This window comes from Aulonocara sp. 'chitande type north' Nkhata Bay, linkage group LG10 (assembly GCF_057382095.1).
Source record: "Aulonocara sp. 'chitande type north' Nkhata Bay isolate Kocher_YH1m ecotype deep benthic linkage group LG10, A_spYH_male_GT1.1, whole genome shotgun sequence".
In the NCBI taxonomy this organism is placed as follows: Eukaryota; Metazoa; Chordata; class Actinopteri; order Cichliformes; family Cichlidae; genus Aulonocara; species Aulonocara sp. 'chitande type north' Nkhata Bay.
This window is the reverse complement of record NC_141353.1, coordinates 19,367,063-19,488,958: the sequence shown is the minus strand read 5'-3', so window position 1 is coordinate 19,488,958 and position 121,896 is coordinate 19,367,063. Positions and strand designations below refer to the sequence as shown.

Here is a 121,896-nt window from a genome sequence, read left to right as displayed (position 1 = left end):
TAATTTGTCATCTTTAAAATGACATCTTTAATTTTTAAAGGTATAATTAAAGGATGTATAAAAGTCCGTGATTTGGGGGTCTAAACGGCTTTATCGTCATCATCATTCAGACGGGACTGACATATGTTTCGTAGATTTTAGACTGGCAAGGCATCTACAACAGTTAAAAGACGGACAATCGGTTTGGAGTTTACTTTGAAAGGACTGGCCGGAAGGCGTTTTTTTTTCTCGCGCCTATCCCGGTTACTTTGATGCGCGAGGCTGGTGGAGCGCGAGAAGACGCCGCAGAGTTAAGAGAAAACTGATATGAGGAGGGGATTTTCAAACCTAAATGTCAGTAGAACACTTGAAGATTCAAATAACGACTCTTTGAAGCATTTTCTTTTTTTTTTGGCAGTAATTGAAGTTCAGTTTCCTAGTAGTCTCCCAGTGATGTGTGGGAAAGCTTTAGAAAGCTCGCACGCAGGTCTTGTTGTTCAGGTAAAACCTGCCGTTTAACCTCTCTGCTGGCAACAGCTGCCAATAACAGTTACATTGCTGAGATTTTTCTCACGTAACTCATAAACGCTGCTGTCACAGAGTACGTAAGATGTGAATTAGTGCCACTGACTACATTTTCTTTCTAGAACAGGTACTATACACACACAGAAGAGAGCTAACAAGCTTTCATTATCTCCTCTCTAGTTTTCTTGCGCCCTTTCCTCAGTGGTAGGCAATGGGTGAACCTGCTGAATTACTGCTCATCAGGGACCAGTATGAGCTGGCGTTTCATTCTTTGAGTCGTGGACTGGCTGCTGAAGAGGCAGAGAAAAGAGCCGAGGCCCTCGAGTATTACAGGAAGGGTCGGCTGCACCTCACTCAGGGACTGGAGGTTCCCACTGGAGGGCAGCGGCAGCAGGGAGCGAACTGGGACACAGCCCGGCGGCTTCAACAGAAGATGAGGGATACTTTAAAGACAATTGAGAACCACCTTTCTGACCTGGAAACATCTCAGCTTACTATAACAGCAAACCAGAGAGACCAGCTGTTGAAGGATCTTTCTGTTCCCCAACTTTATCCAGACCTGGCACCTAACGGCCAGCCTCCCCAAAACTCTGTCCACCATCTCTACCCCACCATACCTGCTACCACCCACAACATTGTCCCAACCCCCAACACAGTCCCTGTCAGTCCTGCGACCCCTCCTGCTCCAGACACACTCCCTGCAGTGGTTTCAAAAACTATAGCCATGGCCAGTCCAGCAGAGCAGCCTCCAGCATACACACCACAGCCCACAGATGGGCACCGTATCCTGGCTTATGCTCCTGTTGAAGGTGGCTTTTGTCCAGGAAGACAGACTGCAGCAGTAGCAGGAGAAAATGGAACTGAACTGCTGTGCATCCCTTCCGGGGTGCAGCTGTTTTTTGTGGCACCAAACGGGCAAGTCAGCTCACTCTCCTCTCCAGGCTACCTTCGCATCATTGTGGTGAACAGTCAGCAGGATTCCCCTGCTGAAAAACCTGCAGTGTTTTTACATGTAAGTATATTTATTGTTAAGTGTATGTTAACCTGTGAGAGTGTGTATTTTAGAAAAGCATTTTTATTTTGGGCGTGTGTCCTGAAGAGCAAGCAGGTGTGACCCCAGGGGAATTGTTTCTTCTGTTTGAGAAGCCTTTCATAACTCTGAGTCAAAGAAATGTTCCTCTTACAAATGATGACGTGTTTTTGACACATTCCTTAACCACTTAAAACACAAGAGAAGTTCCCTACAATAATAAATACACCTTTTAAATGTATTTTTTTATGTACAAGTCGAACAAGACAGTGTGGGACTCATGTTTCATATTATAATTTATGCTATATGCAAGGTTTACGTAATTTATACTTACTTTTTATAGTAATGTAGTGTGAGAAAATTAAAAGGTGCCACTTTTATTAGTAAATTATGGTATTATAAAGTCTTAAGTTTTTTTGTAGACTGCAATTTATGGATATGTTTAGTTCAACAATAAGTATGTGTGTCTACAAAATGTTGGAACTGAATGCTAAAAAGGCAGTGTTGTTAACTGATTTCTTACACCTTTTTTTTTTAGCAACAAATGGTGGATTAGATGTATTTCTTTTCTGAAAAAAGGCCTTTAACATTTTTTTAAAAAAAATATTAAAATAGTTACATATTAAGTTTTAATCATGCCACCAATTGATAGATTGCCCAAATGCTTCACCCTCAGCTTGCAATCCCATCATTGTTGTTACACTGAAACAGCAATGTTGCAGATGAAATTGGTTGCTGAAGTACAAATGCTTATTATTTATTAGACTCTTAAATGAATAACAGTCTAGTTTTAATTTAACAGAAAACTAGACTGTTTCATTTGAGACTTATTATAGCTTGTTCATCTATAGAGCAGATATTCGTTGCTTAATCTTTCCTGTGCAACAGTGTGATTTTATCTACTTTATATCCATTCATATCCTTTTTACTTTGTGCTTTCTGGCAACCTTCTGTGTGATGGCTTTTGTATTGAGTTTATATAAAATACCAATCTATTCTGGCACCTTTACAAAGCCTGTATTATGCTGTGCTGTAAACTGCACTGCAACCCATGACTCTTGTTTCCCACCCGACCAGGCTGGTAGGCTGCTCCTGTATTCTGTCCTTGCTTTGTTTTGGGCCAAGACAATGGTCCCATTAACAGATGACTCTGCGCTTCTGTTGTATTGCTGTTCAGTGTCCTGTGCCCTCACAGGGGTCATGTTATCAGCCGGCATACCAGTGGTACGATGCAGCAAGTGTCTGTATTTTGCCTCAGTTGAGAAGTGACATTAATCCTGAATCCTTAAATCCTACAACGTGTCTATAAACAGACTAGAGGAAATTGTAAATACTTGGAAATGAGAGTACAGTTTTATGCTCAAAAGAGAAAAAGAAAGCACAAATCCTTGGGAAACCCTTCAAACCAAATCTTATAATATCTTCCAGTGAAGTTATTTGATGAAATAATTTTGCATATGGGACATATTCCCCCTCATGGAAACAAACACTCAGCAGATGTTGTCATTTCTCACTCTCTGTGTCATATTAAAGATTTCAGGTTTCTGTTATAAACAGCAGATGTGGATCTAATTTCAAGGACTCTTAACATTCATCACCTACATATTTTAATGTCATTGTGTTTTCCAGGTATGCGATTGGATGTACCCACTGACAAAAGACACCCCAGTGCTGCTGGCTAACTCCGGGATCTTTATGTTCCCTGACTCCTTGGCAGAAATGCCAGGGTGCTATGCGGGTATAGTGTTGTCTTCTGAACTGCCTCCTGCAGACCTGCAGACTTTTCAGGACCTCCTGTCACAGCTTGCTGAATTCAGGATCCAGGTCAGCTTTTACTTCCTTTAGGAAACAAATGCAAGGGTGTGTATGTGTTGGAGCGGAGCTTTGGTGCAATTTTTATAGGATGTTTCTCCTGGTTTGGAAACAGAAAGACCTTGTAGGTAGTAGCTCCTGATGGCGCCTTGGAAATTTTATACATACATATACTGTCAATTTGCTAACTAGTACAGGGAAGATGAAGCTTTTTGAGGTCTGCTATTTATTTGTGCCCAAAAATGATCATTGGGTATGTGAGGGTGTAATGATTTTATCTCTCCATTTTTACCTGTCTTATTGTCTCTATCACAAAGGTTAGCTGTAAAACTACCCAAAACTGTCAAACTGAATTAAAAGCCTTGTGAAACTCTACATTCAAAGCAGTTTGTTATATTGTGTCCATGCATTTAAACAAGCCCTGATTTAATAACTGGAAACGATGCAAAACAAACTCAGTGTCTTAGTGAGTTGTCTTAGTAAAAGCATTAATTGAACCTTTTTGTGGAAACTGAAAACTCATGTTGTGGCTGGTTTAAGTTGTTACACTAGATATACTAGAAACACATTTTTCTTTGACACTTCTTTGACACAGGAGGAATGAAGTGGTTATGTCATGTTGTAGGTAAAAAAATATGCCAACTCTGTTTGGGCGTACTTTTTTTTTTTTTTTTTTTAAAGCAACCCACCCACTGTTTTTGTCCCTTGACTTAACAGGGTCCAGAGGGCACAGAGTCAGAGGTAGTCAACTTGAGTACGAAAGTCCCCCTTAATCCCACAAAAGAGCAAGTAGAACCGACTACATCAGCAGGAGAGCAGGAAAAACTACCACTTCCTGGATGGAGTGAGAAGATGGGTCAAGGAATCTTGACAGGTGAGTTTATAAGCAAGAGTCCTAATGAAGGGGAAAAAAATAACTTGTATATATCCCTTCAAAGTGTTGTATTGAATTCTTATACATTAGACATCCCTCTGTATAAAAAAATGCCCACTAGTGGGTGTTGTTTATCTTTGTAATGCCCTTCAGTGCTTCAAAGAAAATGTTGTTGAAATAGCTTTCATATAGTTTTATTAGAAATTTTTTAAATGACAGTTTCTTTGCTGTTGTACATTCACTATCTCAAATATATCTCCATAGGAGCGCTTCGGTTGAGTGATTCACTGATAAAAGGAGCAGAAGCTACTGGTAGGGCCATTCACAAAGGAGCAGCCAAGATTCGAGACCAACTCACACCTGAAGAGACTCCTTCAGAGGTCAGCCCCAGTACCACCAAACGTCTGGAGATGGCCAGAAAGGCCACTGGGGGTGCTGTTCGAGTCAGCCAGTTCTTGGGTGAGCACTACTTTGAAATAATCCAAGACATCATGTTTTTAAGTCATGGAATCTCTGAACTCTACTTCCAAAATAATAATGATTACCTTTCTGTATCTTTAGTGAATGGTGTAGGCACAGTGGCAGAAAAACTGGCAGAAAAGATGGCACCTCATGTGAAGAAACATGGTGCAAAACTGGTTCCAGAAGCTTTGAAGAAGAAAGAAGACGGCCAAGCTTCCAAAATGGATGGAGCCAAGTTTGTAGCGGTCAGCACTGTGCATGGTATGTACAAGACTTCAGGATGTTCACAACAAGGTTACAGTGCAGTAAAAAAAAAGTACTGAAATGAGTGGACTTGTTTCACATTTACCAAAAAAAAAAACATCCTGATGATTCTCAAGACTTTTGGAAAAATATTCTGTGAATTGATGAGACAATTTTTTGGAGGGTTTGAATCCTCTTGTCTGCCATAAAGCTAACATAGCATTAGTAAAAAGAAGATCATACTATTAGTCAAACATGGTGGTGGTAGTGTGATGGTCTGGAGACTGGTTTGATGCTTCAGGACCTGGAGAACTTGATGGAAATCAATTATGCTCTGTATTAGAAAATCTTGAAGGAGAATATCAGGCCATCAGTTCACATCCTGAAGCAGAACTGTGTTTGAGTTATGCAGCAGGACAGTGACCTGAAACTCACCAGCAAGTCCACGTCTGAATGATTAAAACCCCCCAAATAAATGTCTTGAAGTGCCATAGTGAAAGTCTGAACTTAAAGCTAACAGAACCAGTTATTAGGTTTAGAGGGCATTTACTTATCTTTGTCCAATATTAAAATTTGATTGATGATCTGAAACAACACCTGCGTGACAAATATGCAAAAACTCAAGGAGAGGGCAGATGTTTTTTCAAGACACTAAATGTTAATCAGTTAAAAAATTGTGCATAGACTGATACAATTCTCATATCATCACTAGCACTAACTATCACATTAAAGTTCTAAAGTATAAGGTTTCTAAAATCGGTGATATTTTGAACTAGGTTTGGCTACCATTTGGTCCAGTCTGGAGACTGGAGCAAAACTTGTTGGGAAAAGTGTGGCAGCAGAGACGGTCTCAACTGTCACTTACAAGTAAGTTCATATATTTTAATTAATTCATGCTTTAGTATCATGAGTGGATTAATGTTATCTTTTGTTTCCATCTTGTTTCTGAACCTGTTTGGTCATTTTAAACATCAGTACCAAGCTGGATCAGAAACCAGTCTGATTCTTACCTACTTTGCCTCTTTCTTCTTGGGATGGTGGTGCTCTGACCTGCTTTTCACACCTATTTCTTTTCAGATTTAGGGGCTTAGAGAATCTTTTAAACTTGTCCAGAAACATATGACTGCACAGCGGACTAAAGGAAAAGGCTTGTAAACTAACACGTGTACCTGCTCAACCCTTTCATGCACACAGCAGTAAACTGTCAACAAGATAAATACAACAACATAACGCGGAACTAACTTAATCAAAATGGCATTTCTTAGTCATACATGTCAGACACAGAAAGTATGTGTTTTGGTTTCTGTTTTGACTCTTTGTAATTTAAAACCTTGCCTAAACAGGATACGTAACAGATTGGGTGTTTCCTTTGCTCTAGCCCCATAAATGCAACACTGCTTTTATGCTTCGTGTCTAATTCCCTCTGTGTGTTATTCAAAGAACAGTAATGGCTTTGAAAACATAGGTGACCTACACTCAGTGATATGTCTGAACACCTTCTGTGTAGACAAATACATCCCTGGAGTTGGTGCTACTGGGCTAATGTTCTGTTTGAGCTGTGGCTTCTGTGTAGACACAATATAAATATCAGGTGTCTTTCTGGGTCTGTCCATGTTACTGTTACATGTCAGCTTGTGCTGGGTGGTGATGCTTATGCTCTTCATACTATTTATCTGTAGATATTTTCCATAGTTTGTTGTTAATAAACAGCTATAAATAATGATATGACTGTGTTTTCCTAATTCTTTTGTCTTTTTTATGTGAATGACTGTAGTAAACAAACTTGCCCCAGATTTCAATTCACATGCTCATTAAATTTTCTTCCATCACACAACTCTACCACCATTTCTGTAACCTCACCACATTAATTGTGGTGAAGGTACGGCAACAATGCAGGCGAAGCCACAGACACTGGTCTCCAGTCGGTGATCAACATTGGCGTGACTGCAAACAACATCGATAATGTAGGCATCAAAGCCTTTTTCAAGAAGGCCGGCAAATGCACGGCCAAGGAATTGGCCGCAAAATCAAATGAAGAGAAAAAGTTGCAGAAGGAAGTACAAGAGGATGAGGCTGAGGCAAAAGATGTACAGAAGAACAAGGAAGAAGAGAAGAAAAAATAGATTTCCAGTGCATCTTAATGCCTTCCTGCATGTTTTATCTTTGATAGGGATCTTATGAAAAATAGACCTTTCAGTTCTTTGCTATATTTTGTCATGTCCATGTGAACATACTAGAATTAATTTAACACTGAATGGAGTTTTGCTTCTAATTTTAAGTTATTTAAGTCTGTGTTTCATTTATATACAGATATTAAGATATTCATGTTATATGTACAGATAGTCTTCAGCCTTCAATGTATGTATTCTTTTACTAATGTGATTAAACGTTTTTAGGCGCATTTAAGCAAGAGATGAATTTATAAAATGTCTGTCAGGAAAACAGAAAAGCAACAAACCAAAAACTCCTGCGCCCTTGTCGACGTTTCCTGATAAGCTGTGCCAAAAAAAAAAAGGTCGTCTGCCAAAAACTGCACGTATTTAAACTATGAATAGCTTGTTGGTCTATAATATGTGAAACATATGTCACATGTATCCCTCGTGGAGGATATCAAGTCATCTTGAGCCACAAACAACATTCGTGTAACAAGGTAGAAGCGTCTGTTTTTGGCAGTGACTTCTATATATCCTTAATTTTTCCAGTTATAAAAATCTGGTTGATATTAAAAACGTGTTTTTAAGAGTAATCTGGCCAAGAGGATAGCAGATATTGCAACAAATATAACAATAGTTCTGTAAACATACTTTAAGTGGACAAAATGGACCGGGTTGGTTATAATGTAAGTACAATAGAGGGAGTTATAAAGATACTTAAAAAAACATCTAATTTTATGATTTGATATATAACCCCTTTGTAAACCCTGTTCACGGAGGTCTCTCTACCAAGATACGTAAAGATATTCCACATAAAAAACACAAAAAACACTGGATATCATTTTTTGGCACGCGATCACTTTTTGGCACAACACCGGTGTTGTGCCAAAAAGTGATTGTCTGCCAAAAACTGATTTCCAGTGTTTCTGTGTATTTTTTATGTGTAATATCTTTACGTATGTTCGTAAATAGACTTCGGTGAACAGGGGATACAAAGGGGTTACATAAAGAATTAAAACATTATCTGTTTTTTAAGTATCTTTACAACTTGTACTTACATTATAACCAATCCGGTCCTTTATCCCCACTTAAAATATTTTTACAGAACTATTGTAATATTTGCTGCCATTTCTGCTGTCCTGTTGGGCAACTTACTCTTACAAAATACATTTTTAATGTTAATGAGATTTTTTTTACTGCATAAATAAAGGTTATATAAAAGTCGCTGCCAAAAACTGATTGCGGCTTGTATCTTGCTACACGAATGTTGTTTGTGGCTCAAGATGACTTTATGTCATCCATAAGGGATGCATTTGACATATGTTTAACATATTATAGCCCAACAAGTTACTTATAGCACTTTAAATATGAGCAATCGCTTTTTGGCAAATACCGGAAATCAGTTTTTGGCAGACAATCACTTTTTGGCACAACACCGGAAACGGCGGTTTCCGTAGAAACCCAAACAAAGCTTAGATTTTTTTCAGAAACATGGCTAAAGCTAGCGAGGACTGTAAATACGCGTTGGCACGGCTGCAGGTAGAACTGGAAAAGGAGAGGGGGATGAAGTAAGTCTGAAATAACAACAGAAAGACCTTTTTTGTTTGTTTAAATAAATGTTAACTTACACACTGCAAAAATAGTATAATTTAGTTCTTGGTCGTAGAGAAATGCTTGAAGAGTCAGTGTCTGATCTGCGGAGTACCACGAGTGAACTCCAAGAAAGACTGCACAGTGTTGATGGGGAAGGTAAGCAAAATTAAAGTGACTGGTAGAATTGGTTGGTCAATTGGTTGACTAAATATCCGTGCTAAAGAGCGCTTGAACAGGTGTAATAAACTGTCTAGTGAGTGTATGTGTTTAAATGTATGTTAGCTTGAGTACTGTTTACCACATGATATTACATTAGGACCTCCAGAAAAAAAATAAAGGTCAGACATGGTTCTCTTTTTGTTGTCGGTAATGTCTTCAGTCCTCAAAAGGACTATATTATGATGGTTTTCTATGTTTCTGCTGATGTATCAGGAAATGAGTGGAGGACAAGGTATGAGACACAGGTAGAGCTAAATGGGCAGCTGGAACGGCAGATCTCACTCATCCGTGAGAGACTGGAAGACATAAGAGGAAACCCTGTGGGTAAGTTCTCAGGCTTTCAAAAAACTTTACTGTGAAAGCACATTCATTATGTTGCAGTTTTTTCACAAGTGTTTGTAAGTAACAACACTATACCTCTGTGTATAGTGTGGTTATCTTTCTCCAGATCAAGAGTAGTGTCATCTGCAAAAACTCTTTTAAATATATGAGCTCAACATTTCCAATACATGAAGCATTTGTGATGATGATGTTGCTCGTGTAAAATAGGCAACTTGGGAGGAAAATATTTATTTTTCAAATAAACTCTCTTTTTCCATTTAGTGCAATAAATAAGACAAGATGGAATACTTCCACCCATCTCGAGAAGTTTTTTTTTTCAGTATTATGCATACACACATAATACTCAAATGCTCTTGCTTTTTTTTGCAGACCGACTGGCTTCTATTCGGTCGTATGAGGACATGCCAGTGGTGAGCGCAAATGTTCATTTTCCACTGAGGGTTTGTCTTTATCAGTTTTGTTAAATTTGATATTTTTTTTCCAAGGACAGTTTGACAAAGCGAGAGGGAGCTGCAAGTGTAAGACAGAAGCACGCGCCACAAGATAGAGCCAGAGATGCAGAATCGGTTAAAGAGAGTGGACAGCACAGGCAGAACTGTTTGGCCAGCTGCTCTCTATTCTCCTGCTGATGCAGGATGAATAAGCCAGAGTTTAATCACAGCGCTGTAATCACAGGATTACAAACCATGGGAGAGTAATACACACTAATTACAATACTTTAAGGCACACCAAAGGTTGCACAATACAGTCTAAATATGTGTGTATTTCTTAGAGCAGTGCTAACAGATGCTTATTAGTGTAACCAAGGAAACAATATTGCATACTGGAAGTCTTTAGACAAACTGAGCATGACAGTATGAGAGAGTGAGCATGTGAGAGGAATGTTATCACGATACTGTTAATATGGAGGTAAATGAAAGTGTTCTGGTAAAGTAAGCAATACAAGAGCATGCTACTATGTCTAAAGCTCTAAAGAATGAGGCTAAGAATATTTCTGATTAGTGATCTCAGTGCCTCAAATGCATCCTCTTAGTGGCATACAACTCTAACACAATTAATGATTAGGAAGAAAAAAAATGTGATCTAACCAAGCAGAAAAGAACACTTGGCTGATCCGAAGACATCAGACTGATATTCAGAGAGTGGTACTCATAGATTTCAAGTATTGCAACCTTAAAACACTCTCCTCTCAGGTGCACAATGAAAAGAAGCAGACTGTTCCAAACCTAGAAAATTGCAAAGGTCTTACTGGTCTTTTCTGGGCTATAAATCTTACCATTTCACAGGGCTAATGTGTTTATATGGTTATTAAAATACGTATGAGCTCAGTCCATTTTTGTACTCGTGTTTTCTGCATTAACGATGCTGCTATTGTTTGATCCCGTCAGGCAGCACAGTGCAATTCAAGAACAAATTGATTGGTAATTCAGCAGCGTGACACCCTCGTACTCTGTGGCCTCTTTGTCGTGATTTGTTTCTAATTAACGGGAACGCTTTGGCACAGGAAACACTGAGACAACGTCTGAAGCTCCTGACCGGGGAGAAATCTGACCTCCAGAGTCAGCTAATGGATTGTCATCTTCAAATTGAACAAGAAGGAAAGGTGTGACTCCTAGCTGTCCCTTTTGACATAGAACAGTGAGAGGGATTGTTTGAGGTCACAACGTCTGCTGTTCTACTTATGTTTTGTTTTTTTTAATTTCTTAGACAAGCAGCTTTAGTTTTTTCCAGGTAATAAATAGTTTACTTGTGAGTAGCCACCATTAGCAGTGGATTGAGAAAGATTTAGTTTTGTTTATTGTTCTGCTCAACAAAGAGAGAGATATTCGCTGAATGCTGGTTTAGCAAACGACACGTGCAGTCAGTAATCCCTGTTGCTAATTAACATTGAAGACTTGAGAAGTGCACACACAAACATACACACATTGTACCCACGAGCAGATAGATTATTGCCTGATAGAACAAGCGTGGCTCATGAATACAAATTTGTGACGGTATAGCTTGCTGTTTTTTCCAAATTTCAGGCTTTTCATAAAACCAATGATGAGAGGCGGGCATACCTGTCAGAAATTGCTAAGGTAAGCAGTCACAATCTTAAGCAAATACCCGTTAACGACTAATCCTTGACTGCTAAACACATGCTCTGGTAAGTGTTACAGTAAGTGTTATACTTCTAATGACATACTCTGCATACTGTGTTTCTGCTTTTTTCATGCAGCTCTCATTTATTCTCCTGTTATATAACAGGTCAGTCTGCTCAGGCAAAAAAGGAAGTCAAGGACTTTCCTCTGTATGTTGCAACAAAACAGGTTTCTGCAGAGCGCAAGCTGAAGTGAAACTGAGTTCACTGTGTTTTAGAGACCATAGGTCACAGTTACTGCAGCTTTACATCATGTGTCTACAGCAGGGATGTCAAACTCATTTTACATCATGGGCCACATATAGCACACTCTGATCTTAAGTGGGCCAGACCAGAAAAGTACATTTAACTGAAGATTTAATCACTGAGATGTCTTTAATGTACAAAAATGTCAGTTTAATGGTGCATTTACGTTTTTCTTCATAATAATGTGTAAAATTACAGAAAAAGGTTCTGGTAGCTCATTGCTTGCCCAGCTGTAAAACTGATGAAAATAAAGTTAAAAGTTCAAAATCTATGCACTTCTTCACATTTTTCAAAGCCTTCCAGTGAGCCAGATTTGAGTCTTTACTGGGCCAATTCCTGCCCACGGACCTTTTGTTTGACACTCCTGGTCTAGAGTGGACTTGAATTACTAATCGGTTCTCTTCTCCTACAGCTGTCATCTACCCATGAAGCTCAAAGAAGACAGTACTTTGCACAGCCACAGAGGGCACCAGAGAGCAAACAAATGAGGTCTGTGAAGCACAAGGCCCACAGATTATGGACAAAATAACATAAACTGCAGCGCAATAACATGCTTTATAGAATGAATGCAGAATGAGCTTCACTTATTAATTTGGGAGGAAGCAATACATGTGTCACTGAAATCAGTTTTCCCTCAACTCCTTAACTGTGTATTCATGCTTGACAAACAATTCATGCTGTAAATAAATAAATAGATTCTGACATTTTCTAAGGCTATTATTGACATAATGACTGTTAGATAAAGCCACTGACATTGTTGTTTTAATCAAAGCAATTTTGGTAGATATAAATTGTACTTTTCTCCCTTTCATCTCCTGTTGCTTAGAGGGAAGCAGACTGGCAGGAAGGCAGAGGCTGATTCTAAGAAAGGAAAAGAGGGAGGAGAAGAAGATGGTGGCGAGGCCTTTGTGAAAGAAAGAGAAGGAGGTGATGGTGGAAGAATAGCAGAGAGAAAAGGAGAGAAGAAATTACAAAGGAAAAGCAGGTTACCCACGCTTAAGCACAACCCGAAGCATGATCCGTAACCCAAACTTAGTCATGTTGCTTTTGGTTATGCTTTAGTTCACATTGCGACTGATTATGTTGAAATACTGCAGTTTCTACACTAACCAGCCACTTAATTAGGTACACTTTGTACTGTCCAGTACTCAGCTGGACCTCCTTTTTCTTTAAGAGCTGCCACAATTCTTTATGGTATTGATTCAACAACCTGCTAGAATAATTCCTCACAGATTTTGGTCCTTTTTGCATCATGCAGTGGCTGTACATTTGTTGGCTGCACATCCATGATCTAAATATCCCATTTCACCACAACTCAAAGTTGCTGTACTGGATTGAGATCTGGTGATTGTTGAAGACATTTGAGTAAAATTTGAGGTGATTTGAGCTTTGTGACATGATGCAGTGTCCTGCTGCAAGCAGCCATCAGAAGATAGGTACACAGTGGTCATAAACAGATTATTAGCAACAACACTCAGGCAGGCTGTGGTGTTTAAACAATACAGCGCTGATACTAATTGACCCAACGTGTGCCAAGAAAATATCTCTCACACCATTACACCACCTCCAGCAGCCTGAACTGCTGACAAAAGGTATGATGGATCCATGCTTTCAAATTGTTTATACCAAATTCTGATGCTGCCAGCTAAATGTTTCAGTGGCAAGACTCATCTTGCCAGACGACATTTTTCCTATCTTCTGTCGTCCAATTTTTGTGAGCCCTTTTTCGATTCAGTTAAATTTGATTTATATAGTTCTCAGTCATCACAAGGCACTTTATATTGTAAGGTTGAGAGCCCACAGTAATACAGAGAAAACCCAAACAATCAGAAGGAACCCCCATCAGAACCAATTTTGAGGGAGGGGCAACCACCTGCAGCAGCTGGTTGGGGGTGAGGGGAGGGAGACAGGACAAAAGACACGGTGTGGAGAAGAGCCAGAGATTAATAATGACTAATGATTAAAAGTAAAGTGGTGGATAAACACATAATGAGCAAGAACAGGTGAATGAATGAGAATTGCTCAGTGAATCATGGGAATCCCCCAGCAACCTAAGCCTATTGCAGTGCTGCAGTGGGAGGATTCAGGGTCACCAGGCCTGATCCTAAAATCAGAGAGGGTGTCTGTCACCAAAACAAAATCAGAACCGCAAGTAAGATAGCAGTCTGAGTGCTCTATGTGGTACTATGAGGTCTTTGATATGAGATGGACCTTTAGATTTGATTCGGGATTTAACATGGAGCCAATTAAGAGGACCTAAAATGGGAGAAATACTGTCTTTCTCTTGTCAGGACTCTTGATGCAGCATTTTAGATCAGCCAAAGGCTTTTTAGGGAGTTTTTAGGACATCCTGATAATAATGAATTACAGTAGTCCAGCCTAGAATTTGTTTTTCCAGCATTACTCTGACACAGGATGTTTCTAATTTTAGAGATGTTGTGCAAATGCAAGGAAGCAGTCCTACATATTTGTTTAATATGCGTATTGAAGGACACATCCTGGCCAAAAATAGCAAGTAATACCATACTGAGGTGCGGTATTCTACTTCAGTAGCTCGTTTGCTTCAAGGTTCAACGTGTTGCGTGTTCAGAGATGCTCTTCTGGTTATTTGAGTTACTGTTGCCTTCAATTTGAAGAAGTCCATTCTCCTCGGACCTTTGACATCAACAAGACATTTTCAACCTGAGAACTGCTACTCATTGGATATTTTCTCTTTTTCTGACCATTCTCTGTAAACTCTCAAGATGGTTGTGTGGGAAGATCCCAGTAGATCGGCAGTTTCTGAAATACTCTCTGGCACAAACAACCAGGCCACATTCAAAGTCACTGAAACCACCTTTATTCCCCATTCTGATGCTCAATTTGAACTTTGGCAGATCAATTTGATCATGTCCATATGCCTAAATGCTTTGAATTGCTGTCGTGTGATTGGCTGATTAAATATTTGTGTTAACAAGCAGTTCAGCTGGCATACTTAATAACATGAATGTGAATGTATTTCCTTTTTTCTGTCCATTTGCTGCAGTTGGTATTGTGTTTTTATTTTTGTATTTTTTTTTCATTTGATAAGGTAACCACAGTATTAACCTGATGTCAAGCTATAAAAGGCTACATTCACAACAAAGTGTGGGCTTAGTGTTTTCTTACGTGTTTCTTTGAACAAGGAGATGAATTATTTAAAAAGAGAAATGTTTCAAATATGGGTTTTTAAACTTTTGTGGCTAAGGCCTTTATTTCAGGACAGGAAACAAGCTGAAGGCTTTGAGTCTAGTGTGCTACAAGCCTGCCAAGTTGAACATTTCTTGTGTCACTGCAGTTTTTTTTAACACCTCCTACGATTCACATTACGTATGCAGCACCACATCACCGCTCTCGCTGTTTGTAGTTTCTCCACAGAGCAAACAGTCACCCATGTCCCACCTACTGACCACCTTTTCAAATGTGGGTGTCAGAAAACTCTATCGATATGAGATGAAGTAGTGAATAGGAAAAAAACAACAAAAAAAACAAACACCAGGAGTACTGCTTCAGTTGTATTTGTGAAACGTGTAGGATGGTTTCAGTTCTTCTCAGCCTTGCTGAATTACACTGAATTAAAACAAAATCACAAAGCGGACAACATGGTGCCATAGGCATAAATTGTATAATTTAATTTTTTTGTCCTGTCCCTGTAAATCCTCTGAAAAGTATCGCCTGATCAGCTCGAGTCCTAATGCTTCAATTTCCACGGGAGGAATTTGTTTATTGAGCTGGTATTTACTTTTTGATATGGCTGACTTGGTGTACGCTTCTAAGTGTGATCCACAACAGCTTGTTTATCTTAGATTCATGACTTCATTTAGGCATAGCCAGTTCACATCGCCTCATGAAACACTGAGCACATTTGCAGTGTACCACTCTCTCCTTCTAACTAGTCTCTAGTCTTCTGCCATCTCAATTTCACGTATAAGCTTTTTTTATTTATTACAACTCAATGCGTCTTGCCGATGAATCACACAGCCACAGAGGAACTACCCAAATGTCTTCTCCTGACAGGTGAAAGAGAATGACAAATCACAACAGCGACTCTCAAAACACAATGATTCACAATACTGCTGCATTACTATGCTAATTCATTTGGCTCGCGCACTTTTGTGGTAGCACACGTGTTCACACACCCTTCTGTGTAGTGTGAAAGCATTGCATCAAAATACATTAATCACAGGTTGTAAATTGAAAGCAGGTTTTAATTACTCCAGATGAGACTTCAATATCAGTTATCAGTCCATAAATCCATCCAATTGAGCTTCAGCTTCTTTATCATAACCTCACAGAAGTGTATTTGCAGAAGTGTTCTACATCGTGCCTTTTTGTGTTTTTCTAACATTTGAATGAAAACGTGGCCGTTATGCACATTGCTGAGAAAAGGAGCTTGGCATAAAAATATGTTTTTATGATTGTAAAACTGTCCACTTACATACATAATATACAAATAAAATCATACATGCCCACATGGAGGCTTAAAAGTCTTAACCACACACACTTCTCTTTATATCTGCTACGAGTCATGCTGTGCTACGCTTCAAGAGTTGGCCTCTATGAAGAATTGAAGAAATGAAGAACTTACCTAATTAGTATGGATGCAGTATTTCCAAGCTTATTTCATTCTGATTTTGTTCCACCCGGTCTGTAATTAGTCAGTGGCACTGGTGACACAAATGTAGATGGAAGCAATATATGTTTGAAATGCTTGATTACTATGAAATGCTGCTTGCTAACTGCAAGATACTGTATGATCCTAAGACAAACAGAGCTGCTTTCACAGTGTACCTCACATTTTGTCAGTTCTAATATCAGATATGTTTGTTTTAAGTCTACCACAATACCAAAATCCATTTCTCTGCGCTCTCATCTGTTATTTGAACAAAATGTGGAAATTTATAAATCTGACATATCTGACTCTCTTTTGAAAATCACATTATGTCTGAGAGTGTCATCTCCTCTCTGTTTGTGACGCACACCAAGTCCCCAAAATAGAAAAAAAATTGTGGGTGTGTTTTTTTAAATTATTTTATTTTAAATGTATTTATTTGTCTTTCACTCTCACACAGTAAAGAATTCATGGGCACTCACAGGCCACTTTATCAGGTACAAGTACTGGGTTGGACCCACATTTACACACATTGCTCTCAACAATGCTTATTTTGTTGTGGCGCAAATTCAGCAAGGTGCTGGACACGTTCCTCTGAGAGTTTGTACCATATTGACAGGATAGTGTCACACAGTTGCTGCAGATTTATTGGTTGCACATCCATCATAACCTCCTTAAACTACATCCCAAAGGAACTTTAGTGGACTGAAATCTGGTGACTGTTGAGGACATTCGAGTGCACTGAACTCATTGTCATGTTCAAGACACCAGTTTGTGTTGATCTGAGCTTTGGGACACGGTATGTTATCCTGCTGGAAGGACCCATCTTCTGATGGAAGCAGCCATGAGAATATGGGAGCACTGTGGTCATAAAGGGATGATCATGGCTAGCATGGTAGGCTGTGGTGTTTCATTATCACACACAAAGACACAGAGAAAGACTCTGTATTATTACTGATGAAAGTGACATCATCAAAACATAACGCTGTAAATAAAATAAACGAATGGCAAAGATGTGAGAAATTGACGGCACCTTCTTGTTCTTCTTTTTTTTTATCATCATCACTGGCACATATAAATGTTAGATAATACGCACATGCATGTGTGTGGTTCATTAGTGAGTGGTGGAGTGGGATTTTTGTAGTCTCTGGAGTCTATGATGTAGGTCAGCGGTCTTTATCTCTTCCTGCACTGTGAGACTGGTTCCTGTCTTAACCTCAAATTTCAAAGCTCATAGGAAGAAACGAGACAGAAGCATCATTTACATCTCTCAGTTCTCTGCGTTGATGAATTCAGTGTAACTGAACCTCTTTTGAGCTCATCCATACATTTAATTCCCAAGAAAAAAAAGTCTTCATACAGCAACAACAGTAAGTCATTGTAGAAGAAATACAGCATGTGGGTTTGTGTATAGAGTTAAAGTATTACATAACAACCCACGTGCAAATGTGGGTTAAACACAATGCTGCATTTACGATCAGTTAAGCTATAAATAATGATTTATGTGAAATATGAGGAGGGAATTAAACTGGAAAATAATCACAGAAAAATATCTGTTTTCTCTCTTTACTGAGCACCACAGTGATGATTTAAAATGCCACAAAGCAGGGTTGACACCACCATCCACCCACCTCAGTTGACGCGTGCTTTTGAGGGGCTGGGTGGGGGTGCAGGACCAACATCCTCCCCAGCACGGGTGGGAAGCGTGTGGTTGCATCCTAATGAGGGGTGGGGGCGCCGAATGAAAATCACGACAGAGTGACGTGGAGGAGGAGAGAGAAAGGGTGGGTGTAAAAAAAAAAAACAGAAAAGAGAATGGGAGGGGAAGCAGCTGCTACCAAGTCCATTTCCAGTCCAGCCTCTGCTGCTTGCTTTCTCACAACGCGCACACAAGCACACACACGCACGTATTCACTGGTTTGGTGTGGTGGGGCACATCAACCGGACAACAAAGAGACGCACAGGGGGGGCTCACACACTGCAGCCAGGACAGCATCACATATCACCGGCGTCCAGTGTCAGGGACGAGCGCACTGAACTCCTTTCTCACATCTGCTGGGAATTAAAGCGTCAGTCAGACTGGAGGTGACCGTCACAGAAGCGTTAATTGCTCGCGTAGGTAAGCCTGAGCAGTTGCTTTTTAAAATTATTATTATCATCTCATACCAGCGTGATTAACTGTTTTATTTGTGGTTTGCTGCAAAGTCTTGAAACACACTTTTATATGTTTTTAACGAGTCTTTTTGGGACTGCAGAATATAACCTGGCATATTTTAATGATGGGCATCTATAACCGATGTTGTGTTTTAACTCCGGCCCAGGAGGGATGTTGGTCCAGCTGCGGCTCTTCTGAATATTTATAGGGCCAAATTAATAGGTTATTATCGATTCGTGACCGAGGCTCTCCAGCCATCTGCGCGTCACAGTAGCTCGGGCGCACTGTCACACACAGCGTGGGTCGTCAAGAAGCGCACTGTCCACTGCTCGGCTTAAGAGCACTTAATCTGTCATTAGTGGGGTATTTTGAGACAGTGCGCCAGCGACGGATACCGGCTGGCGGTTATATCAGCCTTCCGAACCTCTCTTGGGTCGGATATTCATTTTCGGCACCTCCTTTTCATTTGTTATTCGGTAGTTCAAACTTTATCTTCTCCCTCCCCTCCCCTCCTCTTTGTTGTTTCCCAGACAGTACTGCCGTACTTGTGAGCCTCGGTAGCGAAATGGAGATGGAGCATTTTGACGAGCGGGACAAAGGTCAGAGGCACAGCCGCTCTAGTGCGAAGATGAACGGTGTGCTGAGTCCCACACACAGCGCCCACTGCAGTCTGTACCGGACCCGGACCCTGAAGACACTGAGTGCGGAGAAGAGAGCCAAGAAAGTCCGCTTCTACCGCAATGGAGACCGGTACTTCAATGGGATTGTGTACGCCATTTCTGCTGACAGGTTCCGGACCTTTGACGCCCTGCTGGCGGACCTGACCCGTTCCCTATCCGACAATGTCAACCTGCCTCAGGGCGTCCGGACCATATACACCCTGGATGGGTCAAAGAAAATCACCAATATTGAACAGCTAGTAGAAGGTCAGTATAAATACATATGTATATCTGCGACAATTCAAAGCACTGAGACACACTTCCTCTCATCTATGACCTTATCAACATGTTTGTGGTTATCTAACATAATAGGATGCCTCTCTTCTACTCTCTAAAAGAGTAAACACTCCCTGACCTGTGAGCTGAGGTGTTATGTGATCTTCCCTTGCTCCCCCTCCTGCTGCATAGAGTAAGGTCACTAACAAGACTGTAAATGTAAAGTAAGAAGCCCCAATGATAGATAATATGAAACAGCCTGTACATGATACTTTTAGGGGGCATTTCTTCACACAAAAAAGCCTAACCCAGTGAGCACACTGTAGATGACTGCTTTAAGATTATGCAACTCATTTGATGGCCAGATGGCGGTCCAGATATCCGGTGTGTCAGCTCAGGTTATCTTGGTCTGTTTTACTCTCTAAAAGTTACAAGCCAATATCATTAGGTCAGGAGGGGTGAAAGAGGAAGAGCTCTAAGCTGTTGGCAGCAGGTTTAGATGATATGGACTGTTGATTATGTGCAAACAGTAAAGAAAAAAAACAAACCTTTGACCTCAACATTGATAGGGTCCACTGACTCTGGCATAATTATCGCCTGAGATGGAAAGGTCGCTTCAGATCAATACAAAGCTGATCTGAGTAATCGCATTCGTCCAGTGATGAAACATCTCTATTGTGACGGGAGTGGCCTCCTCCAGGATTTAAAGGGCACCAGGGGTCACTGAATGGTTTGAGGGATCTGAAACCAATGTTAATCATATCCTTTATATGCACGTCGCTCTGAATATAGCAGAACAAATAAGAGTGTATATTTTTTTAAAGAATGGTGTTCACCCCTTCAGTAGAGTTTACCTTTAGATTCTCACCCAAATATATAGTTTTTACTCTTTATAATCTATTTCTTTTGCCAAAAGAAGCCTAAAGATTATCTCTTTTGTTTGGCTGTTTTCTAAATAATCCATCTTTGATACCCTCTCTTTTTTCCAACCCCCCATCCCAACAGGTGAAAGCTATGTTTGCAGTTCGACCGAAGCCTACAAAAAGTTGGATTACGCAAAGAACGTGAACCCCAACTGGTCAGTGAACGTCAAGGCTGCGGCAGCATCGTCCCGCGGGCTTCCGTCTCTGGGCAGCACCAAGACCACCGCCTCAGAGGGTCGCGAAAGCAAGGACTTCATCCGTCCGAAGCTTGTGACGGTGGTGCGGAGCGGAGTGAAGCCCCGGAAAGCAGTGAGGATTCTTCTGAACAAGAAAACAGCCCATTCCTATGAACAGGTCCTTACCGACATCACAGACGCCATAAAGCTCGACTCTGGAGTGGTGAAGAAGATCTACACGGTGGATGGCAAACGGGTGAGAATTCCTTACACGGTTCACTGATTTGTAGTTGTATGGAGTAAATAGAATTGCGCTTGCAGAAGATAAGCAGCCTGTTAGTGTTTGCATGGTATCAAAGAACATTAGACGTGGCTTTGAATTGGTTTTATTGTGGATGACATTGGCTGTTAGCCTGTATTAAATTCGAACTAAATCTCACAATGGAGCCAGTGGGAGATGTGTCACACATGATGAGTGTCTCCACTGAGAGACACACTCAGAAAAAGAGGGAGATATTATATGGCTGTTTTAGACTGGATTGGAGAAGGGAACTGAAGATCTATGGTCTGGTAAAGGAATCAAAAAAAGGGTGTAAATATTTAATGAACACGATCCTGAGCCTTTTATGAATGACGAACATTTTTGTCCCCGTTCACAGCCGGAACTGTGTAGGGAAAGAGCGGCACAGAGACTGAAAGAGGTCAAATGAAGGTAAAAAAAAGAAATCTATGAATGGAGTCTGAGTTCTCACCCACGCTGCAGCGATGTGTGCCAGAAATCATAGTCATACCCCCCCTTGATAGTCCACCCACCTAACCCGCTTCCTCTCTCAGTGGGTGGGAGGCAGACACTATAAAAAGAACAGGGTTTAAACCAGTTGTGTACGCAGACGTAGTGTGTGTACGTGGATCACACATATTCCTCTCTTTATGTCTGAGTGGAAACAGCACTGGACTTGACCTGCGTGGCAGCCGTGTGAGATCAAGTGCTCTTTCTCACACCTGTGTGTCAACAAGAGGACGGTGCAGAGAGAAAGAGGCCGTCTCTGCCAGCGTGTCAGGTTTTAGCTTATACTTCTGACATGCTTTAACTCCCCAGTCTCTTCCTGTTTGCTTTCATGTCCCCAACTCCATCCCTCACGCCAGCCCACATCATCATCATCATCATCATCGTTTCTGTCTGTGCATCTGTCCGTGCTCCCCCCGTCTCTCTCTCTGCCTCTCTCTAGGTCATGTCGTAAGTTATTGAATGCACCGCCAGCAGGAGCATCAGTTAAACAGATTGTACTGGATGTAAAGGGTGTCTGGCTACTTGGTGTCATACAGCTATCTCCTAATAGGGCGCTGTTTGACTCGTCTTAACAAATATTCTCTTTGCCTTGTGGTATTTTCATGCTTAATAGGCATTTTGATACACTGCGCTAGCATCTATCCCAACTCTAATCATTGATCTGCATGTGTTCGCACTGGTTTATGATCCCATTTCTGAAGCCACACTGTCTATTTAATGATCCACCGCTAACCCAGCAGGAAGTGACCTGCTGTTTGAACGCAGGCCCAGCCAATAACATCCTGGAATCGCCTTAAGAAACCTCCTGTCGGGGATTAAACTCACACTTTTGCCCAGTGCCCACTTCCTCTGCCACTGGTTACACTTATGTTGGAAATTACAGAATAAATTCTGCTCCTGCCACGTTCAGCCTTCTGCAATTTGAAGTAAGCGTATTACGGCTATGCTATTTTTAGTTAAAGTATTGATCGGGCCTGTAGGCATGGTAACACGCACACTGCCAAATTAGCTGGGCTGGGCTGAGTGCAGATCCAGCTCCTTCGCATTTTTATATCTGATTTTGTACGTAGGTGTCGATTAATGCCTGTGGGAGAGTTTGCGATTATGTTATTAAGAGAGGAGAAAAAGGGGAGAATGTGGGATTCAACTTGTAAGGTGGGAATTACTGGTGAATAAGCAGCGAGCAAAAGGGTTCAGAACATTTTTGCGTGGCTACAAAAAGGGGAACTCATTAAAGAAATTTAACCTCAGCATGTTTTTTTTTAAGTACCAATGAATGAACTATTATGTCTGAATAAGCATAGGAGTAACATTTTGGATAAATAATGGCAGGGGTTACCTAATGTACCTTTTGACATATCAGAAGTGTGCCAAAGGTAATTTCCTAAGGATAAAGGGACTTTAAGGTTTAAGTAGAGTGTGCGCGCAGGTGCATGCTCGCGTCCTTGCATGGTTTTGCCTGTGTGGCCTGCTGCCGTCAGCTGAGCCGCGTCAGTCATTGAGCCTACGGCAGAAGTAGGTTTCTGGGCCTTGCTGGCAGTAGCGTCGAGTCCCAACAGAGCTGCAGAGCCTAGAGAGAGAGAGAGAGAGAGAGAGAGAGAGAGAGAGAGCTTGTGAAAACCAGAGCTTGGGCTTCTTTCCTTCATTAACCCCTGTAATGAGGACAGAGTCAGTGCGGAAGGGTTTACGTGTACGTGAAAAACGATCTTCAGAAGTTCAGTTCAAGGAAAAACATGCATATAGATGCTGCTGAGGGAATGTGTTTAGCTGTCAGTCATTTGGTTACACCTGTTCATTTCTATATGCAGGTTCAGGTGCATGTATGAATCTGTACCTGACTGTGTGCAGTGTTTCAGGTCTTTTGGTTGAAATGAAAGCAATCGTCTTTGGGAAACGCTGGGATATTTCTGCAGTGCTTGTTATGTTAGTATGTTATGTAATCTCAAACAGTCTTATAATAACATGCCCCGATTAAGAAATACATACTACATATAATACATATATAAATTAGATCTGATTCTTAGTTTGAACAGGCATTAAGTAACACATTTCTGCACTTAGTGCCGCCAGTACATTTTAGTCAGTAATAATAAAGTATTAGGATGTTCTAAATCCTGCATACCTACGTGTTTATCTACAGTAATGCATGTATGCAATATAAATGGTAAATGGCCTGCATTTGTATAGCGCTTTTCTAGTCCCTAAGGACCCCAAAGCGCTTCACACTACATTCAGTCATTCACCCATTCACACACACATTCACACACTGGCGATGGCAAGCTACATTGTAGCCACAGCTGCCCTGGGGCGCACTGACAGAGGCGAGGCTGCCGGACACTGGCGCCACCGGGCCCTCTGACCACCACCAGTAGGCAAACACGGGGTTAGTATCTTGCCCAAGGATATTTGGCATGCAGCTAGGAGGAAGCCTGGGATCAAACCACCGACCTTCTGATTAGTGGCTGACCTGCTCTGCCACCTGAGCTACAGCCACCCCGGATAATGCATGCGATGGAGATTGGACAAGTTGTGAACTCTCTCCGTGAGCTCATTCCACCGTGTCCATTTGGATATCATATTTCCGACTGTAATGCAAGAATCTAGATCAAGTTCCGACCCCCACTATACTGCTACATTGATGCTAACATGCTGGTCTCTTAGTATCTGATAGCTGTTATTTTTAGCTCCATCCTTTCGCCTTTGGGGTTACCACAAATCTCCTATTTCTCGGCAAACTCTTAACCCTGCCAGTTTATATGAAGATTTGATCTAGTTGCTTAGGAACCAGCAAACCTGATGTGATATCATAGCATGGTGGGATTGTGTAGCTTGGTCGGTCTTAGGAGAACAGAGACGAGCCATAAGTGGCTTAGGACACAGACACGGCTGGCCTATTAATACTTTTGAGCTGTGTTCACACACACACACACACACACACTATGTAGGACCCCAGCTGCCAGCCTTGAGCCTGCTGAGGCCACTTAGCATGGATAGTGACACACACCCTTTTTTGAATGGATTCATCTAGATTTCTGCTCATGCATCGCTGGCCATTAACTGCAGGCACTTGATGCTGATTACTCATTTCTAAGGTCGGTTGCATTCTATTATTCAGAGTCTCATTACTCAGACCTTGTAGTTTGTACCTCAGGGGGTTGAGCACAGGGAAATAGTAGCATTCTCACATTAAGCGCTAATGCTAATGCTAAAGCTAAAACACGCATAAAAAAGGGGACACTTACCCAAAGTGGTATAAATGCTTACAGAAAAGGTTTTAAAATGGAAAAAATATGCAAAACAAAGAGAAAAAACTGCTAAAGAAGAGGAGCTGGCAAACAGTCAATTAACTTCCATAAAGTTAGAAGACAAAAAAAACCATGAAATATTTGAAATCATTGGTAAATTAAGCAGCATAGGCTGATATGCTATTTTTGTTCTCTAAACTGAACAAGGTGGAACATTACTTGAGTCCACACTTCTCCTAAAGCATCATATCATATCATTAAGTTTAATGCCATGGTGGCCATGTTGCTTTAGGGTTAATGGCATCAGCCTGTCTACTTGTTCGTCCCTTCAATGATGAAATTATGCTAAATTATAGAAAAAAACCACAACACTGTTACATGTAAGTTGCTGTTTGCTGCCAATTAATTTGATTTAATTTAAAGAGGTTATGCACTGTTCATCTCCTTTTCCATTATATTCTTATGTCAACCCTCTTTTACATTTGGTATTAAAAAACAACATAATAACGTCTCTTAAGGTGAGGTAGAGGTTACTTGTAGGAGTGATGAACTACTTGTTCACTATCTGCAGTGCAGCTCTCGCTTCTTTAACTGCATTGTTGGCTTGTCCTTCTGCTTGTTGGCAAGGCAAAAGAATCTCTTATATCCTTTTATCGTCATCTTCTGTTTCCTCTGCAACCTCCTTTTTCTCCACCACGCCCCCTTTTAAAATTTTCTCTCCACCCATGACTGCATCTGTTCTATTTGCATCTTCATATATTATTCATCCTCATCACCCAGTTTTCAATCCCCACATCTTTACGTCCTCTGGTCTTATATGTCCTCTCTCCTAACTTTTCTCAGTATGTCTGTCACTTTGCCGGCAGCCTTCCGCTGTTTTCTTTTTTTCATGGCTGTCTAGTCTTCATTTAATTAGCACACTCGACATGCATCCCCAAATCCAAGAGGCTGCAACATATGGCATTGCTCTTTCTGCCCCCCCACCCTCCCTACCCACCCTCCTTTTTTTTTTTTTTGCACATTACTCCATATTTGCTTTGTTTTTCATTGTTTTAATTGTGCCTGTCTCCTTTCTCCCTCTGAGTCTGAATCCAGCTCTGCAGTGACTATAGACAAGGTGCTACATTAGTGATACTTACAGAACGCAAGGACAGCAATTATGTTATGCTCATATGCAAAGCATTAGATCTTGTTATTCGCTGCGGGATGTATTTAATGTTGATGATGTCACCTTTTCTGTATATGAGGATCGTGGGAAGCAGAGCCCCCATCTGCTCCTGCTGTTCTGCTGAGTCACAGTTACTCAGCACAGTGTGGATATGTGTATTTGTTGCTAGTACATAGTCAATTTGTTACTGTGGAGTGTAGTTTTGCATTCCCAAGCAGAAATGCTAAGACTATACTGCTGTTTTTGTGTGTAAACAGGCAATATAGAAGGCTTTTTTGTCAGGCTGTCTGTCTGTCCGTCTGTTTCCTTCTGGTTTGGTAAACCAGTCTGTGTGTGTGTGTGTCTTGGTCCACCAGTGAAGAGTGACTGTAGCAGATTGGAGAGCCTATTGTAGTCAGAGGATCTGCTGCCAAATTAGGATCGATGGCAGACGTTTCCAGCCCTGGCAGACTGTTCAGGACTTAGTCACACCACAACTTTATCACACGCACACACGCACACGCACATGCATATACATATACATATACAGTCTGACTCATTCACTTCCTGAGTCACTCGTTCTCTAATCTGCCTCAAATGAATCTGCATTTGAAAGATTGGATTCCAGCTTCATGCTTTTGGCTGCTTAAAGAGTCGGACTGACACATATCATCTGTCAGATTAGATTTTGTCTAATGTGACAGAAGATATATCTTATTTGAACAAAGCTTATCCAGGCCAGCTGGAAGGCAAAAATGCCGTGCTTTGTTAATAAACACCTCAGAAGTTTTAAAATCGCAAAAGATAAATGTTAATGTGTGGCTAACAGAACCAAACTTTCAGAAGCAAAATCTTTGCATCCTTTATGACCAAGAGTTGTATTTAATGCAGTAGTGGGTAGTCAGCACAACTCACTACACTTATTATTATGCATTTTTTTAATGGTGTCATGAATGTTTTTTAAACCATCATCAGAGCCTGCACTATTGCTCATTGTTCTTTATTTCTGTCTATCAGCATCAACTTCAAAAGGTCAGAGTTTAATCTGCATGTTATGCATTATAGAGTAGTGCATGTTTGTCTTTCCTCTATTATTGCAGTTAAAAAAGGCTGAAGTTACATTTTAATTGGAAGCCATATTGGAAGATTTGTTTAGCCGTGGTTGAGTCAGTCAGACTTGGACTGACGACTTATTTGTTCTTGATTTATTGGTAAATGTTTGTTTATGTTTATTGCAAGTAGCATATTGGGACCGCATCCTTATCCAGCCTCGTTTTGTATAATAATTAACCTGATTTTGAATCCTTGCCACAGGTTTTATTTTCTTCTGTTAGTTGAGCAAAATAAGACATTTCAAAGCATTTGTCAGAAAAAAGTATGATGGAATTTACATTTTATGGATTAATTGAGAGCGTGATCAGCAGGTGAATCAACCATGAAAGAGTATTCCATCTCAGCCCTCAAGTTTGTTCTGCTTAGCAGTTAGTTAGACTGCTTCCTCGCTGCTCACTTAATTGATCCCATGGCACCCGCTTACTTAGGCTCTAAAAACCTGTTTTAGCTCATTAATTCAGCATACATTCGTATTTTATGCATCACACACACGTGCTCCTGCACGCGCACCGGTTTCCCACTATTGGCTGAAACCAGTAGCTTGAAAGAGAAAGAAGGAGGAAAAACATCTTTACACAAATGAATGACAGGAAGATGTTGTCAAATTTAGAAAGACGTGCATCAAACAGCTTCACAAGAAAGTTTGCTTTCCCCCTGTGGAGGCCAGAAGCAGTTACACAAGCTGTTATGCAACAAAGCATCCAGCCAGGCAGGCAGGCAGCCTGCTGCTCTGGTTTGAGGTGAACGCAGTAACACCAGCGCCAACTCAGCCTGCTGCACAGTTAATTGGCCCCACATCAATGCTACTTTTTGTTTCTTCTGTTTGCTTTCCCCCCGGTTCTTCCTGCCATCCCTTGTTCCCCGCTCCTCTCTGTCAGTTCACATTCAGTTTCTGGTGAAACTGGGCTCTTTGCGTTGTGCTGATTAAATCAGCGGGAGGTCACGTGTAAATTCACCGTCAGGGTACGGACAGTGTCCTGATCTCTGTTAGATCACTGTCTCTCTGTCCTTTAGTCAGGTGGCTCTGCACTTCTCTGCGTCTCCTCTGGGTCTACGAGGACATTAGGAGGTGATTAGAAGAATAAGGAAATTAGCTTTAGTTGTTTCATGTGAGAATGTTTTTGGTGATGCTTTATTGCTGCTTAAATATTAAAGCTTTGTCAGTCAGTGTCATGGTTTTTTTTCTTCACATCAGAGGCTCTGAATGATAGAAACAAACACTTTACCCTTTGTTGTTTCTGTATATCCATATTTGTGTCAGAGCATCTGTCAGTTAATCCGTCAGTCTGTGTGTCTGTCAGTTCCATCTGTCTACCCTCCCATCTTCGGTATCCTTACAAGGAAAGTTTTTTTTCAGAGCAGCGTGAAAGGCCCTGTTGGCTCGCTACGGTCGATTCAGCACCACAGACAGCTCCTCCTCAGTCTGAGACGTGGCATTTCCGTGGGCTGGATTATGTTGACCTCACCATCTATTGTGGTGCAAAAGATTAGTGGTTGAATCTTCTTTTCTTCTCCTTCTGCTCTTGTTTCTTTTTTTTTAAATTCTGGAATTGTAGCCATATGTTTGACTAAGTTTGTTAACAGAGAAAGAAAAAACATTTTAAAAAGTACCCAAAAATGAGGTGCAGGAAGGGTACAGACTCATTTGTATTTTTGTTTTCTTTTTTAATTAATTGGGATTATTTCTGGTTCATAAAAGTCATTGAATGATCAAAATCACAAACTCCCACCTATGCTGATTTGTTCAAAAGCCAACAATATCAACTGAGTGACTAGTGATGTGAAATCAAGAGTACGAACTAAGTGAAATTTAAGCAGAATTCAACCTCCTGTTACCTAGTAGTAAATACAATTGCATGCAGCCTCACGTAGTTACACATTATCGTCTCTATCTATGATTGGCTGTCAGAAATTCCCACTAAAATGTGACAGGAGCTGACAGGTGTGTCTTCCACCTGTCAGCTCCTGAAATCAGACAGAGGGACATAAATAGGCGATCCAAATGAGTAGAGCGAGAAGTGTTGTCACTGATCATTTGCTACCAGCATATGATTCACGAGAGCGGATGGAAAGTGAGAGCCAGGCAGATGCTTTGATTTAAATGTGTGTGTGTGCATTTTTCCTTGCCAAATAAGCATTAACACTGTATATGCCATATGTTATGTGCGATCTTATAAAAAACAGGATAGATGCTATGACTCACAGTAGATTAATCTGCATACTTAAACTGTTTTCATGTGTTTTTTAAAGTTCTTTTGAGTCCCAGATGTTCCTACTTAAGCTTTACGTAGGCGAATTTAGGTGAATACATTTGCATATGTTTAATTTCAATTGTAGGTTGTTCTTTTGTCATTACATTTATGTGCTTCAGTTCTCTTGATTCAAGGTAAATTGAGTCAATTTCTTTTTTCATTTGTGGGATTTTGTACTGGCTGTGTCCTCTTCCTGTGATTATTAACCAGCGCCACCGTGTGGTGGCAGTTATTTCCCTGCGTCAGTTTCTCATCCACCTTTGCTGTGATGTTCTGGACATTGCATTAGCTGCGACACCGTGTAAGACCAAAACCTGCAGGTTTCCCCAGATATGATTTGTATTTGTGCTGAAAGACAAAATGAAAAGCAAATAGAAGAAAGAGCGAGGAACAGACACGTCATGGAGTTAGGTGATTCTACACTAGATGGCGCAGTGGCGACATAAAACAGCTTCATAATGGCCTGTTGGTTGTTTTATGCACGATGATCGGGAGCTGGAGGCTTATTCTGCAAGGATTTCTCTAACTGTTTTTTTTTCCATTGTGGAAAATAAACAAAACTTGCCCCCATTGTTATATAAAACACAGTGATACCTATTAAACTGGCCTGTTAAGCGTGATAGCAGTGGACAGTAAAGGAAGAAGTTCAGGGTCAGGCCCATAAGGCCCAGCAAAGAATAAGCTGACATTTTTTTCCTTACTGGTGCTGAGCTGATGGGAAGATTATGAAATCTCCACACTCCTCTGCTCTCCTCTCACTGTTTTAGACTAGATTAGATTTAGATGAGTCTTTTCCTCCGGTGCTCCGTTTCTCTCACCCCGGCCTTGTTTATAGCAGCAGTAGATGTTGTGTAACTGTGCTGGTTCTCTGGGAGAAGGGAGCATCAGAAACATCAAAGTGGCTTGTTTTGTCATTGGGCTCGGATAAGGGCTCGGAGCAGCAGTCAGGAATAAATCTTCTCCGCTGCCCCCCCCCCCCCCCCCCCCCCTGTTTGCTTCCTCTCTAACTCAGGGGATTTGATGATTTGGTTTAATCTCTCTCTGATTTTCTTTTTGATTGTTTTCTTTTCCTTTTGTTCTCTTCACCTTTACCAGCTCACTCATCTCTTCATCATCAGTTGATCCATCTTCCTGAGTGTTTCAGAAAAGCGCTTCTTCCTCTCGCAACATCTTTTTTTCACCATTAACCAGGTCATTTGCCACAAGGGCGTGTTTCTGCATTTGTGTGAATGAAGCAGATCATATCATACTATGAGCAAATCATACTCATAGTAGGTAAAATATTAATAATGGAGCTCTCTTATCACCATGTACGCATTGTTGCAGTCAGTGGCATGCATCAACCATGCAACAGTGCCTTAAGGGCATCATCACCATGGCAGCTATACTTTTACTCACCAGTCTCAGTAGACAGTTTGTGTTTGTGTGTTGCTCATTAGCTGCCCCAGATGAAACTCGTCCTTATCTTCCCGTCCTTATCATCCCTGAATCCTCATTCTTTCGCTTATTTATCTTATTACACTCTGCTTTTTCCCCTCCGTGTTTGCCCAGTATTTGCCCAGTGTTCTCAGGTTGATATGCTTCAAATATCCTAATTTCAAACAAGGGTCTTTGTTAAATAGCAGCAGTCCTGGCTTAAGGACTCAATCTAACTGCTTCAGAGCAGCAGATGTATACAGATATATAGAGCCCTCTGCTCCAGTCCTGCACAAATTGATTGGAACAACAGGATGTGCGTCATGCCAATAAAGATCACAGATTTCAAAAGAGCCCAAGTTTTAAATCGATGAGGCTCAAACGAAGAGTCTTAGACGTCAAAAGAAAAATCTTTCCATTAGAGATGAAACAACTAGTGGATCAATATTTGCACTCAACATTTTGCAGTTGTAGCTCCTCAAATCAGAGAGCATTGTTGGCTCATTTTCTTTTATATAGTGTATACAACATAAACATTGTTAGAATAGCTCTAATAAAGAAACTTTTTTAGAGATCATAGATTTGTGCATAAAAATGCATATATAAGAGTCATTTCTACAGTCTCTGGTATGGATGAACACACAAAAATATACTGGTTCATATTGATTAATAAACAGTTGTGCAAATGCAAGGCTGTATTAAACTAAAACCATCAAAAGAAATATTTGTTTAAAGTAATTTTTCTGTGTTTAAAAAAAAGTGCAAAGGTGCTGAGACTTAGCATGATAATTACTATAATTGCATGCAGTACAAGAGGGCAAAAGGTAGAGGGCGAGGACAGTTTGGCAGTTTTTGCAAAAAGGAGAGAGCCACATGTGTTGGTTTATGTTATGCTGTCTGTTATACACCTGGAGACAAAATCTGTGTGGTTGCACTTTTTTCTTGTTTTTAGGGACGTAAATGAGAAATACACAATATAGCATATGGTGAGCCCATAGGATGGCAAGTCCATGTCGTGCTTTTGGGCTGTGCCTGGCTGGCCTCTTGGAGTTAGATGAGGTGCTTTGGGCATCTGGCTAGGGGACCTCCTTTTCACCTCCTAGATGAGATGTTTCAGGCATGTTCTGCTGGGAGGGGGATGCAGAGCAGACCCAGGATACTCTGGAGAGGTTATTTCTCTCAGCTGACTTGGGTTTCCTGTGGTTTCCTGCAGACATCAGTGGTCAGAGTGCTTGCTGCGACCACACATGCTGCAAGAAGTTAACCACTGAGCCCATACAGCTGATAGGGGACACTGCCACAGCAGCTGAGAGCGGCTCAAGATGGCTATGATTAATGAGAGCTTGCAGGTAAACCCTAACCTTGTCTTCATCACTCAGGTAACCTTGACACACCTACTGAAGGGTTCCCAGGAAAGTGAGCACTCTCACCACCTCGCCTGTCCTTGATTATGACAAGAAAGCCATTACATCCAGTTGCTTCAGCTTATAGCAAAGCATCTTTGACATTTGTTTCACCCTGTCAGATCAGTAGTTCAAATTGCAAAGATATCATCAGGACTCAGAAGCTCAACATCTCTCATCTCTCTCTCAAAAACAAGGTCACAATTGTGTTTGATTATCTAAACAATTGGCAATTCATTTTCTTTCAGTCAGCTCATTAATTAATTGACCAAGCAGCATGCGTCATTAGAGAGTGACTGATGTAACGTAGGCTGTGTAAAGACAAAGAGAGATGCGTTCATTGGAGCATCACAGGTGACAGATTCAGCTTGCTGCAACTAAACACGAGTGTATGTGAGACCAAAGTTTGCCTGAGCCTGAAGCAGCCAATAACATTATCAGTGACAAACTTTTCAGTAATCGCTGTGCTTTCAAAGTAGAAGTTGTGTTCAGTGTACTGTAAGCACAAAATCTGATATCACTTCGAAAAAAATGTGAAAAATACTCGAATTAAAAAACTTTACCTTTAGAGAAGTGGCCAAGTCGTCAGCACTGACGCACTTGGGAAATGTTTCCGGCATCTGTATCACGCCATCTTGTTAGGAAGTTGAGCTGCTCGCCCCTGAAATAATCACCAGCGCTATCAGGGGACATCAGGGAACAAAGCAATATGCACTCTGTTATGAAACTGGAGTAATATCATTTCCACACGCAGACACACACACACACACACACACACACACACACACGCACACATATGCAGACACACACACACACACACACACACGCACACATATGCAGACACACACAAGCATTAATTAAAAAAGTTAAATGAAAGTGATCCATACTCCACAGAGAGCCTGTGCCTGAGATTAAACTTGTTTTCTATCTCCCCGCTGGCTCATCTGTGGGTCTACGGGGGGTAAAGCAGGACAACTCCCTTCTTGACACACACAGACGCACACACAGAATGGCCTCTTTGCTGTTTATTTGGCATTTTGCTGATAATGCTGTTACATCATTTGTGACTTTCTTTTGGGGCACTGATTGGTGGCTAATGGGAATCTAAATGGATTCTTAGATGCTAATTGCCATGAAAATGCAATAACTGAAGCTTTGTGTTTGTGTGCTAACTTCAGGCGGTGTTACACTTGCATGCAGCCTAAACTATAATAGCTCCTAATAGGTTTTTGGTAGGAGATTTGTCATACTAGATGAATGAACTATTGTCTTCCAGTAAATCCCTTTCTGACTGTACCGTTTCCAGTGGAGAAATATCATTTGGAATATTGATGTCTTGGAATTGAAGTGTGATGGTTGGCCTTTGGGGTGTAATTAAAGTTATTTGAGCAATTCACGCAGCGTTTAGATCAGATATGGAATTAGCTGTTGACTAAATCAAATAGGAAAAAAATGAACGGTGGTGTGCTTTTCATCCTGTTTGTCATCATAAACAGCCCATTGCTGAGGTTTCTTCCTGGTAGAGAACCAGTGATCTTACAAATTAAAAAGGCACATAACACCTGTCTTGTGCTGCAGCTGAAGATTTGTGAACAATGTGTTTATTAGGCGTGTCTTAATGAAATGGTGTCCATCTGTAGACAGCCTTAAAAAATAATCCAACACTAACTGTGGTGTTAACCAAATCTGTGGCTTTGGTTTTAACTGCACATTAGGGAGCTCATCAAATAATGACAGCGACGCCTTCAGAGTCCTTTTATCCGTAGGTCCGTCTACCTCATCCATCCTTCTCTTTGTTATTCACCACCATTTATAAGATACTGGCCTTCATTTAACCCCACTTGCTTCTCTGGATGTCCGGTGCATGAGCTACGGTGCATCAACAAATTAGTGAGTCAGCAAGGTCCCATTATAGTTACTGATAGACTGATTAGGTGCAGAAGCAGCACAGCGCTGCTGCTTGGGGACTTGTCGGGAACATGGACTGTCTATAAAGAGGTTTGGCGAGCACACAAAATGAACCAAACAAAACCAGCACGCACACACCTCTGGTGTTCTTCACAGTCCTCGGGCTCAGTGAATGTGCCCCTTCACCCGAGCACAGGCAGAGGAAGCCAGTGTTGTGAGCATGCACAATGCAGAGTATGTGAGTGGCTCTCGCAGTTTGCAATGTATACATACAAACACTATCAGCAGCTTACAAGTGACTAAAGTAGACTATGTGACTAAATTTGCCAACATGTTAGCAAATTGCTGTTGTCAGAAAATCTCATTTTCCTGAATAAAACGTTGAGCATTTATCCAACCTTACAAAAACTGAACTCTTCCATCTTTTCAGGTGTCATGCCTGCAGGACTTCTTTGGTGACGAGGACATCTTCGTGGCTTGTGGACCAGAGAAGTTCCGCTATCAAGATGACTTGATGCTGGATGAAAGTGGTGAGAAATACCTTCTGTTACATTTCTATCCTCACGTTTCCTATTTTATTCTTCCCTCCCTTCCTTACTTTCTATTTTCTATCAAATTAACCAAATCTTTTTTTTTAAACCATTAGTCATTTTATAAGCACTCTTTAAATGACCCCAACTTTGTTATTGTTACGGTTTGACGGGGAGAACTCAAGCGCAGGACTCCAGAATCAGCTGTACACAATAATTTATTTACAGAATCCACCTTGTGTATTTACAGGAAGTGCAGGGCAGTGCTATATACAATTAAGTGAGCGACGGGGCTCTGGGGAAATCCAAGGGGGTAGTCACGCGTTCTCCAACTCTCCACACTCACGGCCACAGGTTCACTCATCCACACTCGACACAAAGAATCACACGGGGAGGGAATCCAGGAGGAGAGACGGGGAGACGAGGAATAGTTACACAGTTCACTTCTAAACATTTGACTTAGCTTTGCTGTAGACTTGACTTTCACTAACGCGTGGCAGACAACGATCCAGCGAAGAACAGCAGTCACCTCCTGGCTTAAATGCTGACCGCCCTGATTAGGCTCAGTTGTTTCCTCCCACCGAGGGCGTGAACCCACAATGACAAGAGGAGAGAGAGAGAGTGGAAGTTGGAGAGAAAGATAGAAAAATCCTCAGATCAGCTGGACACTGATCCTGCTGGGTGTGACAGTTACTATTTGTGCTAGAGACAAAAGGAAAATACTTTTGGAAAGAATAGAAGATATTTGGTGTATCATGGCAGCACAGAGCTGTCATAAGGTACTGCTTTCTGAACACAGCTCTTCCTTCATTAGCATAACTTCTCAACCACTTTAGGCTAGAGAGAAAATTCAAAGGATTCCTGAACGATAACAATTATTTTGACATTTTACAGCCAAAATTACAAAATAAGTCCAGGGTCCTGCATGATACTTGGGTGATAAAGGGCTAAGTACATGCACGTCATCATAAAACATTTCAGTGAATAAAATAAAAAAAACATTACCGGTAATCTTCCTGGTTCAACCCTCTGCTTGATGTCCAACACATTTTACATTTTGGGCCACAAACAGCCCACTTTGACCAGTGAAAGTCCCATTTCTGTCAGTGTAAAAGAAATTTAAGTACACATTTCACCCTGGAGATATCTTCATATAAAAACTGTCTGTTTCTCTTCATGATGAAGCAATGCTGCTGACACTTTGGGCTAAAGTTGCAAGAAATAAATGTATAAAATTGCAATAAAAAAAAGGTTTGGTAGCTTGTTGCCCTGACTGTGTTGGAATTGTAACACAGAAGAGTTTTGCTAATTCACAGCACGATTTGTCTCACTAAAATAAAACAAGATCTTTTCTGTCATTTAATTGTTTTTTCTATTACTTTTTAACTGGTGTTGTACAAATGTAGCAAAGGCTGTAAAACTAAAAAGCAGTTCAATAACCGAAATTTATGTCCTCATACATTTTTTCCGAAGCCATTGCATGGGCCAAACTGGAGTTTTTGAAAGGCCCATTCTGGCCACCGGGCCTCATGTTCGACACCCCAGCTGTAGGCTGTCTACTTCATCCTCTCCTCTCGGTCCACTGCACTTAAACCACCGTCTAACCTATTTTACCATTGTTCCTCTCCCTCTTTTCTGCCTGTCTCCCCACCGCTATCCACTGAGGATGTGTTCTGTCCTCACTTTACCCATCTGTGTGTGCTGCTGCCTGTCTCTCTCCCCCTTCCCTTCACTCCTGCCATTTAGTGCTCATCTGTATTCTTACCCTCTCATCTCTCTTCCTGTCTCCTACATGAATGAGTGTGCACTGGGTTTTGTTGAAAGGTTTATTCAATTTATTTGTTTCCCAGGTATCCATCCCGCCATGGTTGCAAACCTCCGCCCCCTACCCTCTTTTGTCTCCCTTTTCCCCTCACTCCTCCTCCTCACTGTTCTTTCATTTGGAGCACATTGTGCCTTCCTGCTTTCATTAGCTATGTCTTCCTTTGGTAACCTTCCTCTGTCTTGAGAATGATAACAACAAAACTTTTTCCTTCATGCAGCAAGGTTTATAAGCCTGTGATTCGACTATGTTTAATTAATTACTGACGATTGTCTCCATAAGCATTTTAAACCAATCACTTATAGCTAAGAAGCACCTCTTATCCGTGTGATGAAAATTTAATTATCTGCCCACGCTTGCTACAACTGTGTGTGAACAAAAAACACACTAACAGCACAGCAAGCATGCCCACTGTCGTCCTTGCTCTTAGAGTAGAGTACATTAGTACATTTTCTAGTACATCAGGATTTGCTGTATTTTCTTGCTGGAAGAATACAATAGGGTCATTTCCGCCTCAAAGCTTCCTCCAAATTTGTTTTTTGAGCTGCTGTTGTGAAAATCTGTAAATCTGTGGAGTTCAGCTGCCTGTTTTCGGTTTCTTTTCATGTATTCCCAGTTTGTCTCAATGATGTTGAAATAAGGGCTCTGTGAGGACCACAGAAGTGGTTGCAGGGCTGCTTGTTCTTGTGTCTCTGCCTGTATCGTAGGCTGCTGTCATGCTACTGAGTGAAGACTAGTCAGACAGCTCCCTGATGAAAACACGTGTTTGAAGAATCCAGATATGTCAAACTCAAGCCTGTACATCTCTAACTTTCACCTAAAACTGCGTTTAAACTTCAAGCGTTGATTTCTGACCTTGTGTTGACTATTTAATGTGTGAAGGACATAAAGGCCTGGTAATGTAATCGTAATTCAGTTAATTATACTATAGTGATCTAAAGGAAAGTTTTCAGGCGCCCATGTTTATATTTTGCTAGAAAAGTGTGAAATAGGTCCAAAGATGCATTTGTGCAAATACATAATAACAGGCAAAAACTGAGGTTGTATAAATCTAATGAGCCTGAAAGTCAATGTTTGGTATTCCCATCTTTATTCTTGCACACAGCCTGAATGCTCTTAGGCAAGCCATCTTTTAAGTAGTCTTCAGGAATAGTTCTCCAGGCTTCTTGAAGGATGTTCAAAGCTTCCTTTTTTTTCTGTTTTCTGTCAAGATGATCTCACGCTGCTTCAGTAATATTAAGGTTCAGGCTCTGGAGAGGCCAATCCATGACTGATATAGAGTTTGTGTGTTTTTCTATTCAGGTGTGCTTTACGGCAGCGGGAGTGTGTTTGGGATCTTTCGCATAAGACCTGTTGTCACTAATTTTCCGTTCAGTTCTTGTGTAATTTGGCATCCATAAGTCTTTGTTCTCTATTTATCTTCCTTGAGAATGGCTTCTTAACAGGTACACTTCCATTAAGACCATTTCTGATGAGACTTCAGTGAGCATTAGATTTATTAACTGAAGGGACAGATGTTGTTGGTACAAAAATACTATTTTAAGTCTGTCAAACTGTGTTATCTGTATTATTTTTCATAGACTCATCTAAAGAAATTGGAACAAATAATGTGTTTTGTTCAGGCTCCTAGTAACAAAGTGGCTAAAGATACTATTTAAAATGGATTCTGTGTTATCCGTTACGTGTGGACACAACACTGGTCATTCCTTGTGTTATGTGCGTTTTTTAAGCCTGAATGATTGATGGGTCAGTGTTAAGTGGCTTAATAATTAATGAATAAAAACATTCCTGTGAGAATGGTCCGGTACAAAAATGAGCAGTGATAAAGCAGCCAATGTCCAAAGAAAAACTTTGAAAGACCTTCAGAAAGCCTGGAAAACTAAACCAAATTAGTAATGGCTCAATACATGGTACCATATATCAACTGTCCCCCGATCACTCCCAGTATTTCCCAAGAATGTGTGCCAAATGCATTTAAATGCAACACTTCTAGTTGCAAATAGCCAGATGTAACATTATCTGATTGTTGTGATAATTGTTGTAATCAGACTACTCCTTGCTCCATCCCCAACCATATCCAATATTTATTAAACTTCAGTTTCATTTAACTTTTATTAAAACGAAAAAGGGTGCAATCTCTTACATTTATAGGGAACATCTTCTTCATATCCAAAATGTTTCCACTAGTCTCGTATGAAAGGTCCTCATGTAAATATTGTGAATAACAGATTACCATAAGAAAATGTACCCCAAAGATACCAAATGTCTGCTATGAAATGCTGCAACATGACCATAAAGGAATGAAAATGATCTTTTTAAAAATCTTACTGAGAATGGAGAGTATACATTCAGCTTTTACCCACGTAGGATCCTTTGTTTAATTTCTCAATTAAATGATCTCATGTGACCATTGAGGGGCAGTATGGGAATGTTCTCTAAACATCCCAAATGTCCTTTATGAAAGTTTGGGCACAATCAACACCGTTAAAAACGTTACACAGACTCTTCTACATAGGTCGATTTTCGTCAGGAGAATTCGTCTGAACCACATTTCCCCCCCAAAAACAGTGATTATAACACAGCCATATCTAATGTTTTATAGACACAGAGCATGATTTGACACCTCATCATGCGCTGGCAGACAGAGAGCAAGAGGCAGAAATAGACAGACAGGAACGGAGAGCGACAAACGAAACAGACAGCGTAACAGAGAGACATCTGGAGTCAGAGCTGCAGACAACTTCGCCTCCTCTCAGCATCGCTATAATTATCGCCTCTGCCTCAGCTCTGGCACACTGTCATCATGTTAACACTCGGTATTGTACATTAATCACTGGGCCACAAACGTCTGCCACACAAGCAAATGCAAATACAGACAGACACACAGCCAGGCTCTCATATGCACGCACGCATGCACACACACACACACGCACGCACACAGACATGTGCGGGGCAAGCTGTACAATTTGTCTTTCCCACTGGTCTATAATGGCAATGAGCTATAATGGGGCTGGGTTAATGAACAGTGGAGGAGTAAAGTTTTGGGGATGGAGCCGACACGGAGCGTGTGTTTTAATACCATCACATGGCTCATTTACTAGCGCTGTGTGTGTGTGTGTGTCTGTAAGACCTCCGTGAGTCTGAAGCACCACAATAATTGCGTTTGGAAAACGAGCCCACTGAAGGTCAGGGCTCGTTTTTGCAGGGGGACCTGAAGGTAAAACCAATTACAAGTGTGGCGATACATTAGTGGTTTGCTGTTCTCTTGCATGGCTAAAGGTTAGACTCACTCAAAAACAATATTAAAACAGTAGCTGGCTTAAAATCCATAAACTTTTCATTTCAGACTAACAGAGCTGTCGTGTTGTTCGAGTGCTCTGATGGTGTAATATTAAGGCTGTTTCTGTGCCACAAACCAGTGTCATGTTACAGTGTCGCACACCTAATGTCAGTTTATTTGAGCATGAAATCCCGAGTGCTGCAAGAAGGTAAAAAAGCTGCTACCTCCTTAGGATTTGAATTTCTACAGCTTACACATTTTGGATTTCAGCGCACTGGATGAATACATAAAGGTGAGTGGATTAATATTTGCTAAACAGTCCCTGAACACCTCTATCTGTCCTCTCTTTGTGCTTGCAGAGTGTCGTATGATGAAATCATTGATCTATGGGAGGATGTCAGGCTCTTTGAACCGAGGCTCCCCCAGAACTGTTGTCCAATCGCTGCGCAGCAAGTCGCCTGCATCTGGTAAGACAGCAAAAGTTTCTGTCTTCTTCTAGTCCTCTCTTTAAGTAGTTTAACACACCCTGTAACTCATCCCCTGCCTTTTTTTTGAGCTTGTGCATGTCTGCAGCACCTCAGATGCGTTCGCCGTGGTCGGGAGTTGTTTGTGTAATAATAGCTCATCGTCTGATTGCTTGGTGTTTTCTAGATCGTCACTTAATCGGCATCTCAGCGCAGTATGAATGAACACGATGAAATCTGAGCTCTGTGGAGTGTCTCGCGGCGTACATATGTGAGCTGCGCCTTGTTGCTTGAATGTGAATTCAAATGAGAATGTTTTCACAAGGGAGGAGAGAAAAAGGCAAACAGGGATGAGAGAGGTAAAAAGCAACAAAAAAAAGAGAGAGAGAGGGAGGGTGGAAGGAGTGAAGATGAGAGGGAAAGATGAACGGGGCTGGTGACTCAATCCTGCAGCTCCCCAACAAGCCGTGCTTCACCTGACATACTAATGAAATGTAATAAGCTTGCACTGGTGCCTGCTCTTATTGTTTGTGCCTGAGAGTCTGTCTAGAAGTCCTTTTGAGATAACAACAGACCAAACGTGTGTGAAAACAATCATTCTGATAGATGAATGCAGCTTTCATTAATGCACCACAACTGTTTGTGTGTGTGTGTGTGTGTGTGTGTGTGTGTGTGTGTGTGTGTGTGTGTGTGTGTGTGTGTGTGTGTGTGTGTGTGTGTGTGTGTGTGTTTAAGAGGCCAAACATTCATTCGGTCTGTCTCAGAGCTGGCGAGAACTTGATGATTAGTTTAGAGCTTTGAACAAAATCAGGCATTGTCTGATTGCACAGCTTGAGCTTTGGTTGTGTGTAATATGCCTGGTTATGCAACAGTGCACTTAACTTTTCCTCCACGCTGTAATCATTTTATGATTTGTACGCGTATAAAGACCTATTGGGGTTTTTTTTGGTAGGGGGGTTATTGAGTGGGTGATGCAACACAGAAACTACTAAAGAAGAATTTGTTCCACCTGCTGCTGAAGTCCAGAGGCACCATTTATTTCTTTATTATTATTATTATTATTTTAACCTTAAATCGTAACCGTAACGTGACCACGCAGAACGAACGCGAACATTTGCTGCTGGATTTTTTGTTGACCTGAATAGGAAGAAGGATGTAAACAGCTGGGGTAAGGAGAGAAACTTCTGGATGCTGAAGGCTTGAAAACTTTGGGGAAAGGTTATGAGAGTGAGTCATACACCACCATCTGATCTCGCTGGCTGCAGCAAAGTCTGGAATAAAGGTGTATCCTGGTGTGTGTGTGTGTGTGTGTGTGTGTGTCTGTGTGTGTGAGAGAGAGAGAGAAAGAGAAAACAAGAGACTGGCGGAGGGAGGGACTGATTCGTCTTGGTTGCCATGGGAACATAGCACAGTAGGAGCATGTAGCTACAGACACAATGGCCTGTGACAACCATATATGGCAGGGACTTCCTGTGAAATGGCCTGCAGAGGGGAGAGGAGCTGACTGACGTTCGGCCCTCGCCCTGACTCAGAACGTCCCTGCGTTTTTTTCACGTCGCCAAAATGTTCACCTTCTGGTGTTGCTTCCGCTGCTTAACATCATCAAATATTCCCTGACTGGTGTTGACTGTTTTCTGTTTGTATTTACTCCCTCAGACATTGTTGGTCAGGAACAAAACAGCAGTGGAAATCTGTCTGACCCTGACTAACCTTCTGCTGCTCTTTTATTCAAATGTTAAAAGCACATCGTGTTCCCTCCCCTTGAGGACAACATGTTCTGTTATAGTAGTGAACAACAGCTGATACTGCTGAACCAGGAGCACATTCACTTATCAATCTGTATGTACAGTTAGGTTCATATTTTCTTTGGACAAAGACACAATTATTGTAGTTTTCTGTGGATTTTAAATCAAACAATCACTGTGTGACTGAACCATAGACTTCCAGCTTTAATTCAAGGGGCTCAGCAAATGTATTCCATTAACTCTTTAGGAATCACTTTTTTTTTATACACAGTCCCCAATTTTTAGAGGCTCTAAAGTAATTGGACATTCGTCTAACAAGCAGTTTAATGGCCATGTGAGGCCTGTTCTGCTGTTATTCCTTGAGCTCATTCCAAGTGTTAAAATTTGAATTTGGAAGCTGTTCACTGGACCTCTCAATATGAGGTCTAAAGATCCATTCTTAAAAAGAAGGAATGAACTGGCCAGCTCAGCAACACCGAAAGACCAGAAAGATCACAGAGGAGAACTAAAGTGGATGATCAGAGAATATGTTCCCAAAGAAAAACAACGTCATAACATCAAGCCAAGTCAAGACCAACACTCTTGGGGAGATAGCAGTATCATTGTCAAGGTCAACAATCAAAAGACACCTTCAAAAATATAAACAGACACTTGTGCAAACTACTGGTTTGGCTCAAGAGCAAGACATCCATCCACGTTAGGCTTTGCCAGAAAACATCCAAAACAGCCTGCACACTTCTGAAGCAAATTCTTTGGACAGATGAAACCAAAATGAACTTTGGGGAGGAGAAAAGTAAGAGAAGGAGAACAATAGCTCATGATCTGATCCACAGTATCTGCCAAACATGGTGGAGTCAGTGTTATGGCATGAGCATGGATGTCTGCCAGTGAAACCAGTTTACTAGTGTGTGTCGATGATGTGACTGCTGGTAGAAATGATAGCAGATGGACTGTGATAAGGCGTACAGGGCTGTACTCTGCTCAGACTTGAGAGCATGCTTTTCAGTTACTGAAGAAAAACTGAAGACAGAGAGACCCACAAAAACACATCTGAAGATGATGTAAAGGTCTAAAGAAAACACAGCATTTGGTGATATCTGTGGTTTCTAGACTTCAGGCACTCACGATTTTCATCTAAGCACTGAAAACAGTCTTTATATTTAAAATCATGTTATTTTGTTCAATTACTTTTGAGCGTCTGAAAATGGGGGACTGTGTCAATGTCCAATGACATTTGATAGGCGTTACTGTGATCAGGTCTCATCACTGGTAATGAAAATAAAGACAATGTATTTATTTACAAACTTTATTTACATCTAAAGTGTTGCGTTAAAGGCAAGTTCAGTGGTGCAGTTTCCCAGTGTGTGCCGTCTCCTCTTGCTATGTGCAATTTGCAGGTTTAAGTATTACTACTGCTGAAATATTTGATCACAAGTGTTTCTTTACTCTGTTTTATATCATTCTGATCGGACACGTTATGGTTATTGGACTGCTATTTACAGATGTCAACTTGGGATTTTTGGAAATTTTGAGTATTTTGGGTAATTATAGACTACAAGCATTTAATCAGTAAATCAAGAGAGAAATTAACAGATTAATTAGCCGTGAAGCTTATTCTTAGTCCTAAATTAGAATAAATATAACAAAAACTGAGATCTGGGGAGCATGTGATCTTACATCATCAACACATTTTCTCAAAATAGAGACATTTTGAGCAGTAACCTGCTATTCCTGAGCTTTGAGTTCACAGCCTCCTGATATCAGGACACAAATTAGAGTTAGGTCTTTCAAATAAACATCATAAAAGACATCACATTTTGGACAGTTACATTCACTTGAAAGCCAAGGCTAATTTTCTCCATTGTAGTCCTGTGTGCGGCAACGTATTAGTTAAAGTTGAATAAATCCTCAGAGTTAAAATGCAACAAATTACTCAAAAATCACTGTGTGATCATATTGCTGTTAGTTATGGATGGACATCTTCACAGTGGAAATAAGACTTCGACATCAGAAAGACTCTTGGCAGACAGTAGAAGTGTTATTTTTCATCCATGATGTCAGTGCATGATGACGATCTCCTATAGTTTTTAACCTTGCTCCGGGTCTTTGGGTGTGCTGAAAAAGTAGCCTTGAATTCCCACATTAATTTTCCCTTCAGCCAACACAGACATAAAATTCTTGATCACATATAATAAGCTGGACCTGAGGAGCTGCACAGAGCAGATGTGAGGCGAGAATTATCTGCAAGGTAGTGAAAGCCAGATAGTGAGTGCACGTAACACAACACGTGTGCTGCTAAGCACCACCTGGTGTTCTTTGTGTGTGTCTGGCTGCTCCTCATTCTGCACGTTTGCAGGGTAGACCTGGACACCACTAAAGAGGCACAGAAAAGCAAAACAAGCGAGCTATAGACAACCGCACACTCATACGGAGACAAAGAATGCGATCGGGAGAATCAAACTGAAATCAGAGCTTTTAAAATGTATCCACATAAGGCACAGGTGTGGTGTTTAGTTTTCTGACTTTGTGCGGTTCGCTTGTGCAGGTGTGTCGACGCAGTGATCGCAAGACCTTTGGAGGAGTTGGTCTCGTTGCGTTTCTAAATGAACTCCAGAGTGGTTGGTTTTTGGTGTGAACCTCATCCAATCAGGATCCCAACCAGCTACCAGGTGTATGTTGTAAGTTATAGCTAAAAAAAAAAACTATAACCCCGTGTGCTTTGCATTCTGAGACGCGGCAAGATACTATAGATGTGCAAAAGTCTACACCAGCTAACAGCTAACTGTGAAACAAATGCAAATGTTCAGTGTACTCCAATAGTCCAGGACACAGCACCTTTTTCCTGTATTTGCTTTTGTTCCTTGCATCCCAGACACATCTGGGCATTAAGGAGACTGTATAAAAAAAACCCAACCAAACAAAAAAAAAACACGGGGAAAAGCTCCAAGCTCTTCCATGCTGAAAGAAGGTGGTTAGGATGCCTCCTGGGCAATTCCCATTAGAGGTTTTCCAGGCACCCCTCACTGGGAGGACACCCAAAACTCACTGGAGAGATTATGTACCACATCTGGTTTGTCTTGTCATCTTATCAACTTTAGATAATCAGAAGGTAATGGATGGATGGAGAAGTTATGTGACTTGTGTGGTGGGAATAGGCAGCAAACGATTAGGTAGAGCTACTCTACAGACCTGCTGTGCAGTATGTGGAGCAGGTCATCTACTGATAAGAATCCCTGGCACTTAGTCATTGAGGGCTAGCAGGAGGGACTATGCGCTTACCTGCTGCTCCTTGGCAGGTAGCTCCATGCCCTCCTGGGTTTTAATTGCACCTTAGAACACATATGCATCAACACTACAATGAGCGGGTGGAGGGAGGTTTGGAGTCTTCTCCCACCCCCATTCTCTGCGGCCTGCTGGAGCGGGAGGGCTAGTAGGAGGAGTTGGCCGTCCGACTGCGGTCTGGGGTGTGGGGCCTCCCTGCTGCTGCGGAGTCGGGGTGGTCTGCCTCTCCCCACCGCAGGGAAAAGGGTAACACCACCTGGGTCTGGGTGCAATTCCCCCCTCCAGGGGCAAGGGTACCTAGACCCGGTTTGTAGAGTACGCTTGGGGAGTGTGATCGTGTGTACAGCGTCTCTTTATGTCTGTCTCCACGTTGGTTGAGTGTGGAGTGAGTGCATATGAGAGCATGAGGGTGGGAATGGATGTTTGTGTCTGTGTGTGCCTGTATGTCTGTGTCTATATGTCAGGTTGGGTATCAGACGCCACCTCTCTGGGGACACCTCAGGCCCTCCAAGGTTTGGAGGCCTATCTCCACCCACCACCACTTCCCCTGCCGGTGGCGGACTCCCTCAGGTGTCGGTGTGTTGGTGGTTCTTTGTGTCTGGGGGTGGGCGTCCGGGTACACACCGGCTCACTCCTTGGCGGCCGCTTGTCGGGGCCTGGGGCTCGCTCGGGCCCCTTTGGAGGTGGGGTGCCCCCGGCCTCTCGGCCTGGGGCTCGGTCACTCAGGCACAGCTGGGGGCCGGCGGAGCTCACGGGCGCGTCACTGCAACTCCCCCTGACTTCTGCTCCGCGGCTGCTGGGCGAGCCCTCATCTGGGACTCTCCTCAGCTCTTACTGGAACAGTGGCGCGGCTGCCCCTCTGTTGGTCTTCCATGGTCTCTTGTGTTCTGGGGGCCTCTGGATGTCTGGAGTTTTGATCTCCTCCATACCCGCTTCACACCCTGGAGGACGGGGCTGTGGCCCCCCCACACTCCCTAGCAGATCATTACATGGAGAAACCTTTGGAATGCAAGCATGCTGATCCACACAGGTATGCACACATGGGTATTCACAGACGCGGACTAAAGCTTTCTTGGCTGCTGCCTCAAAGCACACTGTGCGCTGTCTATCTTGCGTGCTGCACAATATCGTTTATTATTTAGTAAATATTGATATCTATGACTAGCTAGTTTATTGTGATGGTGCTTTGTTTTCTCTATTATTATGTTGCTCTTTGTTGTTTGCTGTCTCCTCTGTTTGTTTTTTTTTGTTTGTTTTTTTTTTTTTCTCCATACAGGTGACCCAGGAGTTCTTTTTTTTTTTCTCTCTCTTCCCCCCCCTTCTCACCGTCTCTTCTCCCCTTTGGTTTTCTTTCTTTCTCTCCCCCTCTTTCTCTCATTCATTCCCCCTGTCCTATTTATTAAAAAAAAAAAGAAAAAAAAAAAAAGAATCCCTGGCTGCTCCAGTCTGCATGCCAAATATGCAAGATACTAACCCCAAGTTGCTATGAGTATGAATGTGTGTGAATGTTAGAAAGAAAGAACTTAAGCATAGAAGAAAGTGTTTATGTGAATGAGGCATGTTGTATAAAATACTTTAAGTGCTCCGGTAGAGTAGAGAAGCTCTATATAAGAATCGGTCTATTTACCACGAGTCTGGTTCACTCTGAAAAAACGCTTTCTTGACTAATCCCTAACTTTTTAACAATTTTACTGTGTTTTCAGAAGAAAGCAGCTATTCAAAAAAATCATTCTATTTTTAATAAGCATTAGATCTAAAAGGTTCACACTAAGGATTTGTGATAAACAGCGCTTGTATAGTGATCAACAAAGCAGTCACAGTTGTGTATTGCTCACAGTGAGATTATACTCCATATAAACTGCAACACACAAAAGTGAATGGAATATATGTAAAAGCATCTCTGTCGAGTATCGGATTTATGTTGGATATGTGATGGAGCAAAAAAAGGATGGTGCAGCCTTTGCGTTCCTTTATCAGACTAGAAAAACACGTTGTCTTTGGTCTCTTTCATGAACAGAAAGCCTTCTGAGAAATATGCTGAATCAATGCAGAACAAACAACTTCTCGTCCCGCTTCCCAGCACAGATGAAGTTTAACTCTCCGTCCTTGTACGTACCGAAGAACATCAAAGCTCAGAGACTTGTGTGCTGAATGTTTGTTAGGTGAATCATGCTCTGTCTCGCCGATGAATCATAATTGCACAGAAATAGAATAATTTGAAATTAACGAGAAGGCATCAAAGTGAAGGAAAATTAAATGTTATGTTACAAATTCCATTTAAAATTATTCAACCTTGCAATTTTAATGCGTCGCTTGGATGCTGCCTCGTTCCCCTTTCGTATTGACGGTGGTCGTATTTAGCATTAGTCTTTTGGTTGTGTGTCGGCAGATTGTTGCTTCTCAGGCTGACATTGTCACTCGAGCGTCGCTCTGAGATGATGTCACAAGCACACAAACCCAAAATAAAGTGAGAAAACATTTTGCACTCATACATAGTTTCTCCTTCCCCTCCCCTCCATTTTACCATCTGTCCCCCGGCTCTCCTCGAATGCCTCATGTCAGCTAAAATTAACTGAGAAGTGCAGATGTAGTCAGGAAGAATCGCTCTCTCGCTGCCTCGGCGTCTCACCTCGTGCTTTCCGTCATAAGCGGCTCCTCGTGAATGGAGAGACGTCACGCTGAAGTGTTTGGGGCAGCTGACCCAAAAATAAATGCAGGGTGTCTCGAGAGGATTCCCTGCTGGCAGCGGCAGCTTCTGAACTGTGAACACATGATGTCTGCAGCCTTCAACACATCTCTTGCTCGGAAAAATCCAATCATGAAAGGCCCGAATGTACTTTGAGCAGAGGGGATGCAACAAATACAAAACAACAGCACTAAATGCATAAGGACACATCCTTTCAGGCAGCTTTGGTGTTATGAAACAGAGCTGCTCTGGTGCTTTTATTGACTTCTGTTATGTCATTTGAGAATTGAGAATTGAGTCATATGAGAATTTGTAATGTTTCACTGTGTTGTCCCAAAACCTGCCTTCATGCATGATTTTATCTATAGAATTTGCTCAAATATGCTGAAAATATTCAATTTTTAGAACAGAGTGTGCATATTTGGATCTAAGAATAAAGGCTGGATACACACAAGCTTCCAAATTCCTCATATGGAGGAGGATGTGAGCCGATGACAATGTAGAAAATCAAGATCACACATTTTTCTCTTATACTGACAGTTTTAAACCACTGTGCTTGTTTACCCATACAGCTTGTAATAGCTGAATGTGTTGCTGCTGGGTACCATAATTGAGCAGGCATTATTTTATGCTTGTGTGGATTAAATTGAATTTTTAGACGCATTAATGTCTCGACTTGAGGAAAGGCAGTGTTGGTCTATACTTGGTCCGCTCTGTCACAGAAATTTACAGTTCCCAGATGAAGAACGGTGCTGTCTTGTTTTCTACTTAGGAACCGAAAACACTTTAATTAACTCGCAGGCTTTACGTCGGCTCCGTGTAATGGGTTATTTAAACAATGAACATTGTACTGTCACACTGCTCGTCAATAGCAGTGACAGATCTCCTGGATATACTTCACATTCACTCTGAGGCTGTGTTTTTATTTCTTTTTTCAAGAGTCTTACATAATATGCAGCCAGTGCATCAATCAGGGCATCACTCAGCAGGAGACAGGAGCACACGAGGTGCTTTTCAATCTTCGATACTAGCCCAGCTCACTTGTCATTAATATTATTATTATTGTTGTTGTTTTTTTCTAAGCATAACACTTGCTGCATTTAACACAGTAGGTGTGAAAGAAGCTGAAAAACAGCGTCTTTTTGTGGCTGCATTGTGGCCAAATTGGTATCCTTACTCCAACAGTGGATCTCCTCATGTGTGAATGTTGAGTCACGCTGGAAAAATGAACCTAGAAAGAAAACAAGTTACACTGAATTCATTTGGAACCGTTCGCTTTACAACCTGGCGACACATACTGGGAGAAAAAACCTGCCTGTGTATCACAACCACAAACTTCTCCATTAACTGGTCTTACCAGAAAGTCTTCCAGAGCTTTTGTGGTGGAGTTGTTTCAACATTTAGCCTAAGGTGGGCCCATTTTACAAGCACTTTTTAAATGACCATAATCCTGTTATTGTTGAGACAAAACTCAAACGGTTTCTGAAAGTAGATAAGACGAGCTTTACGGAGATATTTAATGTATCATAGTAGCACAAGGCATTCATAAGGCACTGCTAGCTGAACACTGATAGAAAGAGATTTCATCATCTGTGTGTCACCTTGCTGTAACTCCTCAACCAGTCTGGGCTAGAGAGAAAATTCAAATGCTTCCTGAAGGATGAGATTTTATTTTTTTCATTTACAGCCAAAATTAGAAAATAGCTCCAGTAGGTCTGGGTGAATCTTGTTTGCAGTATCCTCTAGTTTGGCCATGTAACTTGAGGAATGATAAAACCTAAAGACATGCAGAGGACGCTGGTGCAATGGCTGCTGCTTTGGGTGAGACTTCTAATAAATAGAAGAATTATTGTTCTTGATTTTTCCTGAGGATGTTTCCACGAGGAAGTGTAAAGCTCTTAAAGTAGGACAGGCTGCTCCTGAGCATTACAGCCTCCTTGGTTGGATCTATATCTACTGCATTAGTTATATTATCAGTTCTAATCCGCCCCTTTCTCAGCTTGTCTCATACAAGCAAGGAGGCCAGTGGATAGATATTTAAAATATAGATGTTATTTTTTTGTACTACACCCCCCTCCTCTCTCTCTCTCTCTCTCTCTCTCTCTCTCTCTCTCTCTGTCTCTGCTCACTGGTGCGCGTCAGAGTTTGCGCAAGCAGCCTCTCCGCCTCTCTGTGTAGTACACTACAGCCCTGCTCCGTCTCTCCCATTCACCACAGTTTATTATCACACTCGGACGGAGCGAGTACAAAGGTGCTGTTCTTCCTCCTCCTCTCTTTATCCCATTTTGGATTATCACTGTGCTTTTCATCATGCTGGAAGTGGAAGGTAGGAAACCATCCCATCCAGAAAATAAACCCCTGTAATGCATGCAGCTTTTATAATACCATTTCCCCGGGTAACGTAAAACTTTAATTGTCCCTGGATCGGATCATTTTTGGACACCTCTGATTGTGTCCGCCGTGTCACCGCAACACATGCCAAGCTGCTGACTTTGTAAAGTGTCGTGTAGGGATTTTTCTGGTAAGAGGTCAGTGAGAGCTGCCGTTAAAATGTTAATGCTTTTGTTGTGTAACCAGGAGGAGTGTCTGCCTGTGTGCGTAACGCCGTGATGTTGAATTTCATCAATGAAGAGCTTTAGGAGAAGGGTTTCTTTATTTTTTTATGTTTTAATGATGATAATGATGATGATGATGATGGCGATGATACGTGTGATACAGCGGCAGATGTTATATCTTAGTCTCTTTTGTGCTTTCCTCCTTTGTCTTGAATAATTCAGAAAGTTCTTTGATCTCAGCAGGAAATACACAGACTTGTGAGCTGGGCTGAAATTGTATTTAGGTGAACGTTACAAATAAAAGGAACTCTTTACATGCTGGAGCTCTTTATATCTCAATGCCAATATAAACAGAGCTCAGTGCTGGCAGCCATAGAAAGGAAATTAAACCGCATTTTTAAAAAAGGGGTGTTTGTATTAAGTCTTGTAGTGTTTTCTGAATTCTGCTCTGAATCTCTTCAGGAAGATGACATATGCCTTCAGCTGAACTCAGTTGCGTCTCTGACCGTTTTTGTATTCTCCAAGCAGCCTCTTGTTGCCAAGAAACAATAAGTCATGTTTTCAGTAAGATGAAATACAGGCTGGTGGGTTTTTTGCCGGTTAATGATGCTCCTGGATTTTTCTTTTCCTCCCCCTGCCAAACTGCACACAGGATTGGTGTGCGAGGTTGATTAATGTATGTTCTTGTTTAATGAGATGCTGTTGCTGGGTTTGTTTTGTTAGACTGAAAAAAGAAAAAAAACTAGTGTGGACTTCGGTGCTCTTCTTTATCTTTCTCCCTCACTCTCTCCCTTGCTCTCCTCTTCCTCTGCCTCATTCATGTTAATGGAGAGATGCTGAGGGCGGAAGTGTAGGCTGTTGCTAGACACTAATATAGCTGTTCTAAAAAAATAGGCATTTTCATTTAAGGAGTCATCTATTACAATATTTATGTGTTTTTTTTTGTTTGTTTGTTTTTTAAAGTGGTCGCTCCACTCTCATCCATCCTGCTCCGTTTTTTCTCTCCTTTCTTTTCTCCCTCCAGTGAACGGGACGCCGGCCAGTCAGCTGTCAACTCCTCATTCGGGAAAATCTCCCAGCCCCTCCCCAACCAGTCCAGGCAGCCTTAGCCGACGCAGGGTAAGAATGGGAATACACGAGCACGCTCGCAAAGCACGCACTAAGAGTCAGCCCGTAGCATTTAGTGACTCCAAATCACAAAACTTATAACACAATTATTCTATTTTCTCAGGAAATGGACAAAGCCGGGACTGAGCATAGGCCGACTACATCTTAGAATCACTAGATTATGAAGAAAGCACAACTTCCCAGCATCTTTAGTATTTCAGACCTCACCCAGTGCTGCTCTGGGCTTCCAGCAAGGCAAATGTTCATTTCATTTGGATATTATAGCACATATTCTGTCCCTCATAAAGAACTCTGTCTGCCTTTGGTGGCTCAGCACTGAATAACGTTAACACCGACCTGTTGAGATCACCTGATCTGCTAGTCGGTAAATTGTGCAGTATCTGATATAAAGATGAGACTGGCTGATTGGCAGTCTGCCCCAGTCTGCAGTGTGTTTTTAATTTCCAGAAATTGGATTGCATCCTTCTTCACCTGCTGGGCATTGCATTGCATTTGACCATCTTTCAGCAAAAAGATGCAATCAGTACACACTTCTGATATAGAATTTCTTTTGTTTTTTTAATCAAGTCACATTATTTTGTACATGTCGAGTTGTGTAAATGATGTAGAAATACATTTTATACTAGTCTATTTGATTATTTAAGCCCTTTTTTGTCATGTATGCCTGTTAAAGTACCTTAATAGCAGTCTGTTTTCTGTAGCTAACAAATAAAATTACTGCTGTGCAGAGCAGGAGCATGCAACTCAAAGGGAAAACTTCGAATTAAATATCTCGACTTCGTGTACACTGTGCGCGCGCGTGTGTGTAGATGCTTATATCAAAGTATTTGTTAATCCAGTCTTTGACAGTGATGTGGGTGAGCTTTTAAGAACAGCTCCAATCCCAATCACTCAGCTTTCTGACAGCATCTCTTAAATTTGCGCTTAAGCCGACTGCTGTTTTAGTGTCTTCTCCCTCCTAAACAAACACTCGCTAGCTCAGTTCACCTCAGCCTCTAGAATACCGAAATACAGATACATGTGTATCCACATAGGCTTCTACTCGCAGGTTTCGTGTGTTTCTAATGCACACTGATTGAAACTCACTGCACGTTCTGCCTGACTGCAGGGATGCAGCTATGATGTATGTTGCAACTATTTATTTACACAGGCGGATTTTATGGGAGGAAAGCAGAGGGGGTCATTACCTTTTATATAAGTATGTGTGTGCGTGTGTGTGCGTGTGTGTGTTCATGCATGACCGTATCCTCAGTCAGCGTAGGTTAAAGAGTCCATTCCTTGGGTTTTCCTGTGCTATTTTCCGTGAATCGGGAAACATAGATGAATGGCAGAGAGTCTGAATCCATCAGTGAGAAGTTATATTGACGCAATCTGAAGGTAACCCAGGATAACAGATCAGCTATGAGCTGTAGCTATAACAGGGCTTCCACATTCATCTGAATTATGGAACTGGGTCATTATAGTTTACAGTGTTGAGAGGAAATGTTCTGGCTCGTGCGCACATTTATAAGCTCTACCTCCCTTTCTATGTTCTTTGCTCTGGTTAAATAAATGTGGGGCAGTCATTGTAGAAAATGACCCTGCCCACTTTCTGCCTCTTCCACAATATGAAAATCCAGTGCTATAAACGCAAACACACCACCTATCCTTTGGTTTTCGTAACCTCCTTAAACCTTCTTTTCTAGCCCATTTCAGAGCTCACTGTTGCAGCAGTTACATTCCAGTTGAGTGTCTGTTTCTCAAAGAGGGATTATTCCAGCCTCTGCAGCAAGCCCGCGATGGCTTGACTGCTGTAAGGAGGGGAAGAAGCCTCACAGGCCATTATCTCTTCCTTCCACTCTGCAGCTCCACGCTCTTCAGCCATGTTACGATGTAATTCTCCTCTCCACTTCTTACTTCTTCTATCTACCCTGTTACAGATTTCCTCCCTGTCCCTGTCCCTTCCCTCCCCGACACCTTCTAATTTCTCTTTTACAGTCGTTTCCCAGTCATTCTCACACCCACCCCCTCCCTCTCGCCTCCCCATATCAAAGGGTATTAACCTCATGGGGAGAAATTATATTCCATCATCTCTCTTATAGATGTTATTTAATCTTCTTTGAGAAGGAGGCAATAAGTCCAAGACCCTAATTTGCACATTTCCTCCTCTCCTTCTTTGTGATTTGCGTGTAAACCCGCACGAATAATTACAACTCTGCACCCCTTTAAAACTAGCAAGTAACATTACCAACCCTGAAGAGCAATCTGAGGCTTAGAGTGGCTAAAATAACACAGATATGAGGTTTAGGTGGTAAAATGCAAGTTAAATATAACAAATAAAAGAATGAAAAATCTATTTCCTAAGCAGCCACAGGAGCTCAGTGACCTACTGCGAGTGCTGTATTTAACAGTTCACCTCGCTGGACCATGCATTTAAACACTTAGAGGCACTTTGCTGCTTGAAGTAGGTTGCTAGCACATCTAGGACCATCACAACCTATTTCCCCAAGCAGAGACTACAAACATAGCATTGCACCATTGCATGCACACGTCTTCAGAAGAAGGTGCATGCACAGTAACTTTCATGTTCGTGCACACTTCAGTGGAACACTTTTGTACAGAAAATTTGTGCACAGCAGCTTCATGCACACTCACACATTTTGCAAATTTGATGCTCTCTGTGATCCATTTTTACTAATTGTCAAGCGACGCATGAAAGTCTGGTCTACATTCACAAAATCGTCCCCCTGCCCGCCGTCCCCCCGCCCTTCCACTTTGCACTTCTTATGAGCTTTTCAAGGCCGCTTGCCTCAGTGAAAGCACTGAGAGCATCCTAAATTTCCGTATTAGTTTTATTTTCATATAAGATCTATAGACACATTATTCCACACAGGCACGCACCCAAAACAGTGTTTTCTGTCAATATCAGCTCTGAGGCATAATTCAATGTGCCACCGAGGTCAGCGCTCTTCGCAGTCTGTCTGCTCCATTTGGTGTGAAAACAAATAAACATACAAAAAAAGACAATGCATTAAGAGGAGAGAGTGACAGATCGAAGGCGACACTAACAGAAGGTCTGTGTCGCAGCAGCTGTGATGCATTTAGGAGTCTAAGAGAAACAGAGTGCTAATTGTTATCTGTAGTATCACCTTCATCCTCCTCTCACCGTTCATCCATTCACATCCGTAATCTGTTGAATTGCATGCTCCGTCTCTCATTCTCAGCGTTCATGTTATGTGTCGGGTGATTCATTTTGAAATTATTTGTGTGCGAGTATGTGTGAAAGGAAGAGTGCCGACTGAAGCAGAAAGTGCGCATCGTGAACTTCTTATAAATGTCTCATCTCATTCCCACGAGTGTATTGTTGCTGAAGATTGTATTTGTTATTTTTGGTTGTAATATATTTCTTATTATGTGTTGTGTTTGATGTCATTAGTTGGCTTGTTTCTGTGACTGTCAAAGAGACCGGCCGCATCACACGGTGGACTGACCCGGAAGAGTGTTTTTTGCCTTTTTTTCAAGAATCATTTTTTGTCTTTTGTTTGTTTGTCACACGCACAAAAACAACAACCACAGAAAAACATCAGTTATCCAAATTACTCACTAATGATTCAAATAGCACTCGCATCTAAAAAGGCTTGATGATAATTTTGGCTCTTTCCATTAATGCGGATTTTTGTAAACATGTCAATTATCGACATGTTGTCGTGGTTCCATCGTGCGATGCTGCTCTCTCTTTTTGGCTCATTTTTGTTTTTGTTTGCTAAATGTGTTCATTTTCATTTGTTGACGTCCTCATTAAATTCATTGTCATTTCATTTTCATTTCGTGGTCTTTATTCTCTTAACTCGACACCGTCACTCATGTTCCTCATGTTCCATCAGTACAGCCGTGGGGATGGCGATTTTCTTCTGTAGCACATTTATCAGTGCTTCTCCTTTGTTAAACCTGCCTGCTGTGGGCATTCATCAGAGCAGAACAGCTATTACAACACAAACAGTCTCAGAGGAGCAGTTATCTTTCATTGCTCACTGCTTTTACTCTCAATTTCATATATATATGGGCGGGGCAGCCTAAATCTCCCCTTCTTCCCTTCTTTAATTTTCCCTGAAGTATTTAATCACGTTTCTGTGATTTCCTGGGATTGGAGTCCATACGGATTGTGATTAGGAACCTTCACTGTGTCCAACTGGCAGAGCAGAAAGACAGAATCCCCCAAATGGTTTTGATCTTTTCATGAAAGTCAAGTAGATTATGTTTTCTGTCCGTCTCCCGTACCCTGTGTTCTTGAGGAACAACAAGAAGGAAAAAAGTCCCATTAGCATCAAATCTTATTAGATTTTTACCACCAAAGTAAACACTAATAAATCTTGCTTCTGCTGGATATTGCCTGACAGGGAAAGCAAAAATAAGAGGTCTGGCTCTGGCAGCCTGAGGGGCAGAGACCAAGAAAGCCTCGCTATGTGTGCTGTAATCAGATTCAAACAGAGGCATGAAGGACAAAGCTGGCATTACGCTTAAGTTGGTTATGTAAATGTGTGGTGCATTTTTAATGCTCGGCTCTACAGTTGACAGATTTCCTTTCCAGCCACGGAATGAATGATTCTTTCTTTCTGCTGCAAACCTACTTCTGAGATGATGCTCCACATTTAAGGTCAACTGTGGACATCCTGTTTAATTCCTATTTATGAGCTGATCAGTATGCAGTTGCTGAGTGTTGCCCTCGCAGGTCTGAAGAGCAGTGGCTCCAGTCATGATGTAAAAGGTTTGTCAGTGTCGTTGTGAGTCATAGTTACAGAAAAGGTGTAGAGATGTAGAGCTAGGAATAGTGTATTGTGCAACAGGGAGAAAGCTGGAGTGTCTAACAATAACAAGACAGTTCCTGCCAAATCTCATGATCAATATCAGCCAGACCAGACTCCATACATTTCTCTGCTGCTTCATCACTCCACCTCTCTCCCTCTCTCCCTCTCTCCGTCTTTCTCTGTGTTTCCCACTCTGTCTGTCACCCCATCTGTCTCATCGTTTTCCACACAGAAACGAGAGACTCAAATTTCATAGAAGGCTGAACCTATCTCTCAGCCCGCAGACAGGAAGTGCCCATATATAGGCTACCGTCTCTACACTGGAAGCTGCTGTTCTCCTGTCTGTGAGCAGTTTCCATAGCAACAGTATTTTGTTTCCCTCAGTGGCAGGAAGCGAGAGAGAGAGAGAGAGAGAGAGAGAAAGGAGTTCAAAATGAGAAAGCGAGCTGAGGACAGCACTGGATGTGCGATAAGAGCACAAGAGAGGTAAATATCCGAGTTAGGATGAGAAAATAAAAGAACAGAATAAGGATGTTTTTTGAGATAAAGCACAGGAGGGTCATTGGCTTTATGGGTATTAAGTGGGTTTTCTTGTTCCGGGATGAGTGCCCAGCCAACAACAACATTACATAAACCAAACTGAGCCTGACTCACAGCTACATTTACCTACGTGGTTTTCAGGTCACAGCAGCTGAGATGAGTAAAAGAGCAGACAGCTACTATGGCAGAGATACAGGGCAGATCAGCTCTGCAAATAGTTTTCAGATCCAAGTCATTACAGGCATGGCTTTTATCCCAGTCTGCCAGGACAGCAAGCTCCCCGGGATTTACAAATGCTTAGGACATTTCTCTTTCACTTAAAAAAAAGACATTCAAGATCACACACAAATGTTCTTTTCTGAGCTTTTAATCACAGACTGTATGTAAAAGATGGAATTAAACGCCGTGACATCACCCACAGAGTTTAAACATATCTTTAAGACTCAGTTTTGATTTTAAGGATATTGTCATGTTGTCAATTTTTGGAGCCAGAAGTCACTGTGTTTGAACAATAGGGTCCAAGTCCAATATTAATTATCAAACAAAATCACAGACAGCAGATCCAGCTCAGTGACTTGAAAGAGCAAATGTGAAGCTTAGCAGGCAGCAGTCTATCACGGTGAAAGGGATTATTGATGAGCGATTGTTATACAACGGAAAGCAGCAAAATACATCTGGCTACACATGTAATGGGAAAAATGTGTCATGTCCTGGAGAGGTCGTCCATAATTATGTAGTTGAGTCATGCATGACGCTCACAGACACAGACCATCTACAGAGCAAACTGCACTTGTTAATAATGCACAGTGGCAACGTTGCTCCACTTATATTTTAGAGGAACTGCAATGGTGCGTGTTGCCATCACTGGCCAGCCTGCGTCTTCCAGCTGCAGCTAGTGGATTTATTCAAGCACTGGAAACGCCCCAACCCCGAAGACTGACTGTAAGCCACGAGAACGGATTTGAGCAGAGGAGAGATTAGTAAAGAGTAAAGAAGGTGGTAAAATCCACCGAACACGTGAAAAACGCCACCTTCCAAACGAAACAGGATGAAAGTCTTCTAGTGCAGTAAAAGACTGAAGCAAAACAACAGAGTTTGGCAGCGAGGAGAAGAGAAAGGTGCACAGGAGTGGAACAGACACAGAAATACAAGAGGGGTAGATTCCCATTTACAGTCCCGACTAGATACTCTCCATCCTTGTTGCTTCCATGACAACCAGACAGAAGGTTACAAGGTGGAGGGCATAATGAGTTTTTGTCTTTAGATAGATAGATGCAGACGCCTCTTCTCATCCTCTCTCTTTCAATTTAATGACCCCCCACTTACTATCCAGATGAAAGGCATCTGCCTTTATTTAGTGTCACCGGAGCCCATGTTTTTATGATTTATTAAAGGTAATCGTAAGGAGTGAGAAAACAGGGAAGAATTACTTCCAGTTGTGAGGTGAATGGAAAGGAGCTTATTTGGATGCAATCATCTCTATGATATAGACACACATAGGGGGGTTGCTGGCTTATATGCAGATCAAGTAAGTCTGTTCGGACTCGTTTTCAGATTTTTTTTTTCATGAGCACAGTATAGACACAGCACAGGGCATTACATCAGAAAGATGCGCAAACACAGCCACAGCAGTAGGGCTGTTGTGAGGATAAGGCGGGTTACACAGTGTTCCTTTGTCTATTTTTGAACATACATATTTGTTTAGGCTAGGACTGTAGCAGAAGGGACTGTGATTGTGTTTGTCTGGGTTTTTTTAATCGTGATTATGGATTGCAAACTATTTTGGGTAATGCCGCAGATTAGTAATAAACCCCTTTCCATCCTGCTCTCTACCCTGTTCCTTTCTCTGCAGGGGTCCCAGGGTTCTTCCACCTCTCTGTCTTCCACTAAAGGTTCGAGCCCAGTGGAAGATGGTGATGGACTTGTTCCTGAAGGTGAGGAAAAAAAGCTTGCTTTGTGCTTGCAAATATCATGCATGTCTGAATCATGCGCGTGACCTTTGACGCGTCCCTTGCCTGCATAGCATGATTAGTACACGATGCTTACGGCAACTTTCCGCTCTTATGCTGTCTTACTCACCTCTCTGTGACACTGCTTTGAAAGGCTGGAGGATTTTTGGTCTCATATGTGACATTTTCATCTTTGATTTTATTTATTTTTTTTAAAAGTATCCAGAGGACCTTTTTTTCCCCCTTATAGATCTTTTAAACAGATTCATGAGACTCATTAACACTTAGCTGAGCATTGATAAATCATGCCTATTTGCATCTTGATTTATAAACAAAAAAGTCTTCTGTGTGATGTAATTGCAGACCTCACTGGCTGTAAAAATATGAATCTTTTAGATTTAAAAGGTTTCTGCTATTTGCTTATTTTTACATTTCAAGTCTGCAATCATATTACAGTTTGTTTAATTGTGAAGGTTTTTAAATCTACCTTTATGTCTTGAAGAGACTGGTTAGACAACAGTTGATAATCAGACATCATAGCTTCCTCAGCATATATCTGTGTATATTCTATGGTGCTAAACTGTGTAAACCAGTTTATGTTCCCTCTAAAAACCAGTGCTTCTTCTCTGCAGCTGAAGTTCTAGTCAATGAGGTTCCAGCTGTGCCGTCCTACATATCAGACCGTTACAAGGTGGGGCGAATGTTAGGAGATGGGAATTTTGCAGTCGTCCGGGAATGCACGGAGCACTCCACAGGACGAGAGTACGCTCTGAAGATCATCAACAAGGGCAAATGCAGAGGCAAGGTAAACAAACATCCACCGAATACGACCCAAAAAAGGCAAAAATTGTACTGACACGTCAAGAAGGCTAAAGCTCCACATAATCCTAACTTCAGAGGATAAATTCTTCCTCCTTTCACCCCATCCGGGTGAGGCAGATGGCCGCCCTTCTTGAGCCTGGAACTTTCTTCCTGTTAAAAGGGAGTTTTTCCTTCCCACTGTCACCAACACGTTTGCTCAAAGGAGGTCATGTGATTGTTGGCGTTTTCTCTATTTTCTTTGGACTGTTGTGGAGTCTTTACCTTACAGTTAAAAGGGCCTTTAACTATTGTTGTGATTTGGCATCATTTGAAAAAACTGAATTGAATTGAAATTCAGTTTTGATAGCTCATTTTTTTTCCACCCAGAAAAGAATATTTTGCATTTTTAGAGTAATATCCCTATTTTGCTTAAAGACCCGCTGATATCTTCGGGTTAATGTGCAACCTTTATTGGAAGGTTGTAGAAATGTACTCCAAGGTGCTACTGAGTTGCTGTAGAGAGGCTGGTGTGACATACATAAAATAAAAATCTTCTAAATGTCTTCTAAATGATTCCTTTACTGAATGTCTTCCACTTGGCTGAACACCTGAACTTCTTTTTACCAGGAGCACATGATCCAGAACGAGGTGGCCATACTTCGCCGGGTCAAACATCCAAATATCGTCTTACTCATCGAGGAGTTTGACACTTACAACGAGCTCTACCTGGTCATGGAGTTGGTCAAGGTGTGTGGCCATGTTTGTACACTGTTACTTTATGAGTTTGTGCACCATCTGCTCCAGTTAGGAACGAGCAGGGACATTTTGCCAAGCTGAGATAACGGATGGGTGTATTCTCTTACAATACAAGGGTGATCATCATTATCTCAAATCTACGACTTAGAGGAGCAGGGAGGCAGTAATAGTGACAGAGACAGAGGAGCGGCATTCAGCCTGTGAAGCAACTGATGAATTTTTCCAACCAGTCACACAATTCGGGACTAGAGTGAATCCGCCAGTGGCCCCGAGTGCTCGTGCGCTCGCGTTCTTCATTCTCTCTCGCTCTCTGAGTCAAGAAATGTTTGTGCATAATTCAGGAGCCAGGAATGTGATCCATCTGTTCGTGCTGTGATGTGGAGTACTACAGAATATAGATGAGAGGCAATTTGTGGAAGAAGTGTGTGTACTTGTGAGCATGTCCAAAGTAGGAGGATCAAGAGGAGGCTGTGGATGAATGGGGTGAAAAGAGTCGCTGCTAAAATAACAGGGGCCGAGAGAAAGAGAGAGATAGATGAATTGAAAGTAGAGGATAGGCGCAGAGAACGAAAGAGAGAGAAAATGAGTGTTCTTTTGCTTGGTCCTGCTCAGTTCAAGTCCTTTAGTTTAAACTGTGGAAAAGCAATAATGAGGCAATAATGTGATCAGACAAAATTGTGTTGCAATTCCAGGGAAGGCTCATTCCTGTTTTTACAAGCGGAAATGATACCCATAAAAAAGAGTGAGGAGAGGATTTACAAAGGACTGATGTAAATCCCATCTTTTGGCTTAATTTCTCATTGACTAACTTCAGCAGCCACATCCCAAAACTTTGCAGAATGCCCCCAAATTTACAGCAGTATATTCATGTTCGTGTACTTTTGGGCCTCCGATAGCGGAGGCAGAGAAAAATAAGTGAAATGTATTAGCTAAAGCCTGAGCTGGCATTTGACAACTCTCATATTGAAACAGCTGCCAACGAGCAGGTCAAAGCCTTACAGTGTGCTGTGCTGTTCGAGGATAGAGGGAGATTCAGCACTATTTTAAGCCTCTGTTCCACTTAGTCCACTCAATGAGAGAAACGCAGAGGGAATGAGAGGGAGATTCGGACAGGATGAAAAATCAGAGAAAAGACACTGAGAAAAGCCTAAAAAATGACAAAAATGAAAAGAAATATTAACGCGGGGGGGTCGTCTTTCAAGCAAGGTGAAGAATTAGGATTTACCCCCACCTCCTTGCTGCTGCTGAGCAGACAAAAAAGTCTTGTGGTTAAATGAAGTTTTTAGCCTCTTTTCAGAAAAAAAAAAGGCAAGCAGCTGTGAAAATTTGCAAGTGAATCTGTTCTGCTGGTGCAAAAAACACCAACCAAACTCTTGTGACATCTCCTAATACTGACCCGTCCATCATGTCTTGTCCACAGGGGGGAGATCTGTTCGATGCCATCACCTCTGCCAATAGATACACAGAGAGAGACGCCAGCGGCATGCTCCACAATCTGGCCAGCGCCATCAAATACCTTCACAGCCTCAACATTGTCCACAGAGACATCAAACCAGAAAACCTGCTGGTGAGTGGACGTCACGCAGATTGCATACATGTAACTTGGTGCGGCACTGGTGCACCTCCTCTCCTTTCCCGCCGCCTTTCTGAATGATCAGTGAAGTAATATCACTCACTACGGGGCCCTCCCAGAGCAGAGAGATGACTCATCCCTGCTGCCCTCACACCTTCTGCACGCTCCTTCTCCAGCCTCCCTCGTTTGTTCTTTCCTTCCCTCCTTCTCCCTTCTGTCAAACTCCCCATCGTCCTTGCTTAACTTCAAATACCGCTCTTTGCCCCCCTACTTGAGATTGTCTGGGCAGGAGTCAGACTTCAGAATTCAGCTTTTTAGTGGCCACATTTAAACCTAGTCAGCCGATTTCCTGTTTTGCTTTTTCTCTCCAACGAAATAAGAAAGCCTTGAATGGTTAAAAAAAAACAGTGGCCTTCTATTCATGTAACTGTTTGAAGGTAATGACATGCAGATTACCCCATCCATGTAGCAGACACCCAGCAACACTAACATTAGTTTTATTTTTGGCCACATAAATGCTTTGCTGCGTTAAAAAGCTGGTCGCTCGCTTCGTCTGTGTCTGTAGGCGTAGGGCAGATAGAGTAGCTACAGCTGTGAGCTGTTAAACAACACACTGAGTGGTGAAATTATTAATAGCAACCCCCATCACATAATGTGTTTTAAGTTTGTTTGTTGTTTGTTGCCCTCATAATAATGCTGTACATTATGATCCTGCTTCTTTTTTTAAAAACATTTTTGCATTCCTGTGTGTTTAGGTGTACGAACATGCAGATGGCAGCAAGAGCCTCAAACTGGGAGACTTTGGTTTGGCGACCGTGGTGGACGGACCCCTCTACACTGTCTGCGGGACCCCAACATATGTAGCACCTGAAATCATTGCAGAAACAGGGTGAGAGCTGCAGCTGCATTTAGCAGGCACCTTTAAGATCAAAGTATGATCACTATGACGGCCAACATATCTGTCGTGTCTTAATCCATTTACAGTAGTAGATATTTGCCTTAAAGGTCATGCTCTGCACGTTTTCTCTATGTTTGCTTTGATTTAACCTCTCTTTTTTTTTCAGGTATGGTCTTAAGGTTGACATCTGGGCAGCTGGAGTCATCACCTATATCCTCCTGTGTGGTTTCCCACCCTTTCGGGGGTAAGTTAACAGCAAGCCCTACCCTACATTTCTCCCTCTGCTTTAGCGCCTTTCTTGAAAGTGTGTTATGCAGGACCCTCTACTGGTCAGCAGTAGTATTGCACCTTTATTTGTTGACTCGCTAATTAATATTTGGTTGATGCACCCATTCATGTGAACTTTTTTTTTTGCAGGAGCAGTGACGATCAAGAAGTGCTTTTTGATCAGATACTAATGGGTCAGCTAGAATTTCCTCTGCCCTACTGGGACAATGTGTCAGAGACCGCTATGGTAAATATCTGCTGTATGTCTGATTGGTGTGGATGGATCTACATGTTATAGAAAATCCAGAGTAAAAAACTAACTGCTTTTTACTTTTGGGGGGGTGTAGGAGCTGATTCGATCCATGCTGGAGGTGGAGGTCGATAAGAGATACACTGCCCTCCAGGTGCTGGAGCACCCCTGGGTCACTGTAAGTACAGTGTCAGTAAATCTGTTCATTTCCTTTGTTTTCACCAAAACACTGAATTTACTTCCTTTCTCCTCATTTGTCTAATCCAGGACGAGGGTCTGTGCGAGAATGAACACCAGCTGTCGGTAGCAGGAAAGATAAAGAAGCACTTCAACACCAGCCCAAAAGGCACTGACACCACTGCTGGAGTGTCAGTCATTTCTGTAAGTAACCATTAGCAACCATCTAAAGATGTAGCTGTTACACTGAGTTGCATCAGTTTGTAGAGAAATCAGCAAGTTTTTCACGTGGCGTTTAGATTGATTGTGCCGATTTCTCTTTTGTTGTTCAGTTGGATGACAGCTTTTCTATGCAGAGATCTGGGTCGTTGGATTTCTACCAGCACCCGGCCATGTACTGGATAAGGTACGCCAGGTTTCCATAGAGACACGACTGGGTCACAAATCAGCGAGAAATCAAAACAGACCAAAACAGTGTCTCTAAAATTGATGTCTCCCCCTCCTTTGCGTGCTGCCCCGCTGACTGGCTGCTGCTGTGCTGCTTTGACAGCCTCATGTTGTACTTTCTGTGCTCGGCTTTTTGCCTTCTCTCCTTTCATCCCTCGCTGTAAACACAGATTTCATTCCTGCATTACCTGCATCGTTATTGTGCGTCACCGGTTAAAGCCTTGTCCTCTGTGTTGTGTCACCTTTTTATCGGTGTCCCCTGCTTTTCTTTAGTGTGTGTGAGTAACGACGTGCCCAATTAGAATCACCCTTGCTGATGATTCTCCTGCACATCTCGTTTGCACAGTTCATTTGTGAATGAACCCTTTCTAAAGAAATAACCCTGCGGTGTTGCTTGTCTGAGTGATTTGCTGTGATGTTTTTGTCTGATGTGATGCTCCCTCACCTGGTTACCTCCTCAAACACCAGGGCTCGTTACTGAGCTCACATTACCTGACTCCTCTTGTGTGACTGTGTCCCCTGATTTAGGAGGACCACAAAGTGCATTGTTATAAAGGTCACAGAACTTAAAGTAATATGGACACTGACTAGAGGAATTAAAAATAGGCTGGAAAAAATTAACAGTGACTTAATTTATGAATTATTTGGGTTGAGATTCCCAGTTTTCCAGCACGACAGAGTTTAGTTTGACTGATTAGAAGTCCTGAACATGATGGACCCGAACTTGTGCAGATGTTTCTGATTTGTGTTGTGATTAAAAAGTGATATCCAGAATCTCCTCTTTATAATATTTACTGTGCCTGAAAAATTAAACAAGAATGTTGAACCTGCCTTTATCCAAGAGATTTATTGTGGAAAATTAGATAGACTGTTCCTCAGATAAACATAACATTTCAGAAAAGAAGAAACAATTGTCAGTGTCCATGGTTTTTCACTTCCTTGTTACTGTCCAATTAAATATTCATTAGTAACTTAATGAACATGTGCAAAGTTCTTCTGCTCCTCCTTCCTGGATAATTGACTGTGCAGCAGACAGATCTGATCCTTACCTTTTCCTCCTTCTCCTCTCTTTTTCAGGCCACCCCTCTTGATAAGGAGAGGCAGGTTCTCGGACGAGGATGCCACCCGGATGTGAAACCGCTGCCGCTGCAGATGATGCCAACTGTGAATTCAGTAACAACAACAACAAAAACACTACGGGCGGAGCCCCCCAGTTGCCTCCCTGGCCTGCCCACGGCCCCTCCCTCTCTGACCCCTGACACTTGCTCTGACCCCTCCCCAGACCCCAGACTCCCATCCGACTCTGATGACATCTCCATCAGCTCAGCCAGCACCGCCTGCTCCCCCAGCTCGCCCTTCTAGAGAGCAGGCGAAGGGGAGTAGGGGGAGGAAGAGGAGGAAGGTGTGCAAAGGAGGAGGCGGCGAGGGAAAATCCTCATCCAGCTCCTCCCTCTGCATGTGGAGGAGGAGGAGGACGAGGTGTCAACCCCTTTCTCCCAGTATCTCTGGAAAAAAAGAAATAAAAATATCAACAGAGAACTTCACACTTCCCTGAATCCAACTTTCCGAACCTGGAGGAAAGATGGACCAAGGGGTGGATAAGAAGACGTTAGAGAGGTTGGGAGAAAGATTCAAGAGGCAACAAGAAACAGGGATCGAGAGGAAGAGGGAAAAGCCAGAGTGAGGTGAAAGACTTTTGTTGATTTCTTTTTAACATTTTCTCATCTGAGCACATGTTGTAGAGCTCAAGGAGCAAGAAAGGGCTTTACCCTTCAGTGATGATCCGGGCTCGACATGGAAACTTCCTCAAGGCGGAACAGCTCTACAAGGCAATATGAGAATATGGACCAATGTTCATGTTTTATTGAACCTTATTTATTCATACTTTAATTCACAGCATTTTTTGATATGTATTTCTCTTTTTCATAGAAAAAAAAACAATGTTTTTATTGACTTCTCCTTAGAGCTTGGTGGATTTAAAATAATGGCAAAGTGCTTAGAAGTAGAGTGCAGAAACGTTTAAGTAGGTGACAGCAGACGTGATGAAAACACAATGTTGGAAAGCGAGCTAAAACACGTTGGGGAAGGATTTTATGGTTTTTTTCAGTTGCAAAATGTGTTTTAAAAATGGCTTTGATGAAAAAAAAAAAGATGAAATTGTGCTGTGACGCTGTGCTCAACACAGTTTCGGCGCTGCCTTCCCCCGTAACGTTGGATCGCAGTCATACAGTTTACATTTTACACAGACTGCTATTCTAAGACGACAATGGTGCATTTGACTGCTCCTTCTGGTTTTGTTACTTGCTCGGTTCACGACATCTTGATACACAAAACTCAGCAGCATCCTGGTGCTTGTGTAGCAAACTCGACATCTGAACCCATTTGTCCTCAAGCCACACATTTTCACAGTGATCATCACGCTAATTCTTTTTATATTTTATGAACACTAGACACATGTTTCATCAACATGTTCAAGCTATGGTTGGTGCAGCTCAAGTATATGGTTACACAGACACGTTTTCAGATGGAGAAGGCGCACAGTTAACAGTTCACAAGAGGTGCCTATTTGCACATTTGCACTGCAGTCTAGGTGCAGTGAGACATGATCGAGAGAATGACAGTATGGATGCCAGAGAACCAGCAGTACAGCGAAAAAGGGTGGAGGAGAATTTATTTCAGCTCTGTACAACCTCATTCATGGCTTCATTTCTTCAGATGAAAGCATGACAGACATACAGTAGCCTATTCTTATAAAAGAAACAGTTTAGTGATGAAGTATTGTTTATATGTTGTGTAAATAACAATTTTATTTATTTTGATAGTTCACAATACAGTATATTTCTTTACTAGTAGTCAGTCTATGAGAATTGTACAATAATAATACAAAAAAATACAACAAAATCAGTCGTACATGCGTATCAGTCAGTCAGCGAAGAAAAAAATAATAAACTAGAGGAGATCATCAGGTTGATGTGAAGCGTTAAGCATGGGTGAGTTGGATGGATCGGTAGTGGATATGAAGAAGAGATCATCAACTTTGCCTCCTACTGGGAATGATGTCACTTCTTTTCTTCAGAAAAGCAGCCAGTAATATGGTTTCCCTTAAACTGATGTGAGATAAGAGATGAGAAGACAGATGAGTGAGAGAAATACACAGAAGTGTTAGGTTTTTTTGTTTGTTTGTTTTTTGCAGATGATCTCCTTGCAGTCGTCACACCAGTCAGACTCTCTGTATTTATTCTCATCATTGCACATATGCGGTAATGTGCTGCCATATTGACCAGATCAGTATGAACTTGTGCTCTCCAGCGCACGGACACGTGGTTTACCAAAGTGCTCTCACAGCTGACCCACTGTATTACAGTCCATTGCAATACCAATACCTGTACCTCTGTTCAACAATGGTCTATGACTATAGTAATAATTAAAATATGTTTAAAATCAAATTGTTTGAGTCTTTTGTTTTGTGTTTAGCTCCTGTTTATAGGACTTTTGTTTCATTACCGGTCTGTACCAAATACACAACTCAGTCCTTGGCTTAACTTTTTATCCATACAGACGTCAGTTTTGTTTTCTATGAAATAATTGCACTTATTCCACACAGGCCCTCTGCTTATTATTAACTTTTGAATGCTTGGTGGTACTTGGCTCTGTTATGGATCCTGTCTGGATTTGAGTAGAAAGTGTGCAGAGAGGTTATTTGAAAACCTTCTGCGAACATAAATTGTAAATGAAAGATGAATGTATTGAAAGTATGAATTTAAATTCATACTGGCTGCGGGAGCAAGGCCAGAACATCCAAGTAATATGCTTCCTAGCATACCCCTCTTCCATCAAGCCTTTTCAAGAAAGGTGTCTATTTTAGTCTATTTTTACACATAGTAGAACTCTAATGTGTCCATGTGACAGGAATATTGTGAACATAAGCATCCACTATGATTAGGAAAGGGTAAATATATAAGTAGGATTGTAGGGGCATTGCCCTTTCAGCAGGCAACAGTGTTATAGTAAACATCTCACAAGTTGGTCGTAGTTGCCCGTAACTGGCGTGCATATGTTATTTTGACCACTAGGTGTCGCTTTAACACATAAACCTAAAGCAGAGAAGAAGAAGAAGATTTTCATGTTTCCTGACCGGTGACAGGCTAAACCAATAGAAGTAAAAACTATGACATTTGCTTCTGAAATACTGGAATATTTATGACCTTTTATTTAGAAATTAATTTAACGTCTAATACTGGAAAAATGGACCAGTAAATGTAAGCGAGTAGCTGTTTTAGCTAACCAACGTGGGGCTACTAGCTAGGTCGCTGTAGCGTCGTTTGTTTGTTTGCTGCTATCATGAGCGAAGAAGACGCTTCCGTATCATCAAGTAAGGACAAAGACTCCACTCTTCTGCTTACTAAAGACGGACATAGGTACTATGTAAATAAAAGCGGAGTTGTGGACAGTAGAAATGTGATAACGCCGCACGAACCGGAGAACAACGCCTCCTACGACATGGACGATCCGGACGAAGAGAGCGACGTTCTGGACGCCTCAGATCCCAGAGACGGCGCAGCTAGCCCGGAGGAGCTCAACGACGAAGAGACCTCCGAGGGCGACAACGCCCCCAAACAGTGTACCTACGATGGGTGCACGGAGAAAACGACGCAGGTGGCCAAGCAGAGAAAGCCATGGATGTGCAAAAAACACCGCAACAAAATGTACAAAGACAAGTACAAGAAGAAGAAGAATGATAAGGCCATGTCCAGTGGGAAACTTGATGTAAGTTAAATACTCTCAGTGCTAGAAGCATTTACCATGATGTGGAGGTCTGATTTCCACACTTTAGAGCCAAGCCACAAACAAAACCTGCACATTTAATTGCGTTTTTCTGTCTGTAGGAAAACTCTGAAGAACGTCCTGTGTCTGTGAACAAACAGCGTCTAGGTGCCATGGGGGACCGTCCAGCCAGACCTTCTCTGATAGAGCAGGTCCTCAACCAGAAAAGACTGGTAAGACTGGTTGATTGTTCCATGACGAACATGCAGACAAATGACAAGCATATTATTCTGTGGCACCCGGCTTTAAGGGTTAAATGGACATGAAATGTGATATATTTGCATGAAATCGCATATTTGCTGCAGATTTATTGGCTGCACATCCACAATATGACTCTCCTGTGCCACCACATCCCTAAGGTGTTTACTGGATTGAGATCTGGTGACTGTGGAGGTCATTTGAGTGCAGGGAACTCACTTTCATGTTTGGGAAACCAGTTTGAAATAATTTGAGCTTTGTGACATAGCTTTTTGTCCTGCTGAAAGCAGTGATGAGAAGATGGGTACACTGTGGTCATACAGGAATGGACGTAGTCAGCAGTAATACTCAGGTATGCTGTGGCATTTAAACAATGTTCATTTGGTACTAAGGGAAACAAAGTGTGACAAGAATATATCGTCCTCATCATTATAGCATCGCCAACAGCCTGAAACATTGATAGAAAATTTGATGAATCTATGCTTTCCTGTTGTTTACCTAGATTCTGAACCAACCACTCGAATGTCCAATTTTGATGAGCCATACTGACTGTAGTCTTAGTTTCCTTTTCTTTGCTAACAGCAGCAGCATTGGTGTGGTCTTCTGTTGCTGTTGCCCAGCTGCTTCAAGGTTTGACATGTTGTGTTTTCAGAATAGTTTGGTTCTAGCAAATGGTTGTTTATTTCAGCTCAACACAGTCCAGCCATTATACTCTGACTTCTGGCATCAACAAGGCATCTTCACCCAGAGAACTGTTGCTCACGGGGTATTTTGTCTGTTTTTGGACCATTCACTGTAAACCTTGGAGGTGGTTGTGTGGGAAAATCCCAGTAGAGCAACAGAATCTGAAATGGAGCAGCCAGACTGGCACCAACAACTACTCTAATGCTTAGCCTGAATTTCAGAAGGTTTTCACCATGTCTGCCTTAATGCTCGAGTTGAGCTGCCGTTTGCTTTTTAATGCAGTTGAACAGGGCCACCTAATGATGTGGCCTGTGAGTGTAAGTGTCCTTATTCTTAGTTTCACATATTTTGTTTTCTCAAAGGAGAACCTTTAACGTCTCCTTTTTTTTTTACTTTACAGTTTTTTGGTTTTGGGTTACACTGATGTATTTTCTTCCAATGATCCCAGAATTAGGAAAGTTTCTTTCAGCTGGACTAAAAAAACAAAAAAGAAAACTTACATAAAAAACAGGCATACACTCAAACCCAAATACTGTAATATTTTAAAAGCCAACAATGTTCCAAGTTCATAGAACTCGAAGATTCCCGGGAATCATGGGAAAACACCTATTGGTAACATTAAAGCATCCAGTTCATAGAACAGTTATGACACATATTTTATTAGTGAAAGCAGAGTAATGTTGATTGTCTTGTACTGCAGCTTTGTAGTGAAATATCTTATGTTTTCCAATGTATTTGTCTTGCAGTCGCTTCTCAGGAGTCCAGAGGTGATCAGCTTCCTGCAGCAACAGCAGCAGCTTCTAGCTACACAGAGCCGTAGCCAGTCACAACAGCAGTTCCAGAGCTGCTGACGGTGGGTGGCGGGCGTTAGTTTTTGTGATGCATAAAGCGCACTAAAGAAATACACTGGCATCTGATGCGTAAATGAATCGTAAGCGTACACTGAAAGCATGGATTTCTTCCGTCATGCTGTGAGAGAATAAAAGGACATTTTGAAGTTGTGCTGAGAATGGAAGACTAAACTGATTCAACTCCCAGAGAGTGAAGATTTCTTCAAATCACATACTGACCATGTATTTAAACCAGGACTGGTGCTGTTTTTGGTACATTTTGTCCTAAATTTAAGCCAATATTCGTTTTCACTTTTTGTTCATTTTAAAAACATTGTCCTGTTTTGTTTTGTTTAGTTTAGTTGTTGAAACTCCAGTTCAGACTGTTTTCTCTGGAAGAATTGCGCCTTATAGGAAATGTTGTGATTTGGTGCAGTATTAATAAAATAAAATGAGTTATAAATCCTTAGTGTGTGTGTGAGATTTAACTTGAAATGCTATTGTTGTGACAATCATTTGTGTGGTGCATGTCGTTTCCTGCAGGTTGACGACTTGGTTTTGACAAGACTTTGTCTATTCTCCCTGAACTGTTGCACAAACCTTAAGTGATAACTGAATACAGAGAAGGAGGGATATACTTTACAAATGAAACTCTGTTACTGCATTATCCCTCTGTGTTTAAGTTGTAGTGTTTGTCCCTGATGAGTATATGACAATAAAAAAAGATGCAATATGAGTTTTGTTTTTTTTTAATGAGAAAAAAAAAAAAAAAAACACCAGAAATTCAAACCTTGGAAAACTGGAATCACAGAAAAAACTTAATGTAAAAAGTAAAAAGCAACCAGAACATGAAGTCAAACATTGGTTGACACAAATACAGTACATACCACGCCAATAACACTTTGGACGTATAACAGTTTAAGTACCTACAAATATATCCCACTTTTCCTGTGCAGTTAAAGCATCCCAGAGGAAACGGAAGAGGCTAACTGCGTTATACTGAAATTAGGAACGCTTAGTGTAAATTCAGCTAAATAAAATTCATCTTCACGTCTGCTTTAGCCGTGTGACAAAGGTGTAACGCATCTTTGTAACTTTGCATGAGATGTCAAATGTAGGACAGAAAAATGTACAGAATCTGTGACTACCTGTCAGGAATGAGAGCGCGCGCGCGCGCACACACACACACACACACACACACGCGCAAGGTGTGTGTCTGTGTTCATGTTACGACACTGAAGAAATTGGGTTGTGTGGGGAACCCATCTGTGTAAGGACTTTATCCAGCCACTGCAGCGGCCCATGCAGATGCACTTCAATCCAGCAGGGGGTGCTGGTCACATCTTGACGGTGGTATTCAGCTCCCCAGCCCTAAAGGAAAAGATGCAACAACTGGTCAGCTGGTAATATTGGCTCTTCAGTTAACTATAAAATATTTAATGCAAAGAAAACAAGTAATCCCACCTTGTGTATGGGAGGATCTGACATGACTGGCAGCACTAAGCATGGGAATTTTAAGTTACCCTGAGAAACTGAGCGTATATCCAACCCTTCTCATTTGATTTTGACTGAGCATGAATAAAAGCATTCGTATGCACTACAGAAGTTAATTTCACGGTTTCCAACCTGTACCGACCTCCGTTTCTATGCATCTAAACAAACAAAACTGAGAATTGCCATAATGGGCGCAAAAATTGCTATCAAATAATCAGCATCCTCTTTCATAAGAAAGCTCAGTCAGTACCTTTACGAAGCTCATGCGGATGGTGCACATCTTGGTGAGCTCATAGACGACCTCGAAGCCGTGGTTAACGGACTGGGCGAGAAGCTGAGCAAACAGCTGGTTGTTAAAGATCTTGAGGCTGCAGCCACTGGGAATCTTGCACACGGTGGTGGTGTGGAAGCCGTGCTGGAAATTACAGTTGCGACTCTGGACAAAGATGCTGCTGTCACTCAGACACTCTGCATACACTTCGCCGCCCACGTAGTACAGGTGCAAACCTGGAATTAAAGGGAGATGATTAAAAAAACAACAACAACTAAATACTAAAGTTGCTGAATGTTTGGTGCTTTAAATGTGGTGGAAATGCAATATTTACAATTTAGCATAGCAGATCTAAAGAGTATAAAAAAAAGCTACAAGAAAGACATAATTAATGAGCTAACCACAATATTTCATTACTTCACTGAAAATTAACTGATATTGATGGATTTTTCTCATATTCCCTTGAAAGAAAAACCACAGAGGCTTTTATGTCCGCAAACAAGGAAACGCTGAGTGGTGTTGGTACTGTTTGTGAACTGGGGACCAACTATCCTCAAGCCTTTGTCCCATCTCTGTCATTTAAAACCACACACATCCTCACACTGCACAGTTTATTGGAAGCCACTAAAATGCTTGATGTCGATCCAACAAAGGCAGGCTTTGTAAACACTGAGCATGAGGGGAAAAAAAAAAAAATCAAACATTATTTGGCCCAAAGGATTTATTGCAAAATGACAAGCCGAGTTTAAAGCATGACAATGTTTTACAAAGACTAGCACATGCACACCAAAGGCAGTGATGAAACCAATAGTGAGCAGATTAACTTTTTAAACAACCTTCCTTTAAAAGCTCTTGCTCTCACCAAATGCAAAAAACCCCAAAAACCCCCAAAAAACCCCCCACCCCCAAAAGCCATCCAGCCTACCTTTGCCTATGTGCCTGCGCGTGTGCTCGATGGTTGAGTTGCGGTTGACATTGGAAAGTAGGCCGAGGCAGAAGCGGTTCTTGTTGTTGGACGGGTCTGTGAAGCCGTCCACCAGGACGCTGCGTGATGAGGCATGGAAAGTCTCCCCCACCCGGTTGTTGAGCTCATAGTAAGCTATGGAGCACCAGTACTCTGGTTCCTCGTAGCAAACGGGCCTTAAATCTGAACAGGAACAACAAATGCTCGAGAGGTGGGTGTTAGGGATAAAACATTTTATCCTATTTATCCATTTTAAATTTTAAACCCAATGCAAATTCATATGAATCCAACCTGATAAAACTAAAGCAAGTTTTGCATCGATTTTATGTATTCTAACACAGACTGTATATAAAAGATGGATGCAGCTTCCAGCTCTGAAAAGTAAAGCAAAGTCTATTAAACTTATATTCTTTCTGATGGCTGGTATTCCTCAGCTTATTTAGACTGTGAGCTCAGTAAACTCTCCTGATGAGTTCATGGTCTCCATCACTGGTTTTAAGTCTTGAGGAATACAGCACGATTGTCATTTTGTAATTGATGTTCCTCGTTATAGTCACAAGGAGACCAGCGCATTGCGATTGACAAGTTGCTACCATACTATTTGAACTTCACTTTCTCAGTCAGTCATCACATCCACTTTCAAATCATGCACCTTGAGGTTTTACAGCAGGACAGGTGGGTGATGTCACAGTGGCTAACACCATCTTCCACATAGAGTCTGCTGTTCCTAACACCTGTATATCTTTGTGTTGTGAAAGGATACCTATGTGCGGAGCAGAAAATGTGAGTTTAGGGGTCTCCATGGAGTTGCTTGGCTTCACGTCCTCTTGGGGATTTGTCTCCATCATGCTGTACGGAGGTGGTGGAGTCTCAGCTGGAAAACCGTGTTTTGAATGACAGAAGAGAATAAATTATGTACTGTTGTGTGAAGATTCAAAGTGAAGGTATTAGCTTGCATACTGTGATTCTTACCTGTGATATGATATGGACTACCAGGTTCTGCAGAGCTGTTGGGGGAGTTGGGGTAACTCTGCGAGCTGGGAGACTGGGCGAGGGACAATGGAGGGGAGGAGGAGGAGAAGGAGGAGCAGGGAAGGGCAGGGAAGGAGTCTGGGTAGATGGCGTTCTGGGGCATCAGCGGCTCGTTGTGAAGGGAGGCGTTCCTAAACTTTGCCAGTAAACTATGTTGAGGGTTGAACTCGCTGTGGCGTGGAACAAGGACTGGTGGCAGCACTTGGGGGAGGGGGGCAAAAAAGGGTGGGGGTGAGAGCCAGATGGAGCTTTAAAAGATCATATTACGGCAAGTGCTTTAGGCTTGGGAACACTATTTGATCAGGCGCCCTTTCTCTAAGGCTAAAATTCAATAAAGGCCATATTTTTACAGCAAATTTAAAGTACCTGGCGTCTCCACCCGTCTGTAGTGGTAGGGGTTCACGCAGATGTCCTTCTGCTTGGAGCCGAAGGCGAACTCGCAGCACTCGAGGGCTTTCAGCTCATGGTGGGACTGCAAGTCAGGCCAGCGCCACACCCTGCAGTAGATAACATGGGGCAGACCCTTCCTGTGGGACACCTGCAACCTCCCGTCCAGCGACCGAGGAATGGTCACACACTTACCTGGAGGATTCACATGAAATAGCTCTTTTTAAAAACAGAACTCTACCAAATTAAATGTGCTGTGTGCACATTAACATTAAATGTTTTTGTACCACTGACCGTTTTACTGAAATACTAAAGCATTATGAGAAACTCTGTTTTCATTTTATTTATTGTATATTTAATTTACATTTTTAAATTCTTCTGGATATTTTTAACCATGTTAAAAAAAGAAAGAACCAACATTGCATGTATGTGTGCATGTTGCAACTAATGTGGCTTTTATTTGAACTGTGAAGCACTTTGTAAATCTACTTTTTGAAAAGTGCTATACACATGTAAAATAATTGGAAATAATTTATTATATAATATATATTATGTATGAACTCTGATTTATAGTTGATAAAATTTATACCTTGTGATCTCATCAATGAAGTGATGCCCAAGTAAAACCCTTAGTCATTTCCTTTGATTCCCCACACAGGTAAAAGCACCCCCCCCCCCCTGCTTGTGTTGTCTTTCCCATCTTGTAAACGTCATCCTGTCTAAATAATCTTCATGTTTATTTTGACCTCTACAATTAGAACCGCTAGACTAAACTTCTATATTGGACACTGTGATACTCACTAGGCTGCCCGGGGCAGCTGAGCGCTCTCTCCAGCTCTTCCATTGCCCCCTTTTTCTTTTTCAGTTTCTTCACTAGAGAGTCTACAGCCTTTTCCGCCCACTTCTCCTCCTCGTCCCCTTGTTTCCAGCCGAGCAGGCGCTTCACTGCCGGGCTGGTGAAGGAGAATAAGGATGTAATGGAGGTAGAGGAGTTCATTATGAGATGGATAAATGGGTGGCAAGACGAGCTGATGGGTCCTGTTAAAGGGATAAAAGTTCCCTTGTGGATAACAGTGAAGATGCAAATAATGAGCAGCCAGAAGAGGAAACAGAAGAGGTGAGGATGAAAGACGTGGCGTGATGAGTCTGTGTAAACAGGCGCCGTTTTTTCTTTTCTGTATTCCACTGTTACTTCCGAGCAGCTCTAGTAGAGGTGCTGGACTCCTGCCAGTGCAGCGCAAACCCCCTAAATCCCCTCTCTGTGTTGGGATCCGGCAGCTCTGGAGTCGAAGCCTCCAGCGGGGAAGGTTATTCTTTACACAGCCAGAAATCCAGGTCAAGTTTCAATCATCTGGCAGGAGAAGCAAGAGATTGTATTAACAGATAATTCAGCCAAAAAACAAAAAGAAAAGAAAAAAAGTTTGGAGGTTAGGAAGAAAAAAAAAGAAAAGAGACCTCGGGTTTTATTGGAAAAGCAGAATTAAGACAGAGTCACTAAGGTGATAAGCTGGTGATGAGATGAGAACAGCCAGAGAAAACACCTCATAACCAAAAACTACTCATATTTAATGAAGTGGGCATCAAAGGTGGATTTCCATGATAAGGACGGCCGTATCAGCAGGGCGCTGTTACAGAAAGCACGCCCGCATGAAAGTGATCTCCCCACATGCTGAACAGCAGTGTTATTATTCTCTATGGAGAAAATGAAACACTTCACAAAACTGCTGCAGAAAGCGCAGGCCAAGATGGCCAAGCTCATTTCTAGATTCACCAACAATGAGGAATGTCCTTTCTGGCCTCTGTTTCTATGAGCATGCCACTGACGCCCAGGAGCCATACTGTCTGGCCAGAACACATCACAGGGCAGGAGGGGGAGAGGGAGGGCGACAGACAGAGAGCTCTCTCCCTCTGTTAGCCTCTCTGTCCATCTAAATCTACTGAACAGTATATATTATTATATGAATGCCAAGAATAAGGTGCAGACAAAAAAAGTATCAGATTAAAGTTCTATTATTTAGGTAGGGTTCGTGGGTTCGGCAGCATCTTTCTACTCAAAGAAATTCCTAGATATTCATAAAAATAAACACGTAATTTTATTAGTCTCCTGTTTGTGAGTCTTTCTGCAGCATCATGCCCAACCTTTTGGGTAAAACGCATAGTTTTACATCTTGTACTATCAGCTCTTTGCACATCGTCCTTGCATGTCAGAACACTTTTCCACATGTTTGTGCGCATCTGATGCCGAAAGGGGAAAAAATATGAATCTATTGGCAGACAGAGTTTATAAAAGTGAACTGGAAGCTCAGCTTTCCCCCTTTCCTGTAAAAGAAACAGAACCACTTTAGACTTTCTTCCGAATTTCTGTTCTTTTTTCTGTCAAACTAAACACAGGTGATGAGTTATGCGGATCTGTATGTTCACTCTTTTTGCCCTCATGTGCTCATGGCCAGCGCCGGTGTTGTGCCAAAAAGTGATTGCCTGCCAAAAAGTGATTTCCAATGTTTCCGTGTATTTTTTATGTGTAATATCTTTACGTATGTTGGTAAATAGACTTCGGTGAACAGCGTTTACAAAGGGGTTATATATAGAATTAAAAGATTATCTGTTTTTTCAAGTATCTTTATAACTCTGTGTTATTGTACTCACATTATAACCAATCCGGTCCTTTTCCCCCACTTACAATATTTTTACTGAACTATTGTAATATTTGTTGCCATTTCTGCTGTCTTACTCTTACAAAATACATTTTTAATGTTAATGAGATTTTTTTTAACTGCATAAATAAAGGTTCTATAAAAGTCGCTGCCAAAAACTGATTGCGGCTTCTACCTTGTTACACGAATGTTGTTTGTGGCTCAATATGACTTTGTGTCATCCATGAGGGATGCATTTGACATATGTTTCACATATTATAGGCCATCAAGTTACTTATAGCAGTTTAAATACGAGCAATCAGTTTTTGGCAAATACCGGAAATCAGTTTTTGGCAGACAATCACTTTTTGGCACAACACCGGTTTCCCGCAGACAGACACACAGACAGCTGGGGTTTACAATGACAGCAAAAAGCGCACAGGGCTCAATGCGGCATCAGTCCACCGCTGCTGCTGCTTTTATGAAGCCTGGCGTCACTCAGTCTGCAGGCTCAGATAGGCTAATTACCTAATGCTTTATCACCAGGACACCCCTTCCCAAAAAAGTAAACACGCCAGCTTCCTTTTTACTACAACTCAACTGCGAGTCATTCTGCAGCTACAAAATCCAGGCTCGGACCTAACCTCCACACCTTCACTGCAAATATGCGATTAGGAGCAATGACATTGAAGTCGCTCGGCTCATTCTTGTGTGATGAAGGCATGCTACTACAGAGAAAACACGTGTAGGAGCAAAGAAAACTGCAGTTATTATTTTTAAATACATCTTGAATACTTAATTCAGCTCAGCTTTGCAACTTTATACTGAACTCAGCATGTAGATGACAACTCTGAACAAATGAAACCCCCCTTAAAGTTTACCGACAGTGCAAGAGGGTAACATTTAATTTTGATACTATTTCTCTCTTAACAGGAATTCAAATTCGCGTGACATAAAAAACAAATATACATTTAAAATATTTAAAGGAAAAACGAGCCAGTTAGTTTAATTTCTCACCTCTGTAACAAGTGCAGTGCAGACAGCCGTGTGAGTGTGCGAGGCTTTCCTGTTTGTAGTAAGTCAGGCCAGCACACTGAGGCTGCGAAGGTGTGTGCCTGTTTGTATGTGTGTGCGATTGAGTCTGTGAGCATGTGTAGAAGGGTCAAGTTGGCCTCAATAACACTTTGCGCCCTGCTGGTGATTTCTAAATAAAAGCATCGCCAACTCAATTTGTAGATGCCAGTTTATAAACGAATATAGCCAAAGGCTCCATTTGACAAAAGCCAGATTTAAAAAAATGAGAGAAAAAGTTTCTATATGTTTATACATTTTTGTCTATCTTCAATCAATATTTGAAAATTCTACTTTTAAAAGTGAAGTACAAAACTACTTTTGTCCGCTGTGGAAGAGAGACAGACATAATTAATAACTAATGATTAAATGCAGAGTGGTGCGGTAAGCACCAAGAAAGTGGAAAAGGTGAGTGAAAAAAACACAAACACTTGGCATTACAAGTCATTAACTTTAATAAAATAACATCATTATTTTTTATTTAAATCTTCTAAGTGAAATTATTATCAGTAATTTCTACAGGTAAGTGTTAGAAAGGAGGTTGTAAAGTAAGTCTACATGAAAATAAATAAATAAAAAACATTAAAAAAAATGTTTTGTTTGCTTTTATAATCTTGTAGAGGACATCGCACATAGTGTGAACTTCCGCGTTTATTATGAAGGCTCAGTCTTAGTTATTTCCGGCGTTGTTCGTTGCGGTCGCTTTGACGCAGGTTTGTGAAGCTCGGAGGCTCCACTCCTCCAGCAGCCCCAGCCGAGCGCCACACAGCCTCGGCGGCGTCAGCCTGGCTGGAACCGCAGCGCCTGCATGCTAGATCCCTCCGCCTCCCCCCCCCCCTCTCCTGGAACTTTCTCAGGATTTCAGATTTAGCGCTCGCGGCAGCACGCACGAGCGTTTGTGTTCGAGCACCTGAGCTCCCAATCACCTAATCACGATATAAAGGAAAAGAAAAATAGAGAAATAAAAATCCCCAAACCACACCTGTTCTAGTATTGCTGAAGATTTCACTGACTTTACCTGATAAAACTCTAATAATTATTGTACTTAAAGTGTTTATCAGCGAGTTTTTGTTACACCCATCTCTCTGCCTGTGAGGGTCTGTTTGCTGTCATCTTCTTCCTTTACAGCAACGAGCACCTGTTGGGCGCAGGCCAGGCTATTGGTGCAATGTACCGAGTATAAGACTAAATCTGCTTCAATATATTAACTCTTAAGTTATATATAAAGTCCAGCTCGGGGAGGATCAAATCTGCTATCATATCCAACCACCTCACACTGTTACTTGCCTGTGGCCGCGCGCACGTGCACGCACATGCTGCACCTGTAGGCTTAAAAAAGAAAAGATCAAGTAAAACATCTTCCCGTTTAGTACTCAGTCTTTATGCATGATTCCACACATGCGGTGAAATAATCTTTATTTATATATATAGTTTTTCCTCGTCTTAAAAATCCAGGTTTGTTTTTTTATCCATTGTTGGGAGCGCTGAGGTCTTTCTCATTGCGGATGGATACGATCCTTTATTGGGAGTGCCGTGACTGGTCCAGTTAATGACGCAAGCCCGGCTGGCGACAGTGAGTCTACAAGTTTGACATTTTCAGAGTTTACAGCAACTGCTGCGGGATGTAACAACACTCCCAACGCGAAGTGAAACTACTTTGAATATCTCATAAAAAAACATTTTTTTTTCATCTTAACCACCAGGTAAACCATCAGGACACACCACTAAATTCAATTGGCCGGTGTGCGCCTAAAAAGGTGGGGGACTAAGAGTCCAAGGTTTGGTTCGGGGACCGCCAAAGAAGCCGCGGGAAGGTTTCAGAGCAGGACCGAGAGCAGTGGGCTGTGCAACCTGTTTGATCACCGTTTTAGATGCGAGCACAACAGCCTGGAAGGGTTTTAATCGCCCATTAGAAACACAGGGCCTATTTTGTGGAGCATTACATTTGGTTTCTTGAAATTAAATTTCATTTCATATCATGGAGCTAATTGGTGCCAATCGAATGCTTTTGTAAATCTTTAAATAGGGCACCCTAATTTTCTGCAGTGCCAAATCTGGAGGCAGGAAACTAGAAATGTGCAGCTTGCGATTCCCCACTTCTGTGTCTGGTAGGGCAGACACAGCCAGACGAGCGGGGCACAAACAGGATGCGCTCCCTGGGGCTCCGGGAGGCCCTCAGAGACATCTGCATGAGCGCGAAGCACAGACCTCAGGCTTGCATAAGAAAACAGCACTATTAAAGTTCATTTACTCAGACCACAAAAACGCTTGCTGGACTCCTTCCAAGATGTCCACACTGGGCCTGGGAGACAAACAAAAGGATGAATATTGAGATAAATACCGCAGTCCAGGGTTTCCTACTTTCTTTCATGTTGAGGAAAGGCCAGATCACACTGCCTACTGTGCTGAACATTTCCTAGAGCTGACCCCAGATAACTTAATCAGTTAAACATGATTTATACCAAATTAAACGTTTAGTGGAGTTAGAGCCTGCAGACATCTAGTAATAATATTTCAAAGGTACTTTCCTGACCCTGGTACTCTGTGTAAGAAGCCTGAAAGGTGCCTCACTGCATGTTTGGGAACATCAGTCACAATTAGTCAAGTTTTAAGACCCATTAAAGATCCTCGGCCCTACAACAAGAAACTCCTTTAGCTTCAGTATTAACAAAGACATGTCATGTCTTTACCAAACACTGTAGCTGCAGTAAGCATTGTTACAAACACAGCAGAGTAGTTTAAGTTTCTATGTATTGTATGAAACCATGTCATCACTTATGGTTCTTTAATCTCTACGTCAGAGGTGTCAAACACGAGGTCTGGGGGCCAGAATCGGTCTGGCTAAGAACTCAATTTGGGCCACTGCTCGAATTTGGGAAATATAAAATGTGAAGGAGGGCATTGATTTTGGATTTGAATTCATAGGTTTCATAGCATTTCCTGCTGATAAAGAGCTGGACCATTGCAATTAGACTTCTTTTTATACTAAATGGGGCTAACTGTGTAGTTAAACATCTTTACACTGACAGAAAGGGCAGTTTCGTTGCTACGGCCAAAGATCAAAGTGGGCTGTATGTGGCCGACCGTGTAAAATGAGTTTGTTTACTGCACATTTCTATCAATTTCTTTCTCTTTCTGCTCAGGATAAATCCTGCCTGTCACTCGGTATCAGCTGGAATAGGCTTCAGCCCAACTGCAACTAAGGTGAGAAAAGCAGTTAAAGGATTGGATTAATGGATGTTTTTCCTCCCATTCACCAATCTGATTACATACTGTAAAGCATGTTGTTGTTTTCATACCATCAGTCATTCGTTGATTCTATTTGACAGCAGTGCAAATTGGGAAAAAAAAACAAAAAACAAAGAAAATCAGCAAATTCTGACAACTCAAAATCAATCAAATGCTCATATTTTTTTGAATTAACAACAGTTGTCAGTTACATTTCTGTAGCTCAACCTATTGTTGCAGCTTTGGTTACTAACAATTATCGAGTCATAAATCACTGACTTTTTTATTATTCTTGTTCATGTCATTAAGCCCATCAACCCTACAAAATAAAATTAGTCCTCCACATAACACCACTAAAAGTCCTTCTCGCGGCTGACTGGGCACAACATGATGTAACTTAGTTCAAGGACGAGCCACAGAGATGTTCTGTAACCCATGGCAACAGATTTTTTTTTTTTTTTAACATAAGCCATAACAAACAGTAATCAAATAAAAATAAAGGCAGGATCCAGGAGGAAACCACAACTGTGTCATTACTTCACATCCAGTGATGCCTGGAAAGGAGAAGTATTGATACAACGTGCTTTGCTTCTGATTACAGTGAATGATGGACACAGCTGTAACGCTTCCCCCCCCAAACCACCCAAAGGCTCGGTGGCCGTATCATAGGCCGTCTCTATGATACAAGGGCTCGTCTGATTGGCTAATCAGTCTTATGCGACGACTGCAGTTTCCAGGCTCCGGTGATGTAGCGCAGGCGAATGAAAACCAGGTCTCGTCCCATCTGCAGCCAGCTCCAAAATGGTACCAGCTTGGACCCTGTTAGAACAAACCCAGAGGCGCTTCAGCTTCAAGTCGTGCTTTCATAAGACAAATACTGGAAATATGCCTGTGTAGATCAACTTCTACAAATGCCTACAATTTTCAATTATTACAAAAGGTCTAAAAATAAATGCAATCAACCACAAACAGACTTCCAAACACACCCTACAGAGATATTTATAGCCCTCCAGATAGGTGGCATGGTGGGAAGAGACATATTTCATAGAGAGAGAAAAAAAAGTCGTACCTTCTATTTCAGTCCAGTTGACTGCCACCTCAGCTATGGGGATTTTAAAACACTGGGCGATATACAGGAGCTCCACATCAAAAGCCCTGTGAGAAGAAAGTGGATTTAAAGTTCCTGTTTTACTGCAGGTTAAAACCTAAAACCTCACTGTAACTCCATCACCTGTGCTAGGTATAAATCCTCAGGACTTCTTAGTTATTTCGTATTAATTAAGACTGTTTAAATTTCACCAAAAATTCACTTCTTGGAGTTTTCACCAGTTAATTATCAGAAAACAGATGAAACATCCTTGTGACTAGTGTTTGTTTCTGTTACTTTGTATCGTGGACAGTTTGCTGCTCACCTAACGGCCACTCAGGAGGGCTCTTAGCAAGATGTCTGAACCACCTTAACTGTCTGTTTTTGATTTGAAGGAGAAGCAGATATATTCAGAATCTATTTTAAATTTCTAATGGAGAGCCCAGCAAGCTCATTTCTTTCACTTGTATCTGCACTCTCCTTCTTTTTGGTCTCTACCCACAGCTCATGGCTCTGGGTGAGGGTAGAAACGTGGATTGACCAGTAAATCAACAATTTCACTTTCACACTCAGTGCTCTCTTCACCACTGCAGATCCATCTGTGAATATCCCAATCCACTCTTCCCCCACCCGTGAACAAAAAACACAGGATACTTAAACTCCTTCACTTGGGGCAGCAGCTCATCCATGTCCCCGAGTCAGCGGCGCCACACCATTTTATGCCTGAGAATTGTGGACTCAGACTGCTTAAAGTCCTAATTCACTTTAAGCGTGTGTAAAGTTTATCTGGTTGCAATTTGTAACATGACATAAATGTGGGTCTCAGCCCTGAAAATTCCTCATGACATAGATTTGCCATCCTACAGTTCATCTGGGGTTGAGATGACACTAAGAGTACACCAACTGTAATTCCCTGAGGCATGGATTTTGCACATATAATGTCCACAGCTCCACCGAGACCTTGTACTGCTCATGTGAACGTCAAAGCTCTGTGTAAAGTCTTCTCCAGCACATTCCAAAGAATCTCAGCGAGGTTAAGGTCTGGACTCTGAGGTGACCAATCCTGCTCCCTCAACCACTCTTTGACTCATGAATCCCGGCACTGTCATCTTGGAATACTGTGTGTTGATTTAATTGATGTAACTTTCTGGGTTTAGACCCGACCAACTGAAGCAATTGCAGACATAACAATAATCTTGTACGGTAGGCATCACTCCATCTGCCTCTCCTCTCAACCTGATGTAGTCATCAGGTTGAGACGACTCATCCACATGACCACATGACCTTTTTCCATTGCTCCAGAGTCCAATCTTTATGCTCCATAGCAAATTAAAGCCATTTTCTCAGATTAGCCTCACTGATAAGTGGTTTTCTTAAGGCTATGCAGCTGTTCAGTTCCAGCCCCCTGAGTCCCCTTTTGCAGTGTTCATCGTGCACTTTGCACAATTAAACATAGCCCTGACTTCTACTGCTTTCATAAAATGGCTTTATTTTTTATTTTATATTTATTCATATATATATATATATATATATATATATATATATATATTTATTTATTTATTTATTTATTTTTTTTTTTTTTTTTATTTTTTTTTTTTTTATTTTTTTATTTTTTTTTTTTTTTCTCTTTGCGGCTGAAGTTCAATTTCTTTGAATTTCTGAATAAAAGGACCTGAACAATCACACCACTGCGTTTGGCAACAAGCACGTTCGCAGCTCAAAAAGCGCACTTTACTGAATAAACAACGATGTGGAACAAGTGAAGTAACACTATTTTAGCTCAGACACACAGCTAGACGTCGCTCCGGGTCCGGCTCTCTGAAATTATTTCTCTGCCTTCTCAGATGTGGCCTCAAAACTTAATTTGACTTTTTCACAATGCGCTCAGTGTGTAATGGCCTTTAGACAAAATTTTCCAGGAATCCCTTTGCTAAACATATGACACATTGGTTAAGATTTGTAAATTTCTGCTTTTAATATAGTCGAGGTGAATGCACATTAGAGCTAATACTTTAAGCTAAGACATCATCATGTGCCAACAGTGGAGGCTGTTTCCTTACCATCGCTCTACATGGAGAGAGGAGAAGGTCTTGAGTGCAGCCTCACGTGTGAAAAGCTTGAAGCCACACTGAGTGTCCTTGATCCCCTTCACGCAAAAGAACCACACCAGGAAGTGGAAGCCATACATAAGGAACGTCCGAAACAAAGACCGCTGCAAAGACACCAAAGTGTGGTTATTTACTGCTCTGAAATTTGTTTTCGAACACATTATTTTTTTTAAGCAGAATAAAATAAAACCCTGTTACCTGAGCTACAGAGTCTTTCTCTAGGTGAGCTCTGGATCCACATGAAATTGCCATGTTCTCCTAGATGTGAGAGCAGCACATGAGGCGTTAGGCTTGGCCACATTTTAACCACTTTTACACACTTACATATCGAATAAGTGAGACTGAATTTAAAACAGAACAGAACACCATCACACCGGTTTGGGGTTGAGGTCATTGAGTCCAGCCTCCACTTTCTCAATGTCAGAAAACTTTGTGGCTCCATCAGCATCTGCCATCAGAATGACTTTCCCTCTGGAGCTCAGAGTTCCCTTTAAAAGAGATAAAAACAAAACAAAAAAACCAAAGTCAGCTCCAAACTGCTGCTTCAGGGTTCCCATTTGGACACACACTGTAATCTCACATCTACAATCTCACCATCCGCACAGCTCCTCCTTTCCCTCTGTTCTTCACCAGCGTCAGGACGCGCACTTTATCAGCACTGTACTTCGTAGTGTACCGCAAAGCAACCTGCCAGGACAACACAACAGTGTCCACTCATGAAACCGATCTATACTGGCTGAAAATGTTTAGCTGAGCAAAACGGAGTTGTGCTAAAATAGAAGGCCTGGTTAAATTTGCCCCAAAAAAGATTTAAAATTATTACCTCTGTGGTTTTGTCTTTGCTGCCATCATCCACCACGATGACCTCATAGGTAAAAGAGGGGTTTTGTTTCTGCAGTCAGAAACAAAAACAGACAAAAAAACAAAAACAGGAGAGACTTGTTTCACAACAGCCACTTTACCCAGATCATTGTTGCCACCTACTGGTAAGTCTGAGAATAACATATCCAGCAATATGTTTTGTTTTTTTTTTAAATAATGAACGTTATCCATCATCAGTGCAGACAAAAAGGCACTAACATCAGTTATTCAAGAAACCTAAATACACAAGGTTGTGGAAAAAAAGGAACCAGTGACCAAAAAATGTAAACAAAAGATAAAAAAACTAAACAAAAAACAAACTTGAATTGTATCTCTGATAAGATACAACTAATTTAAGGGCTTTCCTGTCATTAAAATTTTTAAACCATCTGTTTATACATAGTTTAGCCTTAAAGTATGTACATTTATTTATTAATAAATGTTCTTAATAAAAACACAGTCCTGATAACAGCCTTTTTTTGTTTGCTCTTTGTGTGTCAGATTTTGATTATAAATAAATATCCCAAATGTAATTACAGTTACTGTTAAATGTGGTAATTGGATATCTGGTGATACATGTCGTTGTATATGCTTTTAAATGTGCTGCTTTTTACTGTAAATATAATTAAGCTTTAATTCAGGCTCTGCACTTACCTGCCTGTTTTCCAAGTACTCCATAGCTTCATCCATCATCACAGGTACTGAAGGGACACACAGTAACACACATATAATAGCAAGTACAACCTACTGCAGGTGCACAGTGACATGACGACTGACTGCACCAACCTGGATGGATTGCACTACTAATGCCTAAGTGAAAACTGTGACTATTTACAGTGTGTGTCTAATGTGGGCATTCATAATGACTGACTGAGCAGAAAAGCAGACTTTACTCACATCGGAGCTCCTCGTTGTAGGCCGGGACCACCACAGAGAGCTCCCTGGAATGGGGATCATGCAGACTGGGGAAGAGCCGCTTCTCTCCGGTGGCGGTGAGAAAGTATTTCTCCTTCTCATGGCGTGTCAGGTCCACCATCCCTGCGGTTAAGTGTGCTATTACGAGCAACTGAAAAGTGAGAAATATGAGAATTGCATTTGATTTACAATTGAATCTTTCTTGTGATGCATTTTGGCCAAACATCTCCAAACCACATAAGTCTTGTGGTTTGTTTAGATCCAAGACTGAAAACCTACGCTTCGCTCCCATGTTGGTTTTAGAGAGAAGACCTTATAAGACTTTCTAGACTCATGATAACATATGGTACATATTTGCTCGCATGCTTTTAGATATAGACCAGTTTCTAAAGTTTTACATTTTAGGATATAATAAAAAAATAATCTCGTCCTTAGCAGATCTTAAAATTGAGTAAATACAACCTCAGATGAACTACAAAATATGACATAGGAATGCAGAGAGTAATTAGCAGTCAGGTGCCTGCTATTAACTAATGATTAGCAAGTTTGAGCACCTCTATAAAAAAAAGAAGAAGGACGTTTTCGGTCTGTGTAACCCCATCCCAGGGGTGGAGTAACACAATGCCAAGGAGGAAAGAGATCAACTGTGTCTGTCATCATCAGCTTGCTTCTCTGTGCTAGAGAAGCAATTGGTGGTTTTATATATGCTTTCTATAGTCAATAGGACTAAAGCTCTGAATAAATACCAATCAATACATGACTTATTTACAACCAAAAGATCCGGTATCAGCCAATGTCTAGTTTTTCTGAATTAAATGTCCGTTTCATGCTCAGATATTTTTTCTGCATGACACTTGACCCCTCTGTTGCTTTAGAACAGAATGAAAAGGAAGTATCATAAAACTGAGGTACATGAACAGGCCTGTAAAAGTCTACAATGGCCCGAGTCAAACACAATGCTCAAGGATAACTTGGAAAAAGTACAAAAGGAAAGATACCCACGCTATCACTGTAACTGTATTTGGGCAACTTCTCCCAAAACAACTTAGCTACAGCATCTCTCATCCAAAGCACTGATTACTCACCACGACGAAAACTACAGCTGCCAGTGCGACGAGGGCTTGAACTATTTCACAGAGGAAATCCATTTTCCATCAGGTTACCTACCCTACACCCACTGACAGACAGACCACCTGCAGGGGCTAGCTCAGAAACTAGCTGGCTTTCTCCTTTCTTTTGCTTTTTGACACACAGCCTGTGCTCTAACTTCCTGGTGTGTCCAAATATATGTACCAAATTACGGGCTTACGATATTATTCAGAAGGTTAAAATGTTAAAAATGAGTCCTTATGTTTCCATTGCTGTGAGGACACTTCACCTAACTCCACTTCCAATCACAACTGAACACAACGACGATACGGAAGTAGTGACTGTTTTTTTCCCACATCATCATATTGGAGGAGGAGAACAATATCGGCGCTGGGGCACACTGCCTCATAGCGGACAGGGGTGGAAATGGTGGCAAGGACTCTCTTTAACATGTACGGTACACAAAGAGAAAAGGGAGGTATAATGCTAGGAAGAATATGATTATTTGTCAAAGCAATAAAGACTTTTCTTCTAGTCCGCAACATTTTGTTGTAACATTTATGGAAAACAAGAGTTGGGAGTTCGCCTTGTAATCGGAAGGTTGCCGGTTCGAGCCCCAGCTTGGACAGTCTCGGTCATTGTGTCCTTGGGCAAGACACTTCACCCGTTGCCTACTGGTGGTGGTCAGAGGGCCCGGTGGCGCCAGTGTCCGGCAGCCTCGCCTCTGTCAGTGCGCCCAGGGCAGCTGTGGCTACAATGTAGCTTGCCATCACCTGTGTGTGTGAATGTGTGTGTGAATGGGTGAAAAGGAGTTTGCATGTTCTCCCCGTGTTTGCGTGGGTTCTCTCCGGGTACTCCGGCTTCCTCCCACCGTCCAAAGACATGCAGCTTGTGGGGATAGGTTAATTGGATAATCCAAATTGCCACTAGGTGTGAATGTGCGAGTTAATGTGAGTGTGAATGGTTGTCTGTCCCTGTGTGTTAGCCCTGCGACAGACTGGCGACCTGTCCAGGGTGTACCCTGCCTCTCGCCCTATGACAGGTGGGATAGGCTCCAGCGCCCCCCGCGACCCTGAAAAGGAGAAGCGGAAGCGAATGGATGGATGGATGGATTTATGGAAAACAACAACCTGCATCCCAGCAAACAGTCCCCCAATTCCCTAAAGGTCATATTTTGGACAAAAATGATTTTGTAAAACCTATCGGAAATGTTTCCTGAAAATGTCCTACAAGTTCAACAAAAATATAAAAAGCAACTCAATAAATGGCTGGAGTTTATTTACTTGCAGATAGATTTGATCAGAGACGACTATGGACAGTATAATGCTATGATTTGGTTAGAAACGCGTTTGGTTAAACTTTGGTTATGCGCTTCTTCCTACCCGGCTACCGTAGGTCATAGCGCGAACCCACGTGGTTAATCAAAACATCATGGCGGCTGGCTTCAAGTAAGAATATACAAGCTCTCCGTTCTATGTTAGTGAAAATATCACTTTTAGTTTGCTCTGTTTATTTTTTCCTGTACTTACCAGCGGAGCAAATGCATATTTGGTGTTATAATAAATTAAATTATTTATTACACAAAATAAAACGAAAATTCCGGACATCATGCACGTGACATACAGCGCACTTTATTCATTCTTGTGTCACAGCTGTAGTTTATGACTGGCTCAGATATTTGTCATTGACGTGTATAGCAAGAGTACTCGGTCACTCTCTTCGCTGTGCTGTTTCTGACGGAGCTTCTGATGTGTCTGTGCTATGGCTTTCTTTACCGCGTTCCCTTTTAACTTGCAGGACTGCTGAGCCCCTGGAGTACCACCGGAGCTTTCTGGTCAGTGTTGAAAACAAGTTTATCCAACACTTGACAGACAAGTGTTGCTCTCTGGATAGATATGAACTGTTATTTGTTTCTCTTCAGAAAGAAAACTGTCGGCCTGATGGACGAGAGCTGACCGAATTCAGAACCACAACACTGAACATAGGTGAGACTTCCCCACAGTGTGTGTGCGAGAGAGAAGTTTCTGTAACCTACATAGGATTTTTAACTTTATTTCCATGTTTAGGGTCAATTTCCACAGCAGATGGCTCAGCCCTGGTGAAGCTTGGAAACACCACAATCATATGTGGAATTAAAGCGGTAAACACATTTGCTTTTCCTTTTTGTTGTTTTATTTCGTGAGTGTGGACCAGGTTGATGAGTACTCACCTATATCTCCTCCTCCTGCAGGAGCTAACAAACCCTACAGTGGAGGCACCTGGTAAAGGCTACATTGGTAGGTGTAGTAAGAAGTCTTCGTTTTCTCCCATTCTTTCTTTGTTAATTATCTGATATCACATCATTCAAACATTGATGTCATCTCTGTCAGTGCCCAACGTGGACCTGCCACCCCTGTGTTCCTCTCGCTTTCGTCCGGGACCACCGGGAGAGCAGGCCCAGGCTGCCAGCCAGTTTATCGCTGATGTCATTGAAAGGTGCGCGACTTCAATATATGTTAGCTTTTTTAGTTTTTATTTTAAATGAGTGACAGTTTTTAAGCCTGGTGCTGGTTTAACTGAGTTTTTATGTGGCTTTTTGAAGCTCTGAAGTGATAAAAACAGAGGATCTGTGCATCGACAGAGGAAAGGTAAACCCAAGAGTCGCGGAGCTACACTGACACACAATTTGACCTTTAATTATCCAGCCATGGGTACTAAAACTGCGGACTCTTGTTGCAGCTCTGCTGGGTGCTGTACTGTGACCTCATGTGTCTCGACTATGATGGGAACATATTGGATGCTTGTGTTATCGCTCTGCTGGCTGCTCTAAAGAACAGTATGTAAATTTCTACTGTAATGTAAAAAAAAAAAAAAAATTAAAATAAGTCCATGTGTCGTAACTGGTAATAATCAGTAGTTGAAACAAATCAGTAGTTTTTCTTTAAGCAGTACATGAACTTAACAGTATCCTGGCTCCTCACAGCACGACTCCCAGAAGTCACCATCAACAAGGAGACCTCTGCACCAGAGGTGAATTTAGAAAAGAGACGTGAGCTTCAGATTCACAAACATCTGGTCAGCGCTTCTTTTTGCATCTTTGATGAGTAAGTTTGTCTAGCCATTATAAAAAAAGAAAAAACCCAAAAAACAAATTTATAATTTCTATTTTTAAGTGACATGTGCTTCTTTTTCTAATCCTGGCCTAATCTTGTTGCAGTTCCATACTGATTGCGGACCCCACAGCTGAGGAGGAGACTCTGTCAACAGCAAACCTGACGGTGGTGACTGATGAGGATGACCGGCTCTGCTCTGTGCACAAACCAGGTGAGAAATAAGTTTGAAGGGATTTGCCTTTCTGAGACTGCATGGTATGTAGCATGAATCTAATTGGGTTGAAGATATTTTGGGCTTATCCCTTACTGGAAGAGCCAAAGCGTGTAGCTGATTTGCCAGATTTAATGCCAATGTCCTTCCTGGCACGATGATTTAGTATTAACACGAAAAAACCATCCTCAAAATACCCCTGTTGTATGAATCAATGCATGTGTAATAGTAACACCAACATAAACTGACGGCTTCAAAATGAACACTCAGGTTCAGTCAACAGAAATTAAAAAAACAACAACAACAACAACAACAACTCAAAAATGCCAAAAAGACATTTTTAACTTAACTGGGAAATACTGTTCTATACATTGCTACTTGTTGCTCAGGTGGGACATCACTGTCAGGAGAGAGGCTGCAGGAGTGTATCAGCCGAGCAACAACACGACAGAGAGAGATCCAGAAACTCATTGACAAAGTTGCACACAGTGTGAAGAAGGCACAATAATGACACTCGGACGATGTTTTGTTTTTTTTTTTATCTAAAAGTTGTATTTTTCACTGTCAATATATATTCTTTTTTTTTTAATAACAATAAAACTGCTGACAAAGACCGCTTTAAAAAATTATTTCTCAGTGTCCGGAAATGTCTCACACACACACTCAGTTGATGTCTCGTAAGAATATGCTCATGGCTCCTGTACTAATTAAAAGGAAATGCCTTTTCAAAATGTGCTGTACAAAAGCAGGTACACCATCTTGCATGATGATCTTGAGTCCTCGTTTGAGCCCTGTGCTGGGACTGCTTAAAAGAAGAAAGACTTCCAACAGACTGAGAGGTAGAGAGCTGCCCCCAGGCACAATTCCAAGATCAGATTTGCATTTCACATGTAACGGTTACACAGGGAGGATTTGGTGTCGGTACGCTCTGTCGGGATCCGTGCTTAAAGGGCAGTTTCTACCTGGGTCAACCGAGCAGAGGCAGGAGGATCGGGCTTCTCGAGGGGAATCCTCTGAGAATGTGCATCTGCGATCCTCTCAGTTCACAGGGCCTCCATCAGAGACAGCTCTTCCACAACGGAGGGGGGTGGTGCGTTATTGTGGAAGCCCACTACCTACAACAATCCTCTTCTGTGTCATCTCAAAAAATAGCATTAATAATTTTTTTTTAACTTTAGGGCTCCCTTTTCTAACACCCCCCCCCAATCCCCTACGGTGGACACAGTTTTGGTTCTCTCCCAAACATCTGACAACCATTACATACAAATTTGTCAGCTAGAAAAAGACAAACAGAAAAGAGTTTTTTGTGGGGTTTTTCGTTGTTGTTTTTTTGCCTACACTCTCGACAGCGAGGCAGGTAAAGAGCACAATGTGGATCATTCACGTCCTTTTGTGTGTGGATTTGGGTGGGGGGAAGGTTTTAGTGTGATTTAAGTCTTTCATGATTTGGGGAGGGGCTGAGGCGTGCTCCTCTTCCTCTTACTTCTTGGTTGGCTGGCGGTATGGTGCCGTGGCACTCCCCCCTGAGGAGCTGCTGCTCCCATAGCCATTTGCTGCTGCTGCTGCATTTGGTGCTGCAAGAATTGCAACTGTTCAGTGCAAAAAGAAACATGGAAGAAGGACAAAAAAAATAGACTTCAGTATGTTACGACAAATAAGATAATGCAGAAAGAAATAATGATATTGACTTTAAGATTTATGTAAGCATCTCAAGCTCGTTTAACACATGTAAACTGGAATCCCTTGCTAAAACGTCGTCTAGCAGAGTGCCTTGTGTTGTACAACTGGCATGGGTTAGTGAAGCCTGATACATAGAACATACAAGAAGAGTGTGCGGAGAAACACAGGAGAGTGGTTAATGGGTTGCAGAGGGGAAGGAAGAGGAAGGAAGAGATAAGATTTGGGGCATGTCATGTTTTGGGGAGTGAGGCGGGATACAGTCAAGCAGCACCAGTGGCGTCTGGAAGACAAAAATTATTGGCTGTGATCCTGGCATAAAAACAAACAAACAAACATGCAGCTCAGCAAACCGTGCGTTGTGCTCAGAGTAAGCCAGCAACCTCAACTGGGCAAAAGAAAAAAAATCTTAACTCAGATTCATGCTTACAGTGGAACAACTTAATGTCTCTGTCGCAATGCCGTCGGCTACCTTTCAGCGGTCTGTTCCCAGTGACACAGTTTCAGAACCTGCTGCTAAATGGCTGTGCAAGAACATGCCTCCCACTCTGACACTTTGTTAGTTGTTGCCATTGGAAGTGCTGCGAGCTCTGGTGTGTGGGTTGCTGGAAGTACTGGGGCTACTGTGGTCTTTATCAAACAGCATAGTAACCAAACATACAACACAATATGGAGTGAATGGTGTTTATCTATAAAATGTATTTGAAAGAAGATTTTTATAAAAACTTATAATTATTTATTTATTTTAGGAAAATAATACGGTTTATACTAAAACTATCTCCGTATTATATAAAGGTTATGGATGGAAGCTATTTTTAAAATCCATTAACGTGATAAAAATACTAAATCTATATGTCATAAAGCTAGTTTACCTAATTCCCTCACACTTTATGGTGCAGCACAACAGAAGCCTGCAAGATAAATAAAAACAAGGAGAGCTGGTGGAAGCAGGTGTGTCTAATCTCAACAGCTCTTATAAACTCTATATGTGTATATGGATGTTAATGTTGCCGTATTACTTGGATCTGTGGCTGGTGCTGCTGCTGAAGCCTTGGAGAAGGCAGCGGGGGCCCAGACCCGTCCAGCCCACAGCCCAACTGGGACAGCACTAAGGTGGAGGGGAAGGGGAGGAGGGAGACAGGGAGCCCCAGAGGGAAGGACATGATGGCAAGAGGGAAAGAAGCAGCAGAAGAAGGAATGGGGGGGGGGGAGGAGAGTGTAAAGACAGGAAATGAACAAGTGAAAAAAGTAGAATATTTGCGAGGATTAGCGGGAGAGCAGGGGTGAGTTGTGGTTTCAGGAGTGCGTAAACACACACAGAGATGGAAGAGAGAGAAGCAAAAACAAATGTTGCAGGGAGGCCAAAGATAAATGACCGTGTGCGTTGAGTTTTAAAAAGCGCATTATGGAGAAATAGCGTGAATTGGGAGATTCAGGGAATTTAGCGAATAGGGCAAATTGAGAAGAGGGACAGGAGGACAGTGTAGGAGGAAAGACAGAAGGGTGGGGGCAAAAAAAAAAAAACAATTAAAAAAGAAAAGAGAAAATGTGGCAGAGAAGAAGGGGAAGTTGAGTCTCTCCTGTCAGATGTTACATGTTCCACTGAGAGGAACAATGGCTAACTTCAACAAAATGGTCATGTTTAGTTACAGACTGAGAGTCCTAACGAACAGTAATTACAGTCATGAATACATTAGTACATCTTATCTTATTAGTACTAGTTAGTGTCACGGTGTCATTTTGTTTAGGAACAGGTTAATGAAGAGAAATGTTTTGCGTGTGTGTGTGTGCTTGTGCGGCTCATACCTGCTGCCTGTGGAGACATGAAGCCTCCCACTCCCAGATTTATGACAGCCGTTTGCTGGTTCCCTAAACTTTGATCTGACCCCTGGTCACTCTATGAAGAAAGTCAAAGACAACACAAGGCTGTCACACACAACTGCCACCAAAGCAGAACATGTGACAGTAAATCACACACATATATGTGGGGCAGGGATAGCTCAGTAGGTAAAGTGGTCGCCCCATGATCGGAAGGTCGGCGGTTCGAATCCACTTAACGGCTACCCTGAGGTACCCCTGAGCAAGGTACTGTCCCTACACACTGCTCCCCGGGCGCCTGCTTAGTGGGCTGCCCACTGCTTCACTGAGTGAATGGGTCAAATGCAGAGAAAAACAAGTAATTTCCCCATGGGGATCAATAAAGTATCCATTATTATTATTATTATTATTATATATTTAAAAAACTTAAAAGGGGCAAGCAGTAGTGATTTTGGTTCCATATCGTTAGGAAGTGAAATGTTTTGGCAGTGGTTACAGATTCTGTACATCACGGCCGCTAGACGCCATTCCCTGTTATTCCAATCAGATTTGTTCAAATTAATCTTTTTTAAGATGCAGAGTGTCTCAATAACTATTAAGAGGTGTAAATATTTCGCAACGACTCAAATCCAAGCAGGATTTATCAGGTTCAGTAGTTTCAAATTGTTGTTCTAAAGCCATTATTCATTCGCCTCTTTAGGACTACATTTCTTTTGTATTTGTGACTTTTTCCTAGTCAGTCTGGCATGCAGCCCAGTTACTCCATCACATTAGTTTAATTATAGCCCTTTTCCCATTGTACCTACTCAGCTCAACTCAACTTGGCCTTTTAGAGTTTTCCATTAGTTGGCAGTACCTGGTGTACTTTTGTAGTACCTACTCGCCAATCTGAAAATGTGGCATCAACAGACCACATACAACCGACTGGCCAATCAAGTCCACTGGCGAGTCCTTCCCAAAAATCAAACCCAACATTTTTACAACACAGCAACGAGGGAAATGCCAAAAACCCAGCGTAGTACACCATCATCTCGATATCCTCCATTGCTGTGTTGTGTTGCATTAAAATGACGCCATGGGACTTTTGGCTGTGTTGCTATAATGACGGAAAACCCATTGAGATGGCACTCAACTGTAATGGAAAATGAATGAAATTGAGTAGAGCTGCGTTTAATCTAAAATGGTGGCTTGGATTTTTGTGAAGGAGTCGCACTCATGACTCATTGAGTGATGCCACTGATTGGCCAATCGGTCGCATGAGATCTGTTGATGCCACATTTTCGGATCGACTCAGATCGCTTGGATCCCTGGGCTGAATAAGTACTAAAAAGTACATGGCAGGTACTGCCACCTAATGGAAAACCCTAAAAAAACCAAGTCGAGTCAACCCGAGTAGGTTCAAGTGGAAAAGAGGCAGTACAGCGCTCCCTTTAAAACCATGCTAGTTTTCTCAGTTCACAGGTATGAATAGTTTTTGTATTCTATATTTTTTTAATAGGTGTGCCTAAGCTAACTAACTAAATGATGCCAAGCTACACATCTGTGAAGATGGACACTAAACATGACCAAAATCAAACCTCTCATATTTATTAGAAGATAATTTCTAACATCCCTCTGTTGCTGTAATTTAATTAAGATGTGTTCTTCTATACTATGAAAATATGGTGTTTGAGTCTCACCGTCTCCCCCCCTTGCTGCTGAGGACTGGAGGTGGCTGACTGACTCTGCTGTGGGGAGAACTGAGACAGCTGCTGCTGCTGCAGAGAATTAAAGATGAGAGGACCAGTGGGGATCTGAAGATGTAAAATACACACACCAACGAACAAAAAGTGGTGGAATAAAACACAGGGAAATGAGGATGAAGGACAGAGGGAAGGCAGAGGGAAAGGAATGATGCACACATAACCAAAACGGGAGGAAAAAGGAAATGGAGCGTTAACAAAGAGATCGGCACTGATCATTACTACTATCAGACTAACAGAGCTACAAAGGACTATAAAGGGAATGGCACAAGCAGTGATCCTCAAACAGGCTGTGTCTGCATTCAGATTACATCCTTTACTTCTTCTGCTGCTATTCCTCTAGCAAAAAAAACCTTTGCTAAGAGACTCTTAGCAGTTCAAGAGGTAAAGGGGGTAAAAATGTTATAAAGCTAAGTTGTTGTTCAGGCCAGGACATTGCATAACAAAAGATGCATGCCCCTTATTGCACTAAAGCACTTTCAAGGGTTTACACTACATTGCATATGCAATGAGGTGTGGGGAAATTTAAGCTGCTGATTTCACTATTTCAGGTGTGCCAACACAGGTGAAGATCAGGACTAAGTCACTATGCCAAACAAATACCCAGTGCATGCTACTGAAAGTGTGTTAAGACTAAACTGTAGAGTCATACCTGGAGTAGGTTCAGAGGTCTCAACCCAGCATTGCTATTCAGGCCAAAAGGACTCCCTGGAAAACAAATCGGAGTTACCACGAAACAGCGAGACAATCAGGGCTTTATCTTATCTCTTCTAATGTCATTAGACCCAGTCTTTTTTTTTTTTTTTACTGGACAGCTACACTCTCTAGAACTGGATTTAATTAAAAAATAACTCTGTAAATGTAATGCAAAGGTAATAAAAAGGGGGGCATAACTATGGAATCTTACCCGCCTGTGCTGCAGACTGCATGGTAGGCATCAACCCTCCAGTTGGCAGGATTCCACTCAGGTTTAAGCCTGTGCCCAGCATGGGATTGGAGCCACTCATCAAAGCCTGAGGACTGCTACACAGACAGTACAAGATCATTATTAAAAGTGACAGTGATCAGCAGGTGCTATGTGGCATTCGAGACAGTTTAAAATTATTACCAGACTGAGCTGACCACGTTGATGAAATTGAGCCCTGCTGGATTGGCCATGACCTGTGACGATGTGGTTCCTGTGGTGATGGATGTACCCATGGTGGGCAGGGGAATGGTCATGACGGGCAGCGTCTGGCTTAAAGCTAGCGGCTGTTGGGTAAAAGGCGTGAGGAGGGCATTCTGTGACTGGTTCTGAACCAAGGGAGGGTCTGAAGGGGTAGGGGTCACTGAGAGAGGAGCGGAGAGGGCATCAGGGGGGTGAGGGGTCGAGCATGGCGTATTGGTAGGCGTTGGGGTAGATGGCTTGGGGGTTCCCGATCCTGAAAGGGGGAAAGAGGGCCAAAATAGTACAACACTTTAACAAGACACAGTACTTTTCAGTCAATTAAAATCCATTATTAAAACTAAATTTAAATTATGAGGCACTAGTTATACCAAAACCTGATCCCCCTTTTAATGTCAATTTGCGTGACATCTTAGTTAATCCTTTGATAATACTTCAGAGAATAGGGCTTGCAGTTGTCCAGTATTATGTGTATTTGCTAAGCTCCCAATATGTTACTGTTTTTCCATTTTTGTCAACATAATTTATGAGAATATGTTCAAAAACTCCAAATTGGGAAAATTCAGAAGCTTAAAGCAGATTTAAAACATTCCAGAATAACTAATCGGACTCCAGCACTCACTCTGATTGGATCCCATTGGGGAGAGGGAGGCAGGTGACAGCAGGCCCACCTGGCCCAGCTCCATTGAGTGCTTTCTGTTCAGAGACTGGCTTTTGGCTGGAGGGGGTGTAGGACACTTAAGTAGACCACTGGTGGTTTGTGAACTATATGGATTACCTGAAAAATAAAGACATAACATATTTATAATAGAGATGGCACGATACCACTTTTTTATGTCCGATACCGATACTGATATCATAAATTTGGATATCTGCCGATACCGATATAAATCAGATCTAGCGTATTTTATAATCAATAAAACGTTTTTTTAATATCTTGCTGCTTTTTGTGTAAGTTCGTACTCAAGTTTAAAAAACAAAACAAAACTAAATCTATTCTGTTATACCTGTATGCAAAAAATACACTGCACCCAAAATATTTCATAGTTCAGCAATACTGATGAATCTAATAAACTTAAACCCTACACCATCCTCCCTATGCTGGTATTTTAAAGAGTAATTCGTGGAAATACTAAGCAACCTAACTAATAGGGTTGCCAACTCCCAGCAAAAAATATAAAAAAATAGGAAACCACCTCCACCTCATAATGCTTAATTGACATAATCGACTTTCATTTAATGCACGTGAAAAAAAAAAAAGAAAAGAAAAAGAAATGCACAGAAATCAATAATTTTTCTACAATAATTAAATAGATTCAACATCTTTCTTCAACAGAATTGCAGACTGCACAGATGGTACCTTCCCAAAGGAAAAATTACTGTAGCTTACTAGGTTATAAATTGGACATAATAGTTCCTATATACAATAATGGATTTCTGTACATTTCACATCAGATGAAAACATTGGTTGTAAGATTCAGATAATTATTTATTAAAAGTTAGACATAACAATTAGAAAGAAAACTATGTCTTTGTGCCCCCCCTTCCCTGTTAATGTCCTACCAGCCGTCAGCTACGTAGAAAAGGATCCTGGTGTACAAAGTAATATTAAATAAATTTTAACAACAGATTATCAAGCTTAAACGTGCTGCTGTTGTTTATCCGCTGGTTTCCTCTTTCTGGTGCAAAGTGGGCGATAAACTAACAAGAGAGACGGACTCGCGACAGAAAAGCCGATCAGCCGATCATTGATCAGTTTCATGATTGAAGTAGCAGCAGGAGAGGGAGGGGGAGAGAAGAGGCAGTCGCTCCATATATCGGTTGTTAAGCTTAACGTGGGAATGCTTTACAAACATTCAGAGATGAACTTACACACTTAGTTTACTTCTCTGGGACAGCTTTCTCAGAGATTAAATGCTGGTTTGGAAGCACGTAGCGAGTCTCCAAATGTTCAACCAGACCGCCGACAGGTCGCGCAGGCCACAGTTGCTCTATCACGTGATGTATACGGCTCCGACGTGCTAAGGTTATGAGCTCGGTTACGTTATGTCGCAGGTTTTGTGAGATGCTTTTGTGATATTGAATGGATCAGATTACATTTTGTATTTCTCTCCGATATCCGATCCAGTAATTTAGGTCAGTATCGGACCGATACGTAATATCGATCGGTCCATCTCTAATTTATAATACTCTTTTCCAAAAAGAATGCACTATTAGAGCAGATCTGGTTCCACCTTTGCTGAGAATGACCTTGAACAGACTCAGAAACATGTTTGCAGTGCACTTAATGCCTCTCTTATAATGCAACTTAATTATCCTAAAGAATCAAACTATCAGATTTGCCTGCAACCCTTTTTTCCCTTCAAAGTAGCACACAAATACGGGGTGTTTTTAGCCACTAATTAAGGATTTGTGTGACGTCAATGAACAATCGCACTAGAAGTAGAAGTTGTACCTGAGGAGCTGCTTCCTGATCCTGACGGCAGTTTGATGGGAGGGGGCCGGTGCTTCACCCCTTTTCCCAACAGAGAAGTCTGGACCAGTGGAGAAATACCATCACCCTGCGTGTGACAGTTAAACCTGTTTTTTAGCCGCACTGCATAACAAGAGTAACCCAAAAGTAATGTTCTCATCTGCACTAATTCCAAATCACCAAATATTGATTAGTTTGACACATCTGAATCTCCCAGGCAAAGAAGTATGAATCTTCATGTTTACCTCATCTTTGCTAGGGGAGGGAGGCCCCTGACCCATGTTGCCTGAGTTATGGGACACTTTGACCTGACACTTGACGTCTCTCTCATACACTCCTTTGTACTGAGTAAGAAATCTGTTAAAAAGACAAAAACCTTGCATCACACTTTCTAACACCAGATCCCTAAAAAGTCTGTATGAATGAATGAATTTCTGAAGAGCAGCCCACAATGTGACTTACCGGTCCGCATCGATCTTTGAACCTATGAGGAAACTGTGAATGACACACAAAAAACGATGAAGATTAATTTAATCAAAGCAGCATTTTAAATTCAGTTTAATATAACCAGTTTGTCTTAAAGGTGTCCTTACGGAGGATGTATGAGCTTTAGGTCTGGACTGTCGTCCTCTGCTTTTGATTCTTTAGCACAGTAGATCTTCCCGTACACAAGCGGGTCTCCCATTGACTGGAAAATAGAAACCTTGGTCCTCTGAGCTTGGCCCCCAACTTCACACTCAAATGTGTAGTCATCTACAACTTCCTGTGTAAGGAAAAAAAAAAATAAGAGGACAAAAAAATCTAATGACAAGAACACCTTAAATGGATGTGTGCAGTGACATTATATTTTTGTGCAAAATTTAGCAACTAAGTATTGTAATCATACAGTCCGTATATTTAATGTATGGTAGAACTACCTGTAGCATCTTCAGTTCCAATGCTACAGTCACAATAGAAATTGTAGATACTGGGAGAATAGTATTGCTAACTTGGTTTATATAAATATTTTGACTTTATATAATATTAACACATTAAGACATATTGAGAAGAAGCAGAGGTTGAAGAGAGTTGGGAGTAAGCAGTCTTTAATGTGGATATTAAAAGACACATTCCCTGTATTGAGCTTCAATTCTTTAACCTTCAGGCGACCAGATGACCCCAACTTCAAATTTATATTTGCCATTATCATGTTTTTAATGGTAAAATGTTACATGCCACATGTTTAACAATCTACTTCTCCAACGTTTTTTCCCCATTTTTAAAACAGAAACTAACCGATTGTTGTAGCAAAGGATAATGGAAACTAATGTGGAGTCATAATTTATGACTTTATATTTTAGTGTAATTTGTTGGTAATTAAGCTTCTGAGTTTTTTGTTTGTTTGTTTTTTTACACAAAATATTTTAAATGCAACACACTTCAAATATGATGCATGTCTAGATTAAACAGAAGCATGGGGACAAAGGCTGAACAAGACCCTGATGAACAAGTATTGCCTAAACAAATGAAAAATTGATGTAAATTTACTTGTAGAATTTGTGTTTTTTTTTTTAATTTATTTTATTTTATCACATAAAAATGACTGAAAACCATCATTAATCATATCAGAAAATTTTAGCAGATTTGTGACGGACAAGGAAATAGTACAAGCAACTGGATGTATTTAAAAAACACAGCATAAAAAGGTGACAGTAACAACCTCAGCTCGGTCATTTTATTCGTCAGTCCCACAACATTAAAAGTGGGACAACCTCCTTGTGGATAGGGGAAAAAATCAGTGGTTATCTGTGGACTGCATAATTTTTTTTAATTTATTTTTGCCCTTGAAGACCAATTGCAAGTAGCTGCACCATAGTTATCTCAGTTTTTTAGAGACTGGTTGCCTCCCACCATGTATCCTGTGCAAACACTTTGCAATTGCAAAGGCTGCTTGGTGGGAGAGATGTCTCTAAACACCTGTGGTCTGACTCAGACTGACTGCTATCACTCTCAGACAAATTGGAAAAGATTAGTATATAACTGCCGCCTCATTTACAAATAGAAAAGAATTGGAATCAGTCTGTGCCAGTAAGCTCAACTTATCTGTGACATCTCTTTGCAATAGGAGACTCGGCTCAGCTGGTTAAGTAAATGCATAAAACCAAGTTGCAGAGCACCTTTATCACTTTCCAGTTAAGCTGCCATCCTGCAGAAACTGTGTCACTATTTGTGAAAGAACTACACTGTAGAGTGTGAGAATGTAAATGTTTGCTTTTCTTCCTTTAAAGAAATAATTACCATTTTAAACAAACACTCCTTGCTTATTTCTGACAGCAAACAGCCATTAATGATCTCAACAATGTAAGGTTATCTGCTGCAAAACTTACCTCAGCAGGCCAGATCACAGTTTTATGTTCAGAGCTTGCCAACTGCAAAGACCTCTCAACCACAGCGTACTTTTCCACCTAAATCAACATACATATAAAACTGTCTGTTACAGGATGCAAATTTCATTGCCAAGCAATCACTTGTGTGGTATTAAGTGTTTTTGTTTTTTTTATAAGTAGTGTTGGATCAAGTATTTAAGTGTGGGTTTTATAAAAGAGCCACTCACATCAATTTCCTTGGGCACAGTTAGTTGGCAGTTGTTCTGCTTCCACATGTCAACACACTGCAAGAGATGATAGTTGACAAGCCAGAACAACAGGAAGAAAAACAGGAGGTGTTAGAGAAAATCTGTGAGAATTAAGTGACGTGAGATTTTTGTCAACGATAGTTAACGGTAAAGAGGAACACACCAGAGTACTGACACACCAACTTGTTTTCACCTATTGTTCTAATGACTCCCTTTGGGTTTAGTCGATAATTTAGAAAGATGTAAATAGACAAAAAAAATGGGATCTGTGCTTTGGGACACAGTGAATAGACCCGAGATTTTACCATGGCTGTTATGCAAAGTAACATCATCTACAATTATATTGTCATAACAAACAGGCGAATGATTCTCATTTACGAAAACGTCTGCCAAATTTATGTGTCACGTTTTCATGTAAAACTGTAAATGATCACAAAAGTATCAGCTTTTAGAAACATTCAAAAACACAGAAAGTGTCAGTGAGATAGAAGCTCATCCAGCTCGTGAGCCATCACAATTCAGAAGTGATTGTGCAGAATTAAGGTTATAAGTTCTGTTGTCACTGATTGGCTGTGTAATCTAACGAGGATTTAAATCCACTAAGAAATCAAAGAATCTTACAAATAGTCATATCCAGAATTATTAATTATTATTCTTTCACTAAAATCTGACAGATCAAGGAGGAGTAGCAATTCTTGTGAATTGTGGAGGGATGGAACAGACAGATACCTCACCGTTGAATAAACTTATAGGGCCATTGACTGGATGAGCTAAAAACAATTAATGCAGCAATCAAATTGAAACAAATTTTTGGCATTTATCTTAACTCTTCTGTACAAAAGGTCAGATATCCTTGAGCTATATCTTCCCAATGAAGCAGAAGATGCTCATATTGGTGCCACAGCAACTCTGTTATAAATACGGCTGTACCTCGAATTTCCAGGTCAGTGTTACTTTTTTTTTTTTTTTTGCCTGTCCCATTTGGTTCTTTAGCCGTCAGAATTGTTGTCTGAAGACCAACAAGGATACCCAATGGATTTACTTTGCCAAATGGATCATCACGGCCTTGCCGTATTGGTCCATTTGATCAACCTTTGTTGTTATTATTTATTTTATTTTATTTTCAGTTGTTACAGACGGGGCAGACATGAAAGAAAGAAAGATGAAGGAAAAGAAAAACAGAAGGGAAGCGGGACAGTGAGAAAGGGTACTTAAAAAGAGAAAGAAGAGGAAAAAAAATCTCCTGGGTCACCTGTTGAGAGAAAAAGAAGAGAAAACAAGCAAAAAAAAAACCAGCAACATCAATCTAGCTAAGTGTAAACAGCAGTAAATACTAAATGTTCAATGTTGTTGTGTAGCAAGCAGGACCGACAGCGCACAATGTGCTTGGAAATAGCAGCCAATAAAGGTGTAGTTTATATCCCTCCTCTGCACCCTGGTGACACACCCGCACCCCAAGGCCCTACTTGTGTGGGTGGGTGTGTTGGAACAGGAAGAGGGAGGCAGCCGGGGATGGGGAGGAAAAGAAGGGAGGAGCAAGATGCCCCTCCCTGGGGCCAGCTCCCCCGCTGACCCCAGTAGGCACCCCCGTCCTTCGGCACCCACCAAGGCAGGGGAGCCCAGGCCCATCCAGATTGGGGCCTACGGCAGCAGGACCGCCCAGCCCCACAGGACCCGGGGCAGCCCACCTGACCCCACCGCATAGGAAACTGTACCCACCCTAACATTCAATCATCTCCCAGACTGCACAAGACAATAGACACCCAGGTTAAGTTTATTCTCCACCTCTCCTATGACTCTCCCCCACCTGCAGAGTGGACAAGGATGGAACAAACTCCCTGTCAGTTGAAGAGCCCCCTAGTTAGGCCGATGCGCCAGAGGCCCCCTGCGCCAGGGCTAAGCCCCCATGCACCCACCCGCCCACAACCTCGGCCCCCAAGGCCCAGCCAGAGCCCTAGCACGGAGGCGAAGCACCCATGAACCCCAAGCCCCCACGCCTGCCCCGCATCCACTCAGGGGCAGCCAGGCTACCAGACCAGTAACCTACGTCCGCCAGCACAGACCCTCCCCCAGCCCTGCTGCACGCAGCCACAAGGAAAACACCTTGGTGCAGCTACTTGCAGAAAAGGTCAGTGTTACTTACTAAATGACATAGTTACAGCGGGAAACGCAGCATCAGAACTAACTGTGCTGTCTTTGAGAAGGGCTTTCTCAGAGTCAATCACGCGTAGCCTAGAGGCTACCAAAGCCTCCAGTGGATGTAAAATACTGCACCAACAGTGCTAACAAGACACATCATATTTCTCCCATATTAGGTTCTCTTCATTGGCTCCCTGTTAGAATTGAATGAATTGAATTTAAAATTCTTCTCCTAAAATACAAAATCTTGACCAATCAGGACCCATCATATCTTAAAGGCCTCTTAGTATCATGCTATCCCAAAAGCACACTTTGCTCTCAAACTGCTGGCTTACTTGTAGTTCCTAGAATTCCTTAAATTAGAACAGGAGACAGTGCCTTCAGCTATTAGGGCCCTCTGCTGTGAAACCAAATCCCAGTTTGGATTCAGGCCCTCACCTTCCACATAACCTGATGTGTACCTCCCGAGAAATGCAACCACACTTGGGGCTGACGCAGCATGACTGGCGCGGATTATGGCATATGTCTAAGAGGGGATTGCAGTTACACTGCAAGTTACAATGTTACAACGTAGATTTCCTGCATGTAGATTTCATAGATTTCAGACTAATGCCTGAACTAAAGCACAATTCAGGCATTCGTCTGTGTTTAGTTTTATCTCCTTTTTCGCTCTCTTTGCTCCCTGACCCTGATTCTGCTGGAGGCTTCTTTAAATATTTCCTTCCAATTGTCCCAATTTCTTGATCATGAGGGGGATTGCCTCATTGTTGGGGTTTCCTCTTGAATACCGCAAGGTCTGTAACTTGTGATTTGAAGCGACATAAATAAACCTGAATTGAGGGGCATGGCATAAAAAAATGGATCACCTGCATCCATTATAATAACATGGACCCTCAGGTTTTACACAAACTTGTGGAGTACATACTGTTAATAAAGCCAAATGGAGGAGACAAAATACAAGGAGATACAAATATAATCTATAATAAAGTAGTAGTAGTCCCAGTTCATACTTTTGGACCTTGATATATACTCTACAAACTGTGTGGATGTTTCCCACTTACGTTTCCGATCTTTGAGATCTTCAGGTCTATGACAGGCGCGGGTTTCCTCTCTTTTCTTCTCTGTAGGTAGTCGTAGAGTCGTAGCTGTGGTGGTATGGGAAGGTGGGACAGCTCCTGCTGCCTGTTCAGTGCAGCCCGAGAGTGCCTCTTGAAACACCTACAAAGCAAACAATTAACGCGTGTTAACAAAACCAAGGTCTTTGCTTCATTTATTGGCTTTTTTCCTTTATACAGTCACAGAGCTTGCACTTCCCTGCCTTCAATTTCACAAAATAAACATCCGTAAATGAGATCTTTATCCTGGCATAACCGATTTCACACTGAGCTGGCTTCAACCTAGATGAGCATGAGAGGGTATTCAATACCGTTTCATGGAGCGAGTGTTCATTTTCTGTTTGTTGTAAAGCAGGCGGTTAGCTGTGCAAGTAACAGAAATGGAGGGGTCCAGGCACAGAGGTTCAGCTGTAGCCAAAATCAACTGACTTTCCAACTGCAGTTTGTCATCCTAAAGCAAAGAGAAAGGACATGTTACAGAAAACACCTGAGCCTGGAAAATTCTGGGATGGAGCACCACACTAGTAACTCCAAATGCACTTTAAATGAAAACACACAACTACATGTTTCAGATAAAACATACTGAACAATACTTTACCTGTGTCCACTTGTGGTGGTCACTGGTCATGGCATGGACATCACAGATGAGAGTCTGCAGGGAAACAAAGTTGTTATGAATATAATGTAAGTCAGATTTATTGTGCTAAAGATCTAATGTGGTTTTCCACTCATGCCTCCTCATAATCTTATTCTGTCTTTACCTGCATGGTTGGCCGCAGTAGGATATGTCTGCTCTGATAGGTGGGAATCTTGGTATTACCAGACTGCCGGTAGTCTCTGACCTCTACTATTACACAGCCACAGTGGAAGATGTTCACCTGACACACAAAGCATGACCGAGAGGTGGTTACAAACACAGGGAGCTCATTAATCAAAATAGAAACCTTACATGGTTCTTAGCTCTTTATATAATTAAGCAGAAATGTGACACTTTTGCACCATCTTTTGTTTAAAATGATTAGATTTCAAAATGCACCACGCTTGCACACAACCTGTGATTTCTCCAACAAATCCACCAAAATAGGAGGCAACTCCTCAGCGTCGAGGTACTCCAGCAGTTCTCCTTCTTCATATGGCAGGCGAATGGTTTCAGAATCTAGAAAGTAACACAAACATGCAGGTGAGACAACTGCAGCACAAAGAGCCAAAAAACAAAACCCAACGGTCAATGTAATGATCTAACTTGACTTACCAGATCCATTTTTGCCCCTGAGCATTAAAGAATAGCCTTCATTCCCAGGGTACAGATTGACCACCAGACATGATACAGACTCCTGAGACACCAGCTTCTCCAGTAGATTCACATTCCTCCTCAAATTCTTCAGAGAGACAGCAAATGAAACACACAAAAGGCAAATTCTCCTCATTAGAAGCACAAACCTTATTAGTTATACCTGCTTAATGGCATTTAAAAAAAAAATTTTTTCTTAAAAAAAAAGAAAAAAGAAATTTCTCTTATGGCGAGTGCTACAGAACCAAGGACTCCTCGAAGTGAAGCCTAAGATGCCGCCCCCCCCCCCCCCAAAAAAAAGAAGAAACATGTATACAGATTAGCAGCAGTGTCTCTTTCCAAAGAAAAAGAAGAAAATCCACAAACCTTGTCATAAGCAACTTAACATAGGGTCTATTTTACCTTTCTTTCTTTCTTTCTTTCTTTCTTTTTTTTCCTTCAATGAAAAAGCAAGCATGCCACTAGGGAGGACGACTCCGTAAATGATTATATCCTGTCATGCTGTTACTGGCAATAATCTCTTATCACAGCTAGATATAGACTTCCTTCTTCAAAGTTATGTAGTGAATGTGGTTAGTTAGAGGGAAAGTAGTTCCTGCAAGAGGCTGCTGAACAACATTTTTTGTTGTTGTTTTTTGAACAATTGGTGGGGTTTAGGTTACGATTTATTTGAGAAAAGACATCTTAAAAATCTGACAACTCTCATCAAAACAATCGAAACAACAAAAGAAAAAGTATGTCAATCTATTCTTGAACAAATTGTCTCTCTAAGAGAATTTTTAACCAACAATTTTCCTCCCCAGTGGCATGACAATTTTAAATAAAAAATACACAAATAAAATAAAAGGTACTTTGAAATGCTCCCTTATTCACAAGAGGTTGCCACAGCAGGTAGCATGTTGGATTTGGCAGATCTTTACGCTGGATGACCTTCCTTGCTCAGCCCTAAAGAAATCTGTGTCTACTCCCCAGATCAAACCAAGAATCTTTAACTTGTTTGGCAAATTTGTGAAGCAGTAATATACAGATCCATTAATTTATAAAAATGATAGAATGTGTATTCTCCAATGAACAAATACGAAAGCCAATTTAGATATTCCTGAGCTAATGTTTATAATACTTTAATAAACATGTACATGCTTATTCCTATATTATTTAAAGATAATAATGTGAGTTATGTCACGTTAATTCAGCAGGTTTCGCAGTAAACAAAAGCAGGAAGCAACTGTAAGTTCTGGATCCACAAGTTACTGGGGTAAATAACTGTTACAAAATTGTTGTTTCTCTAACTTTACTACAGCTAAAACGTGTTTGTGCAGGTGATGGGAAACAAAGCGGTTTTGTGTCGCAAACAAAAAAAAATCCACTTTTTCCAAATCATTCCCCAAGCTTGGGTTTAAGTAAGGTTTTATTAGATCCAGTAATTACCAAGTAACAAGTGAGTCATGGTGCATAACACAAACCTTTAACTCTGGCTCTTTCTCACATTCCTCTATGTAGAGCTCATAGAGCTTCTGGTACAAACTCTTCCTCCCGCCAGATGAAATTCTTCGTTTGGCTGGTCGTTGTCGAGCACTTTCAACAATGTACTGAATAACAAATAACACACGCGTTATTAATGAATAATGGGGCAGGAAAGAACTTAATAATACGATGAATAAATTGTGCTTCATGTTTCTGAGTACATAGTTTAAATTTATTTCAGAGCAAAAAAAACAACAAAAAACAGTGGTTATATTACCTCCGCTCGATCCAATGCATATTCCAAAACTTGTTGCTTTGGGGGATAAAATTAAAGTGAAACAGATCAGCAACAGCTGGAAGTCACAGACCAATAGAGATCGTAATCTCACATGAAACACTACAGCAGGAGTCCTTTGTCTATGTAGAGATGAATGAACTGACAGAGATTAAACTTACCATTGTGGTCCACCGCCAGCTGCGAGCTGAGTGACGGTAGACGATGCTGTCCTTTCTGACCCACACTGTCACCTTCCTAAAGTGACCATTCACAGCCTGCACGGCAACACAACAGAGGACACGCAGGCAGCGTGAAGAGAAAACAAAAACACAGATTACTGGTACATTCATAGAGATGCACTCAGTGTGTTGCTGGCACGCTGGTAAGAGAGTGCTGATGCCAAATCATCCAGCTGACACTCAGAGATGCCACACACAAGCAGCTGCAAGGACTGAGGAGCCAAACTGTTCCATCTAAGTTCTTTTACCATTAGCTTATATTTTAAAATGCAATAACAAAGTAAACGTGACCACACGATGTGTCAGAGTTAATACAACAAAACGGCAAAGGTTAGTGAACTCTGGTGACTGTGAGCCCAGCCAAGAGAGAGCAGCTGAATAGCAAGAACTCGTTGATGCCTGACCGTTGGGCTAACATAGCCACCGTTAGCATGCTAGCCCGTTCCGAGTGGGCAAAGCTGTAAGTTACAAGCTACGCTGCCAGGCTCACGTCTTCCGAGACACAACCCGAACAAGCGACGACAGTCTAAACAAACAGAGTCGACTTGCCTTTTAGATTGCATAGCGGTCGACTGTAGCTCCGATGTAAGAAAACGAAATGAAATTGAAATATCGGTGTCTTCATTGAAAAAAAGTCGGAGCAGCAGCCATTTTCTTCCAGTGTGTCAACAACAGCTAAACTTCCGGTTTGAGCAGCTGTGGGCGGAGCCATACTGAGCGCCTACAAAGTTGCGCGTACTCTTGGACTTATAGGTATATTTATATATTTACAATAGGCTATAACTGTTCATAAATAGAGGCTGTCCCAAACTTTAAAGCAAGCACATAACTAGTTGCAGATGTAGACCTCTGGAGGTTTCAACTTTATTTACTTTCATTACTTCAAGCAGTTAATTTCATAAGTGAATAAGTTCATAAAAAAGCAAAAACATGTTGTAAATGCATCTACAGTTACATGTCTTATAATATTGTATATTTTTAAAGGTTTTTTAAAAAAACAAAAATGTTGCTAGGCTAAATTATACCTAATGTACTATGTCACCTTTATTACTAAGCTTAAATATGTTTTGTTGATCTTTTGTTTTTTTTCTGTTTTTTTTCTGTCAAGAAATAAAAAAAAAACAAAACTAAAAAACAGCTCTTATGATAGTAAAGGTTGCTGACTCCCCTGACCAGACACATTTGCTTTTTTTTTTTTTTTGCAAAATATATGATTAAATTAATCTGAAGATTATAGTTTACATCTTGATATGAAAGTGGTGGAAAAACAAATGTGTGCAACTGCTGATTAGCCAATGCTATCAATTTAAAGGATGTTAGTAAAATAGAATTCTTTAGAACTGCGGACTGAACACAAACATCCCCCCAAGGCAGCTCACTCTCTGGGCAGCATCTACTTTTAAGGGAATTGTTTTATAATGTTTATATATTCATTTTGTTTCCAATGTTATATTTAAAAATACTTTAAGAAGTTTGTAGTGCAGTAAAAACCTGATAAAGGTGGTATGACAGATGTTTACTTTTATTACCAAACATTATGTATTAGGTAATGGATAATATTAGGTACTAATTTTTAAATAACTGGACATAAACGACTTAAGCTTATGTAACTTGTTTATTTCTCAGCTCATTCTCTTTCTCTTGACAATACTTCAATACTTTATTTAGAGATATAACACAAAGAAGGAAAGGCAAAATGTGAAATGTAAAACTGAGGTCAGAAGTCAAATGTTACATGATATTTGGATGCAAACAATATTGTGATATTTACATCATTTCATACATGTTCCCAGTATAAACAGAGAAGGATAAAATAAATTTTATTCAATTCAATTTTATTTATACAGCGCCAAATCACAACAGTCACCTCAAGGCGATTGTAAGGTAGACCCTACAATAATACATACAGAGAAAACCCCAACAATCATATGACCCCCTATGAGCAAGCACTTTGATGACAGTGGGAAGGAAAAACTCCCTTTTAACAGGAAGAAACCTCCAGCAGAACCAGGCTCAGGGAGGGGCGGGGCCATCTACCAAGACCGGCTGGGAAGAGAGAAGGAAGACAGGATAAATCTTTATTAAAGTTTGACTTTATTTGACCTTGAAAAAGAGGTCAGAGATCCAAAGCACTGTGATATTTAAAATCCCCATATATCATTCCCTACATGCCTACATGTTGTCAACGCAAATAATGTCAGTAAGAAACATAGTTTTAATAAATAGCTCTGTATTATTATATTATTATCAATTTGACCTTCAGATTAATCTATTGACCTTAAAGGAGAGGTCAGAGGTCAAACGTGACATGATGTTTTAAATCTTTTTATGGTATTTTCTATTTTCAATACACCAGCATTTGTAAGAGTCATAGTTTCTAAGTTATAAGGCTTTTTGTCAACCAAAAAGTCATTAAGCCGACCTTGAAGACCTTAGTGGATGCAAGAAAAATTTGAATGGATTGTTCGCATGACCCCACTCCAAACCCCTACAAAGTTGTATCCCAATTTATTCCAAATGTTTCGAGTTATCATGTTTATATTCAGACAGAATGAAATGCAAGAGGTTTGGAAGAGACAATGAAAATGATCCGAATGGATGCATTTAAAAACAAACAAACAAAAATCGTTTTAAATAAGACAGAGCAGCAGTTGCAGTATATTAATTCAGGTTTCCAAGTAATTTAAGAATTTATTTGTTAATCAAACAGCAGCTACTTTGTTACCAAATTTTTTGCAAAAACAAATCGTTCTTCTAATTCTTGAAGGGATATTTCAAAGAGGATGAGAAGCCACTTAAATGATAGTAAGTTTTACATACAGTTACAGTGTATGCAAATTGGTTGATTGAAATGCCATGACTGTGCAGTAGGGGGAAGTGTAGGATAGCCAATTCATCATGCTCATGTTTCATGTTCCATTTGGCCAACAGATGAGGTGCACAAATATAAAGGAAAATTGATTTCATATGCTATAAAGTTACTGTGTGCTTTTTTTCTTTCATTCTTTTCTTTTTTTGTACAGTTTTTGTACAGTTTACCTCTGAACTTACCTCGTAAACTTAATATTCACTTTAGAACACAACAGAATTTTAGTTTTGAGCATATAGTAACTTCAGATTGTGCTTTAGAAATGTATATAAAAGCATTTTATATAGCCAAAAGAATGGGCATGATTATGATTTCAAAATATACACTTCACAGAGAAGTTAGATAACTGAAAAGTTCTGAATATTATTGGTTTATTTCAGTATTAGTGAGCACCATAAATGTTCTGGCTGGGAATCAGTTAGGACCAGTACTCACCTGCTCTGCACACACACATGCACACAGGCAAACACAGGACGGGGCTTGCCTGAGGTCAGTCACATTTCAAATGAAAGCTTCTAAAACATTTGTATGTACACAAAGGGCAGGACTGCAGTTCATTTGCCTGTGGAAACGGCTTTGACTGACTCAGTAATGAATGTTTCTCCACTGACTCAAATCCCACAGCTAGCTTTATGAAGTGATGAATTTACCAGAAATGAGGCATTACAGCAACACCACTTCTTGGACAGTTATTTGAAAGGAAAATAACAATCAAACGAATGGGTTACTGAATTTTTGTGTGCACATATATAAACAGATTAAGAAAATGAGTAAAGGAAAAGTCTGTTTCACATTGGATAATGAACACCATTCTCTAGCTTTTATACTCTGACTTGTTTCTGTCCAGGACTTTCGCAAAGACCCATGCTGCGATGCTGAATTGACATATCTCCTCACAATAATTCATTCTTTATGTCATTACAAGCTGAAATTCATTGGAGTTTGGCATGAACAGTGAAGTATCACATAATACTGAACAGCGGGAGAGTTGGAGACTGTGCTGAAGAAAAGCGCAATGTGACTAAATGTGATGCCAGTACTCCGTAGAAGTGCCCAGATGAGCCTTCCTTACTGGATCTGGAGCATTTCTAGATGTGTGAAAAGATTAGCATCAGAGCTTGTGCAAAAAGCAAAGTCACATAAATCTGTTAAAAGTTACTGCAGACATGTGCACCGTGAATGCATACGAGGAAGGTATGTTCCATTTTAAGCTTATTGGGATGATTATGACTCCGAACACAAGTGATGGGAAATATTTGGCAGGAGGTCAAGTGGGTGGCAACTGGTGCAATACATCATAATTTATCTTGCTTGGTCCTGAGTTCAATTCAACCATCAGGCCAGGGTCTTTCTGTGTAAAGTTTGCATGTTTTCCCCATGTTTGCGTGGGTTCTCCCCGGGTACTCCGGCTTCCTCACACATGTCCAAAGACATGCAGTTAGTGGGGATAGGTTAATTGATCAATCTAGGTGTCAATGCGGAAGTGAATATGAGTGCGAATGGTTGTTTGTCTCTGTATGTTACCCTGCAACAGACTGGCGAGCTGTCCAGGGAGTACCCCGCCTCTCGTCCTATGACAGTTGGGATAGGCGCCAGCGCCCCCCCGCGACCCCGAAAAGGATAAGCGCAAGCAAATGGATGGATGGATAAATAAAGTGCAATTCAGTGTTTTAAAATGAAGGATGCTTGTTTCCATACAGATTTTTTTGCTGATTTTTCACACTGAATGTATACATTTTTCTATTTACAGAAACCTCTGTAATAGTAAAAACAAAAACTGATGGCAGAAAATTACCAGCACATTTTCCTTTTTTGTTGGAATGTATTTCTTTTTTCTTTTCTTTCTTTCTTTTTTACAGTGTAGTAATCCTTTGTTCCTGACAAATTAAAAATGACAGCTCAATACTCATGAACTACCACTCATGAATTGTGGAGAAAGTTGCATTTGGGTTTTTGGATATTGTTTCCAAAATAGACCTGCAATCATTTTGCTCATCCATGGTGCACTCTGGCAAGGTAGCCAGAGGCCAAGGCTGTCGACTTACTATATAGGACATATTTGTATGCAATGGTGGGATTGCAGTATAAACAGCTCTTGGTTTTCATAGGAGTGTACTGAGTCCAGACCACATTTGTTTTTCTTTGGATAAACAATATAGTATATTACTTTATTCTATTGTAAACAGTATTTTATTCTATTTTATCTTATCCTATTCTGTTGTGTTTTTCTTAATTTTTACTGCTCTTAACTTGTACTTTCTGGCGTGACCAAAAATTTCCCGTGTGTGGGACTAATAAAGCTTTATCTTATCTTATCTTAAGACATCTTTTTTCATAGCTGTCTCAGATCTATTGGGGATACTGTAAGGATGCTTGACAGTGATTACATTACAATTAAACAAATTAATGTTCAAATTGACATTTGCTTTAATCAACAGCTGTTGTGTTTTTCACTAATAACTACAGAATAAACTTGTTCTGGCTTAATTAACTGTGTGACTTTGACCTATTCTTTCCTGTACATCTGCATTTGTTATAAAAATGTACAAAATCATCATGGCAATATTTCTAATTTATTCTTACATGGTGGAATTTAATGTGTGATTTTACTGGATTGGCACAAGCAAGGTTGACAGGTGGTCTACATATTTGTATACCATGGTTGTGAAATAAGCAAAATTAGTTATGACAAGCAAACCTTGAGGGAACAAAATAAGCACAGTAAATGACTTTCAGGATTCACAACGTGGCAGAGTTTCAAAGTCATTTAGATGTGATTTCTTACTATAAAAATCTTAAAAACTAATCATGCTGGTTTACTTACAGAGCACAGGGGGCCTTTTTCCAAATGCATTGTCATTATTTAGCTGTGCCGTGAGCTCTATTCATATTTTTCCACTCCAGGGGGAGATTTGAGTGAACTTCACGCAGGCACGTCATGGTAAGAGAGACATTTGAACATAGTAGCAGATCACGAAATAACAGGGAGATAAACATGTGCTGAGGAGGAATGGCAGAAACAAATTCTTTACACACTGATGACAAGCAGCTGGCCTAATTATGCACACATCTACCATTAGTCTGTTCCCCTCCACGAATTCTCCCACCTTGTTAAATATGCAACCTGGAAAACTATGGGAAAGAAGACTTTTCCATCGGGACTTGAGAGTCAAAAGATGGAGACTGCAGCTGTGCTGGAGTTTATAACATCAGCCTCAGCTGAAGGCAAAGGATGCACTGATTTTCCAAACCCAATACCTTGAAAAGCGGATGAGATAATTCTCTGGAGGATGTGGCTTTTCAATACTGCACAATCTGACTCCACATTTACATTTATCTAACTTTAATTATAAACCAGACAGTTGCCTCTATCCCGAGGAAACTGACTTAAGGGCATGAATGAAACACAGGAATTGTTTGAATGTGAAACTAAAATAAGTGAAATGCCTATTTTCTAGAAATGTTTTCACCTAAAATCTATTTACTCAAAGCTACCTGAATTTCTGAGGATCATCCACTCAGTGCTCTCACTAAGCGAGCTCTTATTATTACTTAACAGGGAAAAATGTGTAGCATGAGTTATTATTCATTAATATTAACCATCCTTGAAAATATTCAATTTGCATCCCCACTTGAGAAGCTTTTATCCATGAACTTTCTGCTGTGAAATTTAATAATTCAACTCAATAATTTGATCGTGTCACATCCTGACCATAAAGCGAATAGCGAACTGTTCAGAAGTGGATCCAAATGTAGCAGCAAGCATGAGCTGCATATGATTACTTTATGAATGCTGGGGAAGATAACAACGCTGTGGTTCTGAGGGCCACCAATCACCGCTTCAAAGGGCTCAGTTGTGGTCCTGAGGGGATTATACTGTAGCTGTATAGTTGGACCTGCATGCTGCGAGCTTGTGACTTGGCTTTTGTTCCAAACAATGAGCCATTTGGTCCTGTTGCATGGAATTACACTGCTGAAAAGGAATCTCATGATTTCACATGGAAGAGGAGCAGGAGACCCACAGAGAGTTGGCCTGTAGCAGCAGTGAGAAAACCGCCTTTCGCTTTATGGATATGATTGAAATATAGCCCGTGTTTTACTCAGGGTTTGAAAAACAAAACAAAGTCTCGTTTGTTTTAATACACTTCCTTACTTTTTCAGATTTCTCATTCAATATTTACTTCTTATGACGCATCAGACACAGGTGATAAGTTATGCATTACATGGTAAAACAGAGAGGAGAAAACAGTTGAGTTTCTAAAGGCTGCCTTCAATTATAAATCTAATCTTCAGTTCAAAAAACTCCATTCCTGTGACATGCAGTAAACACTCACACATATTAAATCAGTTTATTATTATGACTTTCATCAGCATAAGTCTTTTGCTGTTGGAGGTCTAAGATGACTTCATCTGTTACAGAGGCAGAGCTGAATAAAAAACGAAAACGTTTCTTTGGTCATTTGCTCAAGTTCAACTCATACTACACTAGGAGCTTACGAGAATTCAAAAAAAAATTCTCAGCATTACATTTCCAGCTCTGGGGAAGATTGGGAGATTTACATGGAACCAAGCTGCCAAGTTGTGATCGTCAGTCCCACTGACATCACAGCTGCAGCAGTTCAGTAAACTGTACACATTTCTTGTTTGTCTTTGACAAAAACCACAGCCGTGAAACTAGCACACTTCTCCTTTGTTTCAGGTGGACAAATATTAAGATAATATGCTGTTTAAACCAAGATTCATGGCTCAAGATAATCTTGCTGAATGGTAGGGCTATTGAAAACCTGTCTGACCCTGTGGTTTCATGTTTCTTGGTCACTTGGGGATTGGTATAGTAGGGATGCTGCCACATTTTAACAACTGACAAATAATAGACACAGTAAAATAGAATAGAATGTGGTGGAACTGGACTAATACAGCATAAATAAATATTTATAATCTCTGTTATATGTAAGACTATAAGAAAACATATTAGTATATGAAAAACTGTACTGGATCTTAGAAATACATATATTGCACACCATCCAGTGTACATACACCATTTTAGATATTTTGCACAGCCCTAATTATACAGCCATTTAAAACAGTTCAGGAACAGTTTCAGCATGTGGCTTACGCACATATTGAAAGAGGGGGAAGCAGTTGGGGAGGGGTTGCTGTGGGTTACTGAGAGTTCAAGAGTCTGATGACTTGAAACAATTACAGAATCTGGCTGTCTTGGTCCTGATGCTACAAACCCTCTTACCAGAACATTGCATGATGGGGGTGAGCAGAGTCTCTGTTGATGCTGCAGGATCTGCTGAGACAGCCTTTCTGCGCGACATCCTGGATGGATGGAAGAGACGTCTGGATGAGGTTTCTTTTCTGCAGTCCTCACTACTCTCTGCAGGACTTCTTATCTGGGGCCTTATCTGGAGCTGCCAACCCAGACGGAGCAAGAGCTGGTCGGCACGCTCTTTATTGTTCCTCTACAGAAAGTGATGAGGATAGAAGAGGAAAGGTGTGTTCTCCACATCAAGCACAGAAAGTGCACATGCTGCTGAGCCTGTTTAACCAGTGATGATGTGTTTAGTGACCACTCCACGCTGTCAGTCATCTGTACACCCCAGAAACTTGATGCAGCTGACTGCCTTCAGCTCCGCTCTATAGGGCTGATTTTTGCTGTTCTGATGCGACCCATCACTGTTGTGTCATCTGTATACTTGATGATGTGATTAGAAGCAGATGCAGCGTAAACAACAGTAGACTGGGGACAAAACCCTCAGGGGATCTGATGGAGAGAGAGAGATGGAGCTGGAAATGCTTCCCACTTTGTTTCACACTCTCCCTGACTCTGGTCTGTTGTTAAGCAACACTAGCAGCCAAGTGAACAGAGAGATGCTGGTACCCAAGTGGCTCAGTTTGCTCACCAGCTACTGGGGGATGATCATATTCAATGCTGAACTAAAGCCAACAATCAGCATTCATACATGAGTGACTTATCCATGCCATGCTAGTGTTGTGTATTTGTGTGCGAGTTAATTTGTTGCACAAAGTTTTTTAGTCCTGTGCTGATGCTGGGGGAAGAGCAAGAGCTGAGGGCTTCCCTTCTGAGGTTTTAAGTCGTGTCATGAACAACCCCAAAGCCAACTAAAGAACGGAGCTACAGTTTAAAGCTTGAAGCTTTGGCAACCGCCTCTCTTTACTTGTAATAGCATGGTAGCAGACTAGGTGTCTACATTTCAATAATGTGACCTCTTGGCACTCTCTGTTGTTAATGGCAGCTTCAGAGTTCAGGCCAAAATGGGGTGATTCACATCCAGAGAGGCAGCTGAAGAGCTGCTGGATAAGTAATAGTGAACGTCAGTTACCCAGCAGCTCTTGGAAACAGTCCCGAAACTGCAGGAGGGACCAACGAATATGTGGGTGTGGGGGGTCAAGGGAGGAACAGAGTGAGAAGTGGATGGTATCCAAACCAGCAAACATTGTTCAAGTTTAGTGGGTAAGCACTGGTGGTTATTAGTCTTGGATGCATTTTCCTGGTGGAGGCATAACAAACAACATCCTTGAATGATATACTGGGTAATGAGGTCTTCACTGGCTAAAGGAGCTTGTTTCCCCTTGTTTATTCGACTTGGGCATTTTTTTTTTCACAATAGTCTTACCACACCACTCATTATCTTGATGGTTTTAATGTCTTTATGGACGAACTAAACTGGAGAGGGTTTGTTAACTGGTAAGTTTACATACTTGAGCTAATAAAAAAATACATATAAGAAATATGTCTGAAAACCACTAACCTAATTAAACTCTTACCTACAGTGTGTGTTGCTTTTGTAACAATTATCAAATTAACAAGTTAAAATTGCTCTGCACTGAGGCAGCTCCTCTTCCTCTGAGTGAAAATGAGACCACAGAAACAAAGTGTACACACCAATCAGACATAGCCTTATATTTAATATTGTGTTGGTCCTGCTATTGTTGCCAAAATAGCCCTGACCTCTGAAGGTATGCTTTGGTGTTTGGCAACGAGATGGTAGCAACAGATCTTGTAAGTTGTGAGAAGAAGCATCCACGGATCAGAATTGTTTGTCCATCACATTCCATAATTACTTAATTGGATTGGGATCTGGGGAAGTTGGAGGCAAAGTCAATACCACAAACTTATTTTTTGCTCCTTAAACAATTCTTGAACCATTTTTACTTTGTGGCAGGCTGCATTATACTGCTGCAAGAGGCCACAGCCATCAGGGAACTCGGTTTCCATGAAGTTGTGTACATGGTCTGCAACAATGCTAGGTAGGTGGTATGTGTCAATGGACCCTAGCAAGGGCGTAGATTTGGTTTTGGCATTGGTGGGGATGGATGATTCACCGAACCCTGCCGTTTCTTCCCCCCCCCCTTTTTGTCTTTGCTTCTTGATAAAAAAGGAGAAATATACTTGCCTACACAGGGCTCTAGACTAACTTTTTGCCATGGGCGTACCGGTAAAAAGTTAGGCGTACACAAATTTTATAATAATTTATATAATATAATGTGTTTTTCTGGGTACACTGTGCTTTTTCAGCATTCAAAGATTGATGACACCATGTCAGAGCACTGGCTATGAATTTCAGAAGGATCAGGCCTTAACTTAACAGAAAAGTTAGCAATAGTTCTTTTCCTATTACAGCTACATCCACGTCTGTCGTGCCTAGGCTGCTCACTAGGGCTGGGTATCATCACTGATTTCTATAATCCATTCGATTCCGGTTTTCAAAGTCCAGATTCGATTCATCTTAGCCTCAGACAGTCAGAAATATTATAATTCTGATCATTTATCAGTACTGACTTCTTCAGAATTGTGAACATCACAGCAGATGCCTTTGTGTGAAAGTAATTGAAAGTATATTATTTTTATTTATTTTTTTTACATGCTGTAGTGCCATTTGTGGGAGCATTTCAAGTTGCTATACATCAATACAACTGTTATAGCCCATATTTTAATAATATGTATGCATTAAGTGCATAGTAATTACATAAATTGCAAAAAAGTGCAATAAACTACAAAAAAAATTGAAAATCGCTTTTGTTTTGTTTACATATATTTCTACTTGGAGAAGTTTAAGAGGTTTATCCCTCAAAACTTTAAATACAATAAAGTTGCAAAAAATAGTTTCCCACCACAGGAAATTTATTTTGAGTGTCTTCATAGTTTTATTTTGGAGATACGGCAATTTTTATATACTGCAGGAAAAACAAAAAACAATCCTATGATGCAAATTTGCAAAGAAAACAGCATGTGCATCATTTTACTGTGGGAAGTGTTACGAACAGCTGATCAGATCGGCAAAGCGTGTTTCTGGAATATTATGTTTTTGTTCCTGCAAGCGCTTTTTATGCAGTTTTTGCAAAGCTATATGTGGAACGAAACCGTGACCGAGGACAAGCTGATGGCATCAGATGTAAGTACAACTCCTCCGGTTTCATATGCAAAACAAATTATTGCGCTAGCTTACACGGTTCAGGTTCTACAGGGATTTAAAAATAGTTACGCAAAACGGAGCGTGCTGCTCTGACCGGCTTTAAAGGGTTAACAATGACTTTAAAGAAAATATATATAAAATAGTGTGCAACACCACTGAAGTTTTTTTTTTTTTTTTTTTTTTTTTTTAACTCTTTTCAACCAACGGCAGTCACTCTCCAAATAACTTCTGCTTAGCTTTCCGAGCTTCCCTCGGGTCCTCTTAATCAGCGGTCTCCAACCTTTTTTGCGCCACGGACCGGTTTATGCCCGACAATATTTTCACGGACCGGCCTTTAAGGTGTCGCGGATAAATGAGGGAGGGGCTAATAATCGGCTCCGTCATTTTTAATGATCGTTGAAAGCCCAGATCGTAATCGTGATTAAAATTCGATTAATTGAGCAGCCCTACTTCAACCATATTCCATATAAATCAGGTATCATACAAAGATAAAAATACAGTCATGACAGTAAGAAAATATGACTTTAAGGACTTAACAACATTACTTCAGTTATATTACACCAACATCTCTTATACATTAGCACTAAGGGAACACTGAATGACCTGATGGTTTTTGTCCATAAAACTACTCATCTAAGATTTCCACAAAGTAAAAGACCTCTCAGCAAAATGATGCAACATTTTAGCCACACTATTGGCCCGATCAAATCAGTGAGCTGGGATTTTTTATTCTAAACATGAACTACTGCTACAGCAACAGACATAGACTACTGGTGTCTCACACAACAACTCAATGTCCACTATGTGAAGGAGCCAAACACATGCCTTCTCCTCTCGTTAACTGAGATAAACTGCTGGCATATTGGTTTTTACATCTGTACTGTCCAGTCTGTCCTGGTGGACATACAGCAGCATTGTTTAATCTCATTTGAGTCACTGTTGACCGTAGCTATGTTTTTAGTCTTCTGAGAGCACTGAAGCTTCTTTTAGCCTCAGTACATGCGTTTTATCCTCAGATTAAAATTATTAATTATGTGCTTGATGTGCCTCATGTTTGGCCCTGGCTCTTCCCTGCCTCTGTCACCTGATAAATAACAATTCCAAATACATGCATCAAATTTCACCTGTAATCTTGTATTACCATTGCTCTCTGAGCTTTGTGTTGGTTGGAATATTTGCAAAATCATGACTACCTCGTGACATTTTGTCTCAAAAATTAACCCTATGAATATGTCAGTACCATTAGGATGAAATTATTGTGTCACCAACATTTAATGTTAGACGTATAATTTTAACAGCCTCTGTAAACTAATATCCTGGCTTGCTCGAGGCTGCCGTTATCTCTGACAGCTTCAATCAAAATTAGAAATGCTACTGTGGGAGACTGAGAGAACTAATAGTGCTGCCTGTTGTGCATTTAGTTTCCAAAACACGTTATTCATGGTTACATACAATTTTATACTGATGTGGGCCAAAGCCTAGCATAGCCTGTAACGTTATTATGACGGACACATTTTATGCGTGAACTTGACTTTAAGTGACTTACAGGTTTCTTTGAAAAATACTTTCTTATATCCAGGTTCTTCATTTTTGCTGCCATCCTCCTCTCCTCCTTGCAGGGCCTCGCAGCGCAGGCTTGCCGCTGCTAAAACTAAACAGAGCTCCCTAAAAGGCACAGCCAATCACATTGGCCATATTTGTCACATGATATAGGACTCCATTAGAGAACGTAATTTAACTCTTTCTGCACCGCTGGGTGAATGAGACGTCGACAGATCGTTTTTTTCTTTCTATCAGGTTTGTTTTTCTTTACTCAAAGAGATCAAATTATTGGTGGGTACAATTCAATAATTGCTGGATATTGGTGAGGACATGTCCCTTCCGTCCATGCCAAATCTACGCCCTTGACTCGAAGAGATCAAATTATTGGTGGGGACAATTCAAT

The 121,896-nt window shown here is 41.2% G+C and overlaps 8 protein-coding genes across 19 annotated transcripts; 5 read left to right on the top strand and 3 right to left on the bottom strand.

Annotated features, from left to right (window-relative positions):
• The first annotated feature begins 246 nt into the window (after positions 1-246).
• LOC147320718 (spartin-like) lies at positions 247-7,480 on the top strand. 4 transcript variants are annotated; one of them, XM_086308899.1, is made up of 8 exons: positions 247-333; positions 685-1,516; positions 3,164-3,358; positions 4,064-4,220; positions 4,485-4,679; positions 4,782-4,943; positions 5,702-5,792; positions 6,805-7,480. In XM_086308899.1, exons 2-8 carry the CDS (start codon positions 716-718, stop codon positions 7,046-7,048), a joined length of 1,845 nt encoding a protein of 614 aa, XP_086165025.1. In that variant the 5' UTR covers positions 247-333; positions 685-715; the 3' UTR covers positions 7,049-7,480. The 4 variants fall into 4 exon arrangements, with proteins under 4 accessions (XP_086165025.1, XP_086165024.1, XP_086165022.1 ...); XM_086308898.1 differs by having other exon boundaries at positions 254-480; XM_086308896.1 differs by having other exon boundaries at positions 254-580.
• A 477-nt stretch (positions 7,481-7,957) lies between these two features.
• Positions 7,958-15,212, top strand: ccdc169 (coiled-coil domain containing 169). The gene is made up of 8 exons (XM_086308903.1): positions 7,958-8,646; positions 8,745-8,827; positions 9,104-9,214; positions 9,602-9,642; positions 10,737-10,835; positions 11,257-11,310; positions 12,031-12,107; positions 12,445-15,212. The coding sequence occupies exons 1-8, from the start codon at positions 8,570-8,572 to the stop codon at positions 12,641-12,643; spliced, it is 741 nt and encodes a 246-aa protein (XP_086165029.1). The 5' UTR covers positions 7,958-8,569; the 3' UTR covers positions 12,644-15,212.
• Positions 12,492-67,091, top strand: dclk1a (doublecortin-like kinase 1a). Of its 5 annotated transcripts, none has more exons than XM_086308892.1 (17): positions 12,492-12,603; positions 18,934-19,329; positions 20,344-20,693; positions 34,142-34,241; positions 39,703-39,810; positions 51,100-51,194; positions 58,380-58,461; positions 59,109-59,281; positions 59,905-60,024; positions 61,454-61,600; positions 62,362-62,495; positions 62,671-62,748; positions 62,922-63,018; positions 63,119-63,199; positions 63,289-63,402; positions 63,531-63,604; positions 64,723-64,925. In XM_086308892.1, the coding sequence occupies exons 2-17, from the start codon at positions 18,969-18,971 to the stop codon at positions 64,778-64,780; spliced, it is 2,172 nt and encodes a 723-aa protein (XP_086165018.1). In that variant the 5' UTR covers positions 12,492-12,603; positions 18,934-18,968; the 3' UTR covers positions 64,781-64,925. The 5 variants fall into 5 exon arrangements, with proteins under 5 accessions (XP_086165018.1, XP_086165019.1, XP_086165017.1 ...); XM_086308893.1 differs by lacking the exon at positions 12,492-12,603 and adding an exon at positions 18,117-18,363; XM_086308891.1 differs by lacking the exon at positions 12,492-12,603 and adding an exon at positions 18,117-18,367.
• A 632-nt stretch (positions 67,092-67,723) lies between these two features.
• rfxap (regulatory factor X-associated protein) lies at positions 67,724-70,917 on the top strand. Its single transcript, XM_086308890.1, has 3 exons — positions 67,724-68,412; positions 68,532-68,642; positions 70,098-70,917. The coding sequence occupies exons 1-3, from the start codon at positions 67,987-67,989 to the stop codon at positions 70,200-70,202; spliced, it is 642 nt and encodes a 213-aa protein (XP_086165016.1). The 5' UTR covers positions 67,724-67,986; the 3' UTR covers positions 70,203-70,917.
• smad9 (SMAD family member 9) lies at positions 70,915-78,108 on the bottom strand. Its single transcript, XM_086308889.1, has 8 exons — positions 77,980-78,108; positions 75,131-75,680; positions 74,309-74,524; positions 73,883-74,143; positions 73,674-73,784; positions 72,872-73,093; positions 71,926-72,182; positions 70,915-71,552 (listed from the first exon to the last, which is right to left on the bottom strand). The coding sequence occupies exons 2-8, from the start codon at positions 75,324-75,326 to the stop codon at positions 71,409-71,411; spliced, it is 1,407 nt and encodes a 468-aa protein (XP_086165015.1). The 5' UTR covers positions 75,327-75,680; positions 77,980-78,108; the 3' UTR covers positions 70,915-71,408.
• An 829-nt stretch (positions 78,109-78,937) lies between these two features.
• Positions 78,938-87,650, bottom strand: alg5 (ALG5 dolichyl-phosphate beta-glucosyltransferase). The gene is made up of 10 exons (XM_086308888.1): positions 87,318-87,650; positions 86,215-86,383; positions 85,972-86,018; positions 85,280-85,348; positions 85,051-85,143; positions 84,831-84,944; positions 84,655-84,714; positions 84,409-84,560; positions 82,331-82,416; positions 78,938-82,080 (listed from the first exon to the last, which is right to left on the bottom strand). Exons 1-10 carry the CDS (start codon positions 87,378-87,380, stop codon positions 81,965-81,967), a joined length of 969 nt encoding a protein of 322 aa, XP_086165014.1. The 5' UTR covers positions 87,381-87,650; the 3' UTR covers positions 78,938-81,964.
• Positions 87,651-88,717: 1,067 nt separating this feature from the next.
• exosc8 (exosome component 8) lies at positions 88,718-91,238 on the top strand. Its single transcript, XM_086308887.1, has 11 exons — positions 88,718-88,769; positions 89,119-89,155; positions 89,243-89,306; positions 89,388-89,461; positions 89,552-89,597; positions 89,691-89,796; positions 89,903-89,948; positions 90,040-90,136; positions 90,284-90,404; positions 90,518-90,624; positions 91,014-91,238. The coding sequence occupies exons 1-11, from the start codon at positions 88,753-88,755 to the stop codon at positions 91,130-91,132; spliced, it is 834 nt and encodes a 277-aa protein (XP_086165013.1). The 5' UTR covers positions 88,718-88,752; the 3' UTR covers positions 91,133-91,238.
• Positions 91,146-109,339, bottom strand: supt20h (SPT20 homolog, SAGA complex component). 5 transcript variants are annotated; one of them, XM_086308881.1, is made up of 24 exons: positions 109,188-109,339; positions 108,579-108,674; positions 108,400-108,435; positions 108,122-108,247; positions 106,620-106,746; positions 106,420-106,523; positions 106,129-106,245; positions 105,966-106,019; positions 105,679-105,818; positions 105,314-105,470; positions 102,093-102,149; positions 101,866-101,943; positions 100,093-100,262; positions 99,962-99,994; positions 99,745-99,856; positions 99,482-99,587; positions 97,649-97,804; positions 96,970-97,282; positions 96,769-96,884; positions 96,514-96,569; positions 95,799-95,912; positions 94,108-94,198; positions 93,321-93,409; positions 91,146-92,213 (listed from the first exon to the last, which is right to left on the bottom strand). In XM_086308881.1, exons 2-24 carry the CDS (start codon positions 108,579-108,581, stop codon positions 92,064-92,066), a joined length of 2,505 nt encoding a protein of 834 aa, XP_086165007.1. In that variant the 5' UTR covers positions 108,582-108,674; positions 109,188-109,339; the 3' UTR covers positions 91,146-92,063. The 5 variants fall into 5 exon arrangements, with proteins under 5 accessions (XP_086165007.1, XP_086165009.1, XP_086165008.1 ...); XM_086308883.1 differs by having other exon boundaries at positions 95,799-95,876; XM_086308882.1 differs by having other exon boundaries at positions 96,769-96,881.
• Between the last annotated feature and the right edge of the window lie 12,557 nt (positions 109,340-121,896).

Coding starts and splice junctions, on each gene's coding strand:
- LOC147320718 (XM_086308899.1), top strand. CDS start 716: ATGGGTGAACCTGCTGAATTACTGCTCATCAGGGACCAGTATGAGCTG. Junction 4,680..4,781: donor TCGAGTCAGCCAGTTCTTGG/GTGAGCACTACT, acceptor CTGTATCTTTAG/TGAATGGTGTAGGCACAGTG. Junction 4,944..5,701: donor AGCGGTCAGCACTGTGCATG/GTATGTACAAGA, acceptor ATTTTGAACTAG/GTTTGGCTACCATTTGGTCC.
- ccdc169 (XM_086308903.1), top strand. CDS start 8,570: ATGGCTAAAGCTAGCGAGGACTGTAAATACGCGTTGGCACGGCTGCAG. Junction 8,828..9,103: donor GCACAGTGTTGATGGGGAAG/GTAAGCAAAATT, acceptor CTGATGTATCAG/GAAATGAGTGGAGGACAAGG. Junction 11,311..12,030: donor ACCTGTCAGAAATTGCTAAG/GTAAGCAGTCAC, acceptor CTTCTCCTACAG/CTGTCATCTACCCATGAAGC.
- dclk1a (XM_086308895.1), top strand. CDS start 18,969: ATGGAGATGGAGCATTTTGACGAGCGGGACAAAGGTCAGAGGCACAGC. Junction 58,462..59,108: donor TGATGGACTTGTTCCTGAAG/GTGAGGAAAAAA, acceptor TCTTCTCTGCAG/CTGAAGTTCTAGTCAATGAG. Junction 63,403..64,722: donor CTGGAGTGTCAGTCATTTCT/GTAAGTAACCAT, acceptor TCTCTTTTTCAG/GCCACCCCTCTTGATAAGGA.
- rfxap (XM_086308890.1), top strand. CDS start 67,987: ATGAGCGAAGAAGACGCTTCCGTATCATCAAGTAAGGACAAAGACTCC. Junction 68,413..68,531: donor TGTCCAGTGGGAAACTTGAT/GTAAGTTAAATA, acceptor TTCTGTCTGTAG/GAAAACTCTGAAGAACGTCC. Junction 68,643..70,097: donor TCCTCAACCAGAAAAGACTG/GTAAGACTGGTT, acceptor TTTGTCTTGCAG/TCGCTTCTCAGGAGTCCAGA.
- smad9 (XM_086308889.1), bottom strand. CDS start 75,326: ATGAACTCCTCTACCTCCATTACATCCTTATTCTCCTTCACCAGCCCG. Junction 74,525..75,130: donor CAGCTGCCCCGGGCAGCCTA/GTGAGTATCACA, acceptor TGAATCCTCCAG/GTAAGTGTGTGACCATTCCT. Junction 72,183..72,871: donor GCGCAGGCACATAGGCAAAG/GTAGGCTGGATG, acceptor CTTTAATTCCAG/GTTTGCACCTGTACTACGTG.
- alg5 (XM_086308888.1), bottom strand. CDS start 87,380: ATGGATTTCCTCTGTGAAATAGTTCAAGCCCTCGTCGCACTGGCAGCT. Junction 85,144..85,279: donor GCAAAGACAAAACCACAGAG/GTAATAATTTTA, acceptor TTGTCCTGGCAG/GTTGCTTTGCGGTACACTAC. Junction 84,715..84,830: donor ATGACCTCAACCCCAAACCG/GTGTGATGGTGT, acceptor TCTCACATCTAG/GAGAACATGGCAATTTCATG.
- exosc8 (XM_086308887.1), top strand. Junction 89,797..89,902: donor ATCGCTGATGTCATTGAAAG/GTGCGCGACTTC, acceptor GGCTTTTTGAAG/CTCTGAAGTGATAAAAACAG. Junction 90,137..90,283: donor GCTGGCTGCTCTAAAGAACA/GTATGTAAATTT, acceptor GGCTCCTCACAG/CACGACTCCCAGAAGTCACC.
- supt20h (XM_086308881.1), bottom strand. Junction 105,819..105,965: donor ACCACCACAAGTGGACACAG/GTAAAGTATTGT, acceptor TCTTTGCTTTAG/GATGACAAACTGCAGTTGGA. Junction 100,263..101,865: donor CTGTGATCTGGCCTGCTGAG/GTAAGTTTTGCA, acceptor TTCCTTACACAG/GAAGTTGTAGATGACTACAC.